At 37.7% G+C, this 144,179-nt stretch overlaps 3 protein-coding genes and 1 pseudogene across 3 annotated transcripts in view; all 4 read right to left on the bottom strand.

The window, feature by feature from the left end:
* Window positions 1-28,208, bottom strand: part of LOC106552557 (cytosolic phospholipase A2 epsilon-like) — a 51,135-nt gene extending 22,927 nt beyond the window's left edge. The window contains exons 1-4 of the mRNA XM_087704443.1: window positions 28,165-28,208; window positions 24,810-24,882; window positions 8,608-8,744; window positions 3,580-3,708 (exon numbers count right to left, since the gene is read on the bottom strand). Coding sequence (XP_087560569.1) covers window positions 3,580-3,708; window positions 8,608-8,744; window positions 24,810-24,879 — 336 coding nt within the window. The 5' untranslated portion in view covers window positions 24,880-24,882; window positions 28,165-28,208. The remainder of the gene's footprint in view (window positions 1-3,579; window positions 3,709-8,607; window positions 8,745-24,809; window positions 24,883-28,164) is intronic.
* Window positions 28,209-37,870: 9,662 nt separating this feature from the next.
* On the bottom strand, window positions 37,871-72,777 carry LOC106552938 (cytosolic phospholipase A2 epsilon-like). Its single transcript, XM_087722201.1, has 19 exons — window positions 72,699-72,777; window positions 70,459-70,595; window positions 68,891-69,019; window positions 66,155-66,195; window positions 65,809-65,851; window positions 64,789-64,846; window positions 62,916-63,073; window positions 62,330-62,416; window positions 60,855-60,892; window positions 60,200-60,335; window positions 53,692-53,828; window positions 52,610-52,832; window positions 49,803-49,917; window positions 48,093-48,230; window positions 47,499-47,606; window positions 45,049-45,240; window positions 43,439-43,608; window positions 39,606-39,789; window positions 37,871-38,324 (listed from the first exon to the last, which is right to left on the bottom strand). Exons 1-19 carry the CDS (start codon window positions 72,775-72,777, stop codon window positions 38,116-38,118), a joined length of 2,382 nt encoding a protein of 793 aa, XP_087578327.1. The 3' UTR covers window positions 37,871-38,115.
* Window positions 72,778-78,303: 5,526 nt separating this feature from the next.
* Window positions 78,304-115,251, bottom strand: LOC148049686 (cytosolic phospholipase A2 epsilon-like). Its single transcript, XM_087722191.1, has 21 exons — window positions 115,168-115,251; window positions 112,451-112,528; window positions 110,108-110,183; window positions 105,177-105,313; window positions 103,469-103,600; window positions 103,171-103,211; window positions 101,177-101,219; window positions 99,434-99,491; window positions 97,608-97,777; window positions 97,408-97,494; window positions 93,994-94,031; window positions 92,269-92,416; window positions 91,524-91,660; window positions 89,505-89,727; window positions 88,964-89,078; window positions 86,509-86,646; window positions 85,419-85,526; window positions 83,657-83,848; window positions 81,873-82,039; window positions 79,137-79,323; window positions 78,304-78,518 (listed from the first exon to the last, which is right to left on the bottom strand). Exons 1-21 carry the CDS (start codon window positions 115,249-115,251, stop codon window positions 78,304-78,306), a joined length of 2,574 nt encoding a protein of 857 aa, XP_087578317.1.
* Window positions 115,252-119,608: 4,357 nt separating this feature from the next.
* Window positions 119,609-143,763, bottom strand: LOC148049685 (cytosolic phospholipase A2 epsilon-like; annotated as a pseudogene).
* Window positions 143,764-144,179: the final 416 nt, after the last annotated feature.

Here is a 144,179-nt window from a genome sequence, read left to right as displayed (position 1 = left end):
TTTGAAGATGTTCCGCTTCTCATCCAAGAAGCTTCTTCAGTTTCAAAGAAAAAACAGGAAGTCCAGTTGCCTCGTCAAAAAGCACCTTTGGGACAACCATGATCTGGATGACTGAGAATCTCCATAGATATATTTAGACATTTGGAATTATGACAGACCAGGGGTCGGCAACCTTAAACACCCAAAGAGCCACAAAGGTCCTAACTGGAAGCCTCCCATTCAATTCTGGAAGTCCAGTTCCCCCATCATAGAGTCCCCTCCTAGCATAGTGTTCTTTTTCCTGTGCTGACTAGAAATCCAGTTCCCCCACCATAGAGTCTCCTCCTAGCACAATGTCCTTTTTCAGCAGAGAGTTGAAAGAACCACATGCTGCTCCAGAGCTGCAGATTACTGACCCCTGTGCCAGACAATCCAGATGTTTTAAATTGTCTCATGTCTTCTCATAAGATCCAGTTTTTGAGGGACTTTTTTGTCCACTCTACTGGCCTACAAAGCCCAAAAAATCATTAGAGAGGAATTGAGAGACACAGTCTCTCCGCATCTTTTTGTTGAGATGGTTGTCCAGATATTTTCCATTCAAATACAATAATTTTTTATGTATTTAGCACATGGCATCTACAGAGGTCATGCACTCACTGATATATACATTTAGTTTAAATAAAGCATCAGAAATCTTTCTCTATCTTGCTCTCTCTCCAATGATATGTGGACCATGCTCTACAGAAGCAAAGTATATTAATATAAAGCTATAATAAAATCACCATATTGTGGAGCCATAGAATTGCAATGGAATAGGTGTGATAATTTGATATATGAGGAAGCTAACCATCTAATTGCTTTGGGTGAGGATGTGGACAGGTGCCTTGAAATTTCCTGAGGAGATATTCTTGAACTTATTATATGTCTTATAGTTTGTTATAGTTTGTTCCAATTCATCACAGTGGCATTACAGGCTCTTAGCCATCCCCCACATGGCCTGTCCTGATTTGAGAGACCGCCTCCTGCCAATCACCTCCCTGCGTCCCATCAGATCGCACAGAGTAGGCCTCCTCCGAATTCCATCCGCCAGTCAGTGCCGACTGGCGACTACGCGGAGGAGAGCCTTCTCTGTTGCAGCTCCGACATTATGGAACAACCTCCCCGTGGAGATCCGTACCCTCACCACAGTCCAGGCCTTCCGCACAGCCCTCAAGATCTGGCTATCCCGTCAGGCCTGGGGATAGGATTATTTCTCACCCCGCCCGAATGTTGAGTGAATGTTGTATTTTTATGGTTTAATTTCTTTTAATCACGATTCTTTTTTTCAAGTCTTGTCTTGCACTCCCTTCCCTTCATTGTTGTAAGCCGCCCTGAGTCCCCTCAGGGAAAAGGGCGGCATATAAATCCTTAATAAAATAATAAAATACTAAAAAAAAATACTAAAAATTCTATTGAGATGGCTCCATATTTTCAGGGTAATTACATTCCTGGAAGTGGTTTTGTTGCATCCATGTAATCTGTTGGGTTGTGGTTATTAAAAGTTGCCCATGTTATGATGGGCTATGACAGTGATAGCTCGCATGCCAAAAGCGGGGGACGGCAGAGGGGTTGTGCGTGGGCGTGCTGCACCCATAATGCTTTGCGCATGACCCCAGTGCCCATGCACACACGACCAGTGCTTCCCCCAATTTTTGGTGTGCTTTTTTCACGTGCTTTTTCCTCAGGCTTGAGAGGCTTTATAGGAGCCTGGGAAGGATGAAAACAGCTCCTCCCTCCCACCTGGAGGCCCTCCAGAGGCTTCAGGAACTTCTCTGAAGCCTCTGGAGTGCAGAAAACCGGCCCCAAGGGCAAACTGGAAGTGACTTCCAGTTTGTTTGTAGAGTTGTTTTTTGCCCTCCGGAACCTTCAGGGAAGCCTGAACACTCCGGAGGGTTAAAACCGACCCTATGAGCAACCCGGAAGTGACTTCGGGTTTGCTCATAGGGTTGTTTTTTGCCCTACGGAGCCTTCAGGGAAGCTTCCTGAAGGCTCCGGAGGGCTAACACTGGACCTACAAGCAAACTGGAAGTACGTTCCCAAACTTCCGGTTTGCCCATAGGGCCGTTTTTTTGCGCTCTGGAGGCTTCAAGGAAGCCTCTGGAGGGTGAAAAATGGCCTCAAAAGGCCAAAGTCAGCTGGCCAGCGTGCGCATGCATGCTGACCAGCTGACAGGGCAACACCTCATGTGCCCTGACAAATGGCTCCGTATGCCACCTGTGTCACGTGTGCCATAGGTTCGCCATCACGGGGGTATGAAGTATATACCTCCACAATGTAATACCCTGGGCAACATTCTGCCTTAATAGAGTGACTAAAAGTCTACAGACACATCAACCAAACTGGATATTAAATCTACAGTCAAACACTATAGAAACAGCAATTAAACTTGAAGGTAATATCAGGGCATGCAGGTGTCAGACTGAGGAGGCTGGTCTACATAGGGTGAGGTAGGATCCTTTGGTTAGAAAGGGAGGGGGAGAGAGGGAGGGAGGAAGGAAAAAAGAAAGAAAGGGAAAAGAAAATAAATAAATAAATAAATAAATAAATAAATAAATAAATAAATAAATAAATAAATAAATAAATAAATAAATAAATAAATAAATAATTGTGGGAGCCTTCAGACAAGTTTTCTTCTTCCTCTTGGAAGCTGCCAGTGAAATTTTTTGAGATTGGTTACAAGGACAGCCAATACTACTTTAACCTGACTCCTCCCAAAAAACCAAAATCCCATGGGTGTGGATGGGGGGGGGGGGGAGGAAAACAAAGAAAGCTGAGTCAGTATATGAAAAGAAAATGTGTGTTTATATGTGATTGTTCAGATAGGACTGTCCATAAAGGTTTTGTGAGTCCATATATAATTATATATATAAAATTGTAAAATATATGGTTGCTGCTTATAATAGATATATATTCTTTATATATATTCCTTTTATTTCCACTTTAATTATATTCTTTCTTGGAGTAATACGACTATATTTCTCTGGAATGTATTGCATATTGTCAGTTCTAAGAGATTCTGGAGATATAAATGAATTCTGATTAAAGTATCGCATCATAGAATGGGGGGAAAGCAAATGTTTATCTTGCATTCTATATACATAGAAAGTTGAAAGAGAGATTCAGTGTTGATCTTTAGTATTTTTGCCTTTTCAAGGCTCAAGTATGACAAAGTAGATTTAGTGATATTCACCACTATTGCACACAATAATAATATAGTCTGGATTGGGTTTGGTTAAGAAGTCCAGGCTACTTCTATGTTTCTGATTCAGTTTCTCCCTCTCCTTGTGTGGTTACAGAATCAAATAGAAAGGAGATATAAAGCATCTGTTTGCTTTCTATTGAAGTATAGTGGCTATTACCCAAGAAAGAATGGCAAACACACACACACAAACACACACACAGACACACACACACAAACAGACAGTATCCACTGTCTGGGCGGGTGGACAGAGCCTCCCGCCTCCCGTCGCCGCCACTACTACCAGTTCGGCCGTACTGATTCGAACCAGCAGCAATCCACCTCTGATCCAACAGAAATGGTTTGAATTTATTCACACTCACCAGGCGATCCAATTCAAATGTGACCATTATTGATTCTCCAAGTGGGATTTTAGCTACATCAAAGTAAATTGTACGGTTGTCGTCATTTTGATATAAATCTTCATCGCATATTGTCAGTTCCAAAACATTCTGAAGACAGAAATAAATTCCGTTATGACTGAAATACAATATCACAGAACGGGGGAAAGGCAAATGTTTATTTTGTTCTGCCTTAGGTACAGTGGTGGGATTCAAATAATTTAACAACCGGTTCTCTGCCCTAATGACCAGCTGGGTAGGCATGGCTCGGTCATGTGACTGTGTGGGCGTGGCCAACTCAATGTCACTCAGGTCGATGGGCGCTTCACCTTAGTTGTTACAATGTAATAAGGGTTAACCAAAGAGGCAGTTTCTGTAAGCAGGGCAATAAAGATGAGGCTAGAAACAACACCAAAATGTTTCTTCCTGCCTTCCATAGCCCTGTAAAGTGGAAAAAAACACAAAAAGAGATTTCTTCCAACAACTGGTTCTCCAAACTGCTTAGAAAGTTAACAACTGGTTCTCCCAAATAGGTGCGAACTGGCTGAATCCCACCACTGCTTAGATGGCAAAATACTGGGAGCTATATTTTGCTGTGAAAATATATTTTCATGTGTTCCTTTTCTTCTTCTTCAGGGTCCTGTATCCTAATCCAAGCCTTTGTGGTTGGTTTGTTTTCACAAAAAAACTGACACTTTGGGAAAAGGGAATATCAATTTTTAGGCCTTGGAACCACCTTGAGTTATTAGTTATTTACCTACAAATCTGAAATATAGGAGCTTTGTGAAAAAATATTTACACAATCAATTTCTCCAAGTTTTTTGGCTGCTGGTCCTTTAATTCATTAACCAACATAATAACAGCTGACTAATGGAAATGAGTATGGAAGTCCAATATTGAAAATGGCAAAAATAAGATACAAGAAGGGGAAATGGTAAGAAAATGCCATCCTCTAGCAATGCCCTTCCAAAAGTAAATTAGTGTGGGGTAAATACAGTGAGGCCCAAATTGTCGACTTACTCAGAGTAGTGAAAGTAACAAAATTATATATATATATATAAGATTTTAAATAAATAAATATTAATAAATATATATGGCATATTTGGTATGCCCAAATATGGGAGGAAGTTCACTACTTCCATTCTCTGTCATTCGGCTCGTCACAAGAGACCATCCAGACAGAAACCCAATATTTTTTACTGTTGCCTTTTTGTTACACACACACACACACACACACACACACACACACACACACACACACACATAAAATCTTTCTATGCAGCGGAAGCAACATTCTTTGTAAAAGCTCATTGGATTGGAAGGATTACCTAAACATTTACTAATTATATAATATAAGTATAAGTATAATCTTTATTGTCATTGTACTTAAATACAACGAAATTGGTTTTAACCTCACTGGTGCAAAATTATAACAGAAACAAAAAAAAAAAGAAAAAAAAACTAGCGTGTGCATGAAGTGATTGTGATTGTATTTAAAAGTCTCACAGGATAGAAACTATCTTTAAACCTGTTTGTTCAGCTGGCTATACTTTGATGCCTTCTGCCTGATGGTAGAAGTGCAAAGAGACACTGACCAGGGACTTCCTTACTCTGCTAAAGCAGCAAGATCTGGCGATGTCATCCAGTGGTGTCAGAGGGCAACCAATAGTTTCTTGTGCCGAATTGATCACTCTCTGTAGTGCCTTCCTGTCCGCAGCTATTACACCGGCATACCATACTGTAATACAATATGTGAGGACACTTTCTATGGTGGAGTGATAGAAAGAGTTCATCAGCCGTTGTTCCACCTGATTTTTTCACAGGACTCTAAGGAAATGAAGTCTCTGCTGGGCCTTTCCACTCACCAGAGACATGTTGTTTTTCCAGGTGAGATCTTGACTAATAAGCACTCCCAAAAATTTAAAAGAGGAAACCCTCTCCACATAGCCTCCCTCGATATACAGTGGGGCAGGTTCCTCTCTGCGCTTCCAGAAATCTAGCACCATCTCCTTTGTCTTACTAGTATTTAGATGTAAGTTGTTTCTTTAGCACCATGTGGATACCTTCTGGACTTCTTCCCTGTATGCTGATTCGTCCCCTCCGGTTATGAAACCCAGCACTGTTGTGTCACCTGCAAACTTTATTATGATGTTGGATGGATCAGACGATATGCAGTCATATGTATACAGCAAGTACAGGTATGGGCTGAGCACACATCTCTGGGGGAAGCCTGTGCTGAGCTTTAGCGTGGAAGATGTAAAGGACCCAACCCATACTGTTTGTGGACGATCCGTCAGGAAGTCTTTGATCCATTCACAAGTGAGGGGAGGGAAATTCAGGTCAGTCAACTTTTCAATGAGAATTCCTGGTAAGAATTAAAGGCCGAGCTATAGTGTATAAAAAGCATTCTGACATAATTCCCAGATTTCTCAAGGTGGCTCAGTGCAATATGTAGAGCAGTGGTGATGGCGTCCCCCTGTCGACCTGTTGCTTCTATAAGCAAACTGGTGTTGATCAAAATTTGGTGGAAGACAGGACTTGAGGTGTTATAAGACCAGTCTCTCAAAGATTCATCACCATAGATGTCAGTGCAATGGGTCTATAGTCATTCAAGCTTTTTATGGCTGCTTTCTTCGGAACTGGGATAATTGTGGCTGCTTTCAAGCATGATGGGACTCTAGCCTGTTGCAGGGAGAGGTTAAAAATCCTTGTCAGGACCCCTGTTAATTGGTCAGCACAGGTTTTTACCACTTTCCTCAACAACCTGTCTGGACTGCAGCTCTATTGGGATTCACAGCTTTCAGCTCATCTCTCACTTGATGTACATCCAGGGTGAGTGGTTGGAGGTCAGAGGTCCTTTGGGCTAGAGCCACAGAGACTGATCTTTTGACCTCAAAGCAAGTGAAGAAGCTATTTAGCTCCTCTACTAGCACGGCATTAGCATTGGCGATTTTTTTCGTATTGCCCTTATAGTTGGTTAGGTGTTGTAGCCCCTGCCACACCTGTCTTGAGTTATTATCTTCCAGATACTTCTCTACCTCTGTTTAGCCGCCTTAATGCCTCTTCTCAAGTTTGCCCTGGTTTCATTTTATTTGACTTCGTTTCCTGCCTTGAAGGTGGAGTTTTGGGCTCTCAGAAGTGATTGTATCTCTGCTGACATCCAGGCTTTAGATTACTGTAAACTCTGATGTGCTTATTCACTGTTACATTGTCTGTGCATGTTTTAATGTATGAGAGTACGGTTCCACCACAAATCCGCGAAGCCCTTATCTGCGGAGACATAAGCGCGAAGACTAATTCGCGCCGTTTGAAGCGCTAAGGAAAAACACGACCCTACCGCAATGACATAATCGCGGAGGGCAAATCCGTGCATTCCCAAGCACTCAGTACCCTAAACCTAACCCTAAACCTAACCCTAAACCTAACCCTAAACCTAACCCTAAACCTAACCCTAAACCTAAACCTAACCCTAAACCTAACCCTAAACCTAAACCTAACCCTAACCCTAACCCTAAACCTAACCCTAAACCTAACCCTAAACCTAACCCTAAACCTAAACCTAAACCTAACCATAACCCTAACCCTAAACCTAACCCTAAACCTAACCCTAAACCTAACCCTAAACCTAAACCTAAACCTAACCCTAACCCTAACCCTAAAACAAACCCCTAAACCTAATCCTAACCCTTACCTTAATTGAAATCGGCTTTCTGCCGCAGCGCCGTTTTAAAGCGCCCTTCTGTTGCCGTGCTGTTGTCGCGGCGGTGATGACGTGCGGTGATGACGTCGCGGCTTTAGCGACGCGATTTTATCACCGCTATTTTGACGAGCGCGGTTTTGTCGTGCCACATGAGAGTACAGTGTCAGTGAATTCTTGCAGCTCCAAATGTTCAAATATACTCCACTCGGTAGTCTCAAAGCAGTCCTGCAACTGGCAGAGTGCTCCCTCCGCCAGATTTTGACAGTTTTCAAGACTGATCGTATCCTTTTCCTAAGGGGGATATACTTTGGGCACAGTAGCAGAGAGATGTGGTCAGAGAGGGGGATTGCTCTATATGCCTGTCTTAAGTTTGATTACATATGGTCTAGTGGGTTCTTACCTCTGGTGGTACACTGAACATACTGCAAAACTTAGGGAGAACAGACTTTAGATTGGCTTAATTAAAATCCCCAGCCACGATAAAAGCACCCTCAGGGTAAGTTTGTTGCTGCCTCTCGATGGTGTCATGTAACTTAGAGAGCGCTGCGCTAACATTTGCATCAGGTGGAATATAGACAGCAGTGACAACTATAAGAGAAATCTCTCTAGTTAAATAAAATGGCCAACAAATGACAGTTAAGAATTCCACATCTGCAGAACCGTGAGTATAAGCAACTCTACTTTTAGTGCACCAGTTATTATGTGTGTAAATACAAAGTCCTCCACCTTTGCTTTTACTAGAGTTGCTGTTTCTGTCAAAGCGCTGTGTGATACAGTTAGTTAGCTCCACTGACGCATCCGGTACAAGTGGATGAAGCCAGGTCTCTGTGATGATCATCACACAGTAGTCACGAATGACCTTATTCGCTGCCATCCATAGCTCTAGTTCATCTAGGATCTAGAGTTGGTTAGAAAAAGGCTTGGTAATGCTGGTCTGTGAGGCTGCTTCCGTAACCGAACTAGCAAACCAGCTCTGCATCCCCGCTTCTGCTTTTGCTCTCTTCGCCACCTCCTAGGCCCAACAACGATCCATGGAGAGCCTGGCAGTCTTACTATGTCACTCGGTATATTAGGAGACTGCTGGAAGTTGCTGGTAATATCTAGTCGACTAGAAGATCCAATCTTTAATAATTCCCTGTGTGTATAGACTAGTTTTTGCCTAACTCTACTGTGGCACCAGGAGCTCAATAAATCAGACTGAGAGAAAGAATTGGATGAGAAATAATGATGATAAAATAGTACAACAATAAACAAATACTATTATCCTGGCTCATTTAGAAGGGCAGAAATATTGACATCTTTCATCTTACCTTGACTTGACTCTGGATCCTGAAATAGAATGATTCATTCCATATTGGATCTTTGCAATTTGTAACTGTTTTGGTTCGAAATTTTTCCACTGAGGAAGTAGGAAGCCACAAGGTCACATAGCAATCAGATTCAGTAACTGTGTGTAAGAATAAAAAAATGAGTTACAGTCAGAAATGATGATCATTCCAGCATAGACAGACCATTTATCTTAACCTTGAAGTGAGATACATCTCAAATAGCACATTTAAAATCTTCAGGTATTTTAGTAGGACTGTATTTCATATTTCACTATAATTTGGATCCTGAAATGATTATAAACTGCTTTTTCAATTTCCAGAGTGGAAAGGGTGGGTTCAGTTCCCAGGATGAAGATGACTCTGATTCAGTCAAATTATGGTTGAAATTTAATTTTTGGAAGTTTCAGAGTGCTTCATTTTATTTCATTTCTATATAAAATGTTATAACAAGGAAGAATATATTTTATATCAATTAAGTCTTCTGTCATGCTATTTTTTATAATAATTTTATTAAACATGACAATTAAAAAGATAAAAAGTAATACAAACTAAAAATCAAAAGAAAAAATAAGAAAAAAATAAGTGAAGAGTGTTAGAATATTCATGACTGGGAGAAACATGGTAACAAGGTCAGCCAATGAATAGGCATAGCAACTAAGTCAGCCAATGAGAGCGTAAACATATCTGAGTCTGTGCTGAGAATCAAAACTGAAAATGCTCTGTCTGCTCTGAACTCTGAAACTGTTCTCTCCTCCTTGTGTTCTGCTTGTAACTTCTACCACGTTGAAAGAATTTACTATTGGTATTGTACACTTATTCATCTGTTATTATGTATGTATGTAAAGAAGTTGATATACATACATACATACATACATACATACATACATACATACATACATACATATGATTTCTCTCTTCATCACAAGAATAAACAATTTTGGTAATTTATCACTTTCTTTTAAAATACAACAAATGATTTCTTTTTCCCCATCTCTTATCTATAAACAAAACAATAAAGTTGTATCATTTAGTCTTGGTAAACAAAAACTCATTAAAGGTCATCAGAGCTAATAGCATATTTGAAGTTTGATCAGATAAACAAACCTTATATTTCCTTTTAATAACTTTGATCTTTAATCCCTTGAAAAATATGTCCTAAAACTTGATTGTTTTTTCTTTTTTCTTTTGTCCCATCTCACAAAACCCTTCAAACTTTTGACAAGTTTCTTTATTAAACCCAATATAAAAAAGTTATCCAGTCACTTTTTTGATTTGTTATTTATACCTTCCCTTTAATTATTAAGACATCAGTCAGTTTCATTTGTGTATTCTGTATAGAATCTTTTCCTATATGATTCTTGTAGCCTTTCATCTTTAATTTCATTTTCAAATCAATCTCAATCTTGTCCAGTAAAACTAGTTCCTTTTCCATAGTATCTTTTAAATACAGTCACTGTATAATGGCAGACACCCTTAAACTTCCTGGCTCCATTGTTCACAAATATCCCTCAATATATCCAATATTCAAAATGTCTGCTACCAGTTCTCCAGAACTTGTCAGAACCTGCTGGATTTCACTCCTGGTTTAGTTCCTGAGTTAGCCGAGGGATTGTTTCAAGGTAGCTAGCTCAATCTGCTGTTAGATCAAAACACATTTTTAAAAATCTAAAACATTGATGCTGCATTAGCCTTTTCAGAGATGTAAACTTATAAAATCTTGTATATATCTTGAAATAACACCCAATTCCTTCCAACTGTTTTGTATTTCCGATCTCTTCAAAGCTACAGGATGTGTTGGCTATGGTTGAAAGGAGATGTTTGGAAGTGGCTGAGAGGGAAGGAAGGAAAGAAGTCATGCTGGGAAGATTGGGTAAAATTGGGCTGATGAAAATACACACTAGCAACTATTAAGGGGTGAAAGAGAGAGAGGATCAGCATGAAGTAGCCTTGCCCTTCTTGCTTTGTAAATGTGGTTCAGTGGTGGGTTGCCAATTTTTTTACTACCGGTTCCAACACGCTCGCTCTTTCTCGCATGCGCAGAAGCGTTTGGGGGGTGGGCAGAGCCTCCCGTCGCTGCTACTGGTTCACCTAATCCCGACTGAACCGTGAGCAACCCATATCTGATGTGGTTCCATCCACATCCAAAACAACCAAATTTAACTGGTTTCACTTTTACTAAATCCAAAATTGTTTCAGAAAGTTTCCCGATCGCTACAATTTATTCTGGGTTGAAACAGAAGCATTTTTCATTTTGAGATATTCCTAGGTTAACAGTTTTGCTACATTTTCTCTGATGCTGACTTATACAAAACAGGGAGAGAAAAAACACACACCATGGCTGAGTCATAGAAAACTGCTTCTGTTTTCAGTAGAAAAAATGCTGGCATGGGCACACAGTAAATGCTCGGAGAAATGATTCACCGAGGTGAAATGTAACTAGGAAGAATTTTTTTAGAAGTGGAAATATTGAAAATAAAGCTGGATGTGTGCATGTGAAAGTTAGCACAAAAGAATCACTTCTCTTGTCATCAACCGGACTATTGCTAATTCTATTTCTCTTCATCACAACTTTGAGTATTTATACAGACACTCACAGAAAAATATCACTCTGTTACATATCATATAACACCTCAGTGTTACACTTGAGTGGTGCATTTTCTTGGGAAAATCAAGAATTTCAATTGGAAAATAATCCAACCCAAAAACTGTGGATTAATATAATCAGATGAGGAATGAGTATATTGCAGGGGCAAATTACCATTCAATAGTACAAGGAAGAGCCAATTCCCCACTCCAACCCCCTTTTTTTTAGTTTTTAGGAATGATTCTGAGGAAAGAAGGAAGATAGAGAACAACTTCTCTTCAGGGTTTACATTCAGAGGATTTAGACTAAAGTGAAACCTTACTTAAATGGATTATTTGGGGAGGTGTGCTATTATTGACAAATATCATTACATATGGTTATTATAACAATTTCTGTCATTTGCATGATTACATCATTATGAAGAACTCACATCAATCGATAATGATATCCTTATGCAAATGAAGTAACAATTTTACATATGATGTAGCTTGTGTAACAATATTAGCATATATAACTCTTGTGAAGCAGAAACTCATTGCATTAATTGCAGAGTCCAATGAATCTATAAATCAAGATTTCAATGTGCTATGCTTTATTTAGTTTCTTTCCCCTTCCCACAGAACTATAATGTAATGCTTGTGGAAGATAAGTCAACACTATATCAATATATCAATTTTTTCAAAAGATGAAAAGTCTTTTCTTAGATACAGTGAGATCAGCAATGTCATGGATGGCTGATACTACTAATTCAGTTTTATTCCTTGCTTAAAATAGTTCTTTTCTTTAAAAAAATTGTTTCTTGAGAAGATTCCTCAACTTGGTTCCATATAGATATAGGAGCCCTGGTGGTACAGTGGTTAAAATGCAGTATTTCAGGCAAACTCTGCATACAGTTTGGAGTTCAATCCTGATGGGGCTCAAGATTAACTCAGCCTTCCAGCCTTCTGAAGTTGATAAACTGAGGACCCAGATTGTTGGAGGTAATATGCTGACATTGTAAAACCATATAGACAGTGCTGTAAAGCACTATGTGATGCTATATAAGTGTTAATGCTATTGCTATTAATTATGTCTGGGATTATGACTCCCAGAATTATGATTGGGGATTTATCTAATCCAGCACAATTAGAAGATACATGTAACAGGAAAGCAAAACATATACTAGCATATATATCATCATTTGTATTAATAGGTGCAGAATATTAGATCATTCCCATCATGATTAACAATTTCAGAAGGAACCATAATCCATATCCATGTATGTTAAATATTCCTTTTAAGCCAAAATGTTCATTTTAATTGCAATTTCTTATTAATGCTTTCCATTTTTCTAGATTACAATGTTAACAGTTTTTTGGGGGTGGGTGGGAAGAAAATTGCCTTTGTAAATGGAATATTTGGTTCTTTTCTTGGAGGAACAGAATATACTTCAAAGAGAAGAAAAGGGAAAAGACATTGTATTCTGCACAACCTAGACAATCTAGAACTACACCGCCTACGGTCGGACGTAAGCGTAGTACACAAAATTATCCACTACAACGTCTTACCGGTCAATTTAGAATTTTTAGAATTTTATTAGTATTTGTAGGCCGCCCTTTTCCCTGAGGGGACTCAGGGCGGCTCACACAAAACCGGGAAGGGGGAATACAGACATTAAGACAGAAACATATAATAAAATAGTAAGCAACATACATTCATCATTCGGGAGGGGTAACTATCCTTATCCCCAGGCCTGACGGGCGAGCCAGTTCTTCAAGGCTATGCGGAAGGCTTGGACGGTGGAGAGGGTACGAATCTCCACGGGGAGCTCGTTCCAAAGGGTCGGGGCTACTGCTGAGAAGGCCCTCCTCCTTGTAGTTGCCAGCCGACACTGGCTGGCCGATGGGATACGGAGGAGGCCTAATCTATGGGATCTTATCGGTCGCAGGGATGTAATTGGCAGAAGGCGGTCTCTCAAGTATCCAGATCCACCGCCATGTAGGGCTTTATGGGTGATTAATAGCACCTTGAAGCGCATCCGGAGATCGGCAGGTAGCCAGCGCAGCTCGCGGAGGATAGGTGTTATGCGGGTGAATCGAGGTGCACCCGCAATCACTCGCGCGGCTGCGTTCTGCACTAGCTGAAGTCGCCGGATGCTCCTCAAGGGCAGCCCCATGTAGAGCACATTGCAGTATTCCAGCCTAGAGGTCACAAGGGCCCGAGTGACTGTTGTGAGCGCCTCCCGATTCAGGTAGGGTCGCAACTGGCGCACCAGGCGAACCTGGGCGAATGCCCCCCTGGTCACAGCCGTTAAGTGGTGGTCAAATGACAGCTGTGGATCCAGGAGGACTCCCAAGTTGCGTACCCTCTCTGAGGGGTATAAAATTTGACCCCCCAGCCTGAGTGGTGGAATATTAGCCAAATCTTTGGGAGGAAAACACAACAGCCACTTGGTCTTTTCTGGGTTGAGCACAAGCTTGTTAACCCTCATCCAGTCCATAACGGCCTCAAGGCCCCGGCTCATCACGTCTACCGCTTCATTGAGTTGGCACGGGGCAGACAGATACAATTGAGTATCGTCCGCATATTGATGGTATCTAATCCCGTGCCTGTGGATGATCTCTCCCAGCGGTTTCATGTAGATGTTGAATAGTAGGGGGGATAAGACCGAGCCCTGAGGCACCCCATAATTTAGGGGCCTAGGGGACGATCTCTGCCCCCCCACTAACACCGACTGTGACCTGTCCGAGAGGTAGGAGGAGAACCACCGTAGCACGGTGCCTCCCACTCCCACCTCCCGCAGTCGTCGCAGAAGGATACCATGGTCGATGGTATCGAAAGCCGCTGAGAGGTCAAGGAGGACCAGGATGGAGGAATGTCCTTCATCTCTGGCTCTCCAGAGATCATCCATCAATGCGACCAAAGCGGTTTCTGTGCTGTAACCGGGCCTGAAGCCTGACTGGAAGGGGTCTAGATAGTTTGCTTCTTCCAAGGACCGTTGGAGCTGGAAGGCCACCACCTTCTCAACAACCTTCCCCAAGAAGGGAAGGTTGGAGACTGGACAATAGCTATTAAGAACAGCTGGATCCAAGGATGGTTTCTTCAGGAGGGGTCTCACCACCGCCGCCTTCAGTGTGGCGGGGAAGTTCCCCTCCCGAAGGGAGGCGGTTACAACCGCCTGGATCCAGCCTCGTGTCACCTCACTGCAGTTAGTAACCAGCCATGAGGGACATGGATCCAGGACACAGGTGGAGGTACTTACAGCTCTCATGGCCTTGTCCACATCCCCGGGGGTAACGTCCTGAAACTCAACCCAGAGCTGTTCTACTTGGTCCCCCTGCGCCTCGGCTGGAACTGCGGGGGTGGAGTCCAAGTCCGACCGAAACCGAGCAATTTTGTCCACTAAGAATTGGGCATATTCTTCAGCTCTGCCCTGCAAGGGTTCCCCCGCCTCCCTTTTGTTCAATAGGGAGCGGGTTATCCTAAACAGGGCGGCTGGACGGGACTCAGCGGATGCTACCAGGGTGGCTATGTGCGATCTTTTTGCTGCCCTAAGTGCCCTGGTGTATTCCCTGGTGCAGGTGGTTACCATTGCTCGGTTCGATTCGGACTTATCGGACCTCCAACGGTGCTCTAGGCATCTCCTCCGGCGCTTCATCTCCCGGAGTTCCTCGGTAAACCAAGGGGGTCTCCGGGATCCTCCGCCTCGGAGGAGCCGCAGTGGCGCAATCCGGTCGAGGGCCTCCGACGCTGCCGAGTGCCACGCAGCAGCCAGAGTCTCCACCGGACTGTGGGCGAAAGTGTCAGGAATAACCCCAAGCTCTGTCTGGAACCTTGACGGTTCCATAAGACGCCTGGGGCGGAACCACCTGGTCGGTTCCTCCTCCCTACAGTGGGGGTTTGGCCTCCGGAAGTCGAGCCTCAGTAGGTAATGGTCTGACCACGACAGGGGTATGATGTCACTCCCCCTCAGACCAAGATCACAAATCCACTGCTCCGAGAGAAATACAAGGTCAAGCATGTGTCCCGCTGAATGGGTTGGGCCTCGAATTACTTGGGTCAAGCCCATGGCTGTCATGGAAGCCATGAACTCCTGCGCCCCATCAGAGTTTTCACCGAGCGACGGCAAATTAAAGTCCCCCAGGACCATCAACCTAGGGAACTCAATTGCCAGCTCGGCTACCGACTCGAGGAGCGAGGGGAGGGCTGCTGCAACGCTGTTGGGAGGCAGGTACGTTAGCAGCAGACCCACTTGACCCTTGAGGTCCAACTTTAACAGCAAAGACTCACACCCGACAATCTCCGGAGCAGGGACCCTACGAGGAACTAATGACTCCCGGATAACAGCGGCCACACCCCCACCCCTTCTCTGGGCTCTCGGCTGATGCAGCACCTGAAATCCTTCTGGGCACAGCTCTACAAGGGGGACTCCTCCCTCTGGGCCCAGCCAGGTTTCAGTAATACATGCCAAGTCTGCCCTCTCGTCTAAAATTAAGTCCCAGACGAGAGGAGCTTTATGTACAACAGACCTGGCATTTAGCGACAACAGCCTGAGACCAGGGTCCTGACTACTTGCGCCATCTGGTCTTGGAGTGGGACTCCTAGGGCCGGAAGGAGGGATCTCTGTAATGTAGCGAACCCTCCTTCCCCGGTAATGGCCTGCCCTAAAGTCCCCGCCGTATCTGCCCCTCCCTGTTACGACCGCAATACCCCGACCCTCTCCCGTGTCTCTGGTCCCCTCAACCACCCCCGTGGCCCCCGCAACTCCCGGCAGGTCCTCCGAATCACGCATACTCATACACTCCCCCAAACAGTCCCCACGTAAAAGTTAAAAACACAAAATTTACAACAATATGATCATAAAAGTGGGACATTCATTCATCTCAGGCGTACCTCATGCATAGCCCATACAAAGGAAGAAGAGAAAGATGAAAGAAAAGAAAGAAATTATAAATTGCGCAAAAAGTTGATTAGTTTAAAGTGCGAGTAGTTCTGGGAAGGTCCAAAAAAGTCCAAGATGGTTGAGGAAAGGAGAGGGCCTTCTATGTACTGTAAATACCCCCACTCGTCCAGTAGTGGCGCTATCTGTGGTAGCAGGTCCAAGGCGGCATCAGGCAACAATGGCCGTGGCAGATGAAAGTGCAGATAAAAGAGCAGCTGAAAATGCAATCCGAAAAGTCCAAAGGCCGCACTCCGAGAGGAGTCAAATCTCGAACAGCAAAAGGCCCTGCAGTGGCGACGGCCCAGTGGAGGGGAGAATGCACCGACAGGGGAGGCCAAGCCGAGGGGAGAGGAAGGGGGGTGCAATAGCAGCAGATGAAAACAACCTCCCATTCTCTCCCAGTACTGTCCCAGGCTGACCGCCTTCTCCCTGGGGCGATGGATAGTCCGGTGCAAGTCTAAAGACTCCTCACAGTCCTCACGGTCGGGAAGGCGCAGCTGAAAGTGCCGAAAAAGTTGAAAAACGTCGCCCAAAGGCATCATACGAGGGCCGCCTGAAAGCGGCGACCCAGCTGTTTGCTTCTTCAGCTGTTTGCTTCCCAGCCACAGCAACCAAAAACGCAGACGAGACAGAGAAAGTAACAGAAGGGGGGGGGAGATTCTCTCAGCCAGCAGGTGGAGGAGAGTCAAGGCTCTCTCAGGCCAGCCGGGTCACAAACGAACCTCCAAACAGTATTACCCAACGTCTCCAGCCGAGTTGGGCCGCGACGCCTTCCAAACGGCACCCGGGCGGCGTCTTTAAACGCTTCTCTGAATCAGCTGGGCCGCGGCGTCTTCCGGGCACCCCCGAACGGCGTCGGCGTTTTTCGTGAAAGGCAGCCTTGGAGAGCAAAATCTCTCCAGTCCGCTGCCAGCACCAGACCCTCCGAGAATCGCTCGTGCCCTGATCTCTCTCTAGCTTCCAAACGGCACCCGGGCGGTGTCTTTAAACGCTTCTCTAAATCAGCTGGGCCGCGGCGTCTTCCGGGCACCCCCGAACGGCGTCGGCGTTTTTCGTGAAAGGCAGCCTTGGAGAGCAATATCTCTCCAGTCCGCTGCCAGCACCAGACCCTCCGAGAAATCGCTCGTGCCCTGGTCTCTCTCTAGCTCGATTTCTGGGGGCAATTTCTCCTTCTTTGGCTGTTTTCCCGTATGGACGCCAGAGCGAAGAGCTCGGCAGCCAATGACTACTTCAGCTTCATCCACAATAATACAAGAGCATACAACAGATACAAACTCAATGCAAACCTCTCAAAACTTGATTGCAGAAAATACGACTTCAGCAACAGAGTGGTCAATGCCTGGAATGCTCTACCTGACTCTGTTGTTACCTTAAACTGACAACGATTGACCTCACCCCATTCCTAAGAGATCTGTAAAAGGGGTGTGCATAAGTGCACCATCGTGCCTACCGTCCCTGTCCTACTGTCCCTATTTATTTGTACCCATTTCATTCATATTCATGTTTATTTTTATACCTATTGTCTTTATCAAATAAATAAATACAATAACAAATAATATCCATGCCACTAGCATTTATTCATATTTACAGTGCTGGCTGTGCCAGCATACCACTAGTTTGGTCTAGTCGGTTTGTCATCCTGGAACACTAATGAGAAATTGCCATACCTGCTGCCTCTTTATACTGTCCCCCCTGCACCTCTAAGTCGTGATTTCCTGGTTTTCTTTTTCTTAATAATCTAGTAGCAGCCCTCTGGTTTAAACAATCCCACATAGGACTCTTTATAAATCACTGCCTTCTACCATTTGTCTGGCAAGATAGTTTTTCAATCCATACTGTCATTCAAGAAAGAAAGAAAAAAAATCCTTTAAAAAACTTTTAAAAAATACATTGGCATGTCAGTTAGGGCACCTTTAAGGCTGCAATCACTTTCTACATTTACCGCAAAGTTAAACTGCCAAGTTCCTGTTGTTTGCTTGTCACTTTAATTAAATGACACCATTATCAGTTTATCTATAACCTGATGCTGAACACATCTATCTTTGCAGAAGGCACAAATCATGGATTAGAAATAGTCGGTATGGTATTATGCAGGGGGGGGGGGGAAACAACACAACCAGTATTCAAAGCCACAATATTTATTGCACTATGGCAATCATGCAGTGGCATTTTCCCTTTTGTAGAAAGGGAGAGGGGTTTCACAGGATTTTCCTAGGTGGTAATCAGAGCACAACAAAAGGACAAGCCATAATCACATGAAAATTTTTACCCCAAGTGCAATTCATCTTGTAAAATGACAAAAAAAACATCTGAGACCAGACACAGAGTTTGAACATGCATCCATCTGAGATGCTCCACAAGCAGCAATGCCAACTTTCAGAAACTATCAGATGAGTTGGGCCTATTTTCCTCCTCTTTGCCTGGATTCCAAAATAAACCTCCTAAGTTACTACATCTGATTGACTAGTCCTTCTAAGGTTTTTGTCTACTCATGAATTTATTTAGTGCATGCATTTGCATCCTATATACTTTATAGATTATAAGAAGCTTACAGCACACAATTAAAACACGATAAACATATAAAAAATGATCAAACACCATACCTGTCTCTCCCACTGCACTTGATATTCACCATCCATCCCAAAGTCTCAGTGAAAGAGAACAATTTTCTCTATCTTCCAAAAATTAGCATAGAAGGAGCCAATCCTAAATGGGGATGAGGGAGGAGCAAACTGTTCCTGAGCAAAGGGCTGCCATCAAGAAGGTTTAATTTTGAACTTCTTCCCCCTATGTCAGGGGTATCAAACTCACATCGTCACGGAGGCATCATGTGATGTACCAGGACTCCCCCCCCTTCACTAAACCAGGGGTGGGCATGGCCAGTTTGCAGGATGGGTTTTTGACAGCCTTGCCCTATGTTAAGAAATGGGTTGCAGCCACTTCCTGTACTTGGGGTTTCTGGACTGCAGTTGTTGGTTTGCTGCTCTATTAATAATATCAATAGTAGTTTATCTGCCCGTTATCCTGATTTGAAGGCCTGTAGGCCTACATCCCACTGTGATATGACTGCAGCATGTTTCAAGAAAATGTGATGTGTGTGAAATGGGCAAATGGTTTCTTCCAATCATTTTTTAACTTAAAAAAAAAGGCCTACATGCTTGCATAGTCACATGGTCAGTCCAGAGGGGAAAAAATTCCTTGAAAAGATGTTGAAGGTAAACTATCCTTTTTAAAAGAAAGAAGTCAGTTGGAGGAGCTACTTCAGCCACCTCACATGATTAAAAAAAATAGGCACAATTCTTCAGCTAATCCATAGATATTACTTCTCCCCAAGCCAGTTAAGTTTCCCTTGTGGCTATCATTCATCCCATTCATCACTGACTCCTTTGGGGGAGAAACTACCAAATCTGTATTTAAAAGTATTCCCTACTGTAAATATTCTGCTACTTGTATTATACTCTAGCCCTCATTTTTATTTTTTTCTTTCTAGTGATACCTTGATTAGCCAAAAATTACATTATATCTATATTTACATTAAAACAGGCATATGGTAATCAGAGGTGATATTCAGCAGGTTCTGACCAGTTCTCGAGAACCGGTAGTGGAAATTATGAGTAGTTCAGAGCGTGACCCGTCAAAAGCGCGGACGACAAAAGCGCGATCGACAAAATCGCGCCTTTGACGTCATCACAGCGCGACGAAAAAGATCGAAAAATTCAAATAAAAATTAATAAAAATTAAATTAAAGCAAGCCGATTCACATAAAGGTAAGGGTTAGGTTTAGGGTTAGGGTTAGGGTTAGGGTTAGGTTAAGGGTTAGGGTTAGCTTTAGAGCGTTAGCGTTAGGTTAAGGGTTAGTGTTAGGTTTTTCGTTACTTTAACGGTTAGGTTTAGGGTTAGGTTTAGGGTTAGGTTAAGAGTTAGGTTTAGGGTTAGGTTTAGGGTTAGGTTTGGGGGGCTTAGGGTAAGGTTTTCGCTTTATTTTTACATTTTTTGAACTTTTTCGTCGCGCTGTGATGACGTCACAGCGCGCTTTTGTCCTACGCGCTTTTGTGGTGGAACCGTTCAGAGAACCGGTAAATACCACCTCAGACTGGTTCCGCCTGCATCTATTCTCTGCCTCCCAAGTCCCAGCTGAAGGGGAGGGAATGGAGATTTTACAGTATCCTTCCCCTGCCATACCTACCAAGCCCCGCCCATCAAGCCAAGCCATGCCCACCACACCACGCCCACAGAACTGGTAGTAAAAATGTTTGAATCTCACCACTGATGGTAATACAGATGGTCCTCAACAGTACATTTAGCAACCATTAGAAGTTACAATGGCACTGAAAAAAGTGACTTACGAACATTTTGAGACTTAGGACCACATGGTCATGTGATTTACATTCAGATGCTTGACAACTGGTTCCTATTTATGATGGTTGCAGTTTCTTGGGGGTCATGTAATCCCCTTTTGTGACCGTCTGACAAACAAAGCCAAAGGGAAATTTAGATTCACTTAACAACCACATTACTAATTTAACACATGCAGTCATTCAGTTAACAACTGTGGCAAGAAAAGTTGTAAAATGGAGCAAAACTCTCTTAACAAATGTCTCACTTAGCAACAGGAATTTTGATCTCAATTGTGGTCATAAGTCGACGGCTACCTATACTTGTAGGAGATATCAATCTGGGCTTAATAAGAAATGAACAAAAAAAGCATAATTTTTTGTATCAGTTGAAGTAACTATATAGGTCACCACAACTGAAAAATGCAAGAAGGAAGAAAAAAACAACAACAGGTAGAGGCAGTTATATCTCAGTGAATAATTTCCAAAGCAATACACCTATATTAATTAGGGGAAATGATTCAACAGTAAAACTTATGAACATAATATAAGCCCTGAAAGGAAATTAAGCTATTTTGCTTATGTATTTATTCTAACATTCTACCTTGACTTTCCTTTTCAAATATAGCACTCATAACAAATAAACAAAATTCAGCCAACTGTAGCAAAGTTACAACTACATTATTAGGTCATGAAATAAATAATAAAACACTTTTGTAAAATCCACTCAAGGCATCTTACAAGGTAACGTAAGTGACTAATAGGACCAGCAAAATAATCAGAATTAATGTAACAGATCTATTCACATCATTTAAGTTCTATGAGACACAATACTTACCATAGTCAACAAAAGAAAAGAAAAAAACAGAAACATAAGCAATCACTAAGACTTGATTCAAAAGAGCAAGAAAACAAAGGTTTTAGTGTGCTAGAAGGCCAGCAAGGGCAAAAATCATGATTACATTGGGAACAAAGGTTATATACACAAAAAAGGGCCCATTACCCTGCCACAAACATATAGTATCTGTTAACAAGGCTGTTAACAGATCTTATGGAAGCTACTTGAGGAAAAAAAATGAGTTCAGCCTTCCAGCTCTATTCTATTCTATTCTGTTCTATTCTATTCTATTCTATTCTATTCTATTCTATTCTATTCTATTCTATTCTATTCTATTGTTTTAAAAGTAATAACCAGAACCTTGAATTTGTTTGCAGAAATTAATGGTGATCAAATACCATTGATATATAAAATATTCCAACTAATTCACCCAAAAATTTTGCTAATTTTAGACGCAATTTCCTTTACCATCTTATCAAAGTACTGTGATGAGAAAGGTAGCCTTTTACAGAGGTTATTTTCAGTAATTGAAATACAGGTAATGTATCTTCCATTACTTCCACATCTGATTATGTGACATATGGACACAATTGGGGCAAAATACTAATTGAACAATCCATCTGGAAAAGTTGCGTCTAGCCAGATCTAGGAAGATTCAGACCTGCTCAAATCAGACTGATAGCCTGTCCCTGGATTATGTGTTTTCTAACCAATCATGCTTCTGACCATCCAGATTTATTTTCAGTTTTTTAAACTTTTTATCCAACTCATCATTAATTTTTAAGAGGCAAATTTTCTGTATTTCCCCAAGTAATATGAAACAAAAATAAATAGCTGAATTTCATAAATGAATTTATGAAGCTGTTTGTATTCTTATTGATAGACTATGAAGTGTCAGAACAGGGTTACCATGTTTGGATTGACAAAATCTGGATGACCTTGAGATTGTAGCTAGGAGTTATAAAAATGAACATGTTTGCAATAACTATATTTATGATTAGTGTCTTGATGTAAATCCAATTAATGGTTGTATTTATACAGATTTTTATAACTTCTATTCATTGGTGAAATGAATTATAGGTAATATTGTGTTAGACAAGGCAAAATGTTAGTACATACATATCCATTTGCAAGAGGGACAAGTACAAAATTGTCCATGCGATGTCACAAAGCGAAGTATCCTTTTGACCTTGTGTATTACTATTAGATACAAGCTAAGTCACATGACTTGTACTATAATATCATAATGCATATTTTGTTATTTTATATGCCCCCCCTTATATTCTCATGAGTTTATTTATTTACATAATTTAGAGGTCAACCAACTCCAAAGGATTCTGAGCTGCTTGAATGTTTTTGAATGAGAAACGATATCGAATTAAGAAGAGATCATGCAGGTGCAGAAAAAAACCCATACATAACACAAAAGAATAACTATAGAAACTCAACAGCCTCCCTGCCCAAGATGTGAGAGAACAGCCAGATTTTCTAGGCATACATAATCATTGCTTCACAAAGCCTTTATTAAGCCACTTCACTAATTAAAGCTTGATTGACAACCCTATTTAAGTATACTATCAGTTGACATAATGAGGAAATGCAAATAGTTGGTACATTTTAGAATACTGAGAACTCCTTCATATTTTTGCTGCCATTATTTGGAGCTTAGTTTAAGAAATTCCATATGTATAACAATTAACTTGTTTAATGTATGAATCAAGCTTGAAATAACTGTTGGGAAATATTGGCTGAGTTAAAAATCTTCCCCCATCACTATTGCAATGACAGGTGACTAAAACTCTTTGGGACAATGGTGATAATATTTGGAAATTCATAGTGTGGTTAAGCTTATTACATGCATGCTCAAACCACAGATTGAATTTCAGGTAAGTGCCATAGCTATAGTGTGTACTCACTGGTGAGTTTGATTTAAGTTGTTTATCCTTCTGGCTTCCATAGAAGAGGAAGTAGGAGTGAGCTGAAAATAATCCAGTATCTCTTCTGCTTTATCTCTTCTCAATAGGCATGCGGGGGTTGAAATGGGTCAGTGAAAGGGTAGAAACACAGTTTTCCCCATGTCAGATGGTTCTGATTCTGTTCAAAATCCTACATGATTTATCTAAACTCTGTGTGAGTGTGTATGTATATGTACACATCAGTAATGGTATTCTATTCTCTTCACTACCAGTTAGGTAATGGGAGCACACATCTGGGCATGTGCAGAAGTTCTGTGATAATGTCAGGGTGGGCGGGCGGAGCCTCGAACTGGTGCGAACTGGCTGCATACCACCTGTGGTACGTATGTATGTGTAGTGTTTATTGGCCATGAGCTGCCAAGTTGGTTGAGATACTATCTGGTAGGAATGCTGACTAGCAAATAGGCTGGCACAGAGGGATATTCCTTATTCTTGGTTTAAGCTAAGTCAATCTCAAAGTTTCTTCTCAGGGCTAAATTAGATGCTATTCATCTTAGTCCTTGAGCCAGCAGAAAATTATACTGACATAAAAATTGCTGTTCTCACTGGCAATCTCTTTTCAGGTGTGATGCAGCAAAATTATTCTGTCATTCCTGTTCCAGCATACAGTCAAAGGTGTTATTATTATCCAGCATTATGTATTTTAGTTAATTTTAATAACAATCTCTCCAAGGTTCTTTTCATATGAGAAGAAGCTAAGCTTCTATACTTGTAGCATTCTTTCAATGAGCCTCAGTTATAGTCTTCTATGTTTTAAATCAGTCAATCAGAATAGAGCTGGAAGGGACCCTGCAGGTCTTCTAGTGAATCTAGTCCAACCCCCTGCTCAAGCAGGAGACCCTAAAGTATTTCAAACAAATGACTGACAAGTCTCTTCTTAAAAGCCTCCAGTGATGAAGCACTCACAACGTGTGGAGGCAAGTTGTCCCACTTGTTAACTTGATCTTGCTGATCCAAAACACTTGGAGATCTGGTGGGTACAATATGCCAATTTGAGGGTCCAATTTGAAAGAATCAAAATTTTCTACTCCACTAAATAAAATGCCCCTAGAAGAGAGTGCTCAGGGACTGGAGGGGAAGGGGATGTACCTACAACAACCAAAAATAGCCAACTAGAGTTGGGCTGATCCCATGGCTTGATTATACAATAATCACTGAAACATGTCTAATTGTATCTGTGAGAGGAGCATTCTTGAGTTGAAGCGCAAATTTGCAGGCAAGAGTTTTCCCTGGCATCTTTGGATATGGCAGCAAAGATTCTTATCAAAAACCCTGGCAAACTGCTGCCAATGTACTCAGATCTTACTACGTATCAGTTGCAAGTGATCTGATAAGCTGCTGCAATTATAAAATTGTAACATTTGGATGAACCTTGGAGTTCTTTATGTATTTGTATATTTTTGATGCATGCTTTTAAAAGGCTTCTTGTATATTTAACAAGATAGACATTTTGGGGAGTAATATTAATGTTCAGACATATACCATACTTTCAGTATATCATGAAACCATGATCAAGAACGAAAATACTCACACCAATCTTCTCGACGGAGATTCCTCATTCGAATAATTCTTACAGTTAAGATATAACATGGCGACTCCATACTCTGCAAAACAGGAAGGAAGGAAGGAAGGAAGGAAGGAAGGAAGGAAGGAAGGAAGGAAGGAAGGAAAAAAAATACAAGGATGGACTCTTCAACTGATAAATGTAATTTTTGTGAATTATAATTAGAAATGCTGGTGAAGTTATCTGGACTTTGGGCTGGGAAAAGCACCTATTTTCATTTGGAAACCCTCCTATCACAAAGTATTTATGCTTTTGAAGACTCCAGATAAATGCATTTTAGGACTTTCCCTGCTTGTACAAACATGTCACGGCAACATCTTTATCTGCTGTGTCCCCATGATGATACTGTCAGGCTTGGAAGCTTCTTTCATTTGGGGTGTTATTTGGAGCCCTGACTTCATGCATGACACAGCCTTAAGCCACTTTTTGGTGTGCAGAACTGGGTTGTTTCCCATCTTGTTCTGAAATGGTCGAAGTATATGAAAGCTGTTTAAAAGCTGTTAAAAATGGCTACCTCAAAGGGAAGTGATTGGCAGTGACTTGAAACATGACCAGGATAGGGACCGGCATCAAGGACAGCAAGTTTCAGACCAATATACTTTTCTGCCGACTCAAGGATGGGTGAATAACCTTCAACTCAGCAGAGATTTAAAAAGTTTAGGATCAATGGCATATTATTGTGATTAGGCATAACAAATTGGTGGTGGTGGTGGTAAGGAAATTGAATGGAAGAGGAATGAAGGAAATGAAGAATGAAAAAGAATGCCTTGTGTTTATGCAAGTTAATTAGCACTTAGTTGCTTCCAAAATGCAGCTTCTCTCTTATTTAATACAAGCATTATTGTTGCTGAATGTTAGATGGGTTATAATCATCGGCACAAACTCTAACTGGATAACCAAGATTTAAAAAAAAAGGATCATAGAACAAATCAACCCAGAGTTTTTATTGGGAACAAATGATCAGACTCAAATGACACATTATACAAAGACCTAACCCTTGGGAAAGAGGTTCCTTCCAAAATTCAAGTGGCCCCCACCCTAGTAGCATTTCAAAGGACCCTGAGATTGTGGCTCTTCACCCAGGCCTTTGGTGAGGATAACTGATGTCTCTTTCTTACTGCTTCCCAGCAGCTTTGTTTTCTTTGTCCTCTTTATTTTTGTTATCTTTTATTGGCTTTGTAGTTTTTATATTACTCTTTGTTTTTAAATTTTTGTAACAATTATAAACCAGTTTTCTGGGAGTAAGCTGGCATAAACATTAAATATATTGTTGCTGTTTGCATGGTCAGCCAGAGGTTTAAACTAGATTTGGCATTTTTATTCACCAGTTGAATCCTTTCAATTGTTGTGGCCTGCCTGTGCCCAGCAGAGCAGGCAGGAGATTTGGAAAGTGAGGAGGTTGAGGAGGAACATGGGCCAGCCTGGAGTCTGGAGAAGGCTCGGATGAGGGCTCTGAATCAGAGGCAGAGAGAGGACCAAGGCCATCTGGTAGTTATTTGCGGCTTCCGGAGCTTCCAGAGTCTGACATCAGTGAGGCAGAAGAACTAAGGGAGCCTGTTCCCAGTGCGTGCATGCACAGAGCAGCCAGAAGGCAAGAACAATTAAGAAAACAGGGTCAACTTGGGAGTAAGGCTTGGGGATGATTGGCCCCTCCCATAAGACATAAAAGTAGAGCAAACTGGATGTGAGCTTTTGCAGGAAACAATTAGTTCATCTGGTCAGTTCAAGCTTTGAAAAGTTCTGTTTGACTCTGTGCTAAGTTTGGCCTTGCTCTGCATTTGGCAATTAGGTCTCTGGCAGCATTCCCAGGCAGATAAGGTGGGTGTTTATCAACATTTCCCTGAAATTCTGTGGCAACCTGAGCAGACATCTGTCGGAAACCTTCACAGAATGTTTGTGAAGCCTTGCGGATGACCATAATTTGCAGCCGTAGAAATAAAAGAGGGGCTTTGGGACTAAGATTGTGATTTATGCTTTCTCTGGAAGCCTAGGTCAGAACACCAATGGGCATTGTTGCTTTTTGGTGTGTTAAGGGTGTAAGCTGTTCCAAATAAAGCTATCTTTTGCAATTGACTGATGGTGATTTTGTCAGTATCAATGGTGTCCAACAGGTGCTTCAGTTGTTTTGGGATTACACCTAAATAGTAATAGGTGTAAATTACACCTATTACTATTGTCACTATCTTCACTTTCTTTGTCCACGGTTGTTCTATTTTAATTTGTAGTTCTTTGTCCTTTGTGACTTTCTCCAGTTCTTTTTCTTCTACTTCACTGTATCAAATTAATGCAATGTCCCACTATCCAGACTTTCTTTTGTTTTTCTTATCAACAATCGTTAAGTCTGCGGTGTTGCGTGACAAGCCCTTGTCTCTCTGAATACTAAAGTCCCAAAACATTTTAGCTTTATTTTATATTACTTTCTCTATTTTGAGATCCCACCAGTTCTTGCCTATAAGCAAATGATATTTCTTGCAGATATTCCAATGCACCATAGTTGCTACTTTGCCATGCCTTCCTTTGTAGTCAGTTTGTGCAATCTTCCTGCAGCAGCTAGCTAGGTGGTTCAGCTTCTTTGCCGAGGCAACATTTGCTTCTGTTATTGTCTTCTCAATTCTGGCTTTATATACATTTTTTCCTTAGGCTGGTCTTGTACATCCATAATTATCCATCTGTCTTCAACTTTTCTGCTCTTAGCCATTGGCAAGTCTTGTTATCTAGCTCAATACTTCAAATTTATGTTGAAAATGTAGGCAACATGAAGAGTCATTTTAGAAGAACCAGAAATTTCTGTGTACATCTAATGATACAAAGAATTTTAAAGATCAACATCCAACTGAAACCAGAATTTTCTTGCTGGTGAACAATCAATTAGAAAAGATACATGGATTGCGCACACACAAAAGAAAGACTAGTCCTTATGCTAGAAGTGAGGAGCACAACTCACCTAATTTCATACTGTCAGCAACAAAATTATAATTTTTGCTGACATTGTCAATTGGCAATTTTCTGCAATTTAGTGGGTATGATTTCCAAGTAAAACCACAGCTAGCTGTGATGTGAGGCACGGAGAAACATGAATTCTAGCCAAGACAGTAATACCCCCTTGCAAAAGAATATTTAGTTGACTGGAAAGGTAGTAATAAAAAAAAAGCAAATACAGTGAATTCTTAGGCAATTTCTCTTAAAAATTGTTCTTGCTGCTCAAAAAGGACATTAACTCTTTTTTATTTAATAACTAAATGTTTATTTATCTTATCCTCACAATAAAAACTATTGCCCAGTTAAATCATTCATTTTTAATTTTCTGTCTTAGATTCATTACCTTACATCCTACATGTGCTTGAACAGCATGTTGTTGACTCTCTGGATTTCCCCAACATTTTATTTTTCTGTTTGGAACCTGCCAAATAAAATAAGTTTATAAAATACAAGGTTGCCAGAGGGACAAGATATACTTTTGTTGTAGTACATTTTAATAGTTACAGACATTTCTTCTAATTCACATTCTATATGCTTTTACAAATATTCCTTTAAACGGCACAAACAGCTAACCAACCAGCTTAACCAACACAAATATCATCAGCATACACTATAGGTGGGTTTTTCTTTCTAAAACAAAAAGCTCACTAGAAAACAAGAACATTCAGACATACTTTCTCATCAGTTTCTTCCATCTCCGACATATACATATTTCTCAGCAGAAATTTTCATATCTGGATTCAAACAAAAATTACTCTGTAGGATTATGAGATCAAAGCCATGCATGACAGCTTTTTACAAGTCTTGTTTTCAACTAACTGGTTTCTCTTTTTTTTCTAGATAAAAAGAAGTGCATGATCACCAATATGAACAACCTGTCCAGTGACTCTCTTTCCAGTTGTATATTTCTTACCTTCAGGAAAGTAGTAAGTGATTCCATTCTAGAAACCATTACATCCAAGCAATGCGCTATGAAGAACGCTTCTAAAATTCTAATGGCTCTTAAAAGATATTTACAAGCTTTGAAATAGTAAAAGTAGGTGTTACAAACACTGAGTCAGAGCCCCACCTCTTGCCATTGCAGAAAGAATCTGTAGACATGTAGCAAGAATGGAATTGCCTCTCTAAAAACTCCTTGCTAAAAAACCCCAATATCTAGCAACTATTTTTTTAAATCAGCTTTGATCTAATTAAAATCAAATTAAAACTATTCAGGTGTTAAGAACCTGCCAAGCATCGTAAAAATCTCCAAAACAGAGTATTTCTTACTGAGTGGCATCTCTTTCCTTGATTACTATCTGCCCGAATGTTGGTAATGAAGCCACCAAGTCGGTATGGCTTCAGCATAGAAAGTGGTGCTGCCTCTCAGAGCAGTCATTCAAGGTACCTGCTGCTCTTCGATTATAATTCTTTCTGTAACACCCCCAGGTTGGTAATCCTACTATCAGTCCTACCAACAATCTCGTTTAGTCAGATTGACTCCTTCTGATTTCACTGAGAATTACATATTGGAATGCAGTCTTGGTCTCCCGAAGCAACCTATGTGTATTCTGTGTACATTGCAATGGTGCTTCCATGTCTTAATATTTGATTCAATTAATTACTATAATGTAAATAATGTAACCTGAAATTTAAAAATGGTTAGCATAGCTCCACCCATCAACACTTAGATCTGAAAGAGAATAATAGCAGTTAGCAGTTAGACTTATATACCGCTTCATAGGGCTTTCAGCCCTCTCTAAGCGGTTTACAGAGTCAGCATATCGCCCCCAACAACAATCCGGGTCCTGGATGCCCACCAAGCCATGCCCACAGAACTGGTAGTAAATTTTTTGGAATCCCATCACTGATGTGGTGGCTTCATCCAAGATCCCAGAGGAGAAGTAGGGATATACATTGCTGGTGGAGAAGATCTGGTCTTGGAGGAAGGATTGGGCAGAAGACATAAAACATAAAATGTCTTCTCTGCCTTGTTTTCTGTGTTAATTGCCATCACTGCAAAAGCAATGTACCTCCAGTTCAAAAAAATAACTCTGTACCAGAGTAACATCAATTTTCCCATCCCCAAAATTTTGATGAGGAATACTTTAATCTAACATTGTTTGTCATCTTATTAATGGCATCATAGATTACATATGTTTACATGTTGAACTACATTTCTCTGGATAATAGTACTCTATAAACAATGACTTATAAACCACAATAGCTAAGTCCATACCATCTGGTGAGTCAAAATGTTACGGCTTCGCTTCATTTGTAAATCTCCTAATTCATTCTAGATAAACTGGAATGATAGGAGTGCAGGTTGGATTTAAACCAGAGAGAATTGAATTATCTGTAGAATCACCTCTATGTATCCATATCTAAATATAGTATTATAAGTATTTCTACTTATAATATGCACACTCACATTTTTGGTGCTATTATTATTAGGTGATATTTTGATATTATTATTATTATTATTATCGTTATTATTATACAATTGTATCACAGCGGCCAGTTGTTTCACCGGATTTGGCATTGGTTACTAGTCGGGCCCCAGCCAGGGGTTTAGGACGTCATAACGTATTTTCGTAATATGCATGCAGATCCAAGCAGTGCGGCTTTTTGCATTTGACTGATGGTGATTTTGTCAATTTTTAACTGTTTTAAATGTAATTCCAGTGCTTTGGGAATAGCACCCAGTGTGCCAATTACCACTGGAATTACCACTGCTGGTTTGTGCCATAGTCGTTGAATTTTGATTTTTAAGTCCTGGTATTTTGCGATTTTTTCATGTTCCTTCTCGGCGACCCTGCTATCACCTGGTATTGCGATGTCTATGATTGTGACCTTATTTTGTTCAACCAGAGTGATGTCTGGTGTATTATGCGCCAGTATTTTGTCCGTTTATATGCAGAAATCCCACAAGATCTTGACCATCTGATTTTCGGTGACTTTTTCAGGCTGATATTCTCACCAGTTTGTTGCTGTTTTAATATTATAATTTTTGCACAACTTCCAATGGATCATTTGTGCTACTGAATTGTGCCACAATTTATAATCAGTCTGCATGATTTTTTTACAGCAGTTGAGTATGTGATCAACAGTTTCATCAGCTTCTTTGCAAAGTCTGCATTTGGCATCATCAGAGGATTTTTCGATTTTGGCCTTAATGGCATTTGACTGTCAAATGCAAAAAGCTGCACTGCTTGGATTTGCACGCATATTACAAAAATATGTTACGACGTCCTAGGCCCCTGGGTGGGGCCCAACTAGTAACCAATGCCAAATCCGGCGAAACAACTGGCCGCTGTGATACAATTGTATAATAGTAATAATAATGTCTTAGCTGTTTTGGATACAATGCAGCATATTATTTAAAATAATTTGCACTATGAAAGTATGGGTCACACTTTGGGGGGAAAAAGCAGTTCCAATACATTTATTCGATTTTGTTATTTAAAACTAGCTATCATTCCACGATCAGTTGACTGAAATTTAATAAAGGCCCTGTTAATTTGTAGGAAATCCAGCGGATGCAACTTTTCTTGAATGCATTAATAATTAGGATTGTTTTCATCCTGCAATTTACTTTTAACCACCATGAGTTCTGGAAAAATATTCTATCGAGGAAGTTTTTTTAGGAAACTAAGTGCTTTAATTACCCAGTTTCTTTTATTTTTTTCTCTTTGCTTGCAGTAAAGAGAAAGAAGACAATTCTGAATATTAATGTTTATTTTGACATCATAATTATGATTGTTAAAGGAGAGGGTTCAGTTACAGAGATTATCCAATTATTCTTTTATTTCTAAGCTTGTATACCCGGAAATTCCATTTTAAAATCTTATTTCAAACCTATCTGACCCTTAGTCTCTTTGAACTTTCCAAAACCAGCATTTTAATCACCCCTTTTCCATTAACAAAAACTAGCAATATAAACAATACAAACATTAAAAACTATTAAAAACACACAATAGAATCACCAGAGACCACAGTCATTCAAGAACAGTGCAGCTCCATACCAATCTCTGATCTCCAAACCAGATGGGGAATGAGGTCTTCATGCCATTCCAGAAGACCAGAAAAATCAGGGCCAGCCTGATCTCTGGGAGGGGGAGCAGAATGATGTTCCATAATAGATGAAAAGTCCTCCTTTTGGATCCATCAGATGATATTCTCTACTGGATGAAACAAGTTTCTTCTGCTGGATCTGATGAGATAGGATGGGTCACTGGGTGAGGTGGTCACTCAAATAACTTGGCTCCATGCCATACAGGTTTTTCTAAGTCCTCACCAGCATCTTGAATTCAACCTGGAAGCAAACTGGTAACTAATGCAGCTTGTGGAGCATAACCATAACTGCTCACATTGCTGCATTTTGCAGCCCAGATATGATTACCTGAGTTGTTATAAGATAAACCATGATGACTCTTCCTTTGTACTTACTAGTTATGTCTTTAGAATAGAACAGAACAGAATAGAATAGAATTTTTACTGGCCAAGTGTGATTGGACACACAGGGAATTTGTCTTTGGTGCATATGCTCTCAGTGTACATAAAAAGACAAGATATATTCATCAAATATCAAAGGTACACTTAATGATACACTTAAGTCATAGGGTACAAATAAGCAATCAGGAAACAATCAATATCAATAATCATAATCGTAAGGATACAAGCAACAAGTTACAGTCATAATTTATTGCACTCTAGTGAGTGTCCAAATATTGGCAGCTAGATTTACAGCTTTGGATCACCGTTTTGTGGTCGATCCCACATGTTCTAAATCTTAAATCTACTGTATTATTGTTTGAGACACCGTCCGAATGACTTTGGTTTATTTAGGTTGATCGCTTTCCCAGAACTACAAAATGTCATATTTAATCTCTCACACACATCATACTCACCTATATTGTTATGTTTAATTATTTTAACAGCCTGTGGTATTGTGAAATATGTAATTATAAGCATAATGAAAGAGCAGTAGCGTGCATGGTTGGCATGCAAAATATTTCCTGATAGCTTTCCACAGGGATAAAATAGAAGTTTGTGTAAGGCAGGAAAATTGCTTTCAATTCATGTAGTTCAGTCTTTCTTAACTCGGTCCACTGCAGTTGCATAACTTTCATAAGCCTTTGTGAAGATTCTGCAGCATTGGGTAATATGTTAAATAGACAGAAGCTGTGATGTACCAAAAGGTGCTTTTTAAGACATATATGCTATATTTAACATATTTAAATATAGCAATATCATTCCTACCTTTTATACTGAGATTTAGCATTCACGAAGACATCTTACATCCTTATGCAACAGAAAGGTAGGGTATTCATTTAAGAATACATAAACAAATAAACAGAAGGACCCAGAGTTCTCATTCTCTCCCTCCATCCTTCCCTTTCTCCCTCCCCCCTCTCTCCCTCCATCCTCCCTCCCTCCCACTACCCCCCTCTCTCTGTACCCCTGTTGGATTTTTTATTATGATGATGGTTGTCTTAGTCTGATCTGTCCATGTAGTTGTATATTTTATAACTTTTTGTAGGCAATACTGGTTTTTACCAGAGCAGATGGATGATAAATTTAAATAAATTATTAGCATAGCATAGCATAGCATAGCATAGCATAGCATAGCATAGCATAGCATAGCATGGCATGGCATGGCATGGCATGGCATGGCATAGCATGGCATACCATGGCATGGCATAGCATAGCATAGCATAGCATAGCATTTACATAGCATTTACATAGCTCAGGGAATCTCCTGTCCCTGGATAATATACTCTGCAACTACTTCGCAGATCAAGGACTCCCATTTCCCAAAGCTGTCCTGAAGGATGTTGATAAACATCTGAAGGTTTAAGGTTAAGTTTTAAGGTTTATTTAGTTTGTATGCCGCCCTATTCCCGAAAGACTCAGGGCAGCTAACAATCTGAATCGGAAGGGGGGTACAAAATAAAAATAAAAAGACAAACAATTTAAAAATACAGCAACAGTCGTAACCTTGGATGGGGCTGGAAAATTCAACAGCCCCAGGCCTGCCGGAACAGCCAGGTCTTATTTGCTTTGTGGAAAACCGGAAGGGTAGTAAGGGTCTGGATCTCGACGGGGAGATCGTTCCAGAAGGAATGCTATTTATTTGAAGATGCTGAGAATCCAGAAGCATCAATATTATTGTTCTTCCTGCAAGTGAATGATACTTTTTGCTACTATAAAGCCCCAGGTATTTCAATGTTATAATTATTTTGTATTATTAATGTAGCCAGCAAGGTTATTGATGTACACACTACATTGTTAATATAGCAGAGTCTTATTTTCTTTTGACCCCCGAAATAAGCACTTGGCCTTATTTTCGGGGAGGTCTTATTATTTTTGAGGTGCAGGAGCAGCGAGCGTGGTCATCTCATGGATGCTGCTGTGTTGCAATATTTTCGGGGAGGGCTTATTTTCAGGGGAGGGCTTTTTTTAGCGCATGCACTCAAAAGTCTGATTGGACTTATTATCTGGGCAGGTCTAATTTTCATGGAAACAGGATAGGTACCACTTTGGTGGGAAGGTAACAGCATTCTGTGCCCCTTTGGCATATAGCAATGCTGGCCACATGACCACAGAAATTGTCTTTGGACAAAGCTAGCTCCCTTAGCCAAAAAATGGATATGAGCACTGTGCCCTAGAGTTGGACATGACTGATAGGGAAACCTTTATCTTTACCTTTTTACAGTTAGATATAGCTTTCATATTATAATTCATGACAGAAATGAGTCACTTCAGATTTGGTCAACATGCGTATTAGCCTTGGTTAAGCCACAACATTTTTACTACAGTGCCGTACAAGTTGGAGGAGGAAGTAAGATAAAAGTACATGTTCATTTGTATTAAAGCACCAGAGAGGTGTATGTAGTTTATGATTGGTGTGTTGTGTTGTTTTCTCAGCTCTGCCAATGTTTCATACGATATTAGTGTTTGTATTAACCAAACACTATGGTTTAACATTTTCTATGATCACAAACTAAACATGGGGCATTATATTATCTTACTGATACTGCATACTGATTGTGTGATTTGTAGAACTTTAGAAAATAATTTCTAAAAGGCTATGTCTTGAGTAACTGAAAAATCCCCCCTTTCTGACTTCTCCAAAAGGAGAGCTTCAGCTTCCATCTATATTTTTCCAACTTTAATAGTTGCTTAAATATACATATTTTGACATCTGGAGTTGTTACAGAGCAACAGGGAAATCTTTTCATCATTTTGGCAGTGGATTGAAAAACTATCTTCATTTGCATTTATGTTACGGTAATTATTCCATGTTCACTTTTGTCATAGGGAGCATATTGCCAAACAGAAAAGTAGAAGACTCAATTATCAATTTCCTGTCTAACACTATTTCAACTTTCCCTCCTCCCAGCCACAAAGGAAGTTTAAATGCTCCACAATAGAGTCAGTACAAATGGAAGAACCTGTTCTTCTTTCTTGAGGCCAAGTATTGTTTCTACTCAGATAAATAAGTCATCAAGTGGTTTGTTGCTTTCCTCAAGAAGTGAGTGTCAGATTTCCGAAAGATGCCCTAATTAATTAATGAACCTCGAGCCAAGTTTCAAAAGAAATCCAGTCATTTATTAGGAACGCCATTTCAGCAATACCCCATTGCAGTCAGATCTGACCTCATTTAAATTATGGCTGAACTTTGCCCCTGTTTCTTCCCTCTCCTCAGTCTGTGTCATAAATCACATTTTCATATGAGGTGCTTGACTCCCAAGCCTGCTGTAGTAATCTGAGATCCAACCCTAGCCAAAGGTATGTGTGGAATGCGCTCCCCCCTTTCTTCACCATGGCAACTTGATAGCAGACATGCAAATGCTTTATGAGTTGACAGTGAGACACATTGTGTGGTACCGTATTTTTCGGAGTAAAAGGCACACCTTTCTCCCTCAAAAAAGAGGCTGAAAATCTGGATGATCTTATACAATGAATACAGCATTTTTTGCCTCCTGAAACCCCACGCCCTTCACCAAAAAGGCCATACAGAGCATGTAGGAGGCTTTCAGAGAGCTCCTGGGGGCTGGGGAGGGAGAAATGAGGAATAAAAGGGGCGATATTTGCTCAATTCCCCCCCAGCCCCCAAGAACACTCTATAAGTCTTCTACAGGCTCTGCATGCATTTTTTTTGACAAAAAATGGAGCCACTTTTGCAAAAAAATGGGCCATTTTTTGCTCATTTTGGGGGGAGAGAACTTATAATCACAATTGAGTCCAAAATTTTGGTTGCTAAGCAAGAACGTTGTTAAGTGAATTTCACCACATTTTCCAACTTGACCACACCTACACGGTCACATGACTGGCAAGCCACTCCCACCCAGTTACATGACTGGCAAGCCACTCCCACCCAGTCACATGACCATCAAGCCACTCCCACAAAACAGGCCACACCTACAGAATAGGATCTAAAAAAAATTTGAAACCCACCACTGGTGCATGTGCACCGCCTTCTGCAGAGCCTCCTGCAGCTGCTGCTACCAGTTGGCTTGAACAGGAGAGAACCAACTGAATACCACCTCTGAAACTATAGGAGCTCCTTTGCTTCTGAAGTAATCATGGGGAAATATCTTTGGTGCTTGTTCATGTATCCTCAGGTAATGGGGCTGAGCCTTAAACATAAATAGCAGCTCAGTTTTTTTAAGAACTCAGCACTTCAAGAGAGGTGTAGGGTCCTTACTGCTCTCTGAAATTGGCTGTTTTCTTGCAAATGTTTCATCACCCAACTAGGTAACATCATCAGTGCTGGAAATGAGTCAATATGTTGCTTTTATATAAACAGAAAACTAACCCAACAACAAGAAGCTGACTTCTTTCTTTAGTTCTATTCCTCCCACCTGCCTATCTTTCTCCTCTCCCACACCCCATCCCTGCCTTTGGCTGCCCTACACAACATGGCCAAGATAAAGCTGCTGCTATATTCTGCCATTACTGCCTATGAAGATCATTGGTGCTCTCTGAGCTTGGTTGTTTTCTTGGATATGTTTCATTACCCAAAATAAATAATATCATCAGTTCTGATGGGTAATAAAATGACTGCAAGAAAACAACCAAGCTCAGAGAGAACCAAGGACCCCTCCCTTCAACTTTGAACTGAAATATTCTCCTTTATTGGTATTACTGCCTATCCAATGCCTCAAAACAACTTACACCTTGTGGAAGTTTTGTAAACTCCAGCATTTAAAGAGAAAAGAAATTGATTTCAGCCAATATGGTATTGGACCTGGGTACTTGAGAGACCGCCTGCTGCCAATTACCTCCCAAAGACCCATTAGATCACACAGGGTTGGCCTCCTCCGGGTTCCGTCTACCAGCCAATGCCATCTGGCTACGACCCGGGGGAGGGCCTTCTCTGTGGCAGCTCCAGCCCTTTGGAACGAACTCCCCGCAGAGATTCGGACCCTCACCTCTCTCCAGGCTTTCTGAAAAGCCGTTAAAACCTGGCTGTGTCGGCAGGCCTGGGGTTGATGAGCTCCCTTCCCCTCTCGACTTGTGTGGCTGTTGGCTTTTTTAAATGCTTGTCTTGTACTTTTGTGTTCCCTTTCCCCCTTTGAGTTGTTCGCCACCCTGAGTCCCGCCGGGAATAGGGCGGCATATAAATAAAACAAATCTCAAATCTCAAATATCCATTTCTCTCTCCCCCTTTTGTGAATGAGAGCATCTTTAAAATGAAATTCAGATTTCAGGGATTATGCAAAAGTATGCAAGTTCATCCATCCCATTAAAACGTGTCTTTTTTTTTTTTTGCTTATTTCTAATATTGTTAAACATTGACACACTGTTTTATAAATACAGTTGTACATTTCTATTATTTATTTGATAGAGAAAGTAAATGTTAATGATTAAAAGTGGTATTGTTAATTCATTGTAATCATAAAAAAATAGTAATTTTGTTGAGTTTCATTTTCTCATTGTAGGGACTCACAGTATTATGAAGTTTGGGAACTCCTGCTTTAAGACTACAAGGGTTGCATGCCAAATCTTTAAGGAAATAGAGGATTGTTTCATGAAACAACACTGGCATTCAGAACATTTTTTTATTTATATAAACATTTAATATCTACATTATAAAGAACATAGTAATATACTAGTGATACCTCAAATTAAGGAAATACATTGATACTGATACATTGACTTGCACTGAAAAACTCTAGGAAAGGAGGACCTCAGGCAGTTTCTTGTTGGAGTCAAAATGGAGTTGGCTTAGATTCCTGAATTCTCAACATATGTACAACCACATTCCCCCTCACATTCTGTATACACAGGAACACAGAAAAATTAGTTATTTCTTAAAGATTTTTTTTCGTTCCACTGCCCTATTCAGTGCCTGCAGGATCAGATGCTGGTTATTTAGAACATTGTATTCACTCAGTTCTATCAACTGATCGTATTCTTCCTCAGTGAATGTCATTGAGTACGTTGAGTATGGATTGTTGTTACTGGAGATGTCAACCTCACCATATTTCATTTCTGACTCAGAGCGTTTGACACCTAAAAGAGGGGGAAGGGGAGAGAATGAAATATAAGTTGCCCAAATTAAAACTTACTATAAAGATAGTTTAGATTTTCCTTAGAGGTTCGTTTGATACATATCAAGAATTATTTGTACTAAGATTTGAACTGGGGAGTCCTTGGTGATCTCTGAGCTTGGTTGCTTTCTTGCAGACAAGTACAAAACTAGGTAATATCGTCAGTGTTAGTAAGGAATGGGGTAGTTATTCGTACTGATGTTACCTAGTTTGATAATGGATTTTTTTTACAAAAACAAAGAAACAAAGCAAGTAAGCTCAGAAAGAACCAAGGCCCTAAAGTTCATTTCAATGTACAAGCACTCTTGAAACAGAGAAGAGGCAGGTCTGTACACAATGACAATACAGCCTGTGTTTTCTAATAAAAAAGTTTTTTTTAAGATGGATTTTATTTAAATCAGATTATCATCAGTGTCTACTAGGGATGTAGACCAAAGTACTGCATCTACTTGTAATAGCAATTTGAGGCTATTCTGTTTTAAACTTTTATTGATTATTATTCATATACTTGAGAATTGTCTTTTTAAAAAGTGTTTTGAAAAGAGGATTTATGCATGTATTTTGTTAGATAGATGAGAGGGAGAGAGGGGCAGAAAGAGAGTGGGAGGGAGGGAGATGTCTTCCAGTGTACAGATACATTTGGATATTGGCTTTGGGATTTTTGGTTTTTAGAAGATCTTTTGCAAAAGAAAAGCACATGATCTAAAATAGAGGCTCCATGCACCTTTCTCCACTCCATTTCTCTTTGTGTCTCCTTTGATTCCATTCATATTCAAACTAATCTCAAGGTGCTTCAGTTATAATGCTGGATTATGGGTCAAAGTCAACATGGCTAATACATCTGGGGACACTACCCCGTTTCCCTGAAAATAAGACCTCCCCAGATAATAAGCCCATCAGGCTTTTGAGCGCATGCACTAAAATAAGCCCTCCCCTGAAAATAAGCCTTCCCCAAAAATATGCAACACAGTAGCATCCATGAGATGACCACGCTCGCTGCCTCCTGCACCTCAAAAATAATAAGACCTCCCCGAAAATAAGGCCAAGTGCTTATTTCAGGGTCAAAAGAAAATAAGACTCTGTCTTATTTTCGGGGAAACATGGTATGTTTCAGAATATATTTTATATAGCATCTTTTTTGTTTCATCACTCTTAATCATTGCTATATTAACAATGTAGTGTGTACATTAATAACCTTGCTGGGCTACATTAATAATAAAAAATAATTATAACATTGAAATACCTGGGGCTTTATAGTAGCGAAAAGTATCATTCACTTGTGGGAAAAACAATAATATTGGTGCTGCTGGATTCTCAGCATCTTCAAATAAATAGCATTCCTTCAGATGTTTGTCATCATCCTTCAGGACAGCTTTGGGAAATGGGATTCCTTGATCTGCGAAGTAGTTGCATGATTGTTCTAGGGGCTAGATTTAAAAACAAGTAAATATAATAATTAGTGCATGGATGAGATGTTAAATATGGCTTTAGAAAAGCAATAGGACGTACACTTTTGCACCTGCTTCATAGTACTTTACAGCATTCTCTAAGTGGTTTACAGAGTCAGCATATTGCTCCCAACAACCTGGGTCCTCATTTTACTGACCTTGGAAGGATGGAAGGCTGAGTCAATCTTGAGCCTGGTGAGGATCAAACTCCTGGTAGTGAACTGAAATAGCCTGCCACACTGCATTCTAACCACTGTGCCACCATAACTCAAGACTGAGGAACATGAGACATTATTGCTGATGTATGCTGGATAATTGAGAAAATCAAAGAATACCTAAATAAATCAATATACTTCATTGATTATAGAAATGACTTTGATTGTATCAATCATGTCAAGTTGTGGAAAGTGCTCAGAAGAATAGAAATCCCCAAAAGTATCTCATTGTCCTCATGAGAAACTTATATAAGGAGGCCACAGTATTGATAGGGCATGGTGAAGAAGATTGGTTTCAGGTTTGGTAAGAAGTATGCCAAGACTATATACTCTCCCCCTTTTTATTCAACCTATATGCTCAATATATATTAAGGGGAAAATGGATTAGAAGAAGATAAGTGTGGTAGAAAATTGGAAGAAGAAAGCTCAATAACCTGTGTTATGGTGAGGATGCTACCATTATCACTGAAAATCTGCAAGCTCCAGTAATAAATGTCAATACGCACAGTGAAAAAATGAAACTAAAATTATTCATAACGAAGACAAACTAATGACAATACAGTAGATAGAATAACATGCCTTGAAACTGATAATAAAGATTTCAAAAGTGGTAGGTAGCTTCTGCCTTTTAGGATCAACCATCAACAGTAAAGGAACAAGGAGGCAACAAATATGCCGTAGACTAGTATTGATAGAGCAATCGTGAACATTTGGAAAATATATTCAAATGCCATGCTTTGTCTACATCTACAAAGATTATAATCATGCAAGCAACCCTTCTATGAAAGCAAATTTGGACTTTAAATGAGCATGGTGCTCATCTATCTTTCTTGGCTGAGGGAGCCAGCATTGTCTGACGACAATTTCCATGGTCATGTGGCCAGCATGACTATGCACCAAAGGCTCACTGAATGTTGTTGCCTTCCCACTGAAATGGTACCTATTAATCTACCTGCTTTTGCATGGTTTTGAACTGCTAGGTAGGCATCATGCCTCCACACAGAGGCTAATATAGCATAAACAGCTAGAAGTTGAAGACTTAACTTCACCAAAATAATTATCACCCAATATCATTACTGCATAATCATTATAAATTGCACACAATGATTTTAGCTGAAAGAATGAAGATGGCTTTATAGAACTTTATCATTAAGATCAGTGTGGAAGAGAGATCTACCTAAAATACAGCTGAACGACCAATTCAGGAATGTATTGGATGTATTAAATCAGCATCAAACATTGATTTTTCTTAATGCAGGAAAGCTCATTCTCTGTTTGAACTGCACTTTTTGGTTTAAAATTTTAGAAGATATGGACATTGACAGGAATTTTAACAAATGGCTAAAATTGATCTGTATTTCACAAAAGATACAGATAACTGTTAATGGAAAAATAACAAACTCCTGTGAGATATAGAAAAGGAACTTGACAGAGATGTCCCTTGTCACCATTGATTTTTATTTTATCTTTGGAAATATTGAACAGAAATATAAGATGAGATGAGAGAATTACTGGAATTCAGGTATGGAGAAATATATGAATTATGTTTGCTGATGACCTGGTGATAATTTTGGAAGATCCACTGGAATGAATCAAAATATTAAAGGAAAAAACTAAAGAACTTGAGGGGGAGAAATCAGCTGGTTTTAAAATTAATAAACAAAAGATGAAGATGTTAACAAAGAATGTTTAAATGGAAAACACAAACAGAATTGATGGAAAAAATGGTTTTCAAATCAAGAAAAAAGTGAAATACTTGTGTGTCACTATGACTTGGTGGCTCAACGGTGAAGACATTGGGCTTGTTGGCTGGAAAGCCGGCAGCCCAGGTTTAAGTCCCGAGCATCATATGATAGGATGAGCTCTTGTCCTCGCCCAACTCTTGCTAACCTAGCAGTTTGAGACCATGTGATGGGATACCCCTTTGATGGGAAGGTAATGGCGCTCTATGATATCATATTGTCCACATGACCACAGAAATGTCTTTAGACAGTGCTGACTCAATGGCCTTGAAACAGAGATGAGCCCTACTCCCTACAGTCAGCAACACTAGAATAATTGAATAATTGTTGTACCAGAATAATTATGTTCAGTCATGGGATGAAATCAAGAAGGACATGTTAAATTGGGAGAAATTACCATTATTGTCATTGTTGGGGAGAGTTTCTATTGCCAAGAATAATGTTTCTGTTTTGAACAATACCATTTATAACAACTGATGTATCTATTAAGCAATGGCAGGAAGATATATCTAAGCTTGTATGTCAAGGGAAAAAACCCAGAGTTAAATATAAAATATTTTAAGATGCAAAGAAATGGGGAGATTTGGATTGCCTGATTGGAAATTGAATCTTTGCAGCCTGCTGTTTAGTCTTAAAAGTTGTATTCTAAATGAGAATGGTTATGAAACCTACCATTGGTATATGATGACTCAATAAAAATTGTCTAGAATACATAAAGATTCTTCAAATTTATGTTGAAAATATGGACAACGTAGAGAGATTTTTTGTCATATTTGGTGGGCTTGTAAAAAAAAAATCCAGAAAAGTTTATATTCATACAATGGTACAATTTTTTTTAACAATCAATTTTCAACTGAAACCTGAACTTTTCTTGCTGGGATCAATGGTCAGTCAATTAGAAAAACAGCATTTTTATATACGATTAATTTGTGATTTATGGGTTTGAAGATTCGAAAGGGTAATTTATGGAAAGAAGAAAAATATGTTGTAACTTTAGACAAGAGAGTGAAATACAAAAGCATAACCACTGTCCAAGAGATCAGAAACTGCTTTTTTATCATCTTTTTGTCAGGGTTCCAAATAACACCTCCAATGAAAGAAGACTCTGAGGCTTGAAGTTCCTCAAACTTCCATTTTATTAGTAATGTCATATTGGCACATCTGGGAAAACTCATATATGAAAGCTTCTAGGTTTTTCCCCACCTAAATGAAAGTTCAAGCCCCTGCCCAGCACCCACATGTCTGTCATATGGCCCAATCAGGAACCGTCCCAACTGGAGATGCCTCCCAGTCATACTCATCCAGGTGCAGGGCAAGATGTCCTTGACTCTCTGAGAAAGGAATGTTATTATGACTATATAGCTCCCATACTCCATATAATCCCCCCTCCCATTTTCCCACAGCATTGATGTTTCAGGCTGGAAGACCCAATGCAAAAAATGGCTTCCAGACCTGACACTTTTCTTTTTTTCCTTTTCCTTTTCTATTTTATTTCTTACATTCATCATTTTTCCTTATTTTCTGTTTCTTTTCTAGCATTTGTATAGTTTTCAGTTTATTAAAAAAAAATCTTCAATAAATGTTATATTGAAAAAAAATAAGCAAATGAAAACAGAGAATCCATATTGAAAAGTAGGATGAAAAAAACAAGAGTTCAAAAGAAATTCTCACCCGTGATTGTGATCCTGCACTGTAATTTAAATGAAGGATAACATCCACCTTTCTTTCTGGTCTCAGCAGTGGAGCAGAGCTAGTGTTGATGAAGAATCCAGTATCTTCCAGAGACAAATATTCTTCGGTTTGTGTTAACTGATTGGGTGAAGAAGAGTCCAGTACAGTGTCTAAAAAAATAAGAGAAATCCACATTCTTGTAATGTATGATGGTTTGGAATTGCCCAAACAAATCCCGCCCCCTGCTCCACCATCCAAAAATTGACAAGTTGGATAAAAATCCATGCAAGCTACTTGCCACAAATGAAAAGTTGGTTCTGATTAGATTTTCAAGCAGCCCTTATGTGTACTGAATTGCTGGAATCTGCTGCTTGAAAAGACATGTGTTTATTTAAATAACTAGCCCATAACTTGGCGTTGCCGGGAATTTATTTATAGTGGGAAAATGTCTGGATCAAATGTAATTTCTAATGTTGGATTTTCCCCCTTACCAGAGGCAGCCCCCTTGTGGAGTACTGTGAAGCCATTACCATGGCAACTCCACTGCGCTGCACAGTAGAAGCCATTTTATGGCAGTACAGTAGAAGCCATTTTAAGGCACAACAGGCTATATCTTAACAGAACACACACACACTGAGGGGTTTTAGGGATGTCTTACCCCCACAATATTTGTTTCCAGAAAGTAAGTCATCTGTGTACCAAGTTTGGTTGAAATTGCTCAAGGCATTCCAGAGTTGTTATGTAATTTGGATTTTATACTGTGTGGTTCATGTGTCACACCATGGATGTGTGTTTGGGGCATAACTAAACCAGAAATACTTTACTTGTTTGTTTTTTTTCAACTTTAAACTTCATATATATTTTCAGTTCACACTACTTGTTTTTTCAACTTTAGAATGAACTGAAAATATATATGTTGATCCTGATTAAAGGCACAGTCATGCTACAGCCCATTTAATCTATATAGGTAGTCCTTGATTTATAACCACAATTGATCCCAAAATTTCTGTTGCTGAGTGAGATTGTTATTAAATGAGTTTTGCCCAATTTTACGACCTTTCTTGTCACAGTTAAGGGAATCACAATAGTTGCTAAATTAGTAACATGTTTGCTAAGTGAATCTGGGTTCCCCATTGACTTTGCTAGTCAAAAGGTTACAAAAGGTGATAAAACAACCCAGGGACATTGCAACCATCACAAACATGAGTCAGTTGCCAAACATCTGAATTTTGATCACATGACCATGGGGATGCTGAAACGGTCATAAGTGTGAAAAATATGGTCATAAATCACTGTTTTCAACGCCATTGTAAATTTTGGACAGTCACTAAATGAACTCTTGTAAGTCAAGGCCTATCTGCAGCTACTGAGGCTTAAGGCATGAAAGCTTCACCAACACACAAATTGTGATTTCATGTCAACAATGCAGAAGTGCTATTCTATTGCCATCTTTCTGAACATTTATTTTCATCTCCCTGATTAGTCATTTGTTGTTTTTAGGAGTTTCTAATTTAAAGTACTAACTGGGCCCAGATCTGCTTAATTTTTGGACATCATGGACGTTCAGCTAATTTTACTGAATCTATCATTGAAGAAACCAATGAAATTACCTTTCCATCTACAGAAGTTTTCATTCTCAAGATAACTATTGTCAAGCTGGAGACCTTTGATGAAATTGTGGTATTGGGCAACTGATAAGCGATCTGTTAGGACATCTCTAAAAGCACAGGATAGCAGTCCAGTTGGGTTGTAGAGATGTGTCTTCAGCTCCTGTGGTTCAATAGTTAAATGAGGCTCTTCATCTATAGAAAATAAATTATTATGAAAGAAACATGTTATTTGTCTAAGTTTGTCTATATTAGATTTTTAATCCTTTGCAAAAGAAAAGATAGTCCTTGACTTACAAACATTCATTTAGTGACTGTCCAAATTACAGTGGCACATTAAAAAAAAGTGACTTCTGATCTCTTTTCATACTTACAACATTTGCAGGCTCCCTGTGGGGTGATCAGAATTTGGATGCTTGGCAACTGGCATGTATTTATGATGGTTACAATGTGCTGGGGTCACGTGATCACCTTTTGTGACCTTCTGACAAGGATAATCAAGGGAAAGCCAGATTCACTTAACAGCCATGTAACTAAGTTAACAACTGCAATGATTCACTTAACAACTGTGGCAAGAAAATGGTGCAAAACTGAATAACTGTCTTTCTTAGCAACATAAATTTTGGGCTCCATTGTGGTCATATGTCGAGGACTACTGTAATTTGTGTAAATATATAATGATCAAGAAGAAAATGTGATGGTAACGCCAATTTTAAAAAGAAGACTTGTTCAACTATGGACTATTTCATTTATCTAAATATACAGTAAATTATTTGTCATAGGAACTGAAAATTCCTTTATCAGTGCAATATTTTATGATTCCTGAGAGTTTTTTTCCTGCATTGTATACATATGGTTTAAGAATATCAGTAACATACTTATTGTACGCAATCAATCAGCAATGGATAAGAGATGGTATTAAGAAACAAATGGGTATATTTGATCTGGAACCAAGTAGGGTTAATATTTTGGATGATTTGGGAAGCCATGGTAAATTTTCTATGAGTGGATTACAGTAACAGTTTGTTAACAGATGATTTTGGAATTTCAATTTTGTATTATTATACAATTGTATCACAGCGGCCAGTTGTTTTGCCGGATTTGGCATTGGTTACTAGTCGGGCCCCACCCAGGGGCCTAGGACGTCATAACGTATTTTCGTAATATGCGTGCAGATTCAAGCAGTGCGGCTTTTTGCATTTGACTGATGGTGATTTTGTCAATTTTTAACTGTTTTAAATGTAATTCCAGTGCTTTTGGAATAGCACCCAGTGTGCCAATTACCACTGGAATTATCACTGCTGGTTTGTGCCATAGTCATTGAATTTCGATTTTTAAGTCCTGGTATCTTGCGATTTTTTCATGTTCCTTCTCAATGACCCTGCTATCACCTGGTATTGCGATGTCTATGATTGTGACCTTATTTTTCTCAACCAGTGTGATGTCTGGTGTATTATGCGCCAGTATTTTGTCGGTTTGTATACGGAAATCCCACAAGATCTTGACCATCTGATTTTCGGTGACTTTTTCAAGCTGATGTTCCCACCGGTTTGTTGCTGTTTTAATATTATAATTTTTGCACAAATTCCAATGGATCATTTGTGCTACTGAATTGTGCCGCAATTTATAATCAGTCTGCATGATTTTTTTACAGCAGCTGAGTATGTGATCAACAGTTTCATCAGCTTCTTTGCAAAGTCTACATTTGGCATCATCAGAGGATTTTTCAATTTTGGCCTTAATGGCATTTGTGCGGATAGCTTGTTCTTCCGCAGCCAGGATTAGTGACTCTGTTTCTTTCTTTAATGTACCTGTTGTCAACCATAACCAAGTTTGTTCACTGTCCACTTTATCTTTTATTTTTTCCAGAAATTGGCCATGCAGTGCTTTGTTCTGCCAACTCTCCATCCTTGATTTTATCACATCTTTTCTGTATTCTTGTTTTGTCTGTTGGGCCTTCAGTAGATTTTTGTTGTTGTTCTTATTATTATTATTATTAGTAGTAGTAGTATTAGTATTTTTAGTATTAGTATTTTTAGTATTATTAGTATTAGTAATAGTAATAATTATTTGTATTATTTTTATACTTTTATATAATTTGTTGATTATTGTTTTTCTTGTTAACTATTTTGTTATTAAATGTTATTAATATAGTATATAGATGACAGGCTAACAATCTGTAAACAGATTTAGTAGTTTAAAGTTTTTTGGCCTGTTTTGCAAGGGGTGGGAAATTAATACTGTTGTATTATATTAACCAGCATTCAATTAGAGAGGACATTCTGTGTATGTGTGTTAGATTTTTCTTTTTAATGTCTTGTTTGTTGTGTTTTTAATTTTTTTTGTCTTTTTAAAAAACATTTTGGAATTTTGTATTTTAATTTTCTTATACACCCCCCCAAACAAAAACCCCATTAATAACAAGAAATAAGAGTGGTATGAGAACAACCTACCAATATTCACAATTTGGTCTTGAGTCCATTTGTGCCAAAAATCCTCGGAACTGTGACTTAAATTCCAGATATACAGCAGATTAAAGGAAAATATGCTGCTCCACATGCCTGCCCAGAAGAATGTACAGAAATTTATTTTTTTGTCTTTTTTCCCATCTCAGTAATCATTAAGCAACTCTTGGAGGCAGTAGAAAACTATCACCGTAGAATCAAATTATTTTCTCTCTTTAATTCTGTGTGCAGTTTACTAACATTTCCTTAATATACCACTACATATTTCTTCCAGATATCACAGCGATCATTGTAGTTGTTGATGGTGGTGCTTTACCTTGGTTGAGAAAGAGTTTGTAGAACTCAGCTCTATTTTGTGACTTTGAACCACACATTAATATATCTTCTTAATATGAATGTGGAAAAAAAATCATGTGAGCATCTGCTTTATTTTAAGACTCACTTGAACAGTTGTATAATGTTTATTATTGAATAGAGTGCATTTGGATGGAAGTATAGTACATTCCAATTTTCAACTATCTCTTATTTTTTAAAAATTAAAATTGCTACTTTACTATAAAGTACAAACCTGCCATTTATTACCTTGCAAATAAGAGATCCGAGTCTCTGGTAGCTTTTTCATTAGATGTCCCATAAAGAATTCACTACCAAAATCTTCAGTCCGAACAAAAGCTCCATATTTTAGTATTCCCACTTCGTAAGGTGTGAATTCCATCCATTCTATAGAAAGAATTACAGCCACAGAGATAAAAGGAAGATCCCCCTCGGTGCATTAACTCCAGTATTAGGTAAGACCAGGCACCTGCATAACAACAGGTTTTTTTTTTTCTGTACTTTTCTGTGTTCTTCCTTCCCTTCCTTGTTAATATTGTTTATTCTGTTTATAATTATAGGCTTTTTTCTTTAATAAAGACTTAAATGATGTGGTATGTATCAGCTTTGTTCTTAATTGCTGTTATTTATATTGGCTCAAAAATTCAATCTAAAAAAGTAAGAAAACTCAGGGCCGTAGGTTGGTCATGGATTTTGAAAAAAAAAAAAAAACACCTGACAAACCTGTTTTATTGTTTGCCATCTGTATGGGTGTGTACATACAGTCATCAGGTTAGAGACATGACAAATTTAAATGTAATAACAGAAGTAATTTTGTGGTCTTAAATATTTATTTGGGAGCATGGAAGGGACATGGCCCAGCTATAAATAACTAACATGATGGCACATTTTATGTGGCTCTAAAACTGGGATGCCCCAAATGTAAAAAGTAGCCTCATCACTGATAATTTACGGAGCAATTGTGCACCAGCCTCTGTTTCTTGGCTTGGAGCTTTTTCTGGAAATTGGAACTGAATGGATTAAACAAGTACATTAAACACCAGCTGAAGATTTCGGACTATTAGACTACTTTTGGTATTATAAGTGTTAGGTTGCTTCTCTCTTTGTTTAGCTTCCATCCATTGTTCCTTGTTGTGCCTTTTGGTGCTTTGGAAAATAGATTGACTCCCTCATTTTTGTGGAGCCCCTCAAATTTCCTGACAGAACAATTAATCAGTATAACAACTTGCTTCGAGTGTTTACCAGAAGTGGTAAACACTATACTGAAGTGGTAAACACTTGAACACTGGAAGATTTTAAGAAGAGATTGGACAATCATTTGTCTGAAGTGGTGTAGGGTTTCCTGTTTGGACTAGAAGACCTCCAAGGTCCTTTCCAATTCTGCTATTTTATTCTATTCTAAATATTGGAACAGAGATATTTTATTGTGCTATTTTATTGTGAGTTTGACTAAGGAGAAATTTCCTAAGAGTGAGATCAATCAAGTTGAACATGTCCACCCAGTCACGTGACCCATTTCCCACAGAAAACGCAGGGAGCCACAAACCTGGGTACGGTCATGTGACTGGATGGGAGTGACATTGAGTTGGCCACACCCACCCACTCACATGACCACCAAGCCATGCCCACAGAACCGGTAGTAAAATTTGAATCTCACCACTGTTTACACGTCACCAGAGTCATGGTGGCTTGTAAATAAAAATTAAAAGATCCACAATGTAACAGTAAAACTATAAACAAGCAATAAAACATTAAAATGAATCATTAAAATGCCCATGACCACACTGTCTTGGATTGAATATACTATGTTACATTTACATCCAAGGGCAAGGAGGTGACTTTAATCTGAGATTATTAATGTGCAATTTATTTTCTCTGCCTGTTTCATAAAAGTATCAAGAGACCTATATCTAGCGAATAAAAGATTTCTTGGTATCGCCCCTTTGAATTTGGTATTACCCTTGAAATCCATAGTGCTGTACTTCTCCTTTACATTGATGGCAGTGTAAATAGGGAAAGGATTCTGCCCCTCATTCACTGCTTGCTGTTGATCAGAAAGTTTATGGTTGTCTTTCTGTATTTTAAAAGGAAATATAAAACCAATTAAAGATAGAAAATAAGTTACTCTTTTGTAATACAAGTATATGTAACCTGTTCTGAAATTGTGCATGCTGCGCATATTGACATCCACATATCAATTAGGTTTCCAAGAGAAATGCCATTGGAATACCCTGTAATCTTAATCTTCAAAACACAGAATGGGAATTCCAACTGTGAGAAAATTGAACCCCATGTTGCTGAAGGAGGGGAGATGACAATATAGGCTTGTGCTTCAGACAGCAGCTACTTGCAAGGAGACATCAGGACAGCAGTTAACCCATGGGCTAGAATGCTGGGAGAAGAGAGATGCTTTCAAGCTCTCAACCCTGGTGGAGCATTGAAGCATTGAAGAATACCAGGTTCATTCCTCTTTCCATCTATTATTGGCTTTCTAACCATTTTAAAGTTACAAGAGTTCTTTCGAGCAATAAGTTTAGAAAACTACCTGCTAGGTAAATCTTCACTGCAATACCAAGAAAACTAATAATTACCCACTTGGAGAACATAAAATAAATGGCAAAAAACTAAAAAAGAATTTAATTCAAGAAAGATATAAATGCATTAAGAGACCAGACTATTTTAGAATATTCGGATTTTTGCTCAGTTTTGAAATAAACAAATTATTATCTTCATGAGAACATAATTTGTTTAATCTATCAAGAAAGGGATGATTGGTTTAACATTTAAAAATAAAGGAACCTGAGAGCAAAAAAGGGATTAATGAACTAAAATCTTCATTGCAATACAGAGAAAACTAATAATTACCCACTTAAAAAATATAAAATAAATGACAAAAATCTAAATATGAATTTAATTCAAGAAAGATATAAATGCATTAAGAGACCAGATTATTTTAGAATATTAGGATTTTTCTAAATTTTAAAATAAACAGATTATTATCTTCATGGGAACATAACTTGTTTAATCTATCAGGAAAGAGATGATTGGTTTAAAATTTAAAAATAAAGAAACCTGAGAGGGGTGGGGAAGGGGGATCAATGAACTAAAAGAAGAGCAATGGAATTTATAAAATGTCAGATAACAGTATGATACATAAGACATTTCAAAGGATATTTGAGGAATTGGGACAGGAACTTATAGCTAAAGTGCAACAATAAACTTTGTAAAATTTGTATTTGCAAATGCAGTTTTAAAGAAGACTGTAAAGGAAAAAAAGATGTGAAAGAGAACAATGTGGATAAACAAACAAACAAATAGATCAACAGGATGAAGAGGAAAATCAAACTGATGCATAAACAATGGAAAATAAAGAAATTGTGGATTATAAAACAGAGATGACAGTGGAATACAAATACAAATGATAAGCCTAGAGTTGACCTGGGCAAAGGCCTATTACTGGACTTACAAAAGACAGTTTCTAAAGCCAGGACGAATTGTTTGAGATGGAGATTCAATCCTACAATAGCTACACAATGGTTTAAAGACCATGATTGTTAGAAGTAAATTAATATAAAGGTCACTTGTTTGACCTTTAGAAATAAGAAATATTTCTACAAATATTGCCAGGAGTGGCATTTGGGGGTTCGCCAAACTGGGCAGAATCTGAGCTAGAGGATTGCCTGAACCCATGTGAACCTCCAGCAGCCCACACCTGGCTTTACTCTGTGGTGCAAAACTTTCTAAAAATGCTAACTGCAAGTTAACAAGCTCTGCTCTGTGACCTTGATTAACTGATTAAATCCTCCCCAATAGGGGCTGAGTGAAACTGACCTGATCTTAATCAGTTTTGCACTGAAGGCTTTTGATGATGTCAATGTGTGCAAAAATGTGGTCAGAAAATGAGTTATTGCTGTTTATTACTACTATGTTTGTGAACGGTCACAATCCAAGGCAGTTGCAACACTTATTGAACATTTCTCTGGAACTATTTGTACTCACTAAACAAAGAGTACATATACATCCAAAAGGATCTGTATATATTGATAGATTGCAATTATACAATTAAACATAAGCTAGCAGAATGAAGCAAATGCTTCCTGGACAGCTTCAACAGAAATACAATGTCAATATCAAAATATGTCATCGTTCTATATTCTGCATTGGTCAGACTGCACTTAGAATATTACATCCAGTTCTGGATGTAATGTAAGAATAATATTAATACACTGGAGTAAAAGAAATAAGATGATAAGGAGCTGGAAAGGAAAAAAATTCTGAGGAATGGCTGGAGGACCTGGATATAGTCAGTTTGAAAAAGAGAAGACTATGGAAATATGTGATAGTTGTTTTCAAACATCTGAAGGATTGACATGTAGAGCAGAATTGTTCCAGAAGACAGGACCAGAAATAAATGGTTAAAATTATAATGAAGATTTCACTTGGACATCAGAAAATATTTCCTGGTAGGAACTGTTTAGCAATGGACCAGACTGCCTGGTGTACCATCTGTTCTTGGAAGTGTTGAAAAAGAAACTGGATATCCACTTTCTGCACTGGGCAAGATTTGGATTAGATGATCTCCAAGGTACCCTGCAATCCTTACAGTCCATGATTCTAGAAACAGCAAATGTTATCTATACCATCCAGCCAAACATTGATCTGCTTGCAGGAGAAAAACAATGGGCAAGGCTTCTTAGGATTCAAAGTCATACAGAATAAGCCTAAGAATCAGTAGTTTCAAATCATACTATAAAAAAGTACTCTACCCCGTCATTCAACATATATTCAATAAGGAGACCCCACAGATCTATGGAGGATGTTTTATGTCCTTCTTGTTTCCGATGTCGCAATTGCCTGTTGTAATATTTCAAACGCTCCATGGAAAAACCATTCAGTTTGCTCTTAGTTACATGTCTTTTAGCCTCATTGATTTGCTCATCTAGATTCTTTCTTGACCAGTGCGCATCTTTGTACAACTTTGCCATGGTCCTAGGAAAAATAATTCAAGAATATCTGGTTGGATTAAATATCAAATATCCTACAAGATTCCTTTAAGATACCCCATTAAAGCAACATTCCTTTATTATACTATAATTATATTCCAAATAAAGGAATCCATGTTGGAGTCAGTCAATGGAGGCAATGTAGTCAGGAATTATGGGAATTCAACAGGGGTAGTACCTTCCCTACCGATTCAGAAATGTGAGCACGCACGCATGCATAAGCTTTTGGTGAAAAAAGGGCCTAAATGGGATGCCCTAGAGCTGGGGCAAATGGGCAGGGCCACCTATGATTTCTGCTACCGGTTCAAGTGAACTGGTCCAAACTGGTAAAATACCATCTCTGGAATTGAAGTCCAATATACAGGTAGTTCTTGCATATTGTATATTATGACCATTTGTTTAAAGATTATTCAGTTATGATAGCACTGATAAAAGTTACTTATGATCACACATGACCATGACAGCATCCTGCAGGTCATATGATTAGAATTTGAATGCTTGGCATTAAAAAGTCATTAAAAAGGACCACCTGTTGTAATTATCAATACAGAACTTCTTTTGAATTCTTACAATTAATTGTAGGCAGGTAATTAGATCAAAAAGGATTTTCTCAATATACATTTATATCCTTGGCACATTTATACCCCCAGACCTCAAATGGATCTCTTTCCTTAATTCAAATAAAGTTAAAATGAAAGCAGGTTCTTTTTTTTAAACAAAGCAGCCAGTCACAGATTTATTTCTCAAGTAGGTCAGTGATATTATGTCCTACCCAAATAATTAAAAAGCACAGAAACTGAGCAAAGTGTATTTTTCTAGCATCAAATATGCCTTAATGTCCTTACCACGTTGTGCCTGACAATCCACTCATGTATGTAGCACAATCTAGGAGGTTGAGCTTCTGAAGACCTCGGAGACTTCCAAAGCATGCAGTCAGTGATCGCATACTGCCCCCTGTTGTCATGATTGCAACTACTGGAACCTCAAAAAATAAACAAGCAAGTAACTCTCAATTTTGAAAGGAGACAATGAAATTCAGGATTTGGATTTAACCTTCTTCTGCATTTTCCCATCAGTGGTTCCAGATCTTGTTGCAACTGGTACGCTGCAACGGGGTCTGGCATCCACCACGTGAGCACGTGCAGCATGCACGCAGCGCGCACATGCATACTTACCGCCCGCGATGCTCCAGCTGCTCGGCGGAGCGTCGCGCAGGTGCTATATGCTCCATGCGTGTGCGTGAAAACCCCAATCGGCTCAAATAGCGGTAAGGAGAGTGGGCAGGCGGGCCCTCCAGAGCACCGTACAAAAATAGTACCTGGTGCTCCCAGCAGGTACCGGTACACCCGTACTGGGGCGTACTGGTTGTATCCCACCACTGTTTCCCATGTTTCCTTTTAATTATACCCCTTGCTGCTGCTGCCTGGAGGTAGGGAGAAAGGACATTGTGTCCATTAAATAAGATGCTCCAGAGGACTCTATATGGGCATCATTTTGGCATTTATGAAATGATGTGTGTATATATATATACATATCTATATTGTGAGAATGAAAATCTGGTCGGTTTCAGGAAAGAAAAATGCTGGTGCTACTTGAAGAGGAGGAAGTATTATTTTCAAGAGTCAAAGCCCATGGAAGGTAGTCTATAAAATATGAAACATTCTAGCAACAATATTTATAGTATTCTAAATCAGTTTCTTAATTGGTTTTTGTTGTTTATTTTTGGCATTCCTATTAATGCTGAAAAAGAACTGATTAAATCAAAGGATGATTGAATCTTTTCCTTTAAACAATAAGGGTTATAATTAAGTTTACATAGTGAACATTAAGTTTTGTGTGATTGCTTGTTTGTTTTTATAATTTAAAACAAGTATTTAATTAATTGTTATGTTTGCTTCTGAGTTTAATGGATTTCTTTTGTATTATTGCTTGTCAGCTTTTCTCCTCTCCTCAACGCCAGCTATTACCGAAGCAACTTTCTCTCACTGATTGGTAAATTTGTTAACACTAAGATTAGTCAATATGTGATTTCTTACACAACATTTCTAATACAATTTATATAAATTATAGATACTTCCCACAATATGTATATAAAGAGATATGTATACATTGACAGACATACATGTACATACAGACATATATATTTATGGAGTCAGCTGTCTTAAATTCAGAGTCTTCCTGATATGATAGCAGACAGCAATTTCATAATACATGCTTTTTTAAAAACATGCTTTTGAACTGCTAGGTTGGCAGAAGCTGGGACAAGTAACGGGAACTCACCCCATTACACAGCACTAGGGATTTGAACTGCTAAATTGCTGACCTTTCTGATCAACAAGCTCAGTGTCTTAGCATCTTAGCCACTGAGCCACCACGTTTGTTATTATACTATATACTGTATTTTTCAGAGTATAAGATGTACTTTTTTTCCTCTAAAAAGAGGCAGAATTCTGGGTGCGTCTTATACACCGAATACAGCATTTTTTTTGCCCCCTGAAGCCTCGCCTCTTCACCAAAATGGCCGTGGATAGCCTTATGGAGGCTGTTAGACAGCTCCTGGGAACTGGGAGGGCAGAAATGAGCAAAAAACGGGCTGGTTTTGTCCCGTTTTTGCACTCTATAAGCCTCCATAAGGCTATGCATGCAATTTTTTTTTGACAAAAAAATGGTCCGTTTTCACGATAAACGAGCTGGGATTTTTTGCTCATTTTTGCCTCCCAGTAGCATTCTACAAGCCTCCCTTCCCCCAAGGCTATTCATGCCTTTTTAAAAAAACAGGCCCATTTTTGTGAAAAACGGGCCATTTTGGGGAGGTTTGCAGAGTGCAAAAACTTTTTTCCCCCTTTCGGAAAGCTGTTCAATTAGAGTGGTTGATGAGAATTACATTGATCAAGTGCTGTCCCAGCAGAAACAAAGTTTTAGGTGCTACAATTTGTCAGCTATTTCCTTCTTCAGCACATGGATAAATACACCTGGAAACATCTACCTACCTACCTACCTAGCTACCTACCTACCTACTCTCTCTCTCTCTCTATTTCTCTATCTACCTACTGTATTTCTCTCTCTCTCTCTCTCTCTCTCTCTCTCTCTCTCCCTATATACCTACCTACCTACCTACTCTCTCTCCCTTTCTACCTATCTACTCTCTCTCTCCCCCTCCCTATCTACTGTATTTCTCTCTATTTTTCTCTCACTATCTCTCTACCTACCAACCTACCTAACTACTCTCTCTCTCTCTCTCTATTCCTCTATCTACCTACCTACTTTAAAAAAAATGCCTCTTCAAAACCTGGGTGCGTCTTATACTCTGGTACATCTTATACTCTGAAAAAATATGGTAATACTATAGTACAGTGTTGGTAAACCTTGTTTGCCTTGGGTGCCAAAAGCACCTGCATGCACGCTAGCACACACACTTGCATACCCACCCCCATTATTTAATGCCCCCCTGCACCATGCCCCCTCCTGCTGCCATGTGCATGGCTTTCTTCTTTGGGGAGGGCAAAAACGCCCCACACCCCCTGGATGCCCTGTGGAGGCCGGAAACGGCCCATTTTCCAACTTCCAGTGGGTCCGGTAGGTTCATTTTTTTTTGCCCTCCTCAGGCTCCAGAGGCTTTCTAGGAGCCTGGGGAGGGCAAAAAAGGTCGAACACTCAAACACGGAAGTTCGGGAACTGACTTCTGGATTGCCCGTTGGGCCATTTTTTTCCCTCCAGAGGCTTCAGGAGGCTTCCCTAAATCTCCAGAGAGTGAAAAACGGCCGTAAATCAAGGCCCAAAATCAGCTGACAGGGCAATGCCTCACGTGCCCTCAGAAATGGCTCCGTATGCCATCTGTGGCACATGTGCCATAGATTTGCCATTACGGATATAGTATAATGTAATTTATAGTTTGTGGAGTAAACATATATCATTATATGTTTATTATATCTTTATAAAGAATAAAATTATTTACATTATATATAATTTATATTACATTATATTATGTACACTACACTATAGTAATATAATGCCCAAAATTTATTTATTCATTTATATATTGCATTTATATCCTGCCATTTTGGGAAGTCTCTTGGCAGCTGTAGTAAAATGTAATTTTATTCTTTTAACTCCTGGATATGAAGATGTGTGAAAGGGGAACGTGTTATTAACTAATGACATATATTATGGTAAGGTGTCCTACTGAATTTTATTTGCACAACAGAAATGTTTGCATTATTAATATATCAAAAGCAGAGGAGCTACTGTATAATAGTGGGACAAATCAAAACTATTATATAGGAATGTGTTTGACCACAGTACAACCAAAATGAAGCTATTAAAATTCCAGCTATTGACCATCTAAAAAGTTTGTAGAATTACCTGGCAGATTAATCTATTTAGTATAAATATTTGTTTATCCTAAATATGTTAGGAATGTGAACTATTCAGAGGTGCTAAAGAGTGTCAGTAATTTACAATTTAATATGTAAAAGTTGTATCCCATCTTAAGAAACAAGCAGCAGGTTCAGCATATTGATGAAGCATAAGTAACATAACAACACAATTCAGCATAACCAACATATCCAAACAAAAATACCCTTGAAACCAAATACATATGCCCTTAAGTATGAATTTAACTAGCATTAAATTCAATCCTCGTTATTAAAAATGGATCTTTCAACATAGACTAAAACTGGTCTCTATAAAATATCAATGAAAAATTTATGTTAAGTATGGAGTTAAACTTTTGGCACTCATCACTTTTAGTAAGTCTTTGTGTGTTCTACACGGGAGTTTCCTTAAACAATTAGTTTATCAACTATTTATCAAATTACTCTCATAAGTCATAGCAGAGACTGTAATACAGCATCTAGAAACCATCATAAGTCATAGCAGAGACTGTAATACAGCATCTAGAAACAAAACCCTCCCACAAATAAAACTATGGATTCAGTAAATGGGTGACATCTCATATTAACAAAGAAACAACTACCAAAGACACACAAAGCAATCGACATCTTCAAAAGAATAAAATTCACTAGAGTAGGAGAAAACAACACCATTCTGCCCTTCCTGAACATCTTCATCATCAGAGGTAATGATGGCAAGTTAGAAACAAGTCTATTGGAAAAATCACCCACACTTACAAAATGGTCCACTATCAAAATAGCTACCAACTCAATCTCCCACAAGTGGAGCTGTGTAAGGACGCTATTCAGATGAGCACAAATGCATTGCAACACCAGAAAAAGGAGACAGACTGCCTCTTTAACATCTTCCAATAAAATGGATGCTATACTACTTCATCAAAATGTTATCTGACACTCAATTGACTACAGTACAACCAATCCAAGCTATGAAAAGGATAACACTGCAGCATATTTTTTAAAAAAAATCAGAAACAACCAACAGACTATTACAACCACAATGCATCACGAGTAGCACACAAATTAATTAAAGCCCTCCAAAAAATCTTAGGTAAAACAAGAAACTGAGCACCATCTAGTAGTGAGAAGACATGATGGAAATTCTGTAATTCCCCAACACATGGACAGACAACCATAGATTCAACAAGAAATTGTGAGTATCCTAGACCAATCTAAATTCAGGAAAAGCTAGCGAATTCCAGGCAGCTTGACACTCATCAACAGGCATAGAGAAATAAACAACATTTACACATCACTAAAAAAGAAACTATAAAAACCTATAAAGTAAAGAAAAAGACTGGAACACCCCTCACTAACATAAGAAGGGATTAGTACAATTAACTCTAGATTAAACAATCAAGCAGTAAACTACAGCCTAATCAAGGAACTACCAAAATGGAAATAACACCCCACCAATCTACAAATGCTTCTTATCTGGGTAGTGAAACATCTTCAAGAAAAGTAGCAAGTGTAGAGAGTTCTAAGGATGCCATAGTTCAACCCTTAATACACATATTCTCTTCTATTGGTATCTAATTATGGTGTAACTCCAATAGTACTGACTTTTCAGCACTTGATTATTTCCAGGCTACAAGATGGCAGTAAGATGTGCACAGAGTTAATCACTCTGTGCCTGCTGCTTGTGTATAAGAATGTTACTTGTGGTCACTTCCTTCTGTCTTCCTTCTCAGATGCATATAGAACAGATGTTCCTTTGACTCACTCCCTAGTAGGAGTAGCAGGCTAGATGGTAATCTTCGCCTATCCATATTATATATTTGCTGTAAATAAATCTTATTTTTCTATTAGTTATAAAGCCTGCTTTGTTAGTCCTTGTACAGATTGGATTCCCACTCACAGGAACTGCAGCCCTTTAACCCTTAATCACAGGTCATAGTGACCACACCATTTTCCAAAATGTTCGGAACACCCCTATTTTTTAGAAATGGACCGTTCTGTTTGCGAATAGAATTTATAAAATTTGTTAATTTGATCAATACATGAACATTGCAACTATACAAAGTAAATTTAACAACATATCCCATCTATGATTTTAATAGATTAAGAAAATTGTATGAGTAGTCATTAGGATCTCATGTCTGTAATAGCGTAGCTGAAATATTACGTCTGTGGTTAAGGGTTAACCTCAACTAGGATATTTGGTTTAAATACCTGATAGGGCATTATTACAATTATAATGATAATATAATTGTTAGAGATATCAGATTTAAAGTTAGAGTTAAGACACACTGAAAGAGGCAGAAGAAGAAATTGGGAGCTTTTACTTCCCATTCAGTTAAGCTAATTTTAAAATTACTTCTCAAACCTTAAACTATTGTTAATCTTAACTTTAGTTTGTTTACAATGTTTTCTTTATAAGGCACAATGTTAATTTATTTAAATTAATGGCGGGCAAGATTCATTGTGCTTTGCTTAACAAATTAATCACAAGAAGTTTTGAAAATGAACCTCAGTTTTGATTAATCCAACACGATGACAAAAGCTAGAATTGGCTACCTTCATTTCTAACATCATAGAATTCAAGGCAGCCACTTCTGCCATCAGGTTTGATCTCTTATACAATGCAGAAACCCAGAATAATGTTTTCCCAAAAAATGTCTGTGTAGTCTCCAGCTAAGCATCTAATGAGAGGGAATCCACCATTTCCACCAACTGGCTCTTTCATTGAATTCATTTGGTTGACCATTTCCTAATAGTTAACCAAATGTTTCACATTCTGAAATTAAGGAATATTGTTTCTTAATTTCCTTTCAGGTATTTGGTGAGTGCTTGCCCACAAGTGGTAATTCTTATTATGGCATGAGAAGCTGAAGAAATGGAAATTCACAAGATGACAAGTGACTAGATTAATCCTCATCTTAATGTCTATATGTTGTCAATTGGAATCCTTCAGTTAATAACTGACATTTTGAATTATACACACCTCATGGTCTTGCAGGTCATTTTCTAGTTTGAGAACCTTCTTCAAGGCACCATTGACAATGCTCTTTCTTTTGTGTAAAAAATCTTGCTCTTGTGAGCAAAGGTCATATCCCAAGCGGAGGTCAAGATTGGTCTTACTGAATTAAACACACAAGAAAATACATGTCAGCATACCTGTTCCATTTTCATGTTTGGACTCTTCTTCATTACTTGAAAATGCTAATGATCAAGGAAATCTAGAGTGAGAGCTTGTTTTTTTCCCTACATAATAAATGTTTCCCTACATAATAAATGTAACAAGAAGAGAAAAACAATTTATAAAGTGATTTGTTTTTAAATGGCAAATGACAATATTTATACCATGTTTTCCATAGTATTTATTTTGATTATCATGTGTACAAAACAGAATGCTATTATCTATTCTGCTATTAAAAGTGACATTAGAATTCATGCCACATTACTACATATATATTATATATACATGTAATTACAACAGAAATGAAAAATATTTGTCCTGAAATAATATAAAACACTACTATTTCCTTTAGGAACATGTCCCCAAACAAAGGTTGGGAAAATAAAACAGATTAAAACAGAAATAATCAGAATAGTTAAAATTGTAGCCATTACCATCCAAGATAGGATGGGTGTCTTACCAGTCTTCTGTCTTCACATGCAAAGCAAATTTCTTATTCTGAAAATTCAGAATACAAATATAGATTTCTTTACATTACTAACATCTTTCATTCCAGGAATCATTTATAATTTCTGGCACACACATAAAAAAAAGTGAATATGTACATTTCACCTGCTGGGCCAGAAGTTCAGAACCCCTAAATTGGTTACTGGGTAGTCCATATTATTTTGATGGGACATATGATAACAAGTAGCTATGATTATGCTTTAAGAGCTCATTTTTGAAAACATGTGAATATTTCATGGATATTTTAAGTAGTCAGTCAACACAGTTTGCAACAGGATATAAACAGTCAACCAAATAAAATTTGTAGTCAGTTGAGAAGAAGTTTGATGTAATGATTAAGGCATTAGTACAAGCTAGAAAGCAGGAGATTGTGACTTCTAATCCAGTGTTAGGCATAAAGCCAGCTGGGTGACCTTGGGATAATCACTCTGCATTATCCTTGGAAGGACACAATGGCAAACAACCTCTAAGAAACTATGCCAAGAAAATTATACAGATTTGCCCAGGCAGTCACTAGGAGTTCAGATGGACATGAAGATATATAGACACAAACACAGACACAGACACAAACACACAGTCAAACAGCTATGCAGTTTTTAATGAAAGAATGAATTGTATTTACATCCATCTGCATATTACAACATTCTAGTACAATTTCTTTTCTCAAAATCTTGAAGAAGAATTTTCAGTTTAAGAGTGTTTAAGTTTAATTTTACATTTGAAACATTGGATGGTGATAGCAATTCCTGTCTACTATTTTTATCATACTTAATCATTACTACAATGATGTTTCTAACTTGAGTCTTGTTTTCTGAGCTAAATCAGTAAAATTTGTTTGATGCAAAGAACCTTGAATTCAAGTTCAAAATGCAATTGATTATATTGAGTGGTATGTTGATCTTTCCACTGCTAGGACTGAGGTCCATAGGATTCAACAGAAGAAACAGAAAAGTACAGAGGACTGCAGCCAAAAAAGCAAAATATTATCCCTTTCTTCTGCATGAATAGAAACACAGTCTATTCGCCAAAGTAACAAAATCTTCTAATTAAATTCTTTGATTCCACATTCTGTTGCTTTACTTAACTAATATATTATTACATGATTCTGACCATGCAATTTATTGAGCATATCAAAAATCTTTGGTTACAAATGTGTATCTACATTGTTCTTTTTGGAACTTTTATATTGCAAAAACAGATTTAAAAAATAATAAGAATCGGTGCAGATCTCCTATTCCATATTATTTTCACACACATTTGAGATTTTTTTTCATGCAGATAATACCATCATAACCATAGTTCAGTTAGAACATGTGCTATGGCAGAGATAAATTACCTTCCCCTTCCCTCCCAGCCCAGCTTGTGGGAGAAGTCGATTTAAAACATGGAAGCAGTTTAAAGCAATATTCAGCAAAATTCTACTCTTACCTCAGCTAATACTATTTTCTTGTTCTGAGGAATTGAATTTACTTCCACTTTTACAGATTTTTCTTCTTTATTATAAGAACATGGCCCCTGGAAAGATAATTACACTTCTGTACCAAAAGAGTAGAAATTTGCATAATATGTATATGCAATCAATACCCAGATAAGCAGAGATCAACACCAAGATTAATATTAGACCAACAATCAAGCACTGTAGCCCAGTCAAAGAATTACCAACTCAAATAAACAAACAAACAAACAAACAGTAAACAACAATCTAATAATAGAACCATCAAGACCACGGACATACCATTTACAGGACAAGCCACAAGAATATAAACTGAGAATAAATCCCCACTACCTTCTAGCACTGATGATGTTGCCTAGCTGAATAATGAAATGTCTGCAAGAAAACAACCAATCTCAGAGTGTCTAAAGGACCCCCACAGTTAAACCCTGGGCAATAACTATTCTCTTCTATCAATATGCAAGTTGTGCCATTCTTCAGTATAAATGTATACAAAACTGATACATTAAGAACAACAAACAAAGCCATTAATGAGAAATTGATGTTTGATAATAAACTCACAAATAAATAATCTAGATCTTCCTTTGGTAATCTAATATCCAATGTTGGATGTTTATATTTAATGTAGTGAAATGTAGTTTCCATACAGAAGTCAAAACCCAAACTAAATTCCTTATGTTCTTCATGAGATCCTTTTGCAATAAGATATAGTCTTTTTTCTATAAAAGAAAAGGAAAAGAGTGTTCACAAAAGCAATTGAATATGTTTTTAATACCACTTAAAAAAAACAACAACAAAGTCAGTCTACAATGGAAGAATCCATCTGGAATGCATTACAGCAATCCAGTCAAAAGATGCCACTGAATGGATCAGTAGTTGTTGACAAAATGACCAATTTAAGACAATCATGTGCTAGGTAAGATTAGGCCACATTAAAGGAATGCCATCCTTAATTTAAACTGAAAGGAAGGAAGGGGGGAGGGAGGGAGGGAGGGAGGAAGAAGGAAGGAAGGAAGGAAGGAAGGAAGGAAGGAAGGAAGGAAGGAAGGAAGGAAGGATCTCTAAAATGCAAATTTCCCCATCTGTCTAATATAAACTGCCAACTCGAGCTGAAGCTGGAAATTTACCATCCACCCAAAGTGTATAACAAGGCCCACTTGTACAGATACTGTATGTGCATATGGATATCTTACCTGTCAGAAACCACAACAAATTAATTGAATGAACAGTAATGAATCTCAGCCACTTACAAATCATCCCATTTATAAAATCAGTTTATCTCCATCTTTGTATACCAATCATTCTCTCACATGGAAAAACTGAAATACACATATGTGAACGCCTACCCTTCCCTACTCCCTGCAGAAACAGGAAACAAAAGGGTCAGCAGTGCCAGACAGGAAAGAGCAAAGACAGGAGAGAAGAAAGTTGGCTCAACATATGTCAATGAGAGCTGCCTACTGACCAAGAGTACAGGAAATAAAGAAGTTCTGTTTAGACTTCACCCAAAAGCTTAGGATTTACCAAGGAAGTGATCAAGCAACTAAGGTATCCATACTTTTCTGCAGAGAGCTCTACAGTTCATTTATTCTCAGCCTGGTCTTTTATTCTTCTCAGCAAATCTAAGACCACCCACCAGTCCCCAATTCACAAGTAGTGATGTACTGTAGGAAAAAAAATCCAGCTCCATGTTCTCATACAGCAAATACAATATACAATGTTACCTGGTACTTCACTTATTTCAAATGATGATATTTCTTTATTAGAAATATATTTTTCATACAACTTGAGTAGGACTGCAATAGGTTAAAGAGATCATTCTTGATGAATCATATTTGTTAGATTTACTGGCCACCCAACTCCAGAACAATTCAGTTTACATTTTAAAAGGGTAGATTTGTGTTTCTTAAATCTTTTTTCCACTTAAGAATCCTTCCCACTTAAAAAAAAAAAGCAATAGAGAACCCCCCCCCCCGCCATGAGACCTTTTGTTTGTATGAGTTACATTTATTGATAAGTTGGATATGGATCCAACATTAAAACTGACTCATTTGCTGCAGCTGCAGCTGTTTCTTGCCATGGGCTAGGGATTTTAATATTGTTTAGGCTGGCAAAATTTTGAGGAGCCTTGGAGCACACTTTTAAGAGAGATAGGAGCAGATAAATAACGACAAATGGAAGACATCATAAAGTTGCTTAATGTCACCTCAGTGAGATGGGCGACATAGAAGTTTAATAAAATAAATAAATAAATAAATGTCTGTACAGGTGAAACTCCATGTAGTACCAGAAATGTCAGGGATTTGACAGCCACCCTACCTCAAGGCCTGGAAGAACAGCCAGGTTTTTTTTTTTTAATACCACCAGGGTGGGAGCCACATCCTGCCTGATTACAGATGCTACACCTCTGAGTTTACAGAAAAAGTAATATTACTTGAGTTTCGCGCCTTTTTCTTCTCCACCTCGACCTCCAAACAGCGAACTTGTCGAGACTATAGAAATACAAAGAAATACAAGAGGACACTCAATTCAAATTGAAAGGGTAAAATTCCTGCTATTGGTATTCCCTCTGAATGATAAGATGGTTTGCCAACCAGCATTGGGGGAGGGGAATAATACCCATTTCCTATAACATGATATGGCTGAGAACAGCTATTGAAATGTAACTCACCTGTTAATATTTTTAAAGGCAAATGACAAATGTTTTGCATGTATGTATATATGTATTTAACTATACATAAAACACACACATACATTCAAAATCTAGTAATAATAATAAATAAAACATAAATTTATATTTATTAAACTATCCCATTGATCTATTAGCTATATTTTTTTACACATTTAAAATCTCTTTTTTACATGGTGTATATATCCTATGTGGCATGCAGGATATACTCTGTGCATAACTGTATACAATCGTGCATTTGCATGTTACTGATATAATTATATTTTCAGGAAATGAAATACTACCATAATCCTAAAGTAATATTCACTTGGACAAACAGGATAGAAGATCAACTGTAAAAGTCCCAAGGTTTAATTATGAGATACTTGAAAAAATCAAGTAGCAATAGCAATAGCACTCAAACTTATATACTGCTTTATAGTGCTTTTACAGCTCTAAGTGGTTTACAGAGTCAGCATATTGCCCCCAACAATCTGGGTCCTCATTTTACGGACTTCGGAAGGATGGAAGGCTGAGTCAACCTTGAGCCAATGAGATTTGAACTGCCAAACTGCAGCTAGCAGTCAGCTGAACTAGCCTGCAGTGCTGCACTCTAACCACCTCGATTCTTAATTGAAAGTTTAAAGTGTCTGATTCCTTAATCCAAAGTTTCAGATATCAGTTAGGAAAAGGAAAAGGTATCAGATGGTTTAGTTGGAAATTGCATTCATTTCATTTCATTCCCTTTTCAGAAAAGGTATTAGAGAAAGTAGATAAAATACTTACCAGAAGAACTCCATTTGTAATGATTATTTCAGAAAATCTTGATCTAAAAAAATCGTATTATAATTGCTTTATTTATTCAGCAAGGCAGGATTTTTAAAGTTACTGTTAAAAAAAGCAACTCCTAGAAATGTTGAAAACAACAAGGGAAACCAGTAGTAGCTTAGGATGTTTAAAATGCAAAGTTTCTTATGAGGTTTTGGAAATGCAGAGGAGGCTTGCTAAATAATAGAATATCGTTAGATCTTAGTATTAGTGAAGAAAAATATTGTGCAATATTTCATATAGATGACAAGCACAGGGACATAGTAAATTTTGTAGAGATTATTTAGATTCTGATTTTACCCACCTATGCAATAACTCAAATTCTAATTCCAGCTCCTCGTTTTCCTGAAATTAGAGGAAAATAAGTGTAAAATTTCCTACCGAAATCATTCTAAAAGGTTTTTTAAAATGAATTCTGAGAGTTGTAATCTCACCACAACTGGCACAAAGATGCCTATTCTTTAAATTACTGTTAGGTTGAAGCATAATATTATCTGGATTTTAACCATAGTTGCAGAATTACAGTCACAAAACTAAATCATAGTGGGCGAACAGCCACATCAAATGGAGCTAAGAATGGAATAGTAAATAAAAAGACAGTAATTTAAATATCTTCTGAACAGCTCACTTTTAATATCACTAGCATGTAAAACGGGGGTGAAATTCAGCGGGTTCTGACAGGTTCTGGAGAACCAGTAGTGAAAATTTTGAGTAGTTTGGAGAGCTGGCAAATACCACCTCTGGCTGCCCCCAGAGTGGGGAGGGAATGCAGATTTTTCAGTATCCCTCCCCTGCCACACCCAACAAGTCACTCCCAACAAACTATGGCCACAGAACCAGTAGTAAAAAAATTTGAATTTCACCACTGATGTAAAAAAGAGAGGATGGGCTGTATGTGCAGGTTTGCAGGGTTTACATTTGTGTATTATTTCTATTGCTCTGAGAATGATATGCAAGACTGCAAGTTCTACTAACTCCATTCCACTCTCATTATATCCACAAGCAGATGGGCTAGCCTCAAGAAAGGAAAGACCCAAACTCATCTCTCTCTGTCTCGCTCTCTAGGCTATAATTGATTGTTAACAACTACCGTATTTTCACGACCATAAGCCGCACTGAAAATCCTAAAATTTGATCAAAAACCGGCAGTGCGGCTTATAACCCGATGCGCTTTATGTATGGAAAAAGATCGAAAATCTCTCCCTCCCGATTTTACGCTCAAACTTGAAGCTCGCAAGCGAATGACCGCGCGCAGCCACGCACACGTCCCTCTGGTCTCTCCCTCTCAATTTTACGCTCAAACTGGAAGCTCTCGCACACGTCCCTCTGGTCTCTCCCTCTCAATTTTACGCTCAAACTGGAAGCTCTCCCACACGTCCCTCTGGTCTCTCCCTCTCAATTTTACGCTCAAACTGGAAGCTCTCGCACACGTCCCTCTGGTCTCTCCCTCTCAATTTTACGCTCAAACTGGAAGCTCTCCCACACGTCCCTCTGGTCTCTCCCTCTCAATTTTACGCTCAAACTGGAAGCTCTCGCACACGTCCCTCTGGTCTCTCCCTCTCAATTTTACGCTCAAACTGGAAGCTCTCCCACACGTCCCTCTGGTCTCTCCCTCTCAATTTTACGCTCAAACTGGAAGCTCTCGCACACGTCCCTCTGGTCTCTCCCTCTCAATTTTACGCTCAAACTGGAAGCTCTCCCACACGTCCCTCTGATCTCTCCCTCTCAATTTTACGCTCAAACTGGAAGCTCTCCCACACGTCCCTCTGGTCTCTCCCTCTCAATTTTACGCTCAAACTGGAAGCTCTCGCACACGTCCCTCTGGTCTCTCCCTCTCAATTTTACGCTCAAACTGGAAGCTCTCCCACATGTCCCTCTGGTCTCTCCCTCTCAATTTGCAAGCAAATGACCGCGCGCAGGCACGCACACCTCCCTCGTGTGGGAGAGCTTCCAGTTTGAGCGTAAAATTGAGAGGGAGAGACCCGAGGGACGTGTGGGAGAGCTTCCAGTTTGAGCGTAAAATTGAGAGGGAGAGACCAGAGGGACGTGTGGGAGAGCTTCCAGTTTGAGCGTAAAATCAAGAGGGAGATTCAGATTCAGTTCGTGGGAGATATTTGGTGCGCTTCTTTGAAAATCTCCCTCCCAATTCTGCCCAACGCCTCCCCGACCTTACTGGACGAACGGTGCGGGGGTGTGTGTATCATGTAGTGCGGAGTGCGAGGAGTGGCAGATGTTGCAAAAAAAACGTGCGGCTTATAACCCGGTGCGCTTTATATATGAAAAAAGTTTGAAAAATTAACGTTAACTGATACTGCGGCTTATAATCCGGTGCGGCTTTTGGTCGTGAAAATACGGTATTACAATTCTTTCTAGAGAATTCTTATTTTAGAGGCTACCATATTGAGCTCCTGCTGTTCAAAACATATATACATACATACATACATACATACATACATACATACATACATACATACATACATACATATATATATATATATATATATATATATATATATATATATATATTAAAATAATATCCTAGGCATCTTTACAGAAACATTATAAAATAGTTTTCAATGATGGTAAAATGATGCTAGAATAAAACACAGTAAAAACAAAAGAAATATAAGATAGAAATAGACTTCTGCAAGCAAATGTTCTCTTCGGTTACTACATAATTTTGGATTTTAAAAGTAAATGCCTGCAAACCAAGACAATTGCTTCCCCCCACCCATATACCCAAAAATCTGTGTACAGTTTTGCACCAATTTCCCCTCACATAATTTTTTGCAAGGGATTTTTCACAATATAAACCTATCCATAATATATTTTACATATGCATTTTTCCTACAGTTTCACTATACTGTTGAGTAAAGTGTGAAAACAAAAGAATAACTGTATTCTAGTTTGTATATTAGTTCAGGGTGTAAAATGATTACGTCACTTGGGTGTGTGCATGCACATGCCAAATAATGTGCATATTTACTTTTGAGTAAATACACAAAATTGCTCTGCTAAAATGTAAATTAAGGTTACAAACCTTTTGGCTGCAGTTAAAATTCATGAGCACTTTTTCATTCAGTGGCAATTTTGCTGTATCAAAGCGTACAGTGAAAAGATGGTCATCTTGACCGACATCATCATCATGAACACTCAGCTCCAACACATTCTGGTAAAAGAAATAAAAGGTTGTTAAAAGGTCATAAAGGGTGGAATATACATTTGGATGGGGATAGCATTGGGCAAGGAGAGATTGAAAGGTTGAAGATTCTTTAGTTTAGGTAAAAGGAAGTGTATGATAAGATATGCTGTATATTTCATTCTTTGCTGTTATTAACAAAAATAGGAATCTGGTTGAACTGATAAGAAAGCAGCGTGGAAGTAGATACTCTTTGCATGGTAGGTCTAACAGCTGCTCAAAATGTCAAGTTTTGGAAATGGAGGCTAAAAACACATTGATTATGGGCATTAAAGAAGTACCAAAGGTGCTTTTTCAAGAGGCAACTGGACTTTCTTGTTTTTCTTTGAATATGTTTCGCTTCTTCAGCTCTGATGAATAGAATGGAGTGGAGTGGAGTGGAGTGGAGTGGAGTGGAATGGAATAGAATAGAATAGAATAGAATAGAATTCTTCATTGACCAAGTGTGATTGGACACACAAGGAATTTGTCTTTGGTGCATAAGCTCTCAGTGAACATAAAAGTTATAAAAGTTATAAGTTAAATCATGATCATAGTCATAAAATACATAGACATAAAAATACATTCATCATAAATCATAAGATACAACACTTATTGACAGTCATAGGATACTAAATTAGCCATCAATATAAATCATACCAGGAAACTAAATAAAACAGTATAAATTGTAAAGATACAAGCAACAAAGTCATAGTCATAAGTAGAAAAGGAGATAGGAATAGGAAACATGAAAAAATAATAGTAATACAGCCTTACTAAATAGTTTGACAGTGTTGTGAGAATTACTTGTTTAGCAGAGTGATGGCATGGGGGAAACACTGTCCCTGTGTCTAGTTGTTCTGGTGTGCAATGGATGGTGGGGAATGGAAGGATTTACATTCATTTCAGACAGCTGTTCTTAGGAATATAAATCCTTCCATTCCCCACCATCCAGTCGGAGCTGCAGAAGCTTCTTGGATGAGAAATGATGGATTTCTTGGATTCTTCTGATAAAAACACCACAAGGTTGGTATTTTTATCATAGAAATTAAGGCTGCATTTCGCTTCATGCTGCAAGCTTTGCCCCTGTTAAGCACGAGTGAGGTTTCATGCTGAATATTGACAAGGAACGAGGCTTGCATTGCCCTGTTAAAACTTCCATTGTTATCCCCTTGGGCGCCAACGAGCTTCCACTCTGTCGGTGCTTAGATCCAATGCACCAACTACATAGAATTCACAAACTTAAGACACAGCATTTGAAATATAAATGAATACTGCCTTCAAGTCTATGAAGGAAAGGAATTAGCTTGGCCCGTGAGTCTCGGAGTATACTAACTTCTGACTGGCCAAAGCTTTCCTAATCATTCACCTCTCCTGCCCTGCCCTGACCACACAGCCACTGAAACTAAAACTAATAATGAGCTGCTTACCTTTACTTTGGGCTGCACCATGAAATGAAAGGTTTCATTCCAGACGGGGTCTTTGTTGTTGAGAATGGTCTTTGTTCGGAACTGTGCAGACGAAGCAGTTGGCAGTTGCAGCTTCGAGTAGCAATCAGGAGGGCTTACTGTTGTAAAAGATCAACGTGTAAATAATTATGTGACAGGTGATATTACTCTGTAGCAGACATTACAGAGACAACATTGGGATACCGAAAGAGGAACAGCGGGTATGCTTTTCTGCATGCATAATATCTCTTGATCCTCCTCCTCCTTTGATCTGGCCTATATTTGCAATCTAATGTTAGAGGGCATAGTAGAATGATGTACAGGTTGTCCTTGACTTACAACAGTTCATTTAGTGACTATTCAAAGTTACAATGGCACTGAAAAAAAGTGACATGACAACACTTTCACACTTACAACCATTGCAACACACACACACACACACACACACACACACACACACACACACACCAGGGTCACGTGACTGAAATTCAGATGCTTGGAAATGGACTCATATTTATGACGGTTGCAGTGTCCCGGAATCATATGATGACCTTTTGCGAACTTCTGACCAGCAAAGTTAATGGAGAAGCCAGATTCACTAAACAACCTTGCTACTAATGAAACAACTGCATTGATTCACTTAACAACTGTGGCAAGAAAGGTCATAAAATGAGGCAAAATGCACAACAATTTTCATTTAGCAACAGAAATTTTGGGCTCGATTGTGGTCATAAGTCGAGGACAACCTTTATATGGTAAGGAGATAAAAAGTAGAAGAATTTCTTTAGTCTGGTGCATCTCTGTATAAACTGAGTGGGGTTTGCCCTCTTTTTATGTTAGCTTTGCCCTAATACAATAATTGTTCCAATTGCTGCTTACGACTGCAAAACCTGGACTCTGAAAAAGGCAGACAGGGGAAGGGTGGATATGTTTCAACTGAAATGCTGGAGGTGACTAGTACGCATCCCACAGACTGCAAAAATAACAAAGTAGTCCTAGACAAAACCTCACCCAAAATATCGCTTGAAGCCAAGATCGCCAAACACAAGCTGTCATACTTGTATCATGTAAGCTAACTCGCTCGATGTGTCATGAGAGCTGACTCGCTCGAAAAGTCAATTGTGCTGGGAGTGATCAGCTGAAAAAGGAGAAGGAGCCTTCCTAGTACTTGCTGGCTGGACACTATAAAGAATTATGCTGGTTGTGTGGGACAGAATGGCATAGAGAGTGCTGATGCCTAGAGTGGCCGAGGATCGGACATGACTGAAGGGCTGAGAATGACAATGGCTTCCCCTGCCAGGTTTTGGAATGGGAGTGGCCTTGGAGGTTCTTTGGCTGGGCTGTTTACTGTTAGCTAGTTTGGCAGTTTCTTGATTGGGGTATTGTTTATTTCTTGATTCTTGGTCTGATGTTAATCTATGCTCATCTGGGTGCTGATTGCTGGTGGGGAGGTGTTTTGGTTGTTTTGCTTCCTTTTTTGGCTTGTTCATTGTCTCTTTTGCATAGTATGTAGATGTTGTTTATGTCTAACATGTCTATTAATTGAGAGCAAACCCCACCCCTTACTAGCACTGATGATGTTATCTAATTTGTGTAATGAAATATCTGCAAGAAAACAAGCAAACTTAGAGAGCACCTCATTTCAACCGTAAGCACAAATATTCTTTATTGACAATTGATTCTGTTATCTGGAACTTCTGAAAGTTGTACTTCAACAACAACTGCAGGCTGCAGGTCCAACATTTGCTTTAAATTGTAAGTTAGAATGACACTCCTTGCAGTGTAAAAAACTGCTAGGAGAAAAATGAAAGAGTCAGAGAAACATGCCTTCTGGCATACATTTTCCAAACTCAACTCTCCTCCATATAATCAGTACTTTAAAATGCAAGGACCTTAAGAACTTGTCCTGCAGGAAGAACAGAATATAACAGAATAACAGAGTTAGAAGGAACCTTGGAGGTCTTCTAGTCCAACCCCCTGCTCAGGCAGGAAACCCTACACCATTTGAGACAAATGCTTGTCCAATCTCTTCTTAAAAACTTTCAGTGTTGGAGAATTCAGAATTCAATATATTCAGTGACTAAGCTTCAATACTTTAATTTTCTTTGTATAAGTTAGGAAATGGTGAAGAATAATTCTTAATGAATCTCTTTAAGTAAAATAGTCCCAATGCCAGTTTAGTGCTATTCTGAAGAGGGGGAGAATATACATAGGATACTCACGCATATCTGCTTTCCGGAGATTCTTTGCTCTAATCACTCTTATGGTAAGGAAACAACAAGGTGCTACCTCTCCCTGCATAATAATAATGTATTGAAAATAACATTAAGGTGTGAATTGCAGGTTAGAAGTTAGAACAGTTGGAAGAGAGAAGTACTGAGCAGAAAAAAAATCCATATAGTGGATCTCAAAAACTCAAAGTAAACTTGAATATTTCTTCTAACAAATATTAAAAGGGCTAGGCAATAATATTAAGAGGAGATACAAATTGGCTTGTAAGCATCTGAGATTCATTTAGTCTTATCTTCCATTGCAAGATGATCTACTCCAATCTCCAACGAATCCCCTAGGCTGGCTCAGTCTTCGATTCTGCCGAGGTTGGTAAAATGAGGATACAGATTGTTGGAGGCAATATGCTGACTCTGTAAACCGCTTAGAGAGAGTTGTAAAGCATTGCAAAGTGGTATATAAGTCTAAGTGTTATTGCTATTGTTATCTGCTAAAGTATTTTTAGTGGAACCCCTGCCCCCATCCTTGCTGTAAACAATTCTGATCATTAGGATAGTTTTTCTCATTGCCAACATACACAACCTTTGTGTAATTGCCATTCATTTATTCTAATTTGTTGCAATATACACCAAGGTTATGTGCATATATCCATTCTTTGCATTAGTTAATGAAATAACAACATTTCTTATGCAACAATCTACACAATTAGAGTCTAGCTCTTCACAGAGCACAGAGGAAAAAATGATCACATTTAAATAATGTCCCATTTGCACAAGCTGTGCATATTTACAAAAGGTTTAAATGAAATAAACTGTCTTGTGGTCCATTATATTTGTAAATTTTCTGAGTTGCTGTTGATGGTATGTAGGTAATTTTTGTATCTACGGACTCCTTATTTAATAAAACCAGAACTATCATTGCAGAATGCCAAGGTGGCAATGCCATTCTGGGGAGTTGATCAAAATCAAGACATTAATTCCCACACTCAAGAAAGAGGACTACCGAGTCTGCAGAAACCATTTTCAAAGGTGCTTTGTGAAGCAAGCAAAGGTACTTTCCAAACTATTGTTTGAAGCACTGTGGTTACCTTGGCTCCTAAATGGACAGCAGAGCTTATTGCAATCTTTTCTAGTCTTGTAGATATGTGGTTGTACAGACAGAAAATACTTTCACCTGTACTCCTTTACTGAAACACAACTACACCTAACCAGAAAATAAAATCGAGGTAACCATACCAGTTCTTAGAGAGAACTACACTCTTGACTCTTTGATCAGTTTGCATAACACTAACAAATGTTTCAGTTGCGAAACAAAGATCCAAATTGTGGCTATTCCTAGGTTACCAGTGCATTCTAGAATAGCAATAGCAATAGCACTTAGATATATACTTCTTCTTAGTGCTTTACACCACTTTCTAAGTGGTTTACAGAGTCAGCATTTTGCCCCCAACAATCTGGGTCCTCATTTTACCAACCTCAGAAAAATGGAAGACTGAGTTATCCTTGAGCTCATCAGGATCGAACTCCTGGCATGTTGGCAGAGTTGACCTATTATACTGCATTCTAATCACTGAGCCACCAGGGCTCATTACATAACCATTACAAATGGATTATATAAAAATGTATTGATTCCCACGGGAATATCAATTGTGGGAATATAAGCAGAGCATGGAGAAGCCATTGCTAGCCTTATGGGATAATGTCAATGACCTACTTAATATAGCATCTGATTTTCCATAGTGACCCATCATAGTCAGATTTATTATTTAGCTTACTAAGATCAATCAACTCAATAGTACTGTTCTGAACCCAGTAACTGGACTCTACTGGAGTTGTGTCCCTACATATTTAAATAAATAAATAGACAAATAAATCTTATATGCAGAGGCATGATCCAACCTGACTAATAACATTTGATAACTTTACTCTGCTCACATTTGGTGAATCCCATTTTGAATCCTTCCCACATTCTGTAATAATTTCTACAAAGAGATGGGTGGCAAGGAGAAAGCTACAATTGCTAAGACACATGCTTTCAATTGACCATCAACCTGCTGACATTATATAGAACATAAAAAGAACTCCTACCATTGTTTTAACTCCACATATGGGGATACAAATAGAAATAAAGTGGATGCTTACCCAAAAAGGTAACTCTCTAGATACTTCCATGTTGTGATCTGGCAAAACTGTGCCGGCTGAATGTTCTTGAGGGCAGGTGAGGGCAATACTGTGAATGTGCACAGAGATGTACAGCTTTTTAACCAGCATAAGTAGATAGTCATTTCATAAATGATTCAGAGCCACGCCTTCTCTTCTGGAACAACAAATTCCCGCCTTACATCACTACTACAGCAAATACCAAGGCATGAAATGAAGAAATCATAGCTGATAGCATGAACAGATCAAAATGCCTTCCCTTCCCAACTTGATTGATATTGATTCTAAAATTACTTTTCTTCGTTGAAAAACAATTGTTGAAAAGATAAAAATGGTTACCTGGCTGGGTATTAAATATGTGTCTCTTCTTCTATTGTGCTAGATTGGGATCACGTTTGGAGGGGGAAAGACAGTAATAAGCAATTGATTCTCATAATTCTTCCCAATGGTTTCTCATCAGGAGCCACAGTGCTTATCATTTACACAACAATGTGAAAGCATAGCTGCCAGTTCTTTAACTAGTGTTGGCTTTACACATTCATACACATTGAATTCTTCCCAGGAAACTAGAGTGTCATAATGTATCAGTGTAATAGATGTGTAGATCCCAGTAATGTGACCTTTTGCAATTGACTGATAATTTTTTTTGTCAATGTGCAGATTTTTCTATGGCACAGATTTTCTATGGCATCCAGAGTGCTAGTAGCCACCACAACTGGGTTATGTCAGAATCTTTCAACTTCAAATTTCAGATCTGGATGCCTTTTGATCTTCTCCAATTCCTTTTCTTCTATTCTACTATTTCCTGATATTGCCCACATCAATTATTCACAATTTCTTCTTTTTAAACACAGTTGTATCTGGTGTGATATGAGCCAAGTCTTTACCATATTGCATTGGAAATCTCACAATATTTTAACCTGCTCATTTTTTAAATTATTTTTTCAACTATATATCCCCACCAATTATTCATTATTGCTACATGTAAATTTTTAGTTCCAGTAGATCATTTTAGCAATTGTGTTATGTTGTTTATAAACTATTTGTATAATTTTCTCGCACAATCTGACTATATGATCTAGCATTTCTTCTGTTGCTTTGTATGATCTACTGTTTAATGACTTCAATTCTAGTCTTGATCACATTATTTCAAATAGCTTATTTTTGTACATCTAAAATCAAGCATTCACTTTATTTTTTAAAAATTTCAGGTAAGCCATTGCCACGTCTTATCTTTATCCTTTAATCCTTTCAAGAAATTGACCATCCTTTCCTTGTCAGCATAATGTTCTTCTTTTTATTGCATTATTTCAATATTCATGTTTGGTTTCCTGCAAGTACAGTAAGTTTCATTTTTTTAAATTGCATCAATCCTTGTTTTCTGGGCTGTCTTTTATGTAATCAGCCTGTCTTCTTTGACACTTTAACCTGAAGTAAGCTTCTGCCTCCAGGTATAATGTATCAGTATCACTATGGGGATGTAATGTATAATGGATTGTAGTTATTAGCTTTCTTGTTTATCCAGTTCAGCTTATGTCCATTTTATAATTCCAGGAATGTATGATGACACAGGTATGACACAGGTAATGATGGTTTTGATGGTGTTTCCATCATTGAATTTTGTCTTTTATACTGTATCTGTGCTAAAAATTCTTATATTTATCAATGACTAAATTTTGATTTCTAATTTTCCATAAAGCTTCAGATCATCCATATAAAACTAATGTGATATTAGTTAGTATTTTTTGTTGTTTGATAGCCAATATTGTTTTCTTCAAGACCACCAAAATGGAATGGTAGTAATGATAAATAACAAGTGTAATCATTTCCAACCACCAATCATTCTTCTATGTGCTTTCATTATTTTTTCTATAAGCATTCTAATGTTTTTACTGACACCGGTTGCTTCCAAACATTTGATGACTCAACTATGTAGAAATGAATCAAAACACTTTTTATTATCAATCCAAACAATATGTAAATTGTTTTTCAGCTTTTCTAATAGTTCTTTGGAACTATTTTATCAATCAAAAGTTTATTTTTGTACCACTGGTTTTTCTTTTATTTCCTTTCTATTCTACTATTTTCTTCTAAATATTTTTGGATGTTGTCCGTTGTTATGCCTTTGTGTAATTTAAACACTCTGATGAGATTGAAAACTATGCTGACAGTAACATTCTATCAGAAGGTCATTCCTGTCAGACAGGCCATAGCAGAATAGCCAAACTAAGTGCATCCATCAGCCTGTTTAATATGGTGTTGGTGGGGGAAATCCTGAAGCAGATTGACTTAATGGCCACATGATTCACTTAACTGTAGTGATTTGCTTAACTGTACTGAGGGAAAAAAAGATAGCAGAATTGGGCACGGTAAATAACCACCTTGCTTAGCAATGGAAATTCCGGTTGCAATTGTGGCAATACCTGTTTGTGCCATCAAGTCATTTTCAACTCCTAGCAACCACCTACATGGATGATACATAGATAGGCCTGCCAATTGCAGACCTAGGCCTGTTTAAATATTTGCAAAGCTCGGGAAATACCATCTGGTCAGCAGCTACCCTTTAATGTCTGTTCTGGTGCCAAGCCACTAACTGGCTGACTTGTCCTGTCTCTAGAGCTTCACTCACCTTCACTCTCAATTTTTTCTCCAAAGTAAAAAAAAAAGGTGGTGGAAATTAAGGACGGTTTCCAACCTTGCTATTTTAAAATGCTGCTAAGCCAGGGCTTGGTACATTTGGGTTCTTTTATCAAACCAGAATGAAAGGAGAACTGTTGGAAGTCAGGACAAGGAGCAACCAGTGATTTTTATTTTATTTTGTTTCTCAAGCAAGACAAACCCTATTCTCAATGCTGGAGTAGGACTGCTAGCCTTAAACTGTTTTGCCTTTTCGTGGAAAGAGTGCATCATAACTGAAAGGTTTATCCAATAATTGCAAGCTTCCAGTTTGATTACAGGGCGTTTATATTGCTAAAAAAGAAAAAGAACTGTACTTTTTAATGGGAAAAAAATAAAAAAAATTCAGAGGAAGCCTTAGGATTGCTCCGTAACAAGGTTCATTACATTTTCCATTCTGCATGTGCACAGAGCAGCAGAGTGTCTCCTGACTGTCATTCTCCATGCAAATAACTGTATTAGTTTATATTTTCAGACTTAACATATCAAAATTTCAGATGGCATGACGGGTGGATGTCAGAACAAAATCTACAATGCATTTAGCACTTATGAACATAATTATAGTTGAATATCTAAAGAGGCATGCTTACAACACTGACACATTGACAGAAATGCCCACAGGGCCAGGGTGATGCTGTGTCATTCTATGACACACTTGTTTGTCTTTAAAGTTCAATAATGCTTTGCTAATGTAGAAAGTAATTAATTTGAGATGTGGGGGGGAGAGACAACCATAATCCATTTATGACACATAGAAAGGAGTTTAATTCTTGCAGCAGTGCTGCCTTTTCCGTTCTATTGCTGCATGCAAAGCTTGAAAAATCAGATGCTGGTTATTCAGGATGTTATATTCGCTTAGGTTCACAAGCTTGTCAAAATCCTCATCCGAATATTTCAGGCAGTAAGTGGAATATGGAGTTTTGCAAGTAGAAACGTCAATGTTGCCACCAGCCATATCAGCTTCAGAGCGCTTCTCACCTAGAATAAATAACCAAAAATGGAAGTTTATTTTTATTATTGGCTTATTTCAGAAGGGGAAAAATACATTTGATGAAAAGTTTTTAGCATCTGGACTTTATTCTTTAACTCTAATCTAGCTTAATGAGAATGAGCTCATTCGATCCTGTACCCGTAGGCGCAATCTTATTTTTTTGCCAAATAAAGGCCGCAGTCATATAGCCTCTGATATAGCTTTTCAGGGGAATTCACCCTCTTCAGATTTTTTTTTCTATGGTCAAAGAGAGGGCTTCAAGTTCAGACAATAAAATTCAACAATGCACTTCTTCCTTTATCACTGCCCATTGGCTTCTGAATTTGACTGATCCATAGACTTAAAATCTTGGTGCCAGAATGTAAAGAGAGAAAAAGAGAGATCACTAGATATCAGTCAAAGTGTATGAGAAGATATGAGACTAAGAGCATCAGAAAATGTGTCCCTCTCCCTCACTTCACAATGTCAATGATAAATCTAGTCAATGATAAATTTTGCAGAGTTAAGAATTGCAGCTTCTTGCCTGACGATCAGAAGGCAATTAATATTGATAATGATGGCTAAATAAAGCATAGCTAGTTGCCTGACTACTACCAATAACTTACCAGGTGCACTATAATATTGGAAGGAATCATTCACTAATGGAAAGAAAACCAAGATGGGGCAACCAGAACCATCTGACTCATTGAAATAATAGCATTCTTTCAGCTGTTTCCTGTCTTCATCTGTTAAGATAACATTTGGAAATGGAATCCCTTGTTCTGTGTAGTATTTGCAAGCATCTTCTAGAGGCTGTGCTCATATAAAAAAATGAAAAAAGAGATTTTATGAGAAACGAAAGCAAACAATTCTTAATATTATTATATTGCACTACAATAAAACACCAATTATATAGTACCAGTTCAACAAAAACGTTTGAGTTTTACAAATCCAAGATTTAGAAATTAAATGTGAGACTACTCAACAGAATAAAATCATGGTGAAATCTTTGCTTCTTATAATCTCAGTATTAAAAACTGACCGCAAGTAAAAGTTGTAGTAATATAATACAATCATAAAAATTAACAGTATCTGATTTTATGATTTTATGATTGACAGACTGCAGGCCGTTGCACCTAAAAACGGAGATCAGGAACCTGTTTTCGCTGGCAGAGCACTTAGACCACCACAAGTGTCCCCAACATGAATGACATTGAGCTGGCCATGCCCCTCCCACCCTCCCGAGGTCAAACACAACCCTGATGTGGCCCTCAATGAAATCAAGTTTGACATCCCTGATTTAGAACATGGGTTTTAAAAAGTTAACAATGGATTAAGGGCTCAGATGGACTTGGAATTATAATTTCAAACTATGGGAAGCAAAACGCATGTGCAGCAAACAGGTACTAACTGGTTCAGAATCCATCCCTGACACACACAAACACACACTTTTTTTTGCTGATAAATAAATGAAGAGAGACTACTATAGATCTATTTCAAGTTATTTCGCTCTCATCAGTTAGCCATACTCTTACTGGGATTTGAACTTGGACTATTTTGCATGTTAGGCAGTTATAATAACCTCTGAGCCACAAGCTTTCCTCAACTTCTCAGCTGAGCCAGGGGAATAATTATATGTTTTGTCAAGGCACCTGGTAATGCCCAAATCTAGGAGGGAGCCAGTGGTGGGTTGCTCATCCCGTTCCAACCGGTACGGTTGGAATGGGGCCGGCGGTGTCCTCGTGCACGCGCACAGTTCACACATGCATCTTAGCACCTGCGCAATGCTCCAGCTGCTCACAGAGAATCACGCAGGAGCTGTATGTGCCATGCGCCTGCGTGGAAGCGCAGAAGCCTTCAAAGACCGGTAAGGAGTGCGGGCGGGCGGGTGGGCCCATCGGCATTCCCGGAAGTTACTTACTTCCGGGTTCACCGACCAACCGGTCCACGCGGACCACTGCGGACCGGTTGAAACCCACCCCTGGAGGGAGCATACTGCTTCTTTTTTGCCTTTCAGCTCCACCCTAGGAGCCTTCCAGGCTGAAATCATTTTTGTATTGAATTTTTTTGCTGATAAATAAATTAATGCTCCCTCCCACATAATACACACACACACACACACACACTTGAAGAATCCATTTAATTAAAAATATAAAGAAGACAGAAACAAAAAACAAAATGTTAGCAACCTCATAGAGAGTCCATTTCACTAGCGGTCACACAACGTTCTAGTAGGTTCCATGCTATCATGAGATCCCCACATTAATTCCCAAAGCAATATTTTCAGGGTTTTGCAGAGGCCACCCCCACCTCAGTAGGAAGTATAATTTGAGAAATGAGATAAATTAATAAATAATATAGTACTGGAAGCAGAGACAAGCAACTAATAGCAGACAATATTGTTTTCTCATGACCGGGAGCAGGAAAGTCTAGATTAATAGGTGTGACTGTGACACAGACTGTGACTGTGCAATAAAAACCCATCGCCTTTGTCCTTGTTTATATGTGCCTCACATGTAATATATGTAAAAAAGGAGCAGGGCTATAACTATGGCCCTTTCTCTCCCCGTATGGACACCCCTTACTGAAAGGGCTAATATCTACTCTTTTATTTCAGTTTTTATCTTTTAAAAGAGTAACCTTACTCTCATATGGAAGTCAGACTTATTGAGCTTTATGGTAGTTCTTTCAGAATGCACAAGTATACAATTGCATAAATATGGTATGTTTTCAAGTATGTCTGCAATATTTTCTTTTACTATTAAAAAAACCCACCTATGTGCAAATTCTGCTGAGATTGTTATATCTATTAAATGCATTGCATAGCTTCTACCACATATATCAGACATAAGCCCTACATGGTATCGGACCTGGGTACTTGAGAGACCGCCTCCTGCCAATTACCTCCCATAGACCTATTAGATCCCACAAATTAGGTCTTCTCCGAATTCCATCTGCTGGCCAGTGTCGGCTGGCAACTCCCCAGGGAAGGGCCTTCTCTGTGGCTGCTCCGGCCCTCTGGAACGATCTCCCCATTGAGATCCGGACCCTCACCACCCTTCCAGCTTTCCGCAACGCCATTAAGACCTGGCTGTTCCGGCAGGCCTGGGGCCTCTGAATCTCTTAGCCCCACTTAAGGGTATGACTGTTGTTGTTTTTTACTATGTGTTTGTCTTTTTATTTTTTATTTTGTATTCCCCTTCCCTTTTTGATTGTTAGCCTCCCTGAGTCTCTCGGGAATAGGGCAGCATACAAACCGAATCAAGCAAGCAAGCAAGCAAGCAAGCAAGCAAGCAAGCAAGCAAGCAAGCAAGCAAGCAAGCAAGCAAGCAAGCAAGCAAGCAATAAATAAAATCTCTTACCAATGTTTGTGAACCTGCACTGTAGCTCAAATGTAGGATGACATCCACTTTCCTCTCTAGCCTTAAGAGTGGTGGGCAACTTGTATTGATGAAAAAGCCAGCATCCACCAGGCCCAGGTGATCATCATATTCTGTTAGCTGATTGGGAGAACTATCCAATGTAGTAGCTGGAAAAGAAACACATTGCTTTGACATCTGGAAATAATGTGATTTTCTACCATTTAACGACATTAAATTCAAAGTTCTTTGAGGAGTTTTACTCATCCTTTCGGATGTACCAAAATATAGCTTATGATTTGCTGTGTGCTGAATATGCTCTTCCCTGCAAAGCAGGAGTGGGTTCTGGCAGGCACTACTGCCGGTTTGCTCGTGTGGGCTTCGTGCTCTTGATGCATGCCATGCATGCATGTGCAGTGCAATTAAAATTGTCCTGCACATGTACAGAACTGAAAAACAAGATGGTAGCGCCATAGGGCCAGTTCGGGGGCGTGGCAAGCCTGACTCGCTGCCAGTTCCAGCGACCCACTCCACCAAATCACTACCGGTTTGGTCAAACTGGTCCGAACTGGTAGGAACCTACCACTGTCGCAAAGGTGAGCTATTTAATTCTGAAATTTAAAATTTAAATTTAAAATTCAGCAATCACAGACCATGTGGTATAAGCAAATCCAGAAATTATTCTAGTGTGCCATGCAAAAAAAAATGCAGTGTGTATGTAGAACCAATAATTATTTAGGTTCTGGATGTATGTTTGTTTGATCCGGACCCTCCCCGCTCTCCTGGCCTTTTGTAAGTCTGTTAAGACCTGGCTGTTCCAGCAGGCCTGGGGCTGTTGATCTTGACTGAACTTCAGCCCCATTATAACTGAGTACATGTTGTGTTTTCTGTTTTTAAGTTGTACTGTCTTGTGTTTTAATCTTTTTTAATATTTTTAAATTGCTTTTATGTAAGCCGCCCGGAGTCCTTCGGGATTGGGCGGCATACAAATCTATTAAAATTACAAATTATTAAATTACAAAATTGTATGTTCTAATGATAACTGGACTTGTTTCTCTTTGCTATATATTTTTTCTTAAACTTTTTTTATTTGATGGTTAAGATGATGAGCTTATCAGCTAGACAGCTGACAGCCCAGGTGCAAAACTCAAGTGCAATGCAACTGAGTGAGGTCCCATTGCTTGCCCAGCTTGGGCCAACTAGCAGATTAAAAACATGCAAATGTTATTGCATTCCATTCTTTCATGCTGGCCATATGATGATGGAAGTGTCTCTCAAACAATGCTCCCTATGCTTAGAATTGGAGATGAATACAATCCCATTGAGTCAGTCAAGAATTGACAGGGGAAACCATTAAACTTTTAAACCTTATTATTATTTATTAAGTTTGCTGTCCATGTCACTGTGAGGCAACTCCACTTCTGGATCATAGCATAAAGTAACATATATAAATGATATATAACATTGTAACATTATTACATATTCCCACAACCTTTTTGGTGCGGTCCCAAAGTGTTTCTAAAATTTGTTACTCATTAGTTATTTTGCTTAATGCAGTGGAAGGGAGATAATATACAATATATGGAGCATAATCATAGTAACTGTTTTGAATCTGGGAAGGTATGGCCCTTGGCGTGCATCTGGAACCCAAATTCAGACCTAAACTTGGCAATGTATACCTCCAGCCTAAGATTTTAATCCCAAATGCACTCATTTAGAAATACATTTTAAAAAGTCTAATCCAAATGCCATGTTAATGACAGTTAGAAATCATATGTGCTGTTCACCTTTCCATCTATGAAAATGTGCGTCCTCCATGTAGCAGTCATGCATCTGAAAACCCTTCAGAAAATTGTGATACTGCGCAACGGCTAAGCGATCTGTCAAAACCCCACGAAGTTTCGTGGCTAGATTTCCAGATGGGACAAACATGCGGCTTTTTAGCTCATAGGGTTTTGTAGGTAAGTGTGGGTCTTCATCTGCAACAAAGCACAAATGATAAGATTTTTTCCCCTAATTCAAACATGTACTATCTTTATGAAAGAATTGAAGTTTAATCAAGAAATGAAAAGAGGCTTAGGCAAGTACTTATGTGGTAGATTTATTTTTTTTTAAAAAAGATGGGAGAAGGAAATTCTGGATAGAGATTCAATCCTGTGATGACCACTTGATGAACTAGAGACTAACCTTGTTAAAAGCAAAAGAAATGGATTTAAAACTGACTTATTTGATCAGGGTTAAAATATTTAATGTTTTCTAAAATTCTGGAAGCCCTTTATAGACTTTTTGCTGATGTTTGGAAAGAAATGACAACAATTTTTACACCTATGAATGCATAAAGGAGGGGAGAGGACAATGGAAATAAGTAAATCATGTATGTAAACTCATAACGGGTGGGGAACTATTAATTTAATAGTTTGCCTGTACTTGCCTGTACTTGTTTCAAGGAAGATCAGGAATCAATTCTTCAAATATTCTTTTTTTAAAAACTTTTCTTTTCACACTCCGTATATTTTTCTTTTTTTTAAATAATTTGTATATCTTTTACTATTGGAAAACTCTAATAAAAGTATTTTTTTAAAAGATTAGAGTATGTATACAATGTTGGTAAATTTTCATTTCAGTTTCAGAACAAGCCCGTATGTTCTGACAATAGAAATAAATTGGAAATATTTTCTTCCTTTTCTTCATGCATTGGCATTGTATGCACACACACAATGAATGGGTCTCGTACTGTGATTTTGTGTTCTCATCTTGTCCAGTTTGATTCCTTCTGAGCATGCAATTTGCATGCAGCGAGCATGCAGCGATCATTTCTGATCCATCTCTAACTTGACATTTTACATTTCTATCCAAAGACTAATAGCAGGTATGGCTGTCATGATATTAGAGTTATATTTCTCATTAGGTTCATTTCTCCTTTAAGACTACAGTACCATAGTGTCTTTCGCTAAGATAGGCTTATGGTTATTGAAATCATTTAGCAATAGCAATAGCACTTTGACTTATATACCACTTTATAGTGCTTTACAGCCTTCTTTAAGGGGTTTTACAGAGTTAGCCTATTGCCCCCAACAATCTGGGTCCTCATTTTACCCACCTCGGAAGGATGGAAGGCTGAGCCAATCTTGAGCCTGGTGGGATTTGAACTGCCAAATTGCAGGCAGCCAATAGTGAGCAGAAGTGGCCTGCAGTACAGCAGTCTAACCACTGCGCCACCAAGGCTTCCTATGTAAAGGAAAATATCCTCAAAATAACTCATTTCTGACTGAATATAGAGTAGGTTCACAAATGCTGCTAAGCTGTGATTTGTGTAGCTATGATTTACTGAATAAAACCACAGTTGGCTGCAGCAATTCCTTCCTGCAACACACCATATTTTACAAATCACAATGACTTAACCTACACAGCCTAAACTAAAAAAGACCCACATGAAGTGTGTGAACTTAACTATAAAATATCGTCAGGTTCCCCCACCCCAAACTGTCCCTACCTATATTGGTTTAACAGTGGAAATACAGACAAAGCAGAAGCAAGAATGATACTCACCAATATCTATAAATTTGTCTTGAGTCCAGTAATGCCAGAATTCTTCTGAAGTGTTAACTCTATTCCAAATATACAACAAGTTGAGTGAAAATATGCTACTCCACATGCCTATGGGGGAGGAGAATGATATCTTTACTGGCAACATAAAAACAGTTCCGTTGAGAATTGTCCTGCCATTCATCTGACCCAGATGAACTCCCTTAGTTTTAGTTTTGTTCCTTTTTCTCTAAGTACTCAAAGCATTATGTACAGCCACCTCTCTATTCTTCACTCATAACAACAACCCCAGAGACAATGATGAGTCTAAAGTCACTAAGCAGTCTTTCAGACTGAGGCTAGACTTGAATCTAGCTCTTCCCTTGTTCCTCATTTCTGATTTCTCCACCACAGAGACCTTGCCTAAATCTCAGTTTGGAATGCCTGTTTGAAAAATGGGCATTTAAAGAGTTGGAAACAGAAGGAAGTGATCAAGCAAATGTTTAATGAAATATTTACTACCTTACTATGTTCTGAATGGAAGTAGAAGGACACTCATACTCATAAATGTTTTATGTGCTAGGTTTGGGTATATATTCGTATGCAGAAAGCTAGGACACTCATACTCATATTATCACAAATAAATAAATGTCATCATTTCTTCATTGTCATAGTTACCTAGAGGGATCTATGTTTTCAGCCTGTATTTTCTTTTGGAAGCTTATGTTATTTGGTTGAATCTGACTTCAGAATAAAGCCAGAAGTCTATATTTCCCTTGTATATCTCCCTCTCCTCGTCCTCTTTCAAATTTATTTGCTGCCCATCTTAAGATTCAAGGTGACTTGATAATTAATTAATTTTGCCCAAGATCTAAACAAAAAGACTGGTAGGCTCTTGTTAATTATCTTAGAACAGCCAAGAGTGGCAATGTATGGTCCTCCAACTCTCTTCATCCTTTACCATTGACCATATTGTTAGGCCTAATGGAGTTCTACAACATCTGCAGGACTTGATGTTGACTGTCCTTGAGCTCAAGAATCAGATCAGAGACCATCCCATGAGGTGCTAAATAATAATATGTTGATATTTCTATCAGATAATTGATCACATCACCATGAAGATAGCACAGCCGGGTTTCTGGAAGCTTCTTTATCAGGCGGCCCATGAAAAATTCACTTCCAAAGTCCTCAGGAGGCACAAAGGCTCCATACTTCAGAAATCCCACCTCATAGGGTGTAAATTCTAGCCATTCTGGGGAAAGAAGAAGAAAAAATAGTACCTGAGCCTCCTAATTGTAAACAAGTGCAAACAAACCTGCAATGCAAAAATAATTTCCATTGTGCAAAGAGGGACATTTGGAGAGAGAAACCTAAAATTATCTACACACATTTTCATTGATCACCATCCTGAATCATCTTGTTGCATTGACTGCATCCAAAGAATTGTAGCAGAAGACAAATATACTCTTTCAAGTCCTATGGGAAATTCCAGAACTATATACAGTATACACACTGAAAACAATGTTACTGGAATTTGAGATTAAAATGTAAATAGGATGCTTTGGTTAAATATTGTGCTAAAACAACTGAAGCTTGTTTTCTTAATTCGGACCTGTCAATCTCTAACCATTATATCCCAACCATAGACTGGTAGTCAACCAATCTACATTACAGAATTATTATAGGCATAATTAGAGAGAAGATCAGCTGCCTTGAGTTTAAATTAAAGTTTAAATTAAAATGCATTGAAATGTATTTAAATTTTAAATAAATTTGAAGTGCATTGCTTTAATAAGTTGTTCGTTGCCTACAGTCACTTGGATCGTAAAAGCAGTTTATAAATTAAACAAATTAAAATAAAAAAATTGGTGGGATATAAAGCTTGCAAACAAAATAATGAAAAGTAAACCACCTTGGTTTTTAATTTGTTCTTGGTTCTCAGTAACAAAAGAGTATTTCTTGTTGAACCCAGATTTTTTAAACCCAGATTTCCAATGAAAAGGCTCTTTCCCTGCACGCATGTACAGGCAAACAGTTAAATGAAGGAGCTTACTGTTTATGAGAATACGAGATATATTTATTTGCTTAGGAAAGCAAAGGCTGAAATGCACACATGAGATTTTGTTTGTTTGTTTGCTTCCTTATTAATCAGTGGAACCATACCTTTCTGAAATGCAAATACACAAAATAATATTTTAAAACCTTTGCTGCTTTAATGCTTTGTCATAAAGGATGGCAGCGACAAAAAACTGAAATTATATGCCCAATTACTTAACAGTATGTCAAGAAAACCAGTTTTCTTTAATGGCTAAGGTTTGAAACCACAAGACTATGAGTTCTAGGCCCTCCTTAGGCACAAAGCCAGTAGTAGACTTTGGCCAATTTCTTTTTCTCTTTTCTCAGCCCTGAAAACAAGGTAATGGCAAACTGTTTCTGAAAATCTTTTCAAGAAAATTGAAAGGACTTGCTCAGGCAATTGCTAAGTCTGCACATCATCATCATCATCATCATCATCATCATCATCATATTCATCATCATGGTGGTGGCAACCCATATCAACCCTCAGAACCGGTCAGTTATATTCGTGATACATTTTTAAATGTTCAGTTGACTGACTTTCATGTTTAATGAATAAAGTATATAATCATCATCATCATCATATATTTTAAGAAGATACTGGATTGATACCTAGGATGCTGGTAGCAACCCATATCAACCATTAGCACCCGTCAATGGTATTTGTGACACATCTTTAAATGTTCAGTTGACTGACTTTCTTGTTCAATGAATAAAAGAAATGAGATGATGATGATGATGATGATGATGATGATGATGATGATGATGATGATGATGATGATGATGATGATGATGTAGGAAAAAATAGAAACAACCCACCATTTCGATTATAACTTCTACATATATCAGTAAAATGCAACCACAGCTCGATATAATGCATCTTCACATAAGTGGAACTCATTGTTGGATTTCCTGCCTTTAGTTTTAGATTACTTGCCTAAAATGAAAACTGCAGTTCATCCCATCAAATCAGCTTCATTACAAATATATATGGGAGATAGGATGAACATAAAGCAAAATCAGTCTCAATATATAATACACATACACACACACACACACACACACAATATAAATAGTATGTACATCAAGTAATAATCAGATATAAATATTTGGGGATATTTACTTAAAATTTGAATAGTTGGCTTTTGGATGGATGAATGTTAATATTGATAACACTGGCAGTTGTGATGCTCGATTTCTATAAGTGGTGGATTTTAAGAAAACATACTCTACCGTCATATAAATAATTTCTTCAACTTAAGCTTGCCTCGTAGTGACTTCATATCTTTATCTTTTATTTTGCCACGTAGTCTACAATTTACATCTTAACCAGGTTTGATTTTGCTTAGCTTCTTGGAGATCATCCAAGATTGGTTAGAGACTGCCATCTAAGCTAATAAGTCATTCATATTCTGTGTCTTCAAATAGATGTAAAAGCAAAACTCATTTTGTTATAATAAAAAAATATCTGTCTCTTTAGTGTTATCAGTCACCTTTGAAGTCTTGAGTGCTGTACTTGTCCTTGATGTTAATAGTTACATAGATGGGCAGGGGGTTTTGTCCATTTATCAAAGATTCTTTCTGCTCTGAAAGCTTGTGATTATCTTTCTAATTGTAAAGGAGAAAAAAAACAAAAAGTTATGGAATAGGCACCAGTACCTAACGTAAAACTAAAAATGTATAAATACAAGTGGTAAATTATCTCAATATTAAAGATGCTTAAAGCAACCCAGTATAGGATAAAACTAAATATAACAATTAACCATGTGGGTAAAACAGAAGATGAAATGAATAAAGGCATTTTTTACTCAGGACAGTAAGAATGGCATAATTGTGTGATATCACCTTGGGTACCTACAACCAAAATTAATGTTTTTACTATTAATGTAACAGAATATTTACTTTCAATGTTTATCAAATAGTGGTATTTGATAAACTAGCAATTGGTGTTCTAATTAGTGTATTATCACAACATAACTCTTTATATTTGTATAACAGGTTTTAGGAAGTGAAAAAGAATATATTAGATTTTACCCCATCATTTAACAAATACTCTATGACGAGTCCCCAGAGATCTATAAAAGTTGTTGGGTAGCCCTCCTGTTTCCTTTGATTCAACTGTTGATAGTAGTATTTCACACGGTTCGGGGTGAACATTTCCAACTTGCTTTTGGTCACTTGTTTCTTAGCCTCCTGTATTTTTTCATGTAGATCGTTCTGGGACCAGTAAGCATCCCTGTACAGATGTGCCATGGCCCTGAAAAGTCACAATACAATCAATGAGAAATATACCAAAAATTAAAAATACTTATAAATGTATAAAACAACACTGGGACTAGTAGCAATACATTCCTAATATCTCCACAGTGTTTCCTCGGTCAAATTCTCATTATGTTTATGCCAACAAAGTACAATGTGGTTTTATAGATATGGCTAGATATTAGGAAAATAACTTTCCATTGGTATGAGCAACTCAGAGTTCCTTTCACTGGATCAATTCAGTGAAAATCTGAAAGCCAGCAATAATACAACACATTTTTCAGACTTGCAAAATTGCTCTCTATGATGCTACTTATATTTCTGACATTTAAAGATAAAGACAAATGATAAAGCGTGTTAGATTAGATGGAAAACAACACTATCTTTATTTCTGTAACTAAGTAGTTACATTCTAGCAAAAAGGCAAAGGCTGTAGGCTGGCAGCGCTCTTTATAGAGGTCTGTCACCCAGTAGCCAATAGGTTTGAGGTATTTTCCCGCACCTACGCGAGCCAATAGGTTTAAAGTATTTTCCCGGAGTACGCACGGACCTGAGTGAAGCCTCTGGCCGCGTCTGTGCATACATAACAAAGGGTATTTGAAAACATCTATAAAGTTACATAGTGACACACTTATCTAATAAGATGGAAATGACCAGATTAAAAATACAATTTTAATTTTAAACATGTATAAACACAAAAACATCCACATTTGATTAAAATACAGAGATATTTAAAAAGATCATTGAGAAATCCTTAAATTTACATATTTATTGACAGACTGAATAACAGTGCTTCTAAATGTAAACAATTGCTAGATGAGTTAATGAAGGAGTTGACTATTTTTAAAACAATTAGGTGCCAGATTATGAGGGTACCAGGTATGAAACTGATCATCATATATTGGCCTGTCTTATCCAATTCATTTTTGAAGTGGCCCACAGGATTTCACAAGTTTTCTATAAGTCAAAATCATGAATGACTGGTCCCAGACTAGCAGTGACCAACCAGCAGAAGCCAAAAGTTCCTAGCCACACCACTTTCTCAGATTTGGAAAAAGTTGGACTGTGGAAGACCACCAAGGAAGTATGTCAATTTTATCTAAAATATATTTCAATGGATGTATTATGTATAAGAATGCTTCTGAAACCAAATGGAATATTTTACCATGCCATGGTGGCACAATGGTTAGAATGTAGTATTGCAGGCAAAACTCTGCCCACAATCTGGAGTTTGATCCTGACTGGCTCAAAGTTGACTCAGCCTTCCATCCTTCTGAGATTGGTAAAAATGAGGACCTAGATTGTTAGGATCAAGCTGCTGACATTGTAAACTGCTCAGAGAGTTCTGTAAAGTACTATGAGGCATATAAAGTCTAAGTGCTATTGCTATTGCTACTGCTACATAGAGGAAAATGTGCACTGGCCATTCTAAGAAGATACACAACATGAATATGCAAAAAAGTTAGCATGCTAGCATTTGTAGAGTAGTTGTGTATATGCATCTATTTGAAAAATGCAGATGAAGTTATTTGATGCATTAATAAATGCTTTAAATGCCCTTATAGAAATAAATATGCCAAGGAGATTGGAAGTTGTTGCACACACTGTATAATAAAAGCATATGAAAAAAAATAAAATGAGATTATTCATAATTGATAAGATGATATAAATATAAGAATGTCTACATAGCATTACTATAGACTTGTGTAAATGCACAGCAATGTTAGAAGTATTACCATATTACTTATCTTGTATTACATTATGCCTAACAATCTATCATGAATTTTCACTTACCATGAAGTTCCAGACAAGCCAGACATGTATGTTACACAATCCATAATATTCAGTTTTTGAAGTGCTCTGAGAGAGCCAAATGTTGTTGTGTATGACCTTGTCCCACCTCCAGTTGTCATGATTGCCACCACAGGAACCTGGATAAAACAAGGACATGGCAAATAAAAACTAAGCACAAAATAGAACCTGAATAATAAATATGTGGCATTTGGAGGACAAGGGTTAGCCTTGCATTTACCTGAGTGCTCTTTTGTATGTTCTACCTCAAATTTCTCAAACTTGGCAGTCTTAAGACATGCTGGCTGGGGAATTCTGGGAATTGAAGTCCAGATAATCTTAAAATTGCCAAGTTTGAGAGAAAACCTGAATATCTAAAGGAGATGTATGTATCCTTGGCTTTCAGTCACTTGAAAAAAGGGAAGTCGGGTATTTTATAACACCAAAAACAAAACTCACTCTGTCAGTTCTTGAGAACTTGTTCCTTCAAATAACAGTAAAATACATTTAAAGAAAGTGAATTGTTTCATTATTAGATAGATGTATATATTTATATCCCTTTTCTTATTTAAACAACCCAGATTGCAGTAGTAAACTAAACAATTCAGGGGGGGGGGGAAGATAAAGACACAACAAAGATAATCCAAAGGTGATAAGCAAATAGGTAATGAGTGGGGGAAAGCTTATCAGAAATAGAATAAATTTATTTTCTTTAATGTTAAGAAACATCTGTCAGCAACCCACATACCTCGTGATCTTGCAAGTCATAATCCAGCTGGAGAACCTGCTTCAAACCTTGAGCAACAATTTTTTTTCGCTTACACAAGAACTCTTGCTCTTGTGAACAGAGATCATACCCCAAGCGCACATCTAGGTCTCCTGGGCAGGAACAATTACTAAGACATAAAACATAAAGCTTATAAACTTTATCTCAATAAACAAGAAAACTACGATCACTTAAAAGTGTAATAAAACAAAAGAGGGTTTAAAGCAGGGGTGTCAAACTCACGTTGCCACGGCAGCATCATGTGCTTTATCGGAACTTTTCCCCCCTTCGCTAAACCAAGTGTGGCATAGCCAATGCATGATGCATCCGGCCAGCGAGCCATGAGTTTGACAGCCTTGATTTAAAGTGACCGATCACTCTCACATTCTATAAAATAGCTGCTATCTGTTCAAGTATTCCACACAATACACTGCATATCTCAAAAATACTTTTAGGTAGCACTCAGGTATAGACATCATAAAAGCTACCTTAAGAAGACTGACAAAATGGCCTCCTGCAATGAAAAGGGAATTCTCTCTTCACAATCAGGTAGAAAAAATTGGGTTGCCCTGCATTTAAACTAAGGCTCCATGGTGTTAACCTATAGTGAATGCTTCATAATTTATTATTTGATTTTAAGTAACATTCATAAGGAGTGGCATACATTCATAGATACAATTTGATATTACTAGCACCTAAACGAAGTGTCTTGGTGGGAGGGGTGCATGAATGTCTGCATCCAGTTTCTGCAATTCCCCCTCCATGAAACTTTCTTCTCTTTTATCCATCCTAAAAAAGTTTGATGTAAGGAACTCCAGACATGGCACTTCCTATTTCCTTCGGCAAGAAAGAAGATTCTGTATGTTCTTTCTTCATACAAAGTAAACCCAAAGATGAAAGAGGAAAGTGAGGTTATGTAGTAAATGTTTTTCCTCCTGAAAGTCTCTCTCCTGAGATCATTAACCTTGGATTAGGTCCACTTCCTGGCCATATAATTTTTTTAATGAAGATTTAACATTGAGTCATTCTTAAGCTCTGAAGGTGTTAGGTATTCATAAAATAAAATGTGTACTTATTTTTGTTTCAATATGACTCAGAAATTACTCTTCCGTTGATCTATAGGGGTTTCTTTCTTTCTTCTTTGTTCTCTCAGGCTTTTAAATATTTCAGCAGTTTTGGAAATTTAAAATATACAATTTTTAATTTGAATGTCTATTTCTTTATTTGATTTGTTTGGTATATGTTGGTGGTTCAGCATCTGAGATCTGATTTTTTTTTTAAAAAAAAATCTTTCTGTAATAGTATATGAACCTTTTTCATTATGCGTACAATTTTGTCAACTGTTTCGTATACTAGTTTTTTAAAATTCTTCTATACCAGTGTTTCTCAACCTTGATGACTTTAAGTCCTGTGGACTTCAACTCCCAGAATTCCCCACCAGCATAGCTGGCTGGGGAATTCTGGGAGTTGAAGTCCACAGGACTTAAAGTCGTCAAGGTTGAGAAACACTGTTCTATACAGTGTAAAAAGTAATCTAACTATGTTGTATTTAACTGTATCTTATTTGATGGTCTGCTTTCCTAGAAATTTCTACTTAATTACTACTAACCCCACTTTTGCTTTGTGCAGTCTTTAACACCACAGGGCTATCTGGCAGCCCAAGAAATGAAAAGTAACAGCGATATTAATTATTGTTTTGCTTCTTACCAATCGTTCACTTTTACATGCAAATTGTACTTTTTTTCCTGAAAAACAGAATGTGAACATGTAAAAATCAAGAGTGAACATATTTCCACTTTTAATTTAAAAAAGAATTATCTGCACTCTTTAAACTGCTATTAAAATAATTATAAAAGTTACTTTTCTTCAAAACACAATGACTCAGAGTATTTCCCAGAAATAATTTGAATAACTTAATTTCTGTGTAAAGGAACAAGGAGTGGGTTAACAAGTCCTGAGGCTGAAAGTCAGTTAAATCCAGCATTGTAGCTGCTACAAATAGTAAGCCAGTAATGGCATAATGTTTCTTTATTTCATGAAGGGTCATTTTTTGGGAGGGGGTTCCCCATGTTTGCACAAGATTAGAGGAAATTATCCTAACTATGTGATAAATTAATTCACAGGATTATAATATATGAACTGCCCACCTCTACTTTAATTGTTAATTGTTATATTTCTAGACTGGTGTAAAAATTTCCAGAGCATCTAAAACAGGGTTGTCAAACTCAATTTCATTGAGAGCCACATCAGGGCTGTGTTTGATCTTGGGAGGCCAGAGTGGGCGTGGCCATCTTGACATCACTCAGGTCAGGGGCGCCTGTGGTGGCCCAAGTGCTCTGCCAGCAAAAAGGGCTCCCAATCTCTGTTTTAGCATGGGACAGCCTCCTCAACTCTCTCTGCCAGCAATAATGGAACTCAGGTGGGCTGTGATTGGGAGCCCATTTTCACTGACAGAGGCCCGGTCCTTTGCTGTTTCCAGGTGGTCCAACGGGCCTTGAATTTGACACCCCTGATCTAAAATATTTTGGCTTGTCCTCATTGTACTCCAAAAATGTCAAGTTTAAAAACTGGTTAGAATACACAATTTTGCATTTTCTGCTGCCATAATCCAATGGAAATATTTCTCAGTGGCTACTCAAATCTAAAATTTGTTATAAATGTAGTATAGATGACTGTAGATAAGGAAGACCATAGATTAAAAAAGGAAGTGAAAGCTTCTCCTTATGATTATGTACTCAGAATCACAAAGTATGGCTAGTTTTCAGGGCTATTTAATTTGTAATTTCCAAACAGAAATAAGAAAACTGAACCAGAAGTCCAACCTTAATCCAGTCCTGGAGATAGGATAGCAATAGCAGGATATATAAGACTGAATGCATGTGATAAATATCTTTAACCTCTGGAAAATGCAAAGAGCCCCATATTTATTTATATCAGCTACCTAAGCTACTTTCATCTGGTTCCAAATCCAAAACATCTGCCTTCTATCTAGCAGCCTTTGTTTTTTTTAACTTAAGTAACCCATAGGGTTCTTTAGCTTCTTTAGCTTCTATTCCTGCCTATAAAATAAACTAATAAGCAAAAGAAAATAATAGTGAACTATTCAGAATGACAAACTTCTTAAATTTGGATGGATATCTCTATCTGTATTTTTATCTTTGTCACAAACTCACCTCTATCTCCGTCTCCGTCTTCATCTCTAGTTCTGTCTTTGTCTCTTTCTGTTTTTAGCTCTAGCTCAGTCGCTAGCTCTATCATGAATTACTTCTTAATAAATAGTGTTCACATTCAGTGACCTATTGATCTGCTTTACCATTACAACCAAGAATTTAGTCAACAGTCTTTCTGGTTATCTCTTGCTGATTAGTGACATTTAATAAATCATTATCTAACACCTGACAATTTTTATTATTGTTTATTTCGTAGTAAGCAGAAGGGGGGAAATGCTTTGGAACTACAAAGTAATCTCTTGAATCTACCCAGGAAGGAGGAGGAAATGATTGAAAAATGTGATTGTGCCTTGTTACAATGGAAAGAAAAAAATCCAGTAGGACCGAAAATGAGATGATGTTGCAATATTTCTTCTGAAGCAGCAGCTGAGTAGGAAGAAAACCAGCTTAACAGTGGAAGATCTTCTCAAAACCTACACATTATGAATATAGGCATCTCAGCTTTGCACAGAAAGGTAGCATATTTTCTGCAAAGGAGTGCTTTAGGTGCACAATGAAAGATTTCATTCTTTTGCCTGAAACAATCTAAAATTTAGGTTAGATAGAAGATCTTTATCCATACTTGAAGAACAGATTGTTGCTCTAAGAAACTGATTCCTTAGCATTAAGTTAATGTTGCCCAGAACTCACAGGTTTTAGCTAAACAAAATCCTCCTTTGATCTCCAATGGTACTCAGAAGACTATACAGCCCAAAGGACTTTAGAGAGGTAGGGAATCACATTGTTTGGATCAAAAAATGCAAAAGGTGGGAGAAGATATTAAAGTCTTCTTTAAAAAAAATATGTTAAGGAGGTAAAGAGGAAACAGAGATTTGGGTGGTGTAGGGCAAAACCAGGTAGAAGAACTAGAAACTGCCAGGTGGAATTGCCGGTCATGCAGGCTATGGAGGAGAATGACTAAACATAACTGAAAGTGGAATACCAACTGAATTGCCCAATATGGAATTGTGACTGAATTAAGCAAATCATCATTTCCTAAATGAGAAGCTGTAAGGAGAAGGAATTTACTCCCAATGGGTAGAGATATGAAGGGAGGTAAGGAGAAATACAGTTAAAAAAAGCTAGTTTCCTCCTGGAAAGGATAACATTTACAGCATTTCAGACCATATATTACCATGCATAATGCATTGAAGTGTTGAAGCAACTGGATGATTATGAGGGGGAGCTTAATTAGACAAAGAGAAATCAAGGGGAAGGTGACAGTAGTGATAGGCAAGAAGGTAGAAGTAATCCATTCTGGGAAAAAGAAACTAAAATAGTTTAGGGCAGTGTTGCAAGTTAGGTCAGTATTGTAGCCTTACCCAGAACAAGATGTAGTTTTCCATATGAATAATTATAATTCATATTATATGCCCTTAAAATCTCTATGCAATATGGTTATTGCAGCAGCTACAATTACTACACATATACTTCCAAATACAATTCAAGCAATTGGTTATCATAGATAAAACCTCATGTGACACAGGGCCTATTTACTTCAAGGACCACTTGTCCCACATTGATGATTGGACATTGACATTTCTGAAAGTCTCCACCTATCAATAGGTGCAATGGAAAGGGGACTCTAAAATTTGACATTCTTGGTGGAGATTTCCTTCCTCTGAAACTGCTTCCCTCTTGAGGTAAGGATGGCTGCAATTCTCAATCTCTCAATTCCAAAACTTGTGAAAAGTTGGCTGTTCTGGAAGATTTTTTGGAGTTGCCAGTAATTTTAGGAAACTTATATTATTTTCAAAAGTATAATGATATCATTGTATTTTTTTAAATGTACATTATTTTATTAGTGTTGCATTGGCTGCATCTTTGTACATTTAGGTACATCTTAACTGAAGTGTTTTACAAATTCACAAAAAAATACACATTATTTCTAGTATTTAAAGAAGGCACTCACTTCCACTATTGGCACTTTCTCTCCCATAGGCAGAGAATTCAGTTTCACAATTGGAACATCTTCCTTGTTGGAACAAGAACAGGAACGCTAAAGGGAAGAAAAGTCTGTAAGTAAAAATGTTTTTACATAAAAGGCTTTTTCTAATAAATTAATGAAAGGACATTTGTAATAATTGTGATTAATGAATTTGGCTGACATACAGGGTTATAATGTGGCTTTGTCTTTGGTAGTTTAACATTCAATGATGGATCCTTGTACTTGATATAATGGAACGTAGTGGGACACGGAGGTGTGATAACTGCATCTGAACCCAACTTAAAAGTTTGTGTCCCTTCATATGATCCTTTTATAGAAAGTGAAAGGTCTTTCCCTAAAAACAAAGGAGAAAGAATATGGAAAAACATTATTATAGCAGAAGTTTTCATAACAGTCCTACGGGATTGGGCGGCATATAAATTTTATTAAACTTTAACAAGCAAAAAATGCCATGAAACATTTCAATGTGAATAATATAAATTCTTAAATAAAATAATTAAAACTGAAAATTTCATATATCAAGATAATCTGGAAAGACCTTTAAGAAAAGTTATATAGTCATATATAGTCATATAGTCATACACCAAAAGTGATCTGGGTGACAACCAGAATTAAAATTAAAATTCAACTCTCTCTCTCTCTCTTTCTCCCCCCTCTCCCTATCCCCCTTTCTCTTTGATTTCCTGGACTAATCCTTGCAATTTTCTTCACAAAATTTGGGTGGTTTGCCCTTCTTTTCTTTCTAGGACTGAGAGAGGGTGACTAGCTCAAGGTCACCCGCTAAGGAAGTACTAGAACATGTTGTGTCCTGGCTTCAAATCTGTTGTGTTAGCCATTATACCAAGTCTGTACTGTCTCAAAACCATCATACAAATGTATAAGTCAATGAAGGAATAAGGCTAAGCCATGGTCCTTTAAAAAGTACGTTGCTAATATATCACACAGACATGTTCATTCCAAAGTTCTGTTAACATCCTGACCCCAGAGGGTGTGTATGGGAGATGGGGGAGTGAAATTAGGTCTTTATGGACTTCCAGAAGGCCAACAGGTTGGAGCAGTTCATATCCCAGGCAGTTCTACAAGGTAGGTGCCATGATAGAGAAGGCACATTTCCTACAGTGCACCAAGTGACATTGCTTTATAAATGGATCCTGAATCATGTTGTGAACATTAAAATGTTCATATTAATCAACATTTGCAACTTGTGTGTGTGGGGGGGGAGGAAACCTTTGTAAAAATGCCTTACCAATGTTCTAAAATAAAGCACATTTTAAATAAACCAGACAATTGAATGATTTTGAAGGAAATTCTATAACCTTGTGGACATTAAACATTAAAACAAAATGTATCTGTAGATATTTTAACTACCTTGAATATTGTGTGTTTTATAGTTTAGTGTTGTTTTAGACTTGCAATACTAGAATGTTGCCATCTTTTATGGTTTTTAGAAAAGTAGTAAATACTCTAAATGATCAATAATTTTCTTTAGTGTAAACAGACATAATTCAAGAAGTTTGTCTAGTCAATGGTGGAGGAATGGTATAAGGGAAAAGATTCAGAAAAGAACAGACCAATAAGCTGGGTTCCCACCACTTTACTACGTCACTGACAAAGTCTTGGCCACCTAATTTCCCTCACTTTGGCCATGGACAATTTGGGTAACCTCATGAAAATTATTCTTGCTCACTATTAGTAACTCCATCGCTAAAGAAATAATACATCGACCTGATTGGCTAACAGTCACAATCAATATATCAAATAATAATCAGATTGCTAGAGTATGTGAAGAGACAATTTCTCAAGTTCTTTGCTTACATTTTTTTTGCTCTATTGTTTAGCACAGTAATAAAAACATTTTAAGTTTTAAGTTTACTTTATTGGCATTGCACCTCGTACAATGAAATTAAACACCATCTTTGGTGTACATCATACATAAGAAAACTATTTAAAAAATCAGTTATGATTATGAAATAATTTTATATAAACTCACGTGATTTATGTCGCTTGCTTTGATCCACCTCAGCTTCCAGTGTACAAATTTCACGACACTGTAATAAGCAGAAGTAGTAAACGAAAGCAATATAAATGATCACTTCTAGATTTAAAACTATTTTGTAAGATAACTTTGAACAGTACACCTGTAGAAAACTTAACAGCTAAGGAAAAAATAATTTGAAGATACATTAATATAATTCAGTTTTGCTATGAGAACAATAGGAAACTTCCACTGGTTTCTTTGCTTCTTGCCCTGATTTTCTTTTTTGCGCTTCAAATAAAAGTTGTTTTTGCTTTCAGTAAGAGGGTAAAGAATATAGGTAGGTTGGCCATTAGCAACAAGCAGCTGTTGTGCATGATTCATTGCATTAAAATATATGATTCTAGACTGAAAACTATGGATTGCCAATAGTTTCATATGAGTGTATCATGCACCAGAACCATCAACTCCTACATCACAACCCAGGATCTCACCTAAAATAGGGACAAGGTGAAAACAGGGTTTTAGTGGAAAAATATATGATCAAAACTAAAAGATAAAAGAAAATTCCCAGGGTGGGATAAAGTGTAAACAAAAGGAGAAACAGAATTGAACCCAAAGGAACACCACATCAATTAAAAAAAAAAACTATTTCCCTTCCTGAAAAACATAAAAGTAAAACCAGAAAACTATTATGTTGATGATATGGGAACTCCAGTGGAATAATTAAAATTTGGTTCTCTGAGATGTAAAAAACTGCCCAAAGGAGCCAAAAGAACGAACATAGATGGTAGATAATTAAAATGGGCTATAAAATGATTAAAAATATATGAAACATATGAGGTTGACAACAAAGAGGAGAGGAAATATGAGCCAGATGAACTGGAAGAGAACCTGGTTGCTATCTTTGATGTCAAATAATGGCCAGGATAATCTAGACAGGATAATCTACTTAAATGTGTCTCAACCTTGGCAGCTTTATGATATGTGGATTTCACTGATCTATGCTAAGAAAGGAAGCTGTCTCAATGCCATTGCTGAAGATACTGTATTGGGATCAGAATAATCTGTTCTGCAATAATAATAAAAAGCTGGTGATGTCATTTAGTTGCTGGAGGATAGCAGATTGGGAATACACTTCTTTTGCTTGAACAGGTAGGGTTAAAAAAAGGGAAAGGACAGATGGAAAATATTTGTATTTAATTTAGACTTTTAAAACTTTCATTCTAAACTTATCATTTGAATTTACTCCATGCCATGGTTGGTCAAAGAGATTCTTAGCAGATGCTAGTTTAACCATGGAAGGATTCAAAAAGGAACAGCTAACTTAGTGGTAGCAATAAAAGAAATGATCAAACCAGTGCTGATCCTAGTGTCCCTGTCAACAAATTGTGCAAAGTATATGAAAGAAATTGGAGTCACCATATCAAGCACAAGAAGTGTACTGATAACCTCTGGAGAGAAAATGGAACAATATGTTAACAGAACAACCTTCTCACTTTAAATATCAGGCCATGTCATAAGACAAACTAGATCTAGGATGTGACCAGTTCATGAATCAAGAATTCATGAGGAAAATTAAAGAGGAAAAAACAGATCCAAATATACAAATATTAGGGTTTTTTAAATCTCTCCAAATCACAACAGGTAACTCTTGGATAAGAACCAAAAAGGTAAACCTTCAGAAATATGTTGTTCTATGACCAAATAAGAGGAAAAGATCTGTGAAAGAGATGAAAAATAAAATTCAAAATTTACCACAAGAACTCCATTTGTAATTAGTGTTTCCGGAGGACCACACCTAGAAAACAAATGTAAAGAAATAGTTAATTTCAATATTCTTGCAAATATTGTTTCCTTCTCATCCAAATTGAAACTGAAAATAGATGGTTAGAATATGATCCATACATGGAGATTTTAAAATTCCTATAGTTGCCAAATTGTTAATGAGTTATTATGATGGTTTGTCATTGTTCCATCTAGTAATATAGAAAACAATGTAAAGACCACTTGTACTAGTGCTTCCTCTGACCAGAGTTCTGATATTTTGTTTAGCCTTATGAAGAGATAGAATTTGAATTCAGGCCAATGTAATTATGTACTCATAGCAGTGGTGGGTTCTGGCCGGTATGCCCTGGTACGGGTGTACTGATGCTTGCTGGGAGCAGCTGGCACCGTTCTGGTATGGTGCTTCGGAGGGCCCACCTGCCCGCCCGTGTTCCTTACCTGTATTTGACCCAACCAGACCATTTGTGCATGCACACGCAGTGTACGGCGCCTGCACAACACTCCACCGAGCAGCTGGAACATCGCAGGGTGGTGGCTGTGCATGCATGCACAGCACATGTGCACATGGTGGATGGCCAGCCCCGTTGCAGTGTACTGGTTGCGACGGGATCCAGAACCCATCATTGACCCATAGCTCATATGGTTCCTTGTATATTAATATTGTATTTATACAGGACTTTGCATAGGAAGTTACGTAGCACCTTTAGAAATGAAATTTCTTGCTGATGGTTTCTAACTAATTATAGTTTCCATACCTTAAACAGAGAGTAAATTGAAGAATAAGTACTGCTGTGTTTTCTTAGCTGTCCCTTTCCCCCTCCTTCTATGGTATGGTACAGGGATTATTAGAATATCAACTAGACCCTTGAGGAGGAGCCAATGTCACAATGGTACAGACATGCGGTCTTGAAGCTTTGAGACCACAGCCAATACTTTTGCCACTGGGTGGTCCAATCGGACCTAAACCATCCTGCAGAGACAGTAAACAGGAAGAATATGCCTTGCTGATCTCAGGGACATCGCAAAGCCCCTGATCGATGCAAGATAGGTTCTTCAAGCCGGTGACAAAAACTCCATCCAAGGCTGATGAAGTTGGGGCAGCTCCAAAATGGAAGGATACAGAAAGAGAAAGTGTTTCCAGCTGGTGAGGAATTTTTACCATTTTAAAAGAGACTGCCTATAAAAAACTTAAAATTAATTTAAATTGGAGAACAGAAGAAATAAGTGGTGGAATTAAGTTTGGAATGGTTTTGGAGAGTGGGTTATCTTACTTTTTAAATGCTATGTTCATGGATGGAATTTAATAACTAGACCCTTCTTGTAAGTCATCTATTAAAGCTACTGTGTTGCCTTTGAAGGAAGGTGTCTATGTTTTTACATCATGAAGTAAATCTGTCTCTTTCTTTGTAGCTGTCTTATTCCTTAATACTTATTAAGCAATTATCTCTTTCTGTGTATGGGGGTGGGTGTCTTTTAAATATACAAATGATCAAACTATCTGACCAACATTATCTATTGCCCTTATGTAACCCAATGGTTCTTGCTTGTGGCTCATTTGAGAGCAAGGGAGCTATATTTCACTGCAACTCACTAGCTTCATTAAAGCAATTGTTTGTATTCTCTCCAGATGTTTATGTTTATTGAGTGAGCTTTTATACCACAAGGTTTATATTTTATTCTGCTTTTCTCTGTTACTAGAACAGTGTGAGATAGATTTAATGAAGCTGGTGTACATTGTTGTTTCCTTATTATTTAGTGAAAAACAATATATAAGCAGAACTTGTTGATGGTTGCATTTTATTAATATGTAATGAAAAACAGTTTCCAAACAGACTTATTTATTTCTACTGAAAATTGAAATCCTTATAGAGTATCTACTGATAGACTCTGTTTTTTCAATTGATTTGAAATAATTCTGTAGTATGCCACAATAATACAGAAAATAAAGAATCGAAAATGCTTACGCGGGTTCCACTATAAATTCAACTTCCAGCTCTTCTTGTGACTGCCAGAAAGAAAATTGTAAAATTGAATTTGAAATGGTTGTAGAATCTTCCATTTAACATCATTTTTAAGCACATGCACACAATTTCACTTCATATTAAAAGTTGGTTAATGACATATTGAAAAATGATGTAAGGATGAAAATTGGAAATTTGTCAGCAAACAGTTCACTTTTGTATCAAACACACCTATATTTTTCATTAATGATAAGAAAATTAACATGTAGTATACTCACTCTTACAGTACGATATTTCTCACCTCTGGGTCACATTTAAAATTCATAAGAACTTTCTCATTATCAGGAAGACGAGCTACATCAAAATTGATAGTGAAAAGGTGATCATCTTCAGTGACAGCATCTGAATCATACACAGAGAACTCTAGCACATTCTGTGAAGAATAAGAAATATATTATATTGCAGGCTTGAAATTTCTGCTTTATTGCCATTTTTCAATAGAAGTATGCAAATAGCAGCCACGATAAGGCAGATGCATCTGTGGGAAGCAAGTATTGGATCTATACAGTGGCCCAAGTCAAAATGTCAAATGATTGAGCTATGATAACTTTTATAGCATGACTCCAGCTGGAGGAAGTGGGAAATCCCGATTTTGAACCTGGGATAAATAAATATGATTTTAAGATACTGTGGAGTACTTGGTGTTCTCCGAGTTTGGTTTCCTAAAGACATCTTATTACCCAACTAGGCAACAACTTCTATGTTAGAAGGGAGTTGGGTCTGTTCTCTGTTTATATACAGTAGCTTTCCCTGTGTTTATTGGGATCCCCTCCAACTGTGGCAGGCCAAACATCTGCAAGCAAACCACCAAGTTAAGAGAGCATCAAAGACCCCACATTTCAACCCTGAGCTACATGCATTCTCTTTTACTGGTATTTTGAGAAATCTCCATGGTGGATTAGGGATGAGTTGGAGGCAACAAAATGTGGGCATGTCCTCTAAACGGCAACTTAATGTCATATTTAATGGGATAGGAGGCTGAGCTCTCAATCTTCTCAAGGGTAAACATGCTCAGTTCCAGCAGTCTCTCATTACATGGTTCAGATTCCTAGCTTATCCTATTTGTCTTTTCCGTTTGTCTGATATCTTTCTTACAGTGCAGTGGGAAAAATAAATGATCTAAGAAAAAGAAGTTGGAAGTTATTGTGTGATTTTGACATAAAACCTTGTACACTTCAATGACTTTTAAAATTTATTAGCAAGTAGGGTTATGCATGATTTAAAAAGGAATTGGAAGAAGTTTTTCAGAATTCATATGATCGTGACTGCAATGTGTCTCTACCATTCATTAAATTTGCCAATCTTTCTTCAGGCTTCCACATGAACATGAACCAAAGTTGTGGTTGCTTTAAGGAGTTGATTGATTAGAGCAGTGTTTCTCAACCTTGGCGACTTTAAGTCCTGTGGACTTCAACTCCCAGAATCCCCCAGCCAGCATAGCACAGCTGGCTGGGGAATTCTGGGGGTTGAGTCCACAGGACTTAAAGTCGCCAAGGTTGAGAAACACTGGATTAGAGTTAATGCAACATTAAAGCAACTGCAAGTTTCTTAGGAACTGAAAAAAGAAAGATTACTTTAATAAAGCAGATAGGTGTTTCATTAGTTACAAGCAACTTTTCAAGTTACAATTGCTTGCTTAACTCTAGAAATATAATTCTTTACTTTTCCTAAATTGGTTGAGAAGTAAAGATGAGAAATATTGTATCAATATTAGACACAAGTTAAGAAGTGTGTATAAATTCCTATTCAGAGTATAAATAGCAAAGGCTACCATATAGGCTGTCAATTCTTGTTTTTTATAAATAAGACAAATAAGGATGATGGTAAAAAGCAAACAGAACCCGATCCCAAAACCTACAAATCTCATGACAATGCATACAAATATGAATAAAGTGGAATATATTTTAGAAGCTGTTCAGCAACAGCTAAGAGAGATAAAAGGTTTTCACCTTGACTTGTCTTTGAATTCTATAGTAAAAGGTTTCATTCCAAACAGGGTTCTTGGAATTATTTACAGTTTTAGTCTTCAGCTTCTCAGTTGTAGCAGTCGGTAGGCAAAGGGTCACATAGCAATCAGAGTTGCTTACTGTAGAAGGGGTGGGGAGGGGGGAGAGAGAAAGATAATGTTGCCAGTTTCTAAGCCAGCTCTCAATCATATTCAAGGCAGCATAAATCACAAAAATGGCTCAGGCTCTGTCATACAAGAGTCTATCATTATATCACTGAGTCCACCCTAAGTTCTTAAGTAATAACCACAAAGCATTTATCTTAAGACACCTTAAAACATAAAGTATGCTAATAAAGCAACACGTTCTGCAACTCTTATATCACATGTTTTGACTTATCAGTGACAGATGTACATGACATCTATTATTACCTTTTATCACCCCAGTTATTTAAAGGGAAATATCCAATATTTTCCCCATCCATTTTTAAATAACCTGCTCTTGGAGTTTCCATCAGTACCAAGGGGGATTTAATGAAGTAGAAACCCGCAATCTTTTCTTTTTTTAAAAAAAAATGCAGTACAATATACTATGTATGCAGTTTCCTGAAAATTATAGTGCTTATAGGTTCACATCCTGTCTACTTGTGTGATGCATCATAAGCATCCACTCCTAGTCAATATGATGAAACATGCATTGTGATATCACAGTGTGAATTCTACCCTTTTTGCTTCTATTGAGACATTACAATGCACGTACAAAGGAATGGAATTTGCTCTGTGACATCCCAGTGCATGTTTCATCACATGCCCCTCTCCCCCTCACAGATGTTCATGCATATTAATAGAGATTGCATGAATAATAGGAGAAATAGCTATAATATACGTATGGAAGGATCAGAATTATATTTGAGAACTGTAATTGGCAGGTTACCGGATATCTACGAGAACGTCTCCTGCCGCACACCTCCCTAAGACAGATAAGATCGCACAGGATGGGCCTTCCCCAGGTGCCGTCAGCTGGACAATGTCGGCTGGCGATGCCTCGGAATAGGGCCTTCTCTGTTGCCGCTCCGGCCCTATGGAATGAGCTACCCCCAGAGATCCAGACCCTACCCACTCTCATGGCCTTCCGAAAAGCTATCAAAACCTGGCTATTCCGGCAGGCCTGGGGCTGTTGACCTCTTGATTGAGGTCCAGCCCCGCTTAGATTGGGTGCATGTTGTGTTTCTTTTAATTCTGCTCTGTTTTATTTGCTTTTAATCTTTTCTTAATATTTTTATTTCTGTAAGCCGCCCGGAGTCCTCCGGGATTGGGCGGCCTATAAATTTAATAAATAGAAATAGAAATAGAAATAGAAATAGATGTACTTGGATGTATTAAGGGTTTTTAATAGCAATAATAGTATTAATAAAGAAAAAAATCCATATATTTTACCGATGAAGCATAATCCATGAAGAAACTTAACAACAATTACAGATAGTCCTCAACTTACAACTTGGTTTAGTGACCATTCAATGTTACAATAGCATTGAAAAATGTGACTTATGACCATTTTTCACAGTTACAACCTTCACAGCATCCCCCATGATCATGAGAATAAAACTCAGATGCTTGGCAACTGGTTCATATTTATGACCGTTTCTGAGTCCCAAGGTCCTGTGATCACCTTTTGCGACCATCTCACAAGCAAAGTCAATGGGGAAACCAGATTCACTGGGTTACTAACTTATCCATTGCAGGGATTCGCTTAACAAATGTGGCAAGGTACGTTGTAAAATGAGGCAAAACTCACTTAACAAATGTCTCACTTAACAACAGAAATTAGGGCTCAGTTGTGGTCGTAAGTCAAGGACCACCTGTATATGTACAATTCAGTAGTCCAACACTCAGCACATTTGATATCATATGAGGAATGAACTGTATTAAAAGAACTGAAATGCATAAAAATGAATCAAGAGGTAATTTCTGGGATTGATTTTATACATTCCTCTGGTGACAGTGAAATTCTTTGCTCTTAAGGAGGGAGAAGAGGAATAGGGAGGGAGGAATAAGCTCTAGGAGGGTAAAGGGATAATACAAGACAAATCTGCTTATCCTGAAAATATACATTTATATGAACAAGTTTAAGGACCCAGATCAAATTCTATGTTTCTCCACATTCCTAAAAAGAGAAGCTGATATAGCTTATACGAGCTGTAAATCTTTCTGAAAATTTCAGTGCATCCTTCTTAGTTATGTACAGTATGAAAATACTAAATATGACAGGTTCGTAAATTAGGACATCTTTCCTGCTTATTGTGTTACTTCTTTAAAAAACTGGAAAGTTGTTAATAAGGCCAAAAATTAAATCATTGATGAACAAACACTTGTTACTCTGTTATATATATACAACACACACACACACACACACACACACACACACACACACACACACACGCTCAGTCATCAATTCAATTCACTGTTACAGGAGAGTGGAGGAGGCTGTTAAAAATCTTTAGCATTTCTAATTAACAATTCCATCAGTTAATAACTTTGTTTCTTAACATTGTTCAGAAACAAAAATTATATGACAGAATTAAGATCAAGACAAGTTTTGGCAAATCTCTGGGAGAAAACTTGTTAGGTCTGCAAAACAGAACCAACGGATCATGAATAATCATCTGCTGAAAATTTTAGCTGCCCATCAGTGGTGGGCTGCAGATTCCATTCTAATCGGTATGGTTGGAACGGGCTTGCTGGCGTCCAAATGGACACACAGTGTGTGCATGCGTCTTGGCGCTTCTGTGAGCCTCCACAATGCTCCAGCTGCTCAGCGGAGCATCCCACAGGTGCTGTATGTGCTATGCACATTCACAGAAATGCTGAAGACATAAAAAGACAGTAAGAAGCGAGGGCGGGTGGGTAGGCCTCCGAAGCACCCTACCGAAACACTAACTGGTGCTTCAGGCTGGCTCTGGTACGCCCGTACTGGGGCGTACTGCCTGCAACCCACTACTGCTGCCCATGGAATAGTTATCCACAAGTAGAGTGTTATCTGTACAATGTGGTCTCCATGGGATAATTGTCAGAAATAAAATCCTTTCTCTGGTCTCATCACAAAAGTCATCATCTAAAGAAGTGGTTCCCAAACTTTGTGGCTTGGCAGTCTGGCAGATGGGGGGAGAAGTGAACTGGGCTGCCTGAGTGGTGGCCGGCATGCACATACATGTGCATGTAGCTCAACTTGTGAAAGTTGATGTGCATGCGCATGCACACATGCTGGCCCACCATTCATGCAGCCCAGTTGCAAATAGGCCACGGCGGTTGGGGACCCCTGATCTAAAGTACAGGGGAAAAAATCTTGAGGAGCTTGAAATATTTTGAAAAGTACTTCCAAAAGTATTTTGGAATGACCAATTAAATTATTAAATTATAGAACATATATTGTGGGGAAAAGAGTGATGCATTTGAAAAAAAAATATCTTGACAAACATGTAGCATAGGGTAGCTCTATTATGCTTTGTGGTTATGTGGCAGTCTTTGACAAATAAAATATTGCACCAGGGGAAAGAAGAAGAAAAATGGACTCAATATATAAGCACATTCTTCTGGCCAATGTCCCACATTCAGTTAAGATATTAAAGTAGAAAAGAAGTTGGATATTTCATCAAGACAACCACAAAAACATGCCTCTAAATCAAATATTTACAGGAAAAAAAGTTAAACTTTTGGAATGGCCTTCACGTTACTCAGACTTAAATATTATTGAAAAACTATGGGGAGATCTGAAACACGCAAAGAGATCTAAAAAGATTTCTGAGCTGGGAGAGTTCTGCAAAGAAGAGTGAGAAAACATTTCAAGAACAAGAATAGATCCATAGTGGTCATATGAAACATGCTAACATCTGACAAAGGAGATGTTAAAAAGTCTGACTGAAAGGGTTTCCCAATTGCACCTGTTTTTTTTACTTTGAATGGCAAACAATTCCACATAACACCCACACCCAAATATCTATTCAAAACGATGCTTTGTTCATCTTTTACTGTGTAAAATTATGTCGGCTTCTGATTGCTTAAGAGATTCATTGAAACATACATTTCACCATTTTCTTGATATATGGATATTGCACATCATTTCTCATTCCTGCTTGCATTGTTCAATAATCTAATGCAAACTACTTATTACCATGTACTTCTAAAAGATTTGAACCGCATTACTCTCAGGCCCTTCTCATTAACATGTTAGTTAGAGGTGATAGAAGTTGAAGGCCAAAACATCTGAAAGCTATCTGATTTCCTATCTCTACGCCAGAGAGCTCAACCCATCAGTAGTATCCCTAGACATTATAGGTTGCAATTACTATACAGCCTACTATACAGCAGAAATGGCTGATAATCTGAGATATCTGATAATCTTATATGATAAGAGCTGCAGTCCAAAACAAACCTGAGGGACCAGTTCAGGGAAGCTATGTTATCAAGGAAATTGATTTCCTGTGCTTCCTAAAGAGAGATTATCCATGCATTAAAGATAAATTTGTCAATCAATTTTATGTGAAAAAGACATTGAATGATGTGACTGCTCAAATACCTTATGCCTTAGCATAGTCAATCTATTTGTGATTTCAAGAACCAACATACTTTCTTATTTTTTTCTGCGTCATATCTTTTCATGACCTTTCATGAATTATTCCCAATCATAGAATCATAGGGCACTTCAAGATTAGTCTTCCTATCCATACAGATTACAAATATTCCTTCCTTCCAACTTCAGAATTCACTAATCATTAAGTCATAAAGGCTACTGGAACCTGGACATAGATGCAATTCCTTATGCAATAAATTCATCAAGAATGAAATTCTGAAGCCATTTTTAAACTACAAATGTTTAAATAATGGTGGCTAATACATACTAATAAAATCTGAAACTGTAATAAAACAAAGTGTACTCACAGACATCAGCCTGGCGGAGATTCCTCAGTCGTATTACACGAACAGTAAGTAAGTTGCAAGGAAATGTTTTCATTTGCTGAAAAACAGCACAGAGTAAAAAATGATGATATTAAATTCTTTTGCTCTGTATTTTGTCCTTCTTTACTGTGATCTCTTATTTATATCATTTTGGATAGCCTCTGTTGGTCTTTTAATCAGACTGTGGATCAGATTTCTGTGTAAGCCACATGGAATCATTTGATTTGATGGGATAAAACATTGATAGATAAATAATGATATTTATTTATATTTTGTTTGTTTTAATTTCCAACGACATGCTTTTTTAGTTGCACATAAAAGCAGCTCTGAATACAATATGAAGCTGATAGTCACTGCATATTGAATTATGAAAAAAATGAAATACATCTGGTCAAATTGCTACCACTGATGAGGATCCATGTTTCACTTTTCATAAATAGAATTACTTGAGATTGTAAAATAAATATAAGGGATGGAAATCATTTGGCAATTTCATAAGGCAAAGGGTTGCAGAGAGAAGACTGGATTAATAAAATCCTTTTTGGATTACAAAAGTATCGGCAGTGTCCAAAACTTTGATTTATGCAATTATACAAATCTAAAGCAATCCAGACAGATATAGATTTGGTATTTGGCCTATTTTGTCTACCTTTTGTTTTTGAGAAATGTTATCCAGTGTTTCATCTTCCAAAATCGACTTTCTTTTCAGCAGCACTCATCATAATGCTTTGGGGGATGGGCAGTTGTTGAAAAATGACAATTAATGCCTCTCTTTCCTAAAATGAGCACTTTAGCACAGCCCTATCAACCTTATAACTGGGGAGGAACCCTTTAAATTAGTGTTTCTCAACCTTGAGGGCTTGAAGATGTGTGGACTTCAACCCCCAGAATTCCCTAGCCAGGATAGCAATGTGCAAAATAAAAATTTTTTTTGTCCAATCATGATGTCTCTTGGAACCCCAGCTGAGAAAGTTTGCAAGAAGTGGGTGTAACAATAGACTTGCTGCCATCTGCAGCTAATAGGAGCAGATGACTTCCATGAGTTTGCTTGCTTTTGTTAAACCTTTTAGTCATCCTAGAGTACCTTATGGAGAATGAGGAGGTCTATTATTATCGTTCCCAATCAAATACAGCTCAACTATGGAAGTAATGAGTGAATTCCTCATATGATATCGTACATAGCTGGATAAAAAAAAATATTTCTGGTCAACTTCGATTTTTTTTAAAAAAATATTGCTCAGTTTTATTGATACTGAGCAAATGTTTTGCTTGGCATTCATCATTTCCTCTAATTGGGTCATTTGGTCACAATAGTTATGAGAACAGGTCACTTACACCCACTTCTCCCAACATTTCCTTCCTGCGGGTGGAATGCAGAAGTCAGTGGATAACTTCCTATGCACTTAATTGTTATTTATCATTGATATCATAAATGGATAAAAATACTGTGTGATTTTCATTAGGCTATCCTCATAACAAACCTTAAATGTAAATCCCTGTCCTACTACACATGAGGAACTGAAGGAGAGAATTAGTGTCTCTTTTTTAGCCTTGCTCATTGGGGATTAGGCAGAAACCTACCAACTTCATGACCTCCTCACTGTTCATCATGTTCTTTTAGCCTATTTGGCTAAAAGAAACAAATAGTGCTAATGAAGAGAAAAAAGTTTGAATCCAATAAACTCAAATATATCTAGCCAATAGGATATTCTTTCTTCTGAAAAGGGTCAATGTTGCATGAATTCTGATTCTCCTCTGCTCTAGCTATCATGCTATGCCACACCTCCACTGTTCAGCTCAAGAATGGGCAAGCAGAATTGGCTGACAGATGTTTCACTGGCTGATACCAGACACCTTCACACCCAAAACATCACTTCAACCAGGACTAGCTGGCTCATGAAACCCAAAAATGGAATAAATGCATAATTTAATCCACCTATTTTGGAAGTCCTTCATCAGATACCATAAGGATATGTGGTTCAGCTTGTTTTTTGAATGAACCACACATGGGTGAGTTAGCATGCTAATCTAAATCCAATCCAAAGACAATTTGGCTTAGTACAGTTTGTCAAACCAGCCACTGAAGTGGTAACACCCATTGCAGAGAATGAGCTGTGCATGGTAAAGAAGTGGCAAAATTATAACAGTCATTAACATCTAGAGCAGTTACATAAAAATTAAATAACTAACTTGCATTTATTTCATTACAACTGTTAGAGATGAGGTTACCATGATCAATCTGTTCAAATAGTTCTTTAGTCAGTTTTCATTCTTTTTTAATGATCATTTAATTCAACTTTTCATAAAATTGAATGTTCATAGTACCTTGCATTGAGAATCATCTTGTATTTCATTGTGTTGGAGTTCTGCACTTGCTACATGAGATGCATTTATAGAATAGTCCTGGAAGGGGGGAAAAGTACATATATGAATATGTTAAATCTCCCACACACACACACAAACACACAAAGAAACTTTTTTTAATGCAGTACACCAGGGGCATCAAACATGTGTCATTATGGCATCGTCAATGATGTATTCTGACTTTTTTCCCTTCGCTAAACCGGGCCTGGGTGTGGCCAGCCTGTGACACATCTGGTCCATGGGCCGCAAGTTTGATATCCCTGTAGTACACAATACACCAAATAAGAACTATTTTAGTAAATACTGAAATTCTGAAATGCAATATGGGGGAGGGAGCAGGGAGCGAAATGCAAACTTTGCTTTTTATGTATCTGTGCATGACAAATATGAAAGTGTGGAACTTGCATTGTGACATAAAGATGCACATTTGGCATCATCATAGTTAGAAACAGACACTTTGAGTGGACAGTTAGTTTCATCTAGTGGTTAAGGGACCAGGCTAGAAGTCAAGAGGCCATGAGTTCTAGTCCCACTTTAGGCACGAAAGCCGACTGGGTGACTCTGAGCTTTCTCTCAGTCCAATTCTCCTCACAGCATTGTTGTTATGGGGAAAATAGGAAGAGAAAGGAGTATTGTAAGTTTGCTGCCTTGAGTTATTTATATAAATAATAAAGGCAGGAAATAAATAAATAAAGTATAAGATATTAAAACCAGCACTTAAAAAAATTACAAGAGGACAATTATCCTTGAATGAAAAAAATTGAATTATAAAACAAAGACAACACATGTAAAATTAATCTTGCTTTTTGTAAAATGTGATCTTTAATCATAGTTTAAAAAGTTAAATCCAATAGCTTTCAGTGGAGCCTATGTCTAAATATGACTGTATAAAATTGTCACTTAGGTCAGGGATAAGCTATGAAATGTTGCTGAATTCTAACTGCATCTTATAGCATAACAGTAAGGTGGGAATTGAAATCCAACAAAATTCAGTGTTGACAATAAGAATGTAGAACATAGAATAATAGGGTTAGAAAGAAACTTGGAGTCTTCTAGTTCAACCCCTCCTCAAACAGGAGACCTTATACCATTCCACACAATTAGTTGTCCTATTTCGCCTTGAAAACCTCCAACATTGGAGGAGCCACAACTTCTGGAAGCAAGCTGATTAATTGTTCTCATTGTCAGGAAATTTCTCTTTAATTCTAGGTTGCATTTCTCTTTGATAATCTTCCACCTGTTACTTCTTGTCCTGTCCTCGGAAAATAGGTCAACTGTCTCTTCTCTGTGACAGTCCTTTAAGTCTGAAGCCCCTCAATGCTGTTTTGTCACCCCTACTTCTTCTCTTTCTTAGACTAGCAATTATTCATTGTATGGTTTAGCCTCCAGAACCCTTATCATCATTATTGCTTTTCTCTGCACTCTTTTTAAAGTCTTGGCATCTTTCTTGTATCATGGTAACGAGAACTGGATGTAGTACTCAAAATATGGTTTTGCCAGTCCAGTATAAAGTGCCTCTATTACTTCATATGATCCTGATAATATCCCTCAGTTGATGCAGCCTAGGAATGAATTGGGTTTTTTTGACAGCTGCCACATACTAGTGGCTTATATTTAAGTGGTTGTCCACTAGGACATCTAGATCCCTTTCAGTCACTACTTTTGAGCTGTGTAGCACCTATTTTATACCTGTGCATTTAGCCTGATACTAGCCTATTTGCTTAAATAGTTAATGGGCCAGGGTAGTGTGTCAAGTGAAAGGTTATATCCAGTCAGCTCTGGGATTAGAACACAACAGAATAACAGAGTTGGAAGGGACCTTGGAGGTCTTCTAGCCCAACCCATTGCTCAAGCAGGAGACTCTATACCAGTCTCTTCTTAAAAGCCTCCAGTGATGGAGTACCCACAAGTACTTCAGGCAAGCCATTCCACCTGTTAAAGAAAGTTAGTTTAACTCAAAGAATTCATTGGAACTGGAACTGGTCAGCCATGATGTGCAAGAGATGGTTCCTTGCATCAAAAGGGCTTATCTAGGAATTGCATCTCTGAACTTTTCACTGTCTCAATGGGATTGTTTTAAAGAGAATTTTGGTGGCATTGAGTCTCTGCCAATTCTAACCATAGCAACTCTGACCTTCATCAGATTTGAGCAAATTTTATATTCGGGGAAGAAATTAAAAATGAAATGACAGCCACTTCTGTGGTCAGTGAGTTTTCCTTTCAAGTTGGCTGCTTGCTTCCCATTTCACTAGGACACATTTAGTCATCTTACAGGGATAAACTCAGAGATATCAGAAGATTGCATCCGTCTGGTGTGTAAAAATAGCCTCCAAATAATGGAACTAGGCAAACCTCCAGCAGGGTTTCTTGCCTGATTGTGGGATCCACAAATTGAGGATCTTCTATGCACATTATTTGTCATACAAAACCTGTCACTATGACTATACTGGTTGTAGGGATACAGTAGAGAATAAGTGAAAGAAAGAAAAAATCAGTATCCTTTGCCAGTTTAGTTATCAGGAAAAGAATATGTCCACTGTACTTAATCCTTCTTCAAAAAATTAATACACATTTATTTTCTGACATTTTTTCTTTCTTTTTTTCAGTACCCCAAAATCTCAGGACAAATAAATAACAAAAACACAGATTAATCTTTCCCAGGAAAAAGAGTTCCTTACCTGAGAGTATGGTCCTGCTATGGTCTCACTCAGATCAGGTGTTGCTTTAAAAGTCAACTTAATTGGCTGGTGCTGCTGATACATTCTTACAGTTATGCCGGCAGCAATCACTATGAAGGTACAGTACCTTAAAACTAAGCCTTAGCTCCGCCCATTTGGATTGCAGAAGAGAAATAGGGATCCCAGCCCATTTTCTCCTACTTCACTAGATGGGAAAGCTGCTAAATAATAGCTTGTTGCCTTGAGGAATGAGGTTGTGAAAGAGAATTCTGTTTCTTTCTTCCTTTTCTGTATTATGGAGAAATATATGTAGATAATTTGAAAGGATCCTCATTAACTAAATAAACCCCACCACATGTTGCATTTGGGCTTTGATGATTAGATTTGTGGAAATCACATTTATGAATAACTCAACTTCCCTCTCTTCTGCATTTGTACCCCACCCCATGTATAACCTCTGTGATTGAAGAGATGCTTATAGCACGAAATATTTTATGACTGTCAAATGTAATTGAGGAGAAATTGTTTCTCTACTAAATCTCAATTGAAAAGAAAATTTGGGTTGTTCCCAAACCATGTCACAAAATGCAACCTACTTGCCTGGGAGGACATTCTATCATGCTTCCTCATTTGCACTTGGAAGTGGAAATTAAAGCCAAGCTAGAGAATAAGAACACTATTATTAATAAATAATAGCAAAACCTGAAAATATCATATACAAGTTATAAAAAGCAAAATAAAATTGTTGACAAACTTGTTGACTATGTTGCATTTAAAAGGTAAAGGTTTCCTCGCACATATGTGCTAGTTGTTCCCAACTCTAGGGGGCAGTGCTCATCTCCGTTTCAAAGCGGAAGAACCAGCGCTCTCCAAAGACGTCTCCATGGTCATGTGGCCGGCATGACTAAATGCCGAAGGTGCACAGAATGTTGTTACCTTCCCACCAAAGGTGGTTCCTATTTTTCTACTTGCATTTTTACATGCTTCCGAACTGCTAGATTGATAGAAGATGTTGCATTTACCTTTATCTAAATATTTTCTGTTTGACTTTTACTGTTACGCGTTCATTCTGTTTGAATCACATAACATGTATTATAGAACTTCGGTATGAAAAGATTAATGACCATACAGGTAGCCCTCAATTTATGTGTTATTGCTTAGCAACTGTTTGAAGTTACAACAGGCCATCCATATGCTACTTATGACCCATTTAGAAGCTACAGCCACTGCAGCACCACTGCAGTTATTCACGGTTTTGAGTGAATAATACTCTAGTGTCCCTCCTCCTTCCTCCCTATCCCAACCCACCCCACGAAATCTCTGTAAGCCTTGGACCTCCTTCCCAGAACTTTCCGCAGCACTGCGCAGACTGTGTATGGGAAGCAGAATGGATCACTTCATATGCTGGGGCACGTTGCCATATCACAGAAACAGCTGCCATTTCAGTGGCCAAAAGGAAGTGTGATTGTGCTGAAATGATGGTTACATGATTCAGGGAAATGAAAGGTCAGAGTGACATGCCCTCCTTCCCCAATATGAGGTCAGGAGCTCCAGAGACCTTTAAGTGTGTGAAGGCTAATGGAGGAGTAGGTAGGAGACCCGAGCACTTCAGGGACGGTGCAGGGGGAGGTTTGTGTGGAGCAAATCCAAGGGATAGGGGAGACTAAGGGGTGGGAAGCAGATCACAGGTGGTTTCAGGGGGTATGCCTTGGGAAGTCCAATGAAGGCAGACCTGGATCTGTGCTAAGCCTCCCAGGATCCTCTCACCCCTGAGGCTGCCCATGATCCCTTTAATGACTCACAGGGTTATTTAATGATTGGATCGGGAGACCTGGGGGTGAAGTCTGGTAATGGGCAGTCTCCATTGAGGAGCATCTGTAGTATGCCAGCTGCAAAATAATAAACTATTAAATGATAGTAACTGTGCTATTGAAGTCATCTAACAGCTGGTCTGGAATAATGAAATCAACCGCACAGAAGCTACACCGTATAAAGATAAGTCATTTCTAAACAAACCTGCTGATCTATATAGCTTATCTTCCACTTGGTCACATGCAAAAGCAGAAAGACATGAGATGAACTGTGAAAAGGGAAAATGCAAGGCTTCGCAGAACAAAGAGTAAAGCCAATAACCTGTTTTGTGACTAAAACTTTGTCACTGCCCAGATGAAAAACAAGTTTGATGATATGAGCAATTTTTAAACGCTTCTTCACAGCATCCATGGAAAAGCCATGGTGTAAATCATTTCTTGGTGTTGGCAACATGTGAATTCCTTTAAAAATAAAATAAAATAATAATAACGATGGTGGTTTTTCGAAGGGAGGGTCAAAATAGCATGATGGTTTACACAGTATTGCAAACTAATTTCTGCCTTTTTCTGCTTTTGACAATGTCATACATGTGTACAGATTGGGGGACCTTGGACTGAGGATGGGCCTAAAATCTGGCCTTTTTTGAAGCTTCTGAGTGGATGCTCCTGATTCTATTGATGGCCTCAAAGGGAATATGGGGGGAAAACATGTCAGGAAATACTTATAATGACTATGTTCTATCACCCAAGTTAGAAGTAACAGGAGAGGTCCTTGGTGCTCTCTGAGTTTGGTTGTTTTCTTGCAGACATTTCATTACCCAAGCTAGGTAACATCATCAATACTAGGACTGGACTAGGACTGATGATGTTACATAGTTTGTGTAATAAAATGTCTGCAAGAAAACAAACAGCTCAGGGAGAACCAAGGTCCCCTCATTTCACTCTGAGGTACAATATTATTCATTGGTAGAAATAATATGCCTATGAATAACAGGTACTAAGAAATAATAGTAGAATTGGACAATTTTCCTCCAGCCTTGTACATTTCCTAGAAGCCTTGACTGACCATTCTGCAAAGCAAGCTATTGCATTTGAGAAGACTGTTTTTTTTAACAGGATTACCATATTTGCACTCACAAACAATGATTTGTGTTTCCTTCCCGTGATCTTTGGTGTCATATAATTCTCCAACTTTATATTGCGACACTGGACTAAATTGTGAAAGATTGAAATGAATGCACCCACATGAAAACAATTTATTAAAGGGAGAGGTTTGAGATACTAGACAAGATTCAAAACACGTAAATTAATTATTGCTTACAGTGTTTCCCATTTAACCGGAAGTATTTTACAAACTAAAACTTTTTAAAAATGAAAATGTGTGTTTAGTCACAGTAATTGGAGCTCCCTCAGCCTTTATAGACCATAGTAGAAATTAATAAATACACTAAAGTAACAGCACATGATGTATTCCAATTATATCCTATTAAAGCAAATTCCTGTGAAATTACTTGAGTGGTACAAACATAACATCTCAAAATTCTCCACTCTATTTTCACTCAAGAAAGCAGTGAGTGGTATTTTGAATGGAAGAAAGAAGAAAAGAAACCAAACGGTGACTTTTCTCCTTGAAAACTTAACAATTTAATTATCACACCTGAGGTGGCTTCTCTCTATGTTGCCCTTCCACCTTCCCACCTCCAAAGAAATATTGAAAATGTTGTTTTCCTTGGAAATGTGTTGATGGTCTAGCACATTTGATCAAACTAAGTTTGGAGGTAATTTAATATCATTTTTGGGGTAAATTGTATTATTTATTGTGAACTGAACCCTAGACCTTCATTTAAATCAATAATTTTAATGTCATTAAAGGACAATGTTAACAAAAACTATTTTTTCAGAAGAGACCAAAATACCCAATAAGCCCCAAATCAGTCCTACCTCACTACAGGATTTTCCCTTGTGTCTTTTTATCTAATTCTCATAATTTAAATTCATTTGACATTTCCAGAATGATGCTTTCCTACTAAAATCTTTTCTTCTTTCACAATGCCTTAATTATCCATCCCAATATTTCAGATAAAATGAGGTTGCTTTTCTTCTTCTTTGTCAAGAACTGGCAATTCTTGCTCCTCTTGCCATGCAAGTTTTAAAGTTTACTTTTACACTGATATTACATTGGGGTATATTAATCCCCCAACCTCTTTTGCTCATTTTGCTTAGATGATGCCAACCTCTTCAGAGGCCCTAGGACCCAGTTCCGTCTTAAATTACAGCTTCCAGTTGCAACTTATTTTCTGCTTAGTTTCTTTATTGAGAACAAGGGAAAAAGAGTAATGCTATCATATTGTTTTTATATTTCATAGATTTAAAAAAGTTTTTTTTTTAACTGGTCAAAGAATATTGGCTACTAGAAATACATAATATGCTTATTATATTTATTACATAATAAATTAGAGATACGTTACTATACAGATCAAATGCTCCCAAGATCTACTAATATAATGTCATAACCAAAATATACTATGATCTTAATGTATAGTAAACTGACATAGCTGTTAATGGTAAATTAACCCAAGGAAATTACAACAGCTGGTTCAGCAGTCCTCCAGTCGTATTTGAAAAGATATCTATTTCATCTCAGGCTTTTTTCTCTCTGTTGCTCTTTGTAAAGCTTGAAGGATTGAGCTTTTGTTATTTTGAATGTTGTAACTAGTTAGCTCTATTAATTTATCAAAATTCTCCTCAGAGTATTGAAAGTTTTGTATTCCATATGGAGAAAGAGGACTAGTTACATCAACTTTACCTTGCTTCAGTTCAGTGGGAGCACGTTTCACACCTGCAAAACACCATTTACCATTAAATGTATTATTTGCTCGAAATCTGCAAAACAAAGTCAGGATCTTTTTATTAGTCCTGCTATCCCTATTACAGAAGCAAGTCAATATGTTATGGTTGTCTATCAAAATAATTGAACCTTCTGCTGCTGGATTACATCAGGGATGAGAAACCTCTGGCTTTCTGAATTACAGCTTCCACCATATTTCAACATTAGCCATACTTGTGTAGTAAGAAAAACCAAATCACAAAATACACACACTCATCAATTCCAAATAGAAGTTGTAGCTTAGTTGAGTTTGGAAATATCTCAACAGCCACAAATTGCACACACTAGAATAGAATAACTTTGGCTCCACTTTCCATCCATCATAGTAGAATGGCAGGAGTGTTGAGGCTTCTGTTGGGAAGGAAGCCTGCTGACATTCAGCTGTCAAACTGCAAAGCATATATTTCCCTAACTTCAGATTTGCATCATTAGGGTGCTATTCCATCCCACAAACAAACAGGAGCTTCCATTCTTCCTAACTTCCTGTTTGTCATGGGATGGAAGTAGCACACTAATGATGCAAAGGCTGAAGACTAAAACAAGTCATAATGAATATTGGAGAGGAAGGAAAGACATGCACTTCAAAGGCATGATAATGCCTATAATATCAGATCTATTTAACATAAGAAACTTAACTTTGCAGTGGGAGGGGGTGGTAGCCTTTGAATGTTGTCCTATGGGTTATAATAAATGAACTATATATTTTGTTATACTGACAGCAGCAAGGATTGTATTTGTAAACTATTTGAAAAATGAGAACACTCTGTCTGATGAGGATGTAATTCGGAAAATATTAGACTGTGCAGAGATGGACAGATTGACTTTAAAAAGAAAAGAAAAAGAAGACACAGAATATTACTTGATATGGAATAGAATTATGAGTGGTTAGAGATAAGAGGCAGAAATTAGATGAAGAAAGAACATTGTTATGTATAAACTAAATTTAAGATGGTTGATATTATAACTATGCCAATATAATCAACAGAATTATAAATAAGCTAATATAAAGAGAAATTTAGCCAAAACTATTCTGTTATATTATTACTATTGTTACCAGTATAATATTTCTTTTTGTTTTCTCTTTGTTGTTCTTTTGTAGATAATATACCCTGACAATACACTATATTCAAAATGTTTATGAATAATAATAATAATTTAAAAAATGTTGTGCTAGGAATTGCATTCAAGAACTAGAAAAAGCCAGGGAAAGTATATGGGACAAATCCTTAATTTAATTTAATTTAACAATTTCATATTAAGTAGTACAATTTGGGAACAAATTTCCCAAGACTCCTTTGGCCCAAGCCCAGAATTGTAAACCCATATATGTCCCTGGGACTCCAGTCTACAGGGGTGGGTTCCAGCAGTCACTACTGCCGGTTCACTTGTAGGTGCTTCATGTACATACATATGTGATTGATGCGCACTGTGTACGAATGCACAGTGCAATAAAATTGCTCTGTGCAAGCGCAGAAGCAAAAAACAAGATGGTGGCACCTATGGCACCACCGGGAGAACCAGTTTGGGGTGTGGCAGGCCTGGGTTGCTGCCGGTTCCAGTGACCCAACCGCCAAACCACTACCGGTTTGGCTGAACCAGTAGGAACCCACCATTGCTGACAATATAATTGAAACAGATTGATATCTTCTTGACTACTCCAAGGTTGTACAACTGACAAGAAGCTTCTTGAATGAGAAGCAAAACATCTTCAGGGATAAACTAAAGTCCAGTTGCCATCCTTTGGTACAACTAATAAGATATTTATCTAAACTTAGAAAATGAAGGGTAATTTAGCAGGAGGATTATGAGTAATGATGATAGGGTTGTGTAACCTTCCAAAATTACTGATTTATAATAGCACAAGGGTAGTAGAGGGTTTAGTTCACCAAATGTGAATATTCACCTGTGAAAAAACTGTCAGGTCTGTTAAGGCAACAAGGAACTTACCTGGTGCTTTGTATTTCTTGAAGGTATCATTTATTAGTGATGGAAAAACTGCAATAGGTGCGTTGACATCCGTAGCATCTTCAAAAACATAACACTCCTTCAGATCCTTTTCTCTACTCAGATCTATTTTGGGAATGGAATCCCTTGCTTTGCAAAGTATCTGGAGGCTTCATCTATAGGCTAGATTATTAGAGAACAAAGCAAATAATAGCAATAATAAGAATAATAAATTGTGGTAATGATAGTCAGATTTCTTTCTTGATTGATGCAGCTTATTTCTTGATCTTTTACTCCAATTCATTTCTACCTAGGAAATCAAGGGAAGCTGTAGGAGATGACTAGGTTGAGCCCAAGGGAGGGATCAAGCGCATCATCAGTGTGGAGTCCCTTTGTGCCCACAAGAGATGTAGGCCCAGCCATAAATTCTGTGGACTCTTATCTAACACCAATTTGGCTTGACCATTAGTAGTACAGATTCTTGTTTAGAGATAGTATGGAGTAATCTTGTATTCATTTGAACAACCTTCGTTCTTGATTTCTTATACCTGCCAGAATACTTTATAAGGATCTATTAGTTAAGGATAATCTCTCTTGGCAGACAATTCCACTTAACTGTGCGCAAAGAATGTGCCTGGATAAATGAACATGGTTCTACTGAGCCTCTATAATGGTGTATGAGAATGGCCTTGGGATATATGGTAACAAGACACAACTGAGGGAAGAGTTGCATAAAAGGCAGCTATGTCTGAAGCAGGAATGTGGGCAGAGCAAGTGGCTCAGAAGAGATCCTCCTAGTTTTGAGCCTGGAAAGGGAATGGGGGAAAGAAGCATTTTCAGACTTGCAAGATTGATGTTAGCTTTACGAGGTGGATCAGACAAAAAAAAATAAGACCAGATGAGCTAATTCTACTTAACTGTAAGCTAATTCTGTTATTGTAATTAACAGAATCATGTCTGTGTCTTGTCTATATTATTCCTCTGTACCATTAAAGCCTATGAGGATCTTCTGTGAAAATAATCTGTGTCTTAATTTAGACTGGATTCTGAATTTGGTTGTTATACTGTTCAAATTGCTTTTCATACATTACCTAGTAATGCACAGGACAACTTCATTGGCCCCTTTAGGCAAAATGGAAGTATGTATATTTGCATGGGATATTTAGGCTGGATATTTACTCAGAAGTAGACTATTGTTCCTGAATAACCGGAATCTTGTAATCAGGACTGATCAGTACTGGTTGTTCATAGATAGAGTCTCAGGATTTCTTGTACTTAAGATATACTTAAGTATAGGGTGGCACTGGAACAACTTCCTATAATTTCCCAACTTTCTGTGCTTCACAACTTAGCTTTGTGTGCTTCAAGCATAACAGATTCTTAACAGACTTCGGTATTTTCACTGGATTTTACAATGCCTCATGTTTTGCTCACTTAAACATGATCATCAATAAAACCCAGCTTATTTGGAACTTACACTACACACCTAAGCTATTGACTTCAACAGTTAAGGTCCCTGCTAATTTTTAGATCTGGACTATTATTCACTTTACCAAAAACTGCGGCCAGACAAATTTGGGAGAGAAGACACTGATATGGAGGTAAGAGCAAATTCTTTTCTATCCAGTTTTGTGACCTCCGCAAATAATCTCCAAGACCTTTAAAGAGGGTTTTCTTGTTGCCAGTACTACAATAACAGTGTTTAATATGAGTGAAAATGCAATTGTGTATATTTATCCGCAGAGGGAATGACATCATCCTTTTAAGCCTATTTAATGCTTGCATTCTCAGACAAAGCAAAAGGACATAATGTATATGGACATGCATGTGACCTCTCAGAATTCAGATTAACATATTAACATATTAACAGAGTTGGAAGGGACCTTGTAGGCCATCTAGTTCAACCTCCCACCCAAGAAGATCCTACGCCATTCTTTTCTGTAGAATTCTGTAAGTGTAAGACACAAACTAATGACACAAAAGCAACACTTAATTGTAAATCATCTCACTGTTGTTTGTGAGCCTGTAGAATAATACAAATGTATAATGACATCCATTTTTCTCTCTGTCTCATCAGTGGTGCATAGGTGGTGTCTATAAACCTTGTATCTACAAGGTTCATATATTCCAATGGGGTCATCAACTGGTTAGGAAAAGTGTCCAATACAGTCCCTACAAGGCAAACATTTTCGTTAGCAGCTCATAGCTTCAAAAAATAGTTTGCTTTTTGCTTTGATTCAACTTCTAATTTTCTTTAGGACAAGTGGCACATCACATTTACCCATTCATAAAACCACAACTTGGGAAGTATGTAATGTTATTTTAAATAGCTTGTTATCTGTTTATAGCTGATGTAAGAGAACCCTCCTCTCTGTAACTAAATGTTCTTTTGGAACCACTGTTGCACTGAAAATTGCCAGTGTGAAACAAGAATGAAGTAGCAACCGAGGAGAAGGAGTTGACGTCGTGATGATACAGACTTGCGATCCCAGAGCTCTGATATTGCAGCCGATACTTTTACCACTGGGTGGTCCATCTGGACCTAAACTGTCTCAAAGAGATGGTGACAGGGAAGAGTACATCTTGCTGATCTCAGGGACATCACAAAGTCCCTGATTGAGAGAATCTTTTCTAGCCGGCGATAGAAGTGCAGCGCCAAGCTGCTGAAGTCATGAGAGCTCTGCAACCGGAGGAAAGCGGAAAGAGAAAGTGTGTCCATCTGGTGAAGAAATTTTATTTTTACAAAAGAGACTGCCCAAAAAAGATTAAAACCAAATTAAACTTGTAAAGAAAAGAAAAGAAAAGAATTAGCAAATTTTAGCTATTTTGGACAGTGTGTTATCCTTTTTTTTAAATTGTCTTCTATGGATGGATGTTTTGCAAACACTTCCTACTTTTTAAAGTGAAAGTATTGGCTTTTCTTCTACTACATTTTTTTTAACCTATGGATTAAATCTTTTCCCCCCCACAATACTGGCTTGGATGGGTTTTTTCTTTCTTTTTATTTTGTTCCATTTAAGAGCCTTGTTTCTTTTAAGCTTGGAATATAAAGAGGATATAAAAGGAATATAAAGAGAGCAGTAACATTAGAGGGAAAAGAAGTTACACTGCCACTTAGAGGTTGGGGGCTGAGTTCTGGAAATATTTCTCTCTCTCTTTTCTTTGATCATTTTGATCTTGCACTTCAAAGATTTTAGCTTGCAAAGAGATAAAATGTGCCCTTTGGATGTCTCTTTGGCAGCGAGAGAGAACTAGAGTGGCAGTGTTTATAAATTGTTAAAAATGAAGTGATAATGGATATAGCTAGATAGATAATTGTTAATGATATAATGTATACATATGTATTGGTTTGACAAGAGAAAATTTGGTATAAACTTTTAAATGGTGACCATGAAAGGAAGTTATATATTTGATGTAAAATATATAATTTGATATGGATTTTAGGTGATGACTGTGGAAGTTCTTTGTAACCAATTGACACACTTTTTATAATTTGTAATGGAATGTGTTTTTATGGTGTTTGTTGTGTCTTGTTTGCTTGTGTTTATTCAAAAATAAAAAAAATATGAAGTAGCAACTGAAGAGCATCTAACCAGTTTAAAACAAGGAAGCAATTGATTCACTGCCAATTTATATGCTTTAATGAAAGAAAGACGAGAAAGAAAAAGAAGGTAAAAAAGGAGGGGGAGAGAGGGGAACTAAAAACAGAAAATAAAGAAAACAGCAAAACACATGCTTAATTCATTAAACCATAACATTATGGTATGATATTGACCAGTATTTGCATAATATTGGGAGATTATTATTAATAAAAAAAAAAGGAACCACCGTATATAAATACATTCTTGTTCTTATTAAAACTATATTAACACCCCCCCACCCCACCCCCCACAATCCCCATCCCTAATCCTCCCGACTTCCCAGGGTCCACACCTGGCACTACCTTCTATCTAAGATATCTTGTATACATATGGATTAAAAAATAAAAGTAATATATCAAAAAAAAAAAAAAAAAGAAAAGCAAAGAAAGAGAAAAAAAAAAAAAGGAAAAAAAGAAAAGAGAAAAGAGAAAAAAGAAAAAAAGAAACCACTCTTTGTGTTGATCTCAGCCCCCCATCTTTATCTATGCTTAAATAGTATAAATCATTCTATCTATATTTTATTCTCATCTCTTACTTCTTTGCTATTTACCCCGACCTTCTGTAGACTCTCCCATTCCCTTCCTAAACCTCATGATCCCTTCCAGTAAGATTTAAGCAGCGTAGTTTATGCCATATATTCAAATATAACTTTACAGACAAGTAATCAAACTTTCCCATCTAGTAAAATTTAAACAACGTAAATGATCTTTCTTTACCCCTTTTTCAAACAGTAATTCAAAATAATCTAACCCGATTTCCCCTTCTTAGTAAAGTTAAGCAGCATAGATCAGATATTACTTTACACAGGAATCAATTTCTGTAATTCCAACCGACTTCCCCTTCTAATAGAATTTAAATAACTTAGTTCATTCCACATGTATTTTACCCTCATCCCCCACTTGTCTGATATTTACCACTATCAAATTTATACTACCATTTGTTTAAAATATAACTCAGAGCGATTTGTAGCATGAATCCTTCCACATATTCCAATAATACTTTCAGCAAAATTCAGTTAACCTTCTATTTTAAGGTAGTCGCTTCTAACAAAATTTAAACAACATAAATCATTCCACATTCTTTTTACAGTTATCTTAAGATAATCCCAAGCGGCTTCCTGTTCTAATAAGCTTTAAACAACGTAAATTTTGCCCTCATCCCTTGCTTGTCTAATATTTATCACAAATAACGTAGTACTACCATTTGTTTAAAATATAACTCAGAGCGATTTGTAGCATGAATCATTCCACATATTCTAATAATACTTTCAGCAAGATTCAGTTAACCTTCTATTTTAAGGTAGTCGCTTCTAACAAAGTTTAAACAACATAAATCATTCCACATTCTTTTTACAGTTATCTTAAGATAATCCCAAGCGGCTTCCTGTTCTAATAAGCTTTAAACAACGTAAATTTTGCCCTCATCCCTTGCTTGTCTGATATTTACCACAAATAACGTAGTTCATTCCACATGCATTTTACCCTCATCTCTTGCTTGTCTAATATTTACCACTATCAAATTTATACTAGCGTTTATTTGAAAAATAACTCAGAACTATTACAACCAACTTTCCCTTCAAATAAAAGTTAAATAGCATGGATCATATTCAAATAATGCTTTCAGCAAGAGTCAGTTAACCTTCTATTTTAAAATAGTCCCATCTAACAAAGTTTAAACAACATAAATCATTCCGCATTCTTTTAACCACTATCAGATTTATGCTAACGTTACTTTAGAATCTAGCTCAAAGTAGTTTCACCCAGCTTTCCCTTCTGATAAAAATTAGTCCACTTTTTCTACCGGAGAGAGGTCTCAAACCCCCATTCAGTCCTCAACTTTAGGAAGTCTTTTGAAGTATCTAAATTCTCGATCTGCGTTCTTCTGCTTCTCCGAGGGAGGAGGGGCTACCCCCTCCATCTTGCAGCCGCATGGCCAGCCGTTTGCTTTCTCCTTCCGCTTGTCTCTCCTCTCTTCCAAGCGCGTCAGGAAGTCCCGCCTTCAGAATCCTACAATAGAAATCTTGAGCCTCCGAAACAGAGTTAAGACGAAATCTTTGATTCTCAAATGTAACCGTGATGCCGGCAGGGGCCTCCCATCTGTATCGAATCTGTTGACTCCTAAGCTCTTTAGTTAAAAAGGCGTAGTCCCTTCTTGCTCTCAACATTTGGAAAGGTATATCTTTGAAGACAATCACGTCCTGGTCATCAACTCGGAGACTGTTATTATAAAACTTTTGCACAATCGCGTTTCTAGATTCTTTTGTAGAGAAATGTATAATTATGTCCCTCGGGAGCTGTCGCTGTTCCGCTATCAATGAGTTCTGGCGATAGATTTTCCGAATCTGCCAATCAAAGTTAAGTCCCGGGCTTCCCAGCGCATGGCTGAAGGCTTCAGCAAATGTCTGTTTCAAATTCTCTTGCTCCTTTTCACGGAATCCTCTGACTCTTATTGAAAATGCCTTCCTATCAAAATTTAGCGTCATAAGCTGTTCTTCGTTATTTCTAATTTTTTCTTGTAAAATTTGAATATTGGTAGTCAAATCAAAATTAGCCTTCTCCAGACTTTCCAATCTGTTCTCTATTTCAGCAGAGTAATCTGACAGGGCAGACACGGCTGCAAACGTATTCGCCTTCATTTGATTAACTTTAGATTTTAGATCCTCATAAAGTTGCAATACAAATTCCTTAAGTTCTTGCTTAAGGGCATTAAATATTTTAAAGAGATATTCCTGTGTTAAAACTTCTCCAGTAGAGGGCGTAGGAGACAAAGGTTGTGTTTCCAAAAAAGATTGTTTAAATTCTTTAGACACATTTGTAGCAAGACGTTTCTTTGATCTGGGTGCCATAATAGATAAACAAGTAAGCAATGCTTCGCTCCCCTCTATTTCCAAAGAAAAAGAGTTTATTTTGTTAAGGAGCAGTCTGCAGGAAGATAAGCCCGGCTAAGTACATCCAGTAATCATCCACGGAGAGAAATCGCCATTTTAAAGTCTATTTAAACAAAGAAGTCTTTAAGACAAATGGTGCTGGTATTTAAGATAGTAATAAAAGCATAAATCTCACAGGGGTGGTACCCTCCCGTATCAACTCTAGCTTGAAAAAAACTTTGTTTTGTCCTGGGGGGGGCTAGCCTGTCTGGGGCTGCCCAAAAAAAAAAAGGCAGCTGAGAAGAACTGGCCGGAGATAAAGGCTCCGCTTCGGCTGGATCTAATCTCTTCCACAGCCAAAAAAAGAAAAAGGCTGTGGCTTACGAATAGACCCTAACCTACGGAGCTATCCTCCCTGCCCCTTTCTTAGCCAAAAAGGGGTGCTATCTATGATCTTATTTAGATATACAGACCAGATCTCTGAGGAGCTCGGTGGAGCCCTCCTCGGCAACAGGCCACGCCCACAGGAAGTCAATATTGGGAGATTATTATTGAGAGATTGCCAGTACATAAAGTGATTACATCTCAGGAATCCAGATTGTAACCATATTGATCTTTGTAACACTATATTAAGAAATATATAGAAATTAGACAAAAAGGGCAAAAGCAAACAAATCAATAACCCATTATAGTTTCAACACAATAAAGTTAATTCCATGTGGTATTGTGAAAATATATTTGAAATAAATGTAAAATATATTTCATTAGTCTCAAATTAGAACTACAGTTAAAATTCCTTAAAAATCTTATCCAGCGGTATGTGATATCCCAACTCTTATTTTTCAGTTCTTGTAAATACCCTTAGCAATATTGTTTTATTGCTCATTTAAAATATTGTGGAATTCGAATTATCCAAACCACATTCCAATTATATAGTTGAGCCAGACTGTGAACTTGTGAGACTCTTTGCTACTTTGGACTTCAAATGCTATATATTAGTGGCTAAGTTCACACAGTGTGCAAAGCTGTTAATATATTTTGTTTGGTTTGGAGAATCCAGCCATTGTAGTTTATTTGACAAATGCTATTTTCAAGGGAGAAGTATGTCCAATTTTAAGACATCTAACTAACTATATTTTAGCATTAACACTTGCATTGTTATAAAATCTGGTCATCATCTTAATGAACAAACTGATATAAATTTTCTTAGCATTTACCATGTACCTTTCCAGATATAAATATTCTTATTCTCTAGATAGCCATTGTTTAATTGGAATCCTTTTAAGAAATTGTAGACCTCTGATGTTGATACACGCTCTGTTATGACGTCACGAAGTAACTTCATAATTTTATGTGTAGGCATGACCAGGTAAGTATCCACTGCTCCTGGTACTGGTGGCAGAGGTGGTTTTTCTTCTGAAGAACAGAAGATGCATAGGTTAATTTAGTGCAGCAGGTGCCAAGAGGAAAAGATAGACTAATATATATTGCAATATTTTTGTCATTGATTATCACTTCATAGTATACCAAAAGCCGAGCTCCATATAAAATTTATTATATGCATTACTGTATATTAAAAATGTTTTAAAACTGGTTTCCATTTTCTTCTAAACACTCTTGTTACTTGCCCTTTGAAGAGTCATTAATACAGTACTATTTGGGGGAAAAAGAGAGTAAAACATATTGTAATAATGGAACCCAACTTTTTAGGGGATAGGGAGAGAGATGGAAGAAGGGAGAGACAGAGATGGTGTGCCTATATGTGTCTACGTATATCTGTGCATATATACACATATATACATATAAATATACATACAAACATATATACAGTCATACATATAAATAAGTGCAATACAGATATTCTTTTCATATGCTCAATAATATTGAATTAATATAACAGGTAGGCTAGTCACTGATTATATGTGGAATAAAACTCCTGCACATCCATACACACGCAGCTGTCCACACAGCTGGTGAATTATGGGTGTAATCAGGTATGATACAGAGCTGGATATTTGCCATTACAGCTCATCCTTGTATAATGATATTGATTATACTGATTGAGAAATACAGTAGACTATCTTGAGTTTCTCTGTTCATGGCTTTTGCCATCTTCAAGTCAGCAATGGACTCAAGCTCAAGACCCTTTCTATGGGAAAAACTAAGGGGATTGGACATTGACTAATGCTGTTGTTCCTAATCCATGACTTGTATCAAGACACTAGGACAGGTGTAATATGGGAGGACAGGTATAATATGGGTGTATCTCGGTACACCCAAAATTGCTCGCGCGGCTGCATTCTGGACTAGCTGTAGTCTCCGAATGCTTTTCAAAGGTAGCCCCATGTAGAGCACATTGCAATAATCCAGCCTTGAGGTGACAAGGGCATGAGTGACCATTTGAAGTGCCCCCTGGTCCAAGTAGGGCCGCAATTGGTATACCAGGCGAACCTGGGCAAAGCCCCCCCTGGTCACAGCCAACAGATGGTGTTCCAGTGTCAGCTGTGAATCCAGGAGGACCCCCAAATTGCGAGCCCTCTCTGAGCGGTGTAAGTCTTCACCCCCCACCCCCCAGGATCAAGGACAGACTGTCTGAACTGTCCTTCGGGGGTAACATCCATAGCCACTCGGTCTTATTGGGATTGAGCACCAATTTGTTCATTCCCATTCAGATCCTGACAGCTTCCAGGCATCGGCACATCACGTCCGCTGCTACACTGAGTTGGCACGGGGCAGATAGATACAATTGCGTATCATCTGCATATTGATGGTACTTTATCCCGTGCCATCGTATGATCTCACCCAGCGGTTTCATGTAGATGTTAAATAGGAGGGGGGACAGGACCGAACCCTACAGCACCCCACCCTTGAGGGGCCTAGGGGTCGACCTCTGTCCCCCGACCAACACCAACTGCGACCTATCGGAGAGGTAAGAGGAGAACCACCGTAAAACGGTGCTACCCACTCCCACCTCCTCCAGACGTCGCAGAAGGATACCATGGTCGATGGTATCGAAAGCCGCTGAGAGGTCAAGAAGCACCAGGATAGAGGAATGCCCTCTATCCTTGGCTCACCAGAGATCATCGATCAGTGCGACCAAAGTGGTTTCTGTGCTGTACCCAGGCCTGAAACCAGACGGAAAGGAATCCAGATAATCCGCTTCATTCATGGTCCGTCAGAGTTGAAGCGCCACCACCTTCTCAACAACCTTCCCCAAAAAAGGAAGGTTGGAGACAGGACGGTAGTTTTTCAAGACAGCTGGATCCAGGGAAGGCTTCTTGAGGAGGGGTCTCAGCACCGCTTCCTTTAGTGGTTGCGGGAAAGACCCCTCCTGCAAAGAAGCGTTGGTAATCACCTGGAGCCAGCCGCGTGTCACCTCCCTGCTGGTCGAAACCAGCCAGGAGGGGCACGGGTCCAGTAAACAGGTGGAGGCACTCATCGTTCCCATGGCCTTTTCCACTTCCTCAGGGTTGACAAATTCGAACTAGATGCATCAATGAACCTGGCAGGAGGAAGAGGATAGGAAAGAAAGTCCAGCTTTTACTGTTCAATGCTGAATTTTTTAAAAAAAAAATGGCCCTGAAGGAAAGCCCAGAGAAGAGGAGCTATTACAGAGTACATTAGCCAACTGGAGTGGAGGTCCTGAAGTGAAGTGTTGTAGACAGGGTAACACTGCATAAGCTGCTAAAAATGAAAAAAAAAAGTGGAGGATAATACAGGGTGCTCCTTCTCTATTAATAATCATTGGCTCAAATTTAAATTGGTGCAAATAGTTCACAGACTATGTGAATCAGCCCTGTAACTAATTTAGATTCTAAGCTAACTGCCACAAGGAGGCAGTCTTTACTTATCTTTATCATTGTTGAAACTGGCAGACTGAAGGAAAAAGAAAGTATTTTCTGTTCATGCATGTTTTCTCCTTAAAAGCATATTAAAAGAACAAAAGGAATGCACCCATACAGAACTGCCGTAAGCAGGATGCTATTGTACTATTGAGTATGATCTGTTGTGGCTCACAATCACAGGCGAGAGTACCAACTTGTCGAATTTATGGTACAACATTGGAAGAAACTGAAAATGCTTTGGAATAATGTTCCTCAACCTTCTCTTGCTTGTGGCCCCCTTCTGACCTTTCTTTCCTTCTGTGTTCCACCTGTCCAGTCCCATTACTGGATAGGAACTAACTAGTGTGTTTTCTGGCATCAACAAGACAGTGTTTGTAGTAATTGTAAGCCACCAAGAATCATTGACTGGCTACTACTATCGAAACTGAATGAAGGAGTGAGTGAGTGAGTGAATGAGGGAGCAAAATAGATTTTTGCTTTTCTGTGCCTCCTCAAAATGTGCCCATCCTTGTGGTTCCTTTGAAATATCCTATGTTCTCTAGGGTAGCATATGCCCCTCCCATTGCTTTAGATTACAACGTAAAACCATCAACCTTGTTGGTTTTTGCTTTCAACCTTGTTTTTGGCAACTTTCAGACAAGTGGAATCAGAATTTCTGAAAAGAAATGGCATTGTTTCGTGGAACATGTATGAGTGGTTTAGCAACACTAATACTTTTAAATATTTAATTAGTCAAAATGTCATTTTAGAAAGTTGTAAACTGCCTTGGGTAAACTATTTTTCAGACGGTTGTGTGTGTGTATGTATGTGTGTGTGTGTGTGTGTGTATGTATGTATGTATGTATGTATGTATGTATGTGTGTGTGTATATATATATATATATGTATGTATGTATGTATGTATATACATACATACATACATACATACATACATACATACATACATACATATATATATATATATATATATATATATATATATATATACATACATATATACACATACATACACACAAATATAACATATATAAATATAAATATAAATATAACAAAATGTAACAAAAAGGCAACAGTAAAAAATATTGGGTTTCTGTCTGGATGGTCTCTTGTGACGAGCCGAAGACAGAGAGTGGAAATGTGACCTTCCTCCTATATATATATATATATATATATATATATATATATATATATATATATATATATATATATATATATATATATATATATATATATATATATATATATATATATATATATATATATATATATATATATATATATATATATATATATATATATATATCAGGTAAAGATCTTGAATACACCTTTCATGAAGCAGATTTGAGATTCTGGGATCTTCTTCATCATCCGACCCATAAAGAATTTGCTTCCAAAGTCTTCAGCACGAACGTAGGCACCGTATTTTAATAATCCAACCTCAAAAGCAGTAAATTCCACATTCTCTACAACAAAATTATATCAGTTACAGGTTCAAATGAAATACTGGTTTTGCAAAACATGATATTGCATTGATTGAATGTAACTAAATTAGATTTTTAAATTTAATACTTATTAGTTGCATTTTGGCCACATTCCCACCAAGCTAAGTATACAAAATATACAGGGAGAAATGAAATATTGAATAGCACTGAAAAGACCAAGCAACGATTAAGTGCCAATTTTTATTTTTATGGCTGCTTTTAAAATCTGCACACTGTTTTTTGTTACCCTCTAATCCATCAGGTCATCAGTAATTGAAAATCTCAGGAGAACAAAGGTGACAATCCTGTCTATTAGTTTACATGAGAGTCTGTGGTATTTATGTTGGCTCTTGAATTAATATTTCCTATTCTAATTACTTAGATATACTAAGCAAGCATCTTAGAAGTCTACCAGCAATTGTCCAAAAATCCATTATTTCCCTTACTACTATCCAAGAACCAATTGCTGAAAGGAAGTGAAAAAAATAATCAATTAAGAATATATTCAAAGTATCCTACGTTCTGAGTGCGTACAACCATGTTATGGCTGAAAGACTTCCTTCCAAGGACTTAAAAGATGATAGATAGATAGATAGATAGATAGATAGATAGATAGATAGATAGATAGATAGATAGATAGATAGACAGACAGACAGACAGACAGACAGACAGACAGACAGACAGACAGACAGACAGACAGACAGACAGACAGACAGACAGACATGTAGGTGGTTATTCCATAATTTCTCTCATTCCACGGGTCTTCTTACATATTTTCTCCCTCATTTTCTGACTCCATTTTTTATTATTTCCTTCCCCCAATTTAGCAGGTAGTGATAAAGAGATATCTTGCTTTTTGAGGCTTTTCAAGACAAAGCTCCAGCAATGCTCACATCTTCATTTCTTCAGAAGACCTTATAAGAGGGAAAGAGGAAGAAGAGAACAGGGTAGAACTTTCACCATTCGTTTTAGAGAATAATATATATCATGGCATTGAGACTCCTTTGTTCAGCTCTAGACTAATAACAGCACCACTGTGGTAATCATTAAAATAAAATAAATCTTTGCCTGGTAGATCAATAAGACATCTTATTATTGTTGAGTCACAATCAAAACGGGTAATGTTACCTTTAAATTCTTGAAGGCTATATTTGTCCCTGATGTTGAGGACCATATACATGGGCAAAGAATTTTGACCATGATTCAGGGCATGCTTCTGCTCTGAAAGTGTGCTACTACATCACTGCAAAAATAAATCAACAACAAATAATAAAAAACAAGAAAGTCCAGTTGCATCTTGAAAAAGTATCTTTGGGATATTAAAATAACTATAAAAATTATACATATATAATCATCAGCCAGACAAAGGTAAAAACAAATCCAACAACAACAAATCAAATATTATATTTCTTTAAAACATTTATTCTCCTAAGTTGTGCGATGTGTTTAGGAACTCCTACCTAAAGCACCTTTAGAACAACTATGATCTGGATGACTGAGAATCTCCGTAGACATTTGATCTGAATGTATTGAGCACATAAATTATATAGAGGCCCAACATGTGTTCGACCACCCAATGTCACATCTTCACCTGTTTCATTGTTATGAATTGCATGATAAGTATAAGGAATGTTCTATGTAAGTTGAATTGAAGACACTTAGAATCTCCTCAACCTTTGCATTGGATGTGAAGAGGTCAGAAGAGGCAGCAAAATGTGAATGTAAACTTTTGAGAGGGGTATTAGCCCAGGTACCTTCAATACAGTGATGGGTTACAGATCCTGTTCTAAACGGTACGGTTGGAACTGGCCCAGCATCGTCCACATGGACGTGCGCAGTGTTCGCATGCATCTTAGTGCCTCCGTGATGCTCCAGCTACTCAGCAGAGTGTCATGCAGGCCCTGTAGGTGCCGTGCACGTGCGCAGAAGTGCTGAAGACCAGTAAGGAGCTCAGGCAGGCAGGTGGGCCCTCCGGAGTACTGTACTGCAACCGTATCCTGTGCTCCAAGCAGACTCCGGTATGCCTGTATCGGGGTGTACTGCCTGCAACCCACCACTGCTTCAATCCCATACCAGATTTGTATTCTGCACATTCAAAGCGAATGTCAGGATAAGGCTACAGTGTTGCTTGCATTGGTTTGATCTTTCAGCATGTATATTCAGACTTCAATCAGAACCCTTTGGTAATTAAGAAATCAGAAACTTCTATTACCCCATTTCCAAATCCTTGATCGATGAAAAATCCCCCAGAGATCACTAATGCAGGTTTTGTAGCCATCATTTTTCCGCTGCTGCAGAATATCATGGTGTTCTTTTAAGTGGACTAATGTAAAGCAATCCAGTTTGCATTTGGACACATTTTTGTGAGCTTCTGCAGTTGGTCCTAAAAGTTCCTCCTGTGACCAACCAGGATCTTCATACAGATTTGAAAGTGTCTTACAAAAAAGACACAGTTTGATAACGAGAGTTACAATTCCTTAAATTATATGAAGGGTTATTAACATAATTTAATATTATTTAATATTTAAATGCTTCACTCTCTTGCTAATTTAAAAACTGTTAGAAAAAGATTTATTTTTTCTTCTTCTCCTTTTTGTTATGTTTTCTTTATATTAAGTACTATATGTTGGTTTTAAAATAAAACTGTAATAGCCACCAATGTATTAACTGCACTGTTGGTGTGTAGTCATTTCTATTGCACCACTTGTTTATAAATAAATAAATCTCAATTTCTAACCTCCTTACTTACAAAGACATCTGTCAGTGAGGCACAAATTGAAAATGGTTTGTAAGCTATCTGAGCAGAAAGAAACTTCTGTTTGAAATTTGGTGCTGTTATACACTTAAATAAATAAAGTAAATTCTTCTTATTGCCATGTCATTATTCAAAGTGAGAACCTTTTCAGGAATTAAAAGAAAACAACTCTACATGACAACTCTATTTTATAACCACAAGCATGGTTAGATGCGCCAGAAGGCAAACACAGAAATTTCAAATATTTTGAAAAACATATGCCATAGCTTAGATCTACTATTCTAGTGGTGTCAAACTTTATCATCACGTGACGTATAAGGACTTTTTCCCCCTTCACTAAACTGGGTGGGGGCGGGGCCAGCACATGATACATCCGGTCCGCGGGCCGCAAGTTAACACCTCTGTACTATTCTATCTTCTTTACCACTGTGAACTGGTGAAACCAAAGACCTAAAGAAGTGTTTGGCTTTAGCAGCACTGTAATTGAATCTTGAAATGCAGTCTCACCAATGCAGCGATGCTATTTCTTCTGAATGGAATCCACACACACAACCCAAAGGTTTTTCTCCTTTTAAAAAATTCTGAATCATTTAGTCAGCGTTAATTTGGACTACAATTGTTTTATTTTTAATTACATGAAAAGATAACTTTACTGGGACAGATGGTCTTTCTGGCTTGAAAACACATCTTGTATAGTATCTGTTGGCTAACTTAAACAGATATTTCTGACGTAGTTATATGACCAAATGTGATTTTAAGTAAAAAGTATGATGTAACCTGAATAAGACCTGATCAGTGTACTTTGTAAGTGATGCTAAACAGAAAAATACCTTGTAGACAAAGAAAGTTAACATGCAGGTTTTGCTTCACCCTGCAATTTTCATCTTGCAAAATATGATATAGCCTCCAGATATGCAAAAATATTCCAACTTGCTCTTTATGTTTTGAATAATTTTCTGAATATGTATCATCTATTTTAATAATTAGTACTAGATTTTTTCTTAAATATGAATTTGTTTGTCTTCCATTGTTGAATAATATTCTGTTTAGGTTCAGCATCAATTTGATCATGCAATTTTTAACATGTTTAGTCTCTGAATCGTATTTCAGAAGCAACATACATAAGCTGTCAATGTTCCAACTGACAAACTCAACCAAAGCAGGCATGGTCAAGACGATCTCAATCTCAGCCACAATCTCTGAATGCAAAACTTTATTAAGTACATCATTTCAGCACTGATGAGGGCAAAACCAGATCTAGCTAAATACCGCACAAACCCACATAACAAAAATATAGGATTCTCCCACACCTTATTAATACAGGTCACATTGTCCAATTGAATGTTATTGTATTATTATGAGAAAAAGTCTTTGGTTTTGGCAAACTGCTGCTGAAGCATCCTTCGCTCTCATGCCTTGTCTTCTTGATGTCTGGAGCCTACATTGCATCTTACCCTTCCCTCCCCCCTGGATTCATTGGCAAGCAATAATGGTCACAACAGCAAAAATACACTTTGAACTTGACATAAGCCTTTGAAAATATCACAGGTCTGAGACTAAAAAGCTGTTTGATTATTTTCATCTAATTTCCATGTATTTTGGTGTGCTGAAAATAAATAAAAATTGAAAAACTAGACGTCATGATTTGCCACAACATGCAAAATTGTCTTCAAATTTATCATTTTTTTATTTTTTGATATTTTTTGATATTATGGGTTTTTAACCAAATTTAAAGTCCAAATTACTATTAATTAATTCACATAAGTGCATTCAAGATATAAAATGCCAAAAAAACAAAGAGTTTGTCCGAGTTATGTAAAAAAAAAAATATAGCACTGTAAATCTGATGGTCAGCAATATATACATAAGCTAAGCAAGTTTTAAGTCTGTGCTTCTAATGGTAGAAGGGGTTAATCTTTCCTGAAGAATCCAGTGGGAGAGAGACACAGAGCAGATAGCAGCATCTCCAGTCAGTGCAGGGGGCGTGGCCAGCACTGTGACGTCTCATGTACAGACACAGAGCTGCTCTCTCCTGCATGTCACACTTGTGCACGAATCATCATCAGGTTCTTGGTACTAGGTTGTTCACACGTTTTCATTGCAATTCATGTTAGCTCGTCATTCTTCAACTGTTATGTTATGGCTCCTCAAAAGTATATTAATTCACCAGACAGTTTCTGTTTCATCTGTGGTGAATATACAGTGTTGAAGCAACAGCAGAATATTACAGACTTGTGAAAAAAGTATACTTGGCATACTTTGGACTAAAAATTGGAGATCAAGATAAAGTTTGGGCGCCTCATAAAGTATGCAAATGGTGTGTTGAGGACTTCCGAAACTGGTTTAAGGGTAAGAAAAAATCTTTCCGTTATGGGATTCCTATGGTATGGCGAGAGCAAAAGAACCATAGTGATGACTGTTACTTTTGTTCATGCGATGTGAAAGGGTTTAATTCCAAATGGAAGCATTCCATTTCATACCCCAATCTTCACTCAGCAATTCATCCCATCCCCCATGGCACAGATATACCAGTACCCAAGCCCCCTGCTACCTTGGAAGAGATACCTAGCTCCGATGAAGGTGAAGTCATACCTGAACCAGATGACGAATCAAGTTCTGACTTTAAAGATAATACAAGACCAAAATTGTTTTCTCAGGAGGAGATGAATGATTTGGTAAGAGACTTGAATCTTCCCAAAGATGCTGCTGAGTTACTCAGATCAAGGCTGAAAAGCAGGAATTTATTGTTGCCAGGAGTGTCATCTTCATGGTTCAGACATCATGAAAAGGATATCATTCCCTACTTCACCCAGGAAGACCCATCGATGTCGAAAGTCTGATGGGTCAATTTAAAATCCAATATGATTCAGAGCAATGGCATCTTGTTATAGATTCTTCAAAAAGAAGTCTCAAAGCAGTTTTACTCCACAAGGGTTTTTATGCTTCCATACCTGAAGGTCATTCCGTACACTTGAAGGAAGCCTACGAGAACTTGGAATTGGTTCTTCATAAACTTAAATATGAAGACCATGGTTGGCAAGTGTGTGGGGACTTGAAGGTCTTGTGCATGCTGCTCGGGCAACAAACTGGGTATACCAAATACCCGTGTTTTCTGTGTCTATGGGACAGTTGAGACCGACAAAATCACTGGACCAAGAAGAGTTGGCAGCCAAGGATGCTAACAGTCGGTGAAAAAAATGTCCTCCGAGAAACTTTGGTTCCTTCCCATAAAGTGTATAGTGTAAGCCATCCAACTGAGAGTTTTCAATCAAGATCAGAAGGCCGTCATTTGCCAGAAGGATGATCTTATCTATTATTCTGTTGAATACATTTACAGTATATATGTCAATGCACTATGTTATTTTATCTTATTTGATTTGACATGACCATTTGATTTATCCAATAAACTATAAACTAAACTAAATTTGAAGCTATCAAAGCTTCGTACCATTTCAAGAAGAAAGTCTAGAATAAGGTTGGAGCATCATCTGTAGTTATTGTAAGCTCATTGGTTCCTGAGCAGCAATGTCCTCAGAATCTGTGAAGCTACTTTTTTCCTTGAGCAATCTATCTTCCAATTCATTTGGGCTATTTGCAAGCTTGCGGAAAATCCATCTATCTCAATTGATCAGAAAAATGTTAAATAGTGTACTGTATTGTTTATTGTTATCTATATAATTATTTATCATTATGGTTGGTCAGAGTCAGCCAAGAGTTTAGTTTGGATTTGACAGTCCTTTTTCAAGAGGCAACTGAACTTTCTTGTTTTTCTTTGAAGATGTTTCTCTTCTCATCCAAGAAGCTTCTTCTGACTAGAAAGATTTATATTCCTTGCAGATAGCTGGCCATTTGCATTCTTTTAGAGAGTTGTTGAGACCACATGGATGTTTATCTGTGACCTCAGGGTCACTTGAGTAGTGCAAATGGGTGTGGAACCTTCTTGGAACTGCTGAAATTTTGGATTTGACATTTTTATCTACCCTTCTCATCTGCCCTCTTATCCCAACTGGGATAGGCAGATGTTATTGTTTGATGGTGTTAAGGTATCATCACAGGATGTAAGCTGTTTCAAATAAAGCTGCCTTTTGCAATTGACTGTTGGTGATTATGTCAATGCCAATGATATTCAAGTAGTCCTCCAGATGTTTTGGGATTGCACCCAAGGTATCTATTACTATTGGTACTGTCTTTGTTTTGTTTTTTGCCACAGTAATTCTATTTGTAGCTCTTTGTATTTTGTGATTTTCTTCAGTTATTTCTCTTCTCTTCCACTGTCTCCAGGTACAGTCACTTCCATCAATCAAGCTTTTTTTTGTTTTCTTATCAACAATGGTTAAATCTGGGGTGTTATGGGGCAGGTGCTTGTTTGAATTCCACTTTAACTTCTTCATTTTCTATTACTTTGCCTATTTTGTAGTCCTACCAATTATTGCTTGCAGGCAAATGGTATTTCTTGCAGATATTCCAATGCATCCTTGTTACTACTTTGCCATTCATTTGCTGTTTGTTGTTATTTTCTTGATTCTGGCTTTGTATGCATTTCTTGTTATTATCTGCTTTGCCTGCTATTTTTTTAAAGTAATGCTCATGTAATGCTTTGTCTGGCCTTGTCTTCTTTCTATTATTTTTGGTTCATTGCACAGTCAGACTGGATTTGACATTTTTATCCACGTATTGAGTAATCCCCAAGGTCCTAAATTTATTATTATTACAGCTCAACCTAATAATGGGAGTTCAGGTAAGAAAAGCAAGTTGTTTATTAAAAATCTGTAGAATATCCAACTAGTGATGCCTGGTATGTCAGGAAAATATAACAATTAGGCTACTGGAACACCTTTCTTAAAAATAACTGTAGTGAAAGAGTCATTCCTGTCTCTGGGCATTTTGCCATTCAAAATGCAGAGATTTTCTTAGAAGTGGTTTTCTGAATGAAATCTAAGAACAGCCCAAGTTGAACATATTATAACTATTATAATAATTATATTATTATAATATTATAATTATAATATTATTTAAAAATGAAATTGTGTGTGTGTGCTTGCATGCATGTGTGCACATGTACACACGGCTTTAAATCAATTGTCTAAACTAATCCTTGCACATTTCTTGGCAATTTTGGGGAGGGAAGGGGTTTGCCTTATGTCTGAGAGCATGTGAATGGCTTGAGGCCACTCAGCTGATTTTGTGCACAGTGGGATTAGAAATCATAGTTTCTGCCTTTCTAGCCTGATACCTTAACCACTACATGAAACAGGGTTGTAATATAATTTTGCTGTTCTTTTTCCATGAATTCTGCTTTGGTTTGTTTCCATATAAATATTGATTACTTAATAACATTTTCAAATTGCTACCATACAGAAAGCGAATTCTTAGCACAAGGATTTAATGAGTAGAAGATCGTAATAGTTACAGAAATAATATCAATAGCTTTTTGAACTAGCAATAGTACTAACACTTATAATAATATTAATTGTTCATATCACCATTATATTTACATTCTCTATTTCCTGTTTTGGCTTCTGTTTTCTAGCCACTTATAAATTCTATTCCATATTTTATAGAAATCTGATTCTTCTCTTTCTTTTAGTTCCATGGTCATTTTGTCCATCTCTGCACATTCAAGTACTTTTGTAATCATTGTTTCGTCTGCGGGTGTATTGATTTGTTTCCAGTTTTGTGCGAAAGGAATCCAAGCTGCAGTGAGTATGTGTAGTATTATGTATTGAAATTGTTTGTCTATTTTCCAGTCTAATGTTCCTAATTGGAACGCTTCTGGTTTCAGTTCTATTTTTTGCTCCGTAATTTCTTCCAACCATTTCTGAATTTTGCACCAGTATTTCCTTGTGATGGGGCACATCCACCACATATGGTAGAATGTTCCAGACTTGTAGTTACATCTCCAACATTTGGGGGATAAATTTGGATACATTTTGGCCAATCTCTCTGGGGGCAAATGCCATATATAAAACATTTTATAGAGGTTTTCTTTGTAAGCTATTGCCATCGTAAATTTATAATTTCTTTCCCATAATTTATTCCATTTTTCTAACTCTATATTATGGCCAAAGTTTTTTTCCCAGCTAATCATTGTCTCCTTTACCATCTCTTCCTCCATTTTATATCTTAAAAGAAAATTATATAATTTGGTAATCATTTTTCCTCCTATCCTTAATAACATTTTATCTAATTCTATTTGTTTCTCATGTATTCCGTATTGTTCCCAATCTTTTTTAAATCTTGTTTTAAGTTGTAAATAGGGCCACCATTCCACATTTATTCCTTGTTTTTTCAGATCTTGTATTCATTTTAGTTCTCCTTTTTCATCTAAGAGTTCTGCATAGTTTACCATTTTACTGAGATCTATAGTATTGTTTTCTTGAATGTATTTTGTATATTCTAATATGACCATTATCGTTTGTATATTACTTTTTATATGTCTGTTGGGTAGAAATCCATTTTGGTCCAGGTATATGATTTCATTTAGTATATTTTTAATTCTTTCAGCCATTATTGTCATAAGTATTTTATAATCAGCATTTAGCAGCAAGATTGGCCTATAATTTTGAATCTTTTGTTTTTCAGTGTTGCCTTTGGGAATTAATGTTATTAGCGGCTCCATCCAAGATTTTGGTGTCTTAGCTCGTTCTAGTACTTCATTGTACATTTCTAATAATATGTTCTCTAATAATTTTTGCAATTTTTTGTAGAATTCTTCTGGAATTCCAACCGGACCCCGGGATATTTTTTTTATTGGTGTGCTTATGCACGCCCCTTACATACCTCTTAGGAATGGGGTGAGGTCAACAGTAGATGGTCTAAGGTTAAAGTTGTGGGGGTTTGGGGAAGAAACCAGAGTCAGGTAACACATTCCAGGCCCCTACCACTCTGTTGCTGAAGTCATATTTTCTGCAATCAAATTGCAAGAAAATGTTTTCATTTGTTGGAAAACAAGACAGAGTAGAAAATGGTGACATTAAATTCTAAATGTGGGTTCCCCAAATTGATGGTCTGGTATGCAACTTATTTTTCAAAGAAAACCTGTCACTACGACTATACTGGTTGTAGGATACAGTACAAAATAAGTGAAAGAAAGAAAAAAGTCAGTATCCTTTGCCAGTTTAGTTATCAGGAAAAAAAAGATGTCTACTGTACTTAGCCCTTCTGCAGAAAAATGCACATTTATTTTCTAACATCTTTTCTTTATTTTTTTCAATATCCAAAAATCTCAGGACAAATAAATAACAAAACACAGACTACTCTTTCCAGAAAAAAGAGTTCCTTACCTGAGAGTTCCTTCCTGCTATGGTCTCACTCAGATCAGGTGTTGTTTTAAAAGTCAACTTAATTGGCTGGTGCTGCTGATACATTCTTACAGTTATGCCGGCAGCAATCACTATGAAGGTACCGTACCTTAAAACTAAACCTTAGGCCCGCCCATTTGGATTGCAGAAGAGAAATAGGGATTGTAGCCCATTTTCTCCTACTTCACTAGATGGGAAATCCTGCTAAATGACAGTTTGTTGCCTTGAGGAATGAGGTTGTGAAAGAGAATTCTGTCTGTTTCTTTCTTCCTTTTCTGTATTATGGAGAAATATATGTAGGTACTTTGGAAGGATCCTCATTAACTAAATAAACCCCACCACATGTTGCATTTAGGCTTTGGTGATTAGATTTGCGGAAATCAAATTTATGAATAACTCAACTTCCCTCTCTTCTGCATTTGTACCCCACCCCATGTATAACCTCTGTGATTGAAGAGATGCTTATAGCACGAAATATTTTA

The sequence above is a fragment of the Thamnophis sirtalis genome, unplaced genomic scaffold, assembly GCF_051295495.1.
Source record: "Thamnophis sirtalis isolate CommonGarterSnake01/CBP01778 unplaced genomic scaffold, rThaSir2_p1.2 scaffold_1, whole genome shotgun sequence".
Lineage (NCBI taxonomy): Eukaryota > Metazoa > Chordata > Lepidosauria > Squamata > Natricidae > Thamnophis > Thamnophis sirtalis.
This window is presented reverse-complemented; position numbering and strand designations above follow the sequence as displayed.

Excerpts from the sequence above, each read along its gene's own strand:
- LOC148049686 (XM_087722191.1), bottom strand. The coding sequence starts at position 115,251 with ATGTATCAGCAGCACCAGCCAATTAAGTTGACTTTTAAAGCAACACCT. Across the intron at positions 103,212-103,468 it reads ATTTTAAATGTGACCCAGAG|TCACAAGAAGAGCTGGAAGT; the intron begins GTGAGAAATATC and ends TCTTTCTGGCAG. Across the intron at positions 89,079-89,504 it reads AGTATTTGTTAAATGATGGG|AAAGATAATCACAAGCTTTC; the intron begins GTAAAATCTAAT and ends CTTTACAATTAG.
- LOC106552938 (XM_087722201.1), bottom strand. The coding sequence starts at position 72,777 with ATGCAGGGAGAGGTAGCACCTTGTTGTTTCCTTACCATAAGAGTGATT. Across the intron at positions 53,829-60,199 it reads ATGACCTGCAAGACCATGAG|GTTCCAGTAGTTGCAATCAT; the intron begins GTGTGTATAATT and ends TTATTTTTTGAG. Across the intron at positions 38,325-39,605 it reads TCGCTACTATAAAGCCCCAG|GTGTCAAACGCTCTGAGTCA; the intron begins GTATTTCAATGT and ends CCCCTCTTTTAG.